Raw genomic sequence first — 144,179 nt, forward strand, 5'->3', positions numbered from 1 at the left:
TGCTTTATTACACTTGTTTTGTACGCTGATACCGAACGTTTGCTATGTTCGCCTCTTGTGGGTGCCTGGACATACAGCAATCTACATGAATGGGTTTGCTGATTCTCTGGCAGCATCATCCCTTCTAGGACCTATTCTTAATTTTTTGGCTTGCTTTTCACTACTAACGAACGCCCGTTTCAGGCAGCTACTATCGTTGAAGTGCACTGGATCGTGCACTCGTGATTTTGCGATGGTCGACTTACATTTACAGTACCCACTACACGCGGATCAATGCCTCTAACGTCAATGCGAGGTTACGTTGACCAGCTTCTAATGCAGAGTCCCACCTCTAAATTTTTATCGTTATCAGTCTGGTCTCGTCGACTTCCAAACTTTGCTTCTGTTGTAATGAAGACGAAACCATAGATAATTTCCTTCTTTCTTGCCGCCGTTTCATCTCGCGCAAAACTTTCCTTGAACGTCATCTTACGTTCTCAATGACTGTTCCAAATTTATTATCATTTGAACATGTGCAGTTTGGCCGCAGCCACACGGCAATTTGCAATGCACTCCACAAATTTATAGAAGCATCAAGCCAGATATGTTTCTAGGGGTTCTATTTCTCTACTGATATTTTGTCACATATTCTTTCAATCACAATTTTTTGAAAAGTTTGCTACATCTTGTCAGTAAACAGGTTTATTATCTTGTTTTTTAATATTTTCATCTCAGTCTGTTTAATTTAATTTCTCATTTATTTACCTCATTTAATTTCTCACGTATGTGGCCAATCCCCCGCGTGGGTATGTGCCATGCTAGAAAGGAATCAACATTATAAGTCATGTGGTCTGCAATAGCGCTGTATTGGCATAAAAAAAAAAAAAAGATGAGAGGGGAAAAAGACTACTGAAAGGTAGGAGTTCAAAGAACTCAGAGCTCTACGTCCTTGAAGATGTCCGAGTCGTCTAGTGATAGCTCGGCGGCAGTCACAGAGGTCGACCACTCCTCGTCAGTGTTTAGTGCGTTGTCGCGCACGTCGGGTCCGTCATCAAGAGTCTTTCTCGCGAGCCACAGTGCACGGATCCATGATGCCAGCTTGTTGATGTGGCCATCGCTTCGCCTGCTGCTTTGCTTGACCGCGCACCGCAACCGGAGTTCATTGCGTATTCGAGAAAAAAAGCGGAGCAGCCTGGTTGTTTTGGAGCCAAGCAGGGCTGACTCGCCGAGCGGCGAACCCTTCTTCTTAGGCAGCGGCTCACCTCGGCTCCGCTGCTCGCCTAGTTGTAGCACCGCTGGAGACGATGGTTCTCTGCGCGGCTCCACATATTTCACGTCTGGCGACCTGTCTCCCATGTCGATGATCGCAGAGTAGCAGTCGCCAAGATTGTTCGGGAGTGGCAGCTAGGGACTGCTGGTGACGATGCCTAAGGACTTTCGCGAGAGGATGATGGTGATAATGACCTCAAGATCTGTGGCACAGACCCACAGTGAGTGATCGGCCAAGAATCGGGTGGTGTTATGAATATGAATTGAAAGTGTATTCGGCGAGGGTGACGATATTGGGCTCGTTGGTTAGTCATCATGGAATGGTATCTCGTATAGCGCAGCAATACATGGACACAACAAGAAACGATAGACGGACACAAAGGTTTGTGTCCGTCTGTCGTTTCATTTTGTGTCCTTGTTTTGCTGCGCGCCTATACGAGATACCATATATTTCAAGATGAAAGTGTATTTTTCAATTATACTTGCATCTTGAAAGAAACACGTGTCGGCGTTCCATCTTTGGCCTTATCGGAGAAAGAAAAGGGACATCTAGAATCATTGCCTTGAAATGACCAGGTGCGATGTGATTAGAGTGATGACACGTGTGGTTACTGTACCGTACGTATCTTTATATGTTTCTCTCCTTGGTTTTATTATCGATTCGCTGTCATTCTATAAAGAACACGTGCGATCAAATAAAACTTTTTAGTTGAAAGTTAGCGCTTTGTATGTGTCTTATTCTTGGTCCTTGTCGTGTTTCGCTGCTCCATGTCTAGTATGAATCCAAACCAACTAGCCCGGCAACGTGCCCTTGCAAATTTCTCTATCTACCTTGTACCGCTAACTATGACTGTAACAGACCTGGTCGTATCAATATCTTCCCTGCTTTTTTCTACTAATACTCTAAGCGTCTCTTGCTTATCTCAACTGCTGACCGGTTGATGCTTCCGTCAACTTTAAACCCAAGCGCTTCTGGAAGCTGTATGATACCTACGGTCTCACTGGGTGAATCCCTTCGCATTCTATTAGGATTTGCTGAGTGGTCTCTGGATTTACGCTGCAGCATACACGCGGACACGTGGAGGTGAGCGCCATCAGGTGGTGCTTCAGGGAACCCAGCGCCCATGCGGCGCGCGCCTCCCGTTGATCGGCTGTGACCACGTGACTTTTTGTACCATCTCCGAGGACGCGCATTTTTGACCATTTCGAACCTTTTTTTGTGATCTGCCATGCCACCGACGCGCTAAGCCTAGCGCGCAACGCTCGACTCCGAGCGCCTGCGCAACGCGCAGCTGCGTTCCACGCCACACCTGCGGCCGACGCCGCCTGTTTTCGCCGTCTCCGCCGAAACCGTTCGCAGCCATCCAAGCCGCCGACATGGCAAACCAAGTCGAAGGCGTCTCCATCACTCCTGCTGAGCTAGAAGCCGACTCACGATGGATCCGTGGCGTGAAAGCACACCGCGCAGCCGCGGCACACCAGGCCATCGCCTCGACGCCGCCTGCCTCTCCCCCATCCAAGACCCCTACTCCACCGCCAGCCGCCACCCCTAGCACTACCACTCTCCGTCGTCACGCTCCCCTCCCTCGCCTCCCAGCAGAGGCTTCAAAATCGTTTGCAGACCGGGAGGGGGGCTTGACCTCCGCACTACCACTAACGCAGCCCTGCTACAAATCCTCTGCACGCTTGCCACCATCGACTATGCCACCGCCCGCACCGCCGACCGTGCACGGATCAATCCGTACAACAGCTCCCCTTACTGTCAGCACTCCATCTGAGCCCCGCGCTCGTCTCTACCTTCGGGTATCGGAACTCCGCCTGGGTCCCACCTCTTACCCCCTGCGTGCCTACATGGCAGCACCCGACAACGCCCTCCGCGGCATCATATACAACGCCGTGGACTCCCAAACCCAGGACGAGATCGTCCAAGATCTACAATCCATGAATGTTAACACCCCCTACGCCATCGCCGACGCACGCCAGATGGGGCGCTCGCAATCCATCCTCATCACCTTCGTCGGCACTACAACACCCCCCAGTGCCATCGTCTTCAACTGCGGGATCTACCGCTGCCACCCGTTCCGCCCGAAAGCCGATCGAGGCCTGCACTAACTGCTGGGCTCCTGGCCACCGCGCGGACGTGTGCACGAAGCCCAAGTCCACCCTCTGTCACCGCTGCGGCCAGGCTCACAAGGCAGTCAAGTCCCCGACCTGCGTCCCCTGCTGCATCTTGTGCAAGGGAGCCCACGTCACGGGCTAGCGTCCGTGCAAGCTCCGGTTCGACCGGAACGGCCCGTCGTCACCCCCGGCCACCTCTAAGCCTCAGCCTCCCCCACCAGCGCCATCCACCGGGCCCATCCACAAGACCTCTCGGCCTTCCCGCCGCCGCTCTGCCTCCCGTGGTGCCCGGTTTGCCAGCCGCCATCGCTCCGTCTCCTTCCCGCCTCTGCCCAGGTCCGAGGCGTCCACCGCCCCCACCACCACATCACCGGTAAGCAGGAAATCGCAGCCTCACACGTCGGACCCCCAAATCGCGGCCCTCAAGGCCACTATCGCTGCCCAGCAGCTACAAATTCAGGAGCTGTCGCGCCAGTTGCAGGCCGCGCTAGCGCGTCTGTCCTCCCCCGCTCCTTCTCCTCCTCCTTGCCCAACTACCGCACCTTCACAAACGCTGCCTCAGCCGGCGCCAGCAGAGGAGCCAATGAACACGGCACCCTCGGCTGCGTCATCGCGCGCTTCCTCTCCCACCCGCCACCCCCCGCACAAACGCCGATCACCCTCCTCCGATGACGTAGCGCCCGAGCGTGACATCGTTCGCAAAACAGCCTGCGTCTTGGAGGCGTTTGAGCAGCGCGTCATGTTGCGCTTCGTGCGACTTGAGGAGCGCATCGCCAGTGTCGACAACCGCGTGGCCACCATCGAATCCCACCTTACCGCCCTAGACACCCGCGTCGCGGTCCTAGAGGCCCGCCAGAGCGCGACTGAGGCCACCCTCGCGCACCTCTCGCTCCCCACCCCCCTCAACCCGGCACCTACCCCAACTCCGTCCGGTGACCCCGCCATCCATCATGGCCAGACACCCCCCGCACCTTAATCTCTGGCAGTGGAACTGTCAGGGGTTCCGCGGCAAGCGGAGCACCCTGCAGCTCCACCTCCAGAACATCCCTCCCGACACTCTCCCCTCTGTCCTAGCACTCCAGGAACCCCTAGCTCCATTGAAGCTGCGCGACTTTCATCCTTCTTCTGAGACCCACCCAAACGTTGCCACGCTGGTGCACCGTAACCTTGCTGCCGTGCTGCACCAGCTGAACGTTTCAGACTGTGCCCATCTCCTCCTCGAAATCCTTCCCCGCCGTCGCACTGAGGCAAGCCTCTTTGTTCTCAATGTGTACAGCCCTCCCAAAGCCCCTTCAGCCCCTCTACTCCTCGTCCTCCGCAAAGCGCTCTCCTGCGCTGGCCGCAACGCCATTGTTCTGGGCGATTTCAACGCACCTCATACTAGCTGGGGCTACCCCCAGAACACCCGCAAGGGCCACTTTCTCTGGACTTTCATCCACAAAGAATGTCTTTCCGTCCTTAATGACTTCGCTCGCCCCACCAGGATCGGATCCAGTGTCCAACGAGACACCAATCCGGACCTTACCCTCGCCAAAAATGTAGCCGATCCGACCTGGTCTAATACGGGAGTCTCCCTCGGTAGCGATCACTACATCCTCTGCACCACTTTCCCTCTCCATTCCGCACCTCTACTCGTCTCACCGAGATAGTTGACTGGGACCGCTTCCGTTCCACTCGTCTTTCTACTTCCTTCTGTGCTCCTATCACCGATCTCTCTGCCTGGACTGAGACCCTTTTGGCAGACGTCCATGCTGCCACATCCACACTCCCTGCAGCACCACACTCCACCGCGGCAGACAGCCGTCTACTGCACTTTTGGGAGGCCTATCACGCTGTCCACCGCCGGTGGCAGGCTCAGAAACACAATCGCCGCGTGCGCCTCCGTTTGGCCCGGCTCGCGTCGGACATGGAGGAGCACTGCTCCTCTCTTCTTCGACAACAGTGGGGCCAGACATGCGACCGCATGGCCGGCAACCTGGGTCTCCGCGACACGTGGTCACTTCTCAGGGTGCTGCTAGACCCTACACACACCAAAGCTTCCCAGCGCAAGGATATATCCCATCTCCTCCACTCCTCACCACTCACCGATATTGACTTCCTGGCGGCCCTCCGGGACCGCTACCTCTGCACCGACCCCCCTACAACTCTTCCCGCCTACACCGGTTCCCCCAACCCTGACCTTGAAGCGGACATCTCCCTGGGACAGGTTCGTGCGGCGCTATACTAACGCTCCGCACCACCTCGGCCCCGGGGGCGGACCGCATCACTAACAAGGCACTCCGAAACCTAGATACCCCCTCCCTCGAAGCCCTTACTGACCTTCTCAATACGCATTGGCAGGCTGGTACTCTTCCTTCCTCCTGCACGTGTCTCTTTCATCCCCAAACCCGGTAAACCTATTGCCCTCGAGCACCTCCGCCCCATCTCTCTCACCTCCTGTCTCGGCAAGCTGTTCGAGCCCGTCATCCTGGCTCGCCTCCAGACCTATCTGGATCATCATGACCTATATCTGGACTCTATGTTCGGCTTTCGTCCCCAGTTGTCCACCCAGGATGTCATGCTCCAGCTTTCCGAAGATGTCCTACACCCCTCCCACCACAAACGCGCTCGAGCTATCCTGGCGCTGGACCTTACCAAAGCATTCGACAATGTACGCCACACCGCCATTTTGGACGCTCTCTCCTCCCTTCATGTCGGACCCCGTGTCCATGCTTACGTGACCGCTTTCCTCGCCCACCGCACAGCCGAAATCTCGTACGGCCCACTTTCTTCTCCTTCTTTCTCCCTTGGCAACAAGGGTACTCCCCAAGGCTCTGTCTTGTCCCCTCTTCTATTTAACGTCACCCTCTTCCCGCTGGCACGTGCACTACGCACTATCCCAGTTCTGTCTCATGCTTTCTACGCCGGTGACATCACCCTATGGGTGACCACCGGCAATCTTGGCGACATGGAGACCACTCTCCAGGCGGGCGTGGACGCGGTGGCGACTCACGCCCGGTCTATCGGGTTGAGCTGCTCCCCGGCCAAATCGGAGCTTTTGCTCCTTCTGCCTCGGGGGATGGCCCCCCTGTCCTCTTCTCTACTCACAGTCTCCCTTCACGGCACACCCCTTCCCCTCGTCTCCACTCTCCGCCATCCTTGGACTCTTTCTTCAGTCCAATGGCAAGCACACCACCCTCATCACTCGCCTCACAAACACTGTACACCAGACCATCCGCCTAATACGCCGCATTGCCAACCGTCACCACGGCATGCGCGAACACGACCTCCGCCGCCTAGTCCAGGCCTTCGTTCTCAGCCGCTTCATCTATTCTCTTCCGTATATTTTCCTTTCACGCACCGAGGAAGACAAAGTCAACAGCCTCATTCGCCAGGCATATAAGTCGGCCCTGTCTCTTCCCACATCTACTTCAACGACTCGGTTACTGTCGATGGGCGTCCACAACTCCCTTACAGAGCCGACGGAGGCCCATCGCACGGCCCAGCTCCTCCGTCTCTCCCGCACTCGGCCTGGTCGCGCACTTCTCTCTACCCTTAAACTCTCCCCTCTTACCCCTCTTCCCACCTCACTGCCCATCCCTTCCCACGTCTACTCCCTGCTAACCGTTAATCCTCTCCCTAAGAATATGCACCCTGAACATCACCCGTCCCGTAGAGCAGCGCGAGCCTCCGCGCTCTGGCGTTAGTACGAACGGCAACCCGCCGTGGCTTACGTGAATGCCGCCCCGTACCGCCACTACCGAGCCCATGCCCTTGCAGTCACTGACAACTCTTTCCGACCCACTCTTACTGCCTCAGTATACACTTCGACCTCGGTCGAGGCCGAAGAGACAGCTATTGCCCTTGCCATCACGCAAACCTCCGCGGAATACATTTTCAGCGATTCCAAGCCTGCAGTCTACAACTACGCGGTTGGACGGGTGGCATCCCCGGCCTCCGGTATCTTGCGTTCCGACACTGTTCCTTCTCGCCCAATCCAAATCATCTGGATGCCCGCTCACGCGGCCCATCCTGGCAACGAGGCGGCCAATTCCATCGCTCGCGATTCGACTGACCGAGCAAGCCTGCCCCCGCCGGGAAGCATTGCGTTCGAGCGCCCTCGGTGAACGGAACCACCTAGAAACGCGGTACGTGCGAGCGGCGCAGCGTGGCGCCAGCGGTCAAACGCTGTACCTACTAGCAAATGTAGTGTTGCCGCCGGGAATGGATACGTGCGACGCGCTCCTCACGTACCACGATATCACCTTGCACTACGCCTATCTCGTCTCACCTTCCCCCCCACTGCACAGATCCCTTTCCCAGCACCACCAACACATGTGGCGCCACCTTCAGGCCCACACCTTTCTTACTCCTGCACGTCTTGCCCTCTTCCACCCCGGGACGTACTCGCCGGCCTGCCGCTTATGTGACAGCTCCCGCGCCAATTACGATTACATGCATCTTTTTCTCCTGCCCGGCGCACTTGCCCCCTGCCTATTGGCACCTAACCAGTCCGCAGCAGTGGGAGGCTGCTTTGTCCAGCACCGAGCCGGATCTCCAACTCCGGCTGGTGACCTGGGCAGAGGACGTCGCGACTAGGCACGGCCTGGACGCCACAACCGGCAGCCTGAAGGCCACCCACAACGCTGCTTTTTAATTTTCTTTACTTCGAGCCTTCTCAATAAAAGTTTTCCACCACCACCACCACCGGGGACGCTGCCGGATTTTCCGCTTCAGGAGCCATGTAATGCTTTCACCTTAAAATACAACCAGGGGTTTGTCAGGACCTATGAAAAAAAAAAAAAAAAACTACAAATGAAACCGTACAAGGAGCTATGGGAGGGGAATCTGTCGCGGCTTGTGAACCACGAAGTAAAATGCTTTATGAGAAGAGACATATTTCCTCTAGTCACAAATTATGATTGCCATTGAACAAATGCGTCTAAGTTACAAAATATTATTCTATGCGCGATGCAATGGTAAATGTTCCTTTGTGCATATTCCGATGAGTCCTCGTAATCGAAGTAATTAAATCACAATGTAATGGACAGTCAATCATGTCGCAGTTTTTCCAAAAAGAATTGGAACACTGGCTCAGAGCACACACACAAGTTATTATGGGCTGCAGGCATAACGAAGCAGGAAAACTATACTTCGCCATTGCTGACTGAACGCGTCACGTCAAACATCCTGTCAAACATGATAGAGTGTTGAGACTCGGGTAGCGTTTAGGCCGGTGATCCTTCAGCCAGAGGGATGAGTACGTCCAAGAGTAAGAGCGAGAGAGAAAAAAAAAATGTCACAGTTTCGCCCTAAAGGCGAAGCAATGAATGCGATAGCAACACAGCAATGTCATACGAAGTAAGGTGAGCGGCTTTGGTAGCAATATGAATTGTAGTAAACATGAGCTGATTAAGTAAGCAGGTGTGCTGCGGCGTAAGTAGACCGACATGAAGAGAGACTCGATGACCACGAGAAGGCGCGTGTGAAACGGTGGTGTTGATGAGAAGCGCTTCCCGTGAGCAGCGCGTGCGAAGGGACACACCTGTAGCGCTGCACTGCCGATCCGGGCAGCATTGCATGTGTAGCGTGCGTTGGAAAATGTGGCCCGACTATTACTAACTGAATGAACAAGCGTGGTGTGAGCGCGCACAAACAAACATGAATAGATCACACTGAATGACTGCAGACAACGACTGTCAAAACGCTGGCAGCGAGCGCATAAGCCGCCGCGGGCGAAGGTACGTGCGGTCTATCGCTTCAACGGAAGCTGAGCGGCGAATGCACGGCGCATAAAGATCAGAGCCGTGTGGAGATAAGAGACGGTGCGAGCGAGCGACGAGCGCGGTTGTTGGCAGAGTAGAAGTGCGCCCCCCCCCCACCCCCCCCCCCCACCCCCCACCCCGCGCTCCCTCCGGCGCTGGCTTCCCGCTTCCTTGCTTGCGCGTGGGTGATTGAGTGCGTTCGCTCTCCGTGATAGCGCGCGTCCCCGCACGCTTCCGCTCGGGCATACGGCGCGCGGCGAATATTTTATCTATAGGGAACCTCACGACGACGGCGACGGCAGAAATCCGGTTGAAGTGTCCATATAATTGCTATCGCAATAAAAGGGTTTATTCTACATATTTACAGTGCTCAGTTCACTACATGTCTGAGCACATATCAGAACATGTCAGGACACACCACTGCACGCAAGGTGTCTCCTTATAAAACATCAGTCTTCCCTAGTTGACCCGACTAGGGAATCAGATGACCTTGATGCGGCCAATCAGACGGGCCGTCTTGTTCGCTGAACTCCGCCTCTAATGTTGCACCTTCGAAGCAAGGATGAGGCAATCCGGAAACAGGGGGTTGACATTCCTTCCACGAAAGTCGGTGACTTGTTTCTTGCCCTCCGACGGTCATCTTGCCAGGGTCGGGAGAATGGCCTTCGCACTAATCCCCGCGTCTAACGAAGGGTGGCGGTTGTGGTCGGTCGCTTCTAAGTGAGCTTCTTTGTCATCGCGTCACTGCCGGTGTCGGGCACTGTCGCCGTCTGGGCGACGCTCATGAAAGGGCCTGCCTTGATGGGAAACAATCAAAGAATGCGCCCGGCCGATTCGGGACGCAACAAGAGAGACAAAGTTTATTGCTGACATGCTAGCCTATTGGTATGCTACTCCAGGTGAGGTGATGAGAGAGAGAATAAACTATAATCAAAAGAGCACGCGAGCGTAGGTATATATCTCCTCCGCTCTCTAGTGGGTGGTCCCCTCAGTCAGGAAGTCCAGCGGCCTTAGCTGCCCTTATCGCTCGGTTGACCAGGTTGAGCTGGTCCGTCGAGTCGGAGCTGGACAGCGCTGCCTCCCATTGCCGTGTGGTGGGGTGTGTTATGGGTGTGAGCTGCGGTGTGTTTGCGCAAGCCCATACCATGTGGGCTTGCGTTGCGCATTGATCGCAGTGTGGGCATTTATAGGAATACAGCGCAGGGTGTATGGCGTGGTAAAGACTCAAATGTGGATATGTGTTTGTTTGGAGTTTTCGCCATATTACGGCTTCCTCTCGCGTCAGAGCATTATGCGGTGGGGGTAGTGTTCTTCGTGAAAGGCGATAGTGTCGTAGGATGTGCGTGTAGGTTAATGGTATGGGCTCTGGATGGAACTGCTCGGCGCGGTCATCTCGCGGCTCCCGGTGTGCATGCGCTCGGACTTAGGCGTGTGCCTGCTGATTGCCGCGTAAGGACTCATGCCCCCGGAGTCCGCACGATTTGTATGTATGGTGGCAGCTGATGCGCTTCATTCAAACCCTGGGAATTTTGGCCCTGGAATAATTTCTGCATGCCGTCTGAGAGTCCGTCAGAACTATGACGTAATCCCAGTGCGGTCTCGTCGTGATGGCTAACGCTATATCGCTAGTTCCTCTGCCTCCGCAGGGCTCACTCTGGAAACCGACGACGCATTTATTTCGGTCCCATGATTGTAGACTATACGCTGGTGACGAATGCGGTGCTTCTTGCGGTGCTGGCCGCGTCTACGTACAGTACAAGACATTGGGGTGGTCTCCATGCTTTCTCGCAAGCGCTCTTCTTCTTTCTGGGGTTTTACGTGCCAAAACCAGTTCTGATTATGAGGCACGCCGTAGCGGAGGGCTCCGGATTAATTTTGACCACCTGGGGTTCTTTAACGTGCACTACAACGCAAGCACACGGTTGTTTTTTGCATTTCGCCTCCATCGAAATGCGGCCGCCGCGGCCGGGATTCGATCCCACTACCTCGTGCTCAGCAGAGCAACGCCTTAGCTAAGTGAGCCACCGCGGCGGGTTGCCTGTGCTCGGGCTTGTATCTGTCCGTTGTGGAAGTTCGGGTGCATGTTCCTGAGAATCGGTGAGACGTGCATAGTTTCTTGTATTTGTTTTGGGATTTTGGTCAGTGCGCTGGTCTTTCGTACGGAATATCCAAGACGTTCCAAGACGCAGCGTCCCGCTATTGTGCGTAGTAGTCTTTCCCGAAAACGTAGTATGAAATTCCCGAAAACATCTCCTTGCATATTCGCAAAAGGTAAATGCGGAACGTTTTCTCTCCGCTTCAAGACCTTGTTCATTGGTTCAAGAAGATATACTTTTGATGCCGCCTCGAGTAGTGTTAAAGAGGTGGCATAGCAGTTACATCACCCCAAACAGAAAAATAACATAACACCGGCCTGCTCCAGAGATAGCGCTTCGCTTTCTATAATATACACCAACGTGCGCAGTTTCCTCCCAAAGTGTGAATTGGTGTCTAACATAGTCTTATCAACCGGTAGTGATATACTATTACTAACTGAGACATGGCTGAGCAGCGCCGTTACTGATAGCGAAGTTCTAGCAGACCTGCCCGGTTTCTGCCTCTATCGGAACGACCGCGCAGGAACCCGTGGTGGTGGTGTACTAGCCGCTGTTCGCGAGCAGTTGCCATGCTCGCTAATTAACGTTACGTCAGATCTTGAGATGTTATATATAGGTGATAATCCATACCTCTCCAAAAAATGTGCTACTGTTACAGACCGCCCGGTGCTACTTCTGATTTCTGTCATCAACTTAACAACGTCATAAGCGAACTGGTAACCGCCCGCCCAAATGCGCAAATCCTGCTCTTCGGTGATTTTAACTTCCCGCAAATAGACTGGCGTACCATACAATCATTCTCGGTACCGGACACACAGAGGCCAAACATTTTCTTGATTTCTGCCTTAACTTTAACCTTTCTCAGCTAGTAACCGAACTAACCCGGATTTCGCAGCAAACTGCTAACGTCCTCGATCTCATACTAACCGACCACCCTGACAGCCTTTCATCCATTTCAGTGGCGCACCGACGGGGGGGTTCGGGGGTTGTAACCCCCCCTGAGGCCGACCTAACCCCCCCTTTTGTTCAACCCCTTTTATTTCCTTGCGCATTTGAGTACTGCAACTAAGATGTAAGACGCGCAATCGTCTGCACACTCGCAAAAAGCGCATTTTTTGACAATTTACCGTGACGAAATTGAAATTAGTGCTGTTTAGATGGCATTGGCCAACTGTCAACCCCCCCCCCCCCCCCCCCCCCCCCCTGGAAGAGATCCTGGGTGCGCTACTGATCCATTTGTTACTTGCCTGAGATCAGTGATCACAAAGTCATCCATGCCACTTTTTCGTTCAATTTGTTAACACGGGATACCTTTAAGAAAACAATATGTCTATACAACAAAGGAAATTACGAAGCAATAACTGAAGCTATGAATACCTTCTTTCCTGTATTTGAATAAACTTTTCACCATCATTCCGTTAACAGCAATTGGACTGGACGCGCTTCAAAAACAAACTAAATGAACTTACAAAGAAATTTATTCCTAAAGTCACCTTTCGTTCTTCTTTCGTTCTTCTCAGCAAAAACCATGGTTCACAAAAGCCCTAAAACGCCTAGAAAAAAAAAAAAAAAGAAGCGTATCGTGCCGCCAAACAGAGTGGACGCCCATGCGCGTGGGATAAATATTATGAAGCGGAACAGAGCTACGTTGACGCACTGCGCGTCATGCTAAGCGCTCCTTTTATCACAATGATCTACCAAACCTATTAATCAATAATCCGAGGCAATTTTGGAGAGTCATAAACAATAGCGAAACGCGCACTATTAAGATAACTAACAAATAGAACGAAATTATTAATGATTCCGATTGCGCCGACGTGTTTAATACCGCCTTTGCTTCTGTGTTCACTAACGAATCTAATGCGCCTCCCGCTTCGTCATCGCTTAGTATAAACTCCTCAATGCCAGCAATTGCCTTCAATGTAGACCGTATTTGTGCGGTCATCGATAAAATCAAGTGTTCATCATCTTCCGGCATGGACGAGATTAACTCAAAATTAAAAAAAACACACTAAGCTTACTTCTGCAGCCTATTTGTCTTTGATATTTGCCCAGTCTCTTTCTTCAGGTTTCATTCCAGATGACTGGAAAATCGGGAAGGTCGTTCCAGTCCACAAATCAGGTAACAGAAACTCGCCTCTTAACTATCGCCCCATCTCCCTAACAAGCGTCTCTTGCAAAATCATGGAACGTGCATCTACTCTCTTATCATGAATTTTCTCGACTTGAAGCACTTTTTCCATCCCGCCCAGCATGGATTCCGCAAAGGTTTCTCCTGCGAAACACGGCTGGCCGTCTTCCTGCATGATGTTCACACTAACCTTGACAGTAACATACAGACTGACATAATTTTCCTGGATTTCTCTAAGGCCTTCGATAAAGTCCCTCATCAACGTCTAATATTGAAACTTACAAGGCTTAATTTGCATCCTGATGTTTTGCATTGGATTATCGAATTTCTTAGTAACCGCTCCCAATCTGTCATTATAAATAATCACCTATCTAACCCTGTGCCATATAACATCAGGCGTCCCTCAAGGATCGGTTCTTGGCCCTCTATTATTTTTAATATATATTAATGACTTACATTCACATGTGTCCTGTAATATCCGAATGTTCGCCGATGATTGTGTCATTTATCGCACTGTACGTAACACCTGCAATCAAACATCCCAGCAGACAGACCTCTCCAATATACTAACATGGTGTGACGACGATTGGTTAATGTCACTTAATGTTAAAAAAAAATTAAAGTTATGTCTTCCACTCGTAGCAGTAATCCCCTGGTATTTCCTTACCAAATCGGAAGCATGCCTCTCGAACTATAGTATAGAGTCTTATAACTACCTAGGTGTCACCGTATCTGTCCTGGCATAAACATATTTCTAACATCGTATAATCGTATATGCTAATAAAACACTAGGTATTTTAAAGCGTAATCTCCGTCAGGCCCCTCAAAATGTAAAACTGCTTGCCTACAAATCTCTTGTTCGAGCAAAACTGGAATATGCATCTGCCATCTAGAGCCCGCGCCAAACATATCTTATCAACTCACTTGAATCTGTTCAGAACCGCGCAACTAGGTTCATTCACTCACAATATTCATATGATGTCAGTATTTCTGCACTTAAAACACAATCCGGATTAACACTACTATCTAATCGTCGACGCATTGCTAGTCTTGAGCTCTATCACAAGTTCTTTTTCAGCGCCCTTCATCATGCGCCATACATCATTCCTGCGGCACGCATCTCTCATCGCACCAGTCATCCGCAGCAAGTCACACGCCCGCGTGCCCGAACCACTAATTTTTCCGCCTCGTTCATTCCTCGAACAGCTAAAGACTGGAACGGCCTTCCTGCTGACATTGTTAACATCACTTGCCCGTCTTTGTTCCAACAGCGTGTGATTGATCACTTTGGATATAACTAATGATGTGTACAAAATGTGGAACTTATGTTAAACCCACGCCTTATGTAATACCCCCTCCGGGGGTCTTTAAGGACAATAAACTGAACTGAACCGAACTTCTGGCTTACCAGGTGGGCCTCTATGATTTCCCGTGCGTTGTTGTACACCCGTGTCTCCTCGAGCCGAAAAGTAGCTATAGCCGTTCCAGGTGGGAGTCCGATCGCTTGCTTATACGCCTTGCGTATCAACTGGTCGAGTACTTCCACTTCCGCGTTACTGAAATTTAAATATGGTGCCGAGTACGCAGTGCGGCTCACAATTAGAGCCTGCACTAGTCGGATAAGGTCCTGTTCCTTGAGTCCCCTCTTCCTGCTGGTAATTCGTTGAATCATGCGCAAGATCTGCGTGGTCGTGTGTTGTAGCTTCTGTACGGCGTATCCTCCGCCCCCGTCCTTTTGTAAGTGTAAGCCGAGGATCCGAAGTCTGTCGACCTTGGTAATTTCTCTACGACCTATTCGCAGGTGGATGCTTGGTGCCGGTGCTGTTGATCGTCCTCGTGAGCGCTTCTCGATTATGAGGAGCTCCGACTTCTCCGGCGCGCATTGTAGTCTGCATGTCTCCGCGTAGCTTGCTACGACGTCTACTGCCTCCTGTAATGTCTCTTTTTGTTCTCCTATGGACCCTCCGACCGTCCATATCGTGATGTCGTCGGCGCACAAGGCATGTCTGATCCCCGGTATTTTCTCGAGTTGGGCTGGGAGTTTCATCATGGTCATATTGAAAACTGTCGGCGACAACACTGCTCCTTGTGGCGTTCCTATGTTAGGTGTGTCTATTCGCTGTGATCTCATATTTCTCAGCCCAATTGTGGCTGTGCGATCTGTGAGCAAAGCCCTCACGTAGCTGTACGCTCTTCAGTCGCCATTCGTGTCAGTGAGATTGGCTAGTATGGCTTCGTGCCCCACGTTGTCAAAGGCTCCGTTTAGATCTAGTGCGAGAATTGCTTTTGGGCAGCACGGCGTTGCTGCAGTCAGTACTTCCTCTTTGAGCTGCAGAAGCACGTCTTGCGTTGACAAGTTGGGCCGAAAACCGAACATCGTGTTCGGCATCAGTTGACGTTCTTCGAGATGCGTCTGTAGCCTGTCTAAGATAACACGTTCAATCAATTTACCGATGCAAGACGTAAGCGAAATGGGTCTTAGGTTCGCCAGGCATGGCGTTTTTCCTGGCTTTGGTATCAGCGTAATCTCCGTATGCTTGAATTCCGGGGGTAAGGTCCCTCTGCTGCTGTGCGCATTTAAGAGTTCCAGTATTGCCTGCACGGTTGCACCGTCCAGGTTACGTCATAGAGAAAGGAATTCAACCAAGAGGGGACACTCCCATAGAGCCCAGCGGCCGAATTGACTGCAGCGTGCCAAGCGGTCGGCGTCAATCACTTCCGGTTTCGGTTTTGGACGCGCGTATTTTGAACGCAAGCTAGCACGCCGGCTGCGCCCCCCCCCCCCCTTTTTTTTTTCTTTTTTTGCTCTTCGTGCAGAATCGGTTTATTCTTTAGTAAAAATGATTGCGGACGATCTCGTAAAGTCCCATCGAATCTGTGCCACGTGCACTTTCACAAAGTAGACGCAAGACCTTTTGTGCAATGAGGAAATATTTATTTTGCTCTATATAAAAGCTCGTTGCACGCTTTTTGTGCGTTCATCCAACGTTGTGACCCCAGCAGGTAAGGCAGTAGTTCCTGTATGAAGCTTCATCGGACGGCACCAACTGAAAAAAAAAAAAAAAAAAAAACAAGTAAATTACAAGCATGTTAGATTTACAAGCACGTAACAGCTTGTTACAAGCATGTGTCATTTTGGTATTTAGACATAGGAATACTGCATGTAGAGGCGAAACGTGCGAAAGCGGTGAACGCGCGGCATTACAAACAAAAGCAATTCGGTTTTACATACATGGCATAGAAAATACCCGACTCATCCCAAACAATACCATAAAATATGAAAAGATCTGATTTTCAAGTGTTCCCCCATTTCCGGGCATTATTTCCTGCCCTTTGGCAGCACAAATACACGGGCGACTTCGCGTTTCCAAAACTTGGCCTCGGGCGACGCGACGGTACGCTACATACATAGAGACGGACGCAACAGGCACTCAAGACATGCGTGGGTGCAATGCCCTTTTTCAGTCCTTTAGAAGACGGAATTTTCGAATTACAAGTTTCTGATATGTTCGTCGGCGTTATCTTTCGCGCGTTCTGCCGGCGCCAGCAGCACACCCCATGTTATCATTCTTGGCAATCGCCCATCGCGTTTTCAACAGGCGTGAGTACCGAAAGAAGATATATGTTGTTGCGGAGCCACAAAAAACGTCACGGACTTGTCCCTCTAAGATTCATCACACGCCAAACTAACTTTATCACCACGGCCGAGCTGCTTATCGCTAACTGCGTCACAGCGCGCTGTGCAGCCAGCGTGCCTCAAAAGTACCCCAGAAAGTAACCATATTACTTTTCAGTAATGTCTGGCGTCAGAGAAAGCGGCACAAACTTCTCCTAGCAAGATGCACTAGACTACGCACCACGGCCGAGCTGTTTTTCGCTAACTGCGTCTTAAGTCTCGGTCCCGTGCCGTAAGCCTAATAGGTGACCCGTAAAAGAGCGAGGGGTTCTGGGTTGCGCTGCCTGCTAGCTGTTTCCGGTTCGAGTCAGCGCAGCCGCCGCTTCGCGGTTGAAGCCCGTTGATGCGCTTGCAGTCCGGCTTTGTCACGCATTAATATTACACGGTTGCAGGCGCCTACCAAACCATTGTCGGCTGTTCAAATTCAAGCGTTAAAGGTAAACGCATGTAACTATACTGCCTTGCAGCATCCCTTGCTGAGTCAGCTACGCACAAGCATCAGAGGCATGACTGCCACTTCCATACTGTAACAAGGCAGAGACCATCAGTGAACAGAAAGAAAATGAACGTATACAGTGCCACTTATCAGGCGGCGATGAGCTGTGTAAGGGCCGACACGGAATCATTCCCCAAGATATTTCTTTCTCTAACATTTACTCAAACAACCAGAACTATTTCAGTACTCGCATGCACATATAGCGGTATTATGAAACATGGATTTAAGGCTCAAATTCAAACGGGACACAGCGAGATAAACCGCCGCGGTTGCTTAGTGGCTATGGTGTTGGGCTTTTAAGCCCGAGGTCGTGGAATCGAATCCCAGCTACGGCGGCCGCATTTCGGTGGGGTCGAAATGCGAAAACACCCGTGTACTTAGATTTAGGTGCACGTTAAAGAACCCCAGGTGGTCGAAATTATTCCACAGTCGTCCCCCCCCCCCCCCCCCCCCCCCACTACGGGTACCTCATAATCAAATCGTAGTTTTAGCACGTAAAGCCCCATAATTTAATTTAACAGCGAGATACTTAATACTCGATCGTAACCAACTAGCGCACATTGTTTCTTTGAAAGCAGATAGAGGAAATGCGCAGCCGTAATATGTCGGCGATACGGCCGTTCCTCCATCTAGTTGACAAAAAAGCGAAAACTTCTCACTGCAAATGAACCTCGAGTTTCGACCGAGAAATGCCGTTGACAGCGCGCAGTTTTCAAACATTTTCAGCACTCCATTTTCTAATTACGCTAGCTGAGCCGTTATGCGACGATATCGGTTGCAGCGACGATCACAGAGCAGCATTTACCAGACCGCTGTAGCCATCGCCTCAGCACCCGATTTTCAAAGTAACGCCATAGAGAAAGGAATTCAACAAGAGGGGACACTCCCATAGGGCCCAGCGGCCGAATTAACTGCAGCGTGCCAAGCGGTCGGTGTCGATCACTTACATCACTTCCGGTTTCGGTTTTGGGCGCGCGTATTTTGAACGCAAGCTAGCACGCCGGCTGCGACCCCCCCCCCCCCCCCCCTTTCCTTTTATTTTTTATTTTTTTTTTTTTTGCTCTGCGTGCAGAATCGGTTTATTATTTAGTAAAAATGATTGCGAACGATCTCGTAAAGTCCCATCGAATCTGTGCCACGTGCAATTTCACAAAGTCGACGCAAGACCTTTTGTGCAATGAGGAAATATTTATTTTGCTCTATATAAAAGCTCGTTCCGCGCTTTTTGTGCGTTCATCCAACGTTGACACCAGCAGGTAAGGCAGTAGTTCCTGTACGAAGCTCCACCGGACGGCACCAGCTGAAAAAAAAAGTAAATTACAAGCATGTTACATTTGCAAGCACGTAACAGCATGTTACAAGCATGAGTCATTTTGGTATTTAGATATAGGAATACTGCGTGTAGAGGCGAAACGTGCGAAACCGGTGAATGGGCGGCATTACAAACAAAAGCAATTCGCTTTTACATACATGGCGTAGAAAATACCTGACTAATCCCAAACATTATGAAAACATCTGATTTCCAAGCGTTCCCCCCTTTCCGGGCATTATTTCCTGCACTTTGGCACCACAAATACACGGGCGACTTCGCGTTTTCAAAACTTGGCCTCAGGTTATGCGACGCTACGTGACATACACAGAGACGGACGCAACAGGCACTCAAGACAAATGCGTGGGTGCAAAGCCTGTTTTCAGTCCTTTAGAAGACGGAATTTTCGAATTACAAGTGTGATATGTTCCTCGGCGTTATCTTTCGCGCGTTCTGCCGGCGCCAGCAGCACACTCCCATGTTATCACTCTTGGCAATCGCCCATCGCGTTTTCAACAGGCGTGAGTACCGAAAGAAGGTATATGTTGTTGCGGGGCCACAAAAAACGTCACAAACTTGACCCTCTATAAGATTCATTACACGCCAAACTAACTTTATCACCACGGCCGAGCTGCTTATCGCTAACTGCGTCACAGCGCGCTGTGCGGCCAGCGTGCCTCAAAAGTACCCCAGAAAGTAACGAAATTACTCTTCAGTAATGTCTGGCGCCAGAGAAAGCGGCACAAACTTCTCCTAGTAAGATGCACTACACTGCGCACTACGACCGAGTTGGTTCTCGCTAACTGCGTCACAGCACGCTGCGCGGCCAGTGTGCCTCAACAGAACCAAAATAAGTTACAATAATCCCCTAGGAAGCTTCGGAAACATGTCCCAGCACGATTCATTAACTCAAATTAACTGCGCCAGGACGGCCGAGCTGTTTTTCGCTAACTGCGTCTTAAGTCTCAGTCCCGTGCCGTAAGCCTGAATGCGTCGTAGACTGTGAAACCAAATTTCTCACCTTGCCGTAATCCAATAGTGCAGTGGTGTCTTGTCCCAGTGCAAAAGGAACGTAAGCATACGCCGGGAGCCCACGAAACCAGGCTACTTTACAAAAAAAGGGGACAGATGGGTCGCCGCGGGCGAGCGCTCAAACGCGCGCGCGGCCGCACTCGCTGGCTTCGGGGGATTGTCTGACGGATGACGCATGTATCTGGCGCGTCATTGACCTGTGGCTAGGTAAGGCTAGGAAAATAAGTCGCAAAGCTTAAGTTCATTTATACGCAAAACGTTTTAGTTTTCGCGGCAAAGAATTTAAAAAATAAATCAACGCCTGTTAACTTAAGTTCACTTTCTTTTTTTTCGATGCTCGCGGCAGCTAACGTTCGGTGTCAAAAGTACAGCGTGACGTATGGTGACGTGTTTCCTGTTGCCAGTTTTTGCCGAGTGTCCCCTCTTGTTGAATTTCTTTCTCTATGGTAACGCTTGATAAATTATCGGATAAAGATAACTTTTTCATCTGTCTGACTGACCCGCAGGCAGAGCAGTCAGTGACGATGCGTCCAAGCAGCGGCAAATGTCGTAGAGCTAAACCTGTTAGAAATAAAAAAAATCTGACGAAACGAAAACCGAAGTTCGTTTATGAATATAAGCATGTCCTTACCCCTCTTGGCTTGTCATCGTCGCGCCCAGAGTGAACTGAAACCTAGAAATCAGATGCATGAATAGTACGACATTGCTTGGTCGACAAAGCGGACGGAAAGCCTCGCACGACTGACAGTTGAAACCGCGCAGAAACACATGCGCCGGGCATGCCGCCGCGTCGTCCGTCGAACCGGAAGCTGCCAGCAGATGGCGCGCCCCACAATTCTTTGCGATTGCTTGTTTTACCGTGAAACAAGATTTCTCACCTTGCCGTAGTCCAATAGTGCAGTGGTGTCTTGCCCCAGTGCAGAAGGAACGCAAGAATACGTCGAGAGCCCAATAAACCAGGTTACATTTAAAAAAAAAAAAAAAAAAGGGGGGGAGACAGACGGGTCGCCGCGCGCGAGCGCTCAAACGCACGCGCAGCCATCCTCGCTGGCTTCGGGGGGATGACGCATGTATCTGGCGCGTCATTGACCTGTGGCTAGGTAAGGCAAGGAAAATAAGTCGCAAAGCTTAAGTTCATTTATACGCAAAACGTTTTAGTTTTCGCGGCAAAGAATAAAAAAAATAAATCAATGCCTGTTAACTTAAGTTCACTTTCTTTTTTTTCGATGCTCGCGGCAGCTAACGTTCGGTGTCAAAAGTATAGCGTGACGTATGTTGACGTGTTTCCTGTTGCCAGTTTTTGCCGATTGTCCCCTCTTGTTGAATTTCTTTCTCTATGGTTACGGAGCAACTTGTTGGTGGTCCCGTCCTTGCCAGGAGTGGTGCTTCGCGTGAGTCTTGCGATCGCTCGTGTCAGCTAAAGCCCCTCAATGTAAAAAGTAGCGTCACGCTGTGAAGAATGCCGCCTCCTCCTCGCACGCACTGTCCAAGGCCGTCGCCGCGTCGGTATTGGCCTAATGGCATCACGTGGGCCGTCGCACCGCCGGCTGCGTTTGTTTACGATCGCGCTCCATCGCCATTTTCGCCTGACAAGCGTCTACCGACTGCCGAGGAGCACATGTTGGCGCCGTTTCTCTTCCGTGTTGCTTTGGTTTGCGAACGCCTGGAACTATGTTTTGCGGTAAGTGCGACGTTCCTTGACGGCAATTTCCATCAATATGACCTGCTGTGCCTTCGGATGCCAAATTAGCTTCAGCAAAGGCAGGAAGCTTAATCGTTTTGTACGCCAACAGACTTGAATTCGCGGGCACACGAAACTGCGTGTGAAACGTGATTACGAAACTTTTACGATTCAGCTCAATCCTTTTGACATTGGATTCGAAGTTCGAGCATGAAAACGCATCTTAAGAAAGCAGCTCTGCCTTTTGTGGTTACTTACTAGCTTTCTTTAGAGCGAATAGCTTTGTTTACCTCTTTTGTTCTTGTTCGTCGTTGGCGGCCACCCGGTGGATTTGCGATACAAAGGCACCGATGAAAAGCGTGCGTGCTCTCCCGAAACCGAGTTACGGGGTGCGTTCGTCGCCGAACGACAGCATCATAGGTCTATAGAGAAAGAAATTCAACAAGAGGGCACACTCGGCAATAACTGGCAACAGGAAACACGTCACCATACGTCACGCTATAGTACTGATGCCGAACGTTATAGCTGCCGCGAGCATGAAAAAAAAAAAGAAAGTGAAATTAAGTTAACAAACATTGATTCTTTGAAACAATTCTTTGCCGCGAAAACTAAAACGTTTTGCGTATAAATGAACTTTGCGACTTAAGCCGCTATTCTGGACATTCCGCCATTTTCTTCGAGGCGTGACGCTTACAAAACGTGACGCAAATTTGGCGTTTCGCCTAAGAAGCTGTAATGTAGGCATTGAATCAAGCGTTCTCGATAAAACAAAACAGTTTTCCTCCCCAGTAAAAATAAAGCAGTTAGCTCAAAGCGTACGATTCTTCCATCAAAATGGTTTCTCGCTTCCGTCGTCTGCATGCGCACAAGCTGTCGTCTGCTTCATTAGCTAGGATGCGTATCCTCGGGAAACGGAATGAGTCATCGTATATTGGTGCCCACGCGCTTGCTTTCTACCTTCAGACAACATACGCGACCTACCAGTGATGATCAGCGCACGCTCTAGGCCGCGTTATCGCTATCTCGTGAAACGCAAGTGACTCAGCCCGACTCGTCTGGCTGAGAAGCGGCCGAATATCATCGATAGCGTTGCGCGCGCCACAGGTATCCGCTTGCGCGACGCAAGCGCCGGCACTGCTATCTCTTGTGCACTTCGCTGCTTAATCGCACCGCGAGAGGAAACTTCAAGGCGCCGCCTTGCGCACATTTCTTTTTATAAATTAAAAAGTCGCCTTTTTCATAGCCTTTGATGACGCTAAGTGATTAATATTGATTACAATACAAACGCAGTAGTGAAACGTGCAAAAAGTCGCAGAAAGTTTGCTAGTTTCAACCAATATTATTTCAAATAAACATGTTTTTAATAGAAATTTATGATGGTTCAAAACACAAATGCCAACACTACCCGAGAGCGATACAAATGCTATGAGCCCGCGTTGTGAACAAAATATTTCCATGGCCCTAAATGACAGGGAAAATGCGGCGATGCGCATTCCTCTCGACTGCTGTTGCATATGGTCGCTCATTACCATAATTCGCGCGGCTCGTCGCACCACAAATTATGGCGGAAAATCTCTGCAATGACGGCCCAGCGCAACGTTACGCAACGTCAAATTGACGTTTACGAAACAGCCCTTCCTGTGACGCTCTTCACGGCATATTCCTTCAGCCAATCAACAAGCTGACATGCCGGCTATCATGGAACGCCACCACATATTTGTGAAATTGCAGATGCATTGCACGGGCTTCTGCATGCTACCGTCCACTTTCTTTTTAAAGCGCTAAAGTCGCAATATAGGTGCCAAGGACCACAAAAAAGTATTAGTCGATAAAACTTGCAGGTTCACGTCACGTTTCGTCATTCTGACGAAAACGCAAAATTTCATTTTGCAAAGCTTCCGTTTCCCGGCACAAATTTCAAAACACGTGACCTCTGGACAGCCAATGAGACAGCCAAGATGGCGGATAACGGCGGCCATGCAGTCGCCATGCGTGTCCAGGGGCTCTATTCTGGACACGCATGGCGGCTGCACGGCAGCCATTATCCGCCATCTTGGCTGTCTCATTGGCTGTGCAGAGGTCACGTGTTTCGAAATTTGTGCCGGGAAACGGAAGTTTTGCAAAATGCAATTTTGTGTTTTCGTCAGAATGACGAAACGTGACGTGAAGCTGCAAGTTTTATCGACTAATACTTTTTTGTGGTCCTTGGCACCTATATTGCGACTTTAGCGCTTTAAAAAGAAAGTGGACGGTAGCGTGCAGAAGCCCGTGGAATGCATCTGCAATTTCGCGAATATGTGGTGGCGTTCCAAGATAGCTGGCATGTCAGCTTGTTCATTGGCTGAAAGAATATCCCGTGAGGAGCGTCACAGGAAGGGCTGTTTCGTAAACGTCAATTTGACGTTGCGTGACGTTGCGCTGGGCCGTCATTGCAGAGATTTTCCGCCATAATTTGTGGTGCGACGAGCCGCGCGAATTATGGTAATGAGCGGCCATATGCAGTGTCAGTCGTGAGGCATGCGTATCGCCGCATTTTTCCTGTCATTTGGGGCCATGAAAATTTTTTGTTCACAACGCGTGCTCATAGCATTTGCATCGCTCTCGGGTTGTGTTGGCATTTGTGTTTTGAACCATTATTTCTAATAAAAACACGTTTATTTGAAATAATAATTGTTGAAACTAGCAAACTTCTTGCGACTTATTGCACTTTTCGCTACTGCGTTTGCATTGTAATCAATATTAATGTCTTTTCGCTTCATCAAAGGCTATGACAACGGCGAATTTTTAATTTATAAAAATAAATGTACGCCAGGCGGCGTCTTGATGTTTCCTCTCGCGGGGCGAGTAAGCAGCGAAGTGAACAAGAGATGGCAGTGCCGGCGCTTGCGTTGCGCAAGCGGATACCTGTGGCGCGCGCAACGCTATCGATGATATTCGGCCGCTTCTCAGCCAGACGAGTCGGGCTGAGTCACTTGCGGTTCACGAGATAGCGATAACGCGGCCTAGAGCGTGCGCTGATCATCACTGGCAGGTCGCGTATGTTGTCTCAAGGTAGAAAGCAAGCGCGTGGGCTCCAATATACGATGACGCATTCAGTTTCCCGAGGAGACGCATCCTAGCTAATGAAGCAGACGACAGCCTGCGCGCATGCAGACGACGGAAGCGAGAAACGATTTTGATGGAATAATCGTACGCTTTGAGCTAGCTGCTTTATTTTTACTGGGGAGGAAAACTGTTTTGCTTTATCAACCACGCTAGTTTAAATGCCTACATTACAGTTTCTTAGGCGAAACGTCAAATTTGCGTCACGTTACGAAAGCAAAACGGGGCCATGAGCGCCATTTTGTAAGCGTCGCGCCTACGTCACGCCTTGAAGAAAATGGCGGAATGTCCAGAATAGCGGCTCAGAATAGAGCCTTTACTTTTCTTGCCTCACCTAGCGACAGGCTAATGACGTGCCAGGTGCATGCGTCATCCGCCAGACACTCCCCCGAGGCGAGCGAGGGCGGCTGGGCGCGCGTTTGAGCGCTCGCCCGCGGCGACCCGTCTGTCTGTCTCTCTCTTTTTTAATGTAGCCAGGTCTCTTGGGCTCCCGGCGTATTCTTGCGTTCCTTCTGCACTCGGATAAGACAACACTGCACTATTGGACTACGGCAAGGTGAGAAATTTTGTTTCACAGTCTACGACGCAATTAGGCTTACGGCACGGGACCGAGACTTAAGACGCAGTGAGGGAAAAACAGCTCGGCCGTCCTGGCGCAGTTAATTTGAGTTAATTAATCGTGCTGGGACATGTTTCCGACGATTCCTAGGGAATTATTGTAACTTATTTCGGTTCTGTTGAGGCACACTGGCCGCACATGGCGCTGTGATGCAGTTAGCGAGAACCAACTCGGCCGTGGTGCGTATAGATAGTATTCATGTGATGTCAGGCAGCCATATTTCACCGCGCTGGTACCCCAAGATGACGACTACGATGACGTCAGTGCAACGTATTATCACGCGCAAACTGTTTTGCTTTTTCACGGCGCCGGATAGGTTTTCACCGGTTTATCATTGTTAACGCTCTGACGTTCGACGCAAGACGCGCTTTTTGTTGCTGTCATGCTCCTTGCTTACGCCCCTTCTCGACCGACTGGTACCCCAATATGGCGTCCGCGATGACGTCCGTGCAACCTATGTATAGTCTAGTGCATCTTGCTAGAAGTTCGTGCCGCTTTCTCTGACGCCAGAACAATTGGCCAGACATTATTGAAAAGTAATTTCATTACTTTTTGGGGTAGTAGCTTTTGAGGCACGCTGGCAGCACAGCGCGCTGTGGCACAGTTAGCGATAAGCTGCTCGGCCGTGGTGACAAGGTTATAGTTTGGCGTGTAATGAATCTTAGAGAGACAAGTTGTGACGTTTTTTGTGGCCCCGCAACAACATATGCAGTCGCAATCTTTTTGTGGGTGAACACGGGAGCGCGTGGCTTTCTATATCACCAGCGCCGTCAGACGGCAGCCACAATATCTGCGCGCATGCTCGGGGAGGGTAGGCTCCTTTCGTGCGCATTACGTCATCGTAGCGCGCGTGTGTCGTCTGCTAGCAGTTTTTCCCCCCTCAATAGAAACCAAATTATGACAGAAACCACGATTTTGATGCTGTTAATTCAGAACGTTGTGCTTCTTATTGTAATTTGTGGGAATCCTCGGGTCCCATAACCGCCGCACGGGCAGCGAACGTCGCGTCAAGCGCATGCGTGCCAGGGAGAGTTGGGAGAGCGGAAACTTTCCTTCCGCGGGCGGCGCGCGGGAATGGATGGATGGAGGGATGGATGAGGCTGAACCCTTTAAACCGGGCGGTGGCATACGCCACCTAGCCATGACTATTAACATATTTTGTACTTTGTGGTGGGTGAAATTTCACCCCTGCTTTGATTTTATCCACCAATCAGATAACCTCTGTTTGGTTATTTCTACCCGCTTAAAGTCTATTTTGCCTTCACTGTCCCTAAACCCCAATGCTTTGAAAAAATCAGCCCCGTTGCCTTGCACTGTAGGGTTAAGCCCTTTACAGAAAAGTATGTGGTGTTCAGCCGTCTCCTCTTCTTCTCCACACGCACAGCACAACGTGTCTATACCTTGGTACTTGACTCGGTACATCTTAGTCCGCAATACTCCCGTCCTGGCTTCAAACAACAAAGAGCTTCCCCTAGAATTATCATAGATATTTTCTTTGGCAATTTCTTGCTTGAAAGTTCGGTATGTTCCCAGTGCTGATTTCGTCTGCATCCCTGTTTTCCACAGACCCCTCTCTGTTTCCTTAACCTTTTTCTTAACCGCTGTTTCCTGGTTTGCACCCCTACTGCAGTCCAAATATTTGATTGTCAGTTTTCTGGTCAGCTTCCTCCATTTTGTATCAACATTCCTCATGTACAAATAACTGAAAACTCTCCTTGCCCACCGCTTTTCTGCCATTTCTCTCAATCGCTCCTCAACGTCTATCTTGCTGCTGGCTTCCCTGCCCTCGAATGACGTCCATCCCATGTCACCCTGTACCCCCTGATTTGGTGTATTTCCGTGTGCTCCCAGAGCCAGTCTACCTACCCCTCGCTGCTTAACTTCCAACCTTGCTCGAACCTCTGATCTCATGCACAAGACCGCATTGCCGAAAGTCAAACTAGGGACCATCACCCCTTTCCAAATCCCTCTCACTACTTCGTACCTATTGTAATTCCACAGTGCCCTATTTTTCATCACAGCTGCATTTCTGCTACCTTTAGCCGTCACATATTTTTCATGTTCCGTTAGGTACTCAGCCCCATTGTTTATCCACACTCCAAGATATTTGTACTTATCCACCACCTCCAGCGTAACCTCCTGTATCCTATGCTCGCTGCCCTGATTATCATTAAAAGTCATGACTGCCGATTTTTCTTTACTAAACTTCAGACCTAAGCTATCTCCCTCTTTACCACAGATGTCCATTAATCTCTGCAAGTCTTCCTTGCTGTCAGCCATAAGTACAATGTCATCCGCATACATCAGTCCTGGTAATGACTGTTTAATCCATTCTCCTTGCTTGAAATAGGAAAGGTTGAAGCCAAGTCCGCTCCTCTCTAATTTTTTCTCTAATCCTTGTAAATACAGCATGAACAACAGAGGTGACAGAGGGCACCCCTGCCTAAGCCCCTGCTGTATCTCTATAGGCCCAGATACCTTGTTTTCCCATTTTATGAGCACCTTGTTACTTTTATAGATATCTTTTAAAAGATTTCTTACTCCATCTTCCACCTCTAGAGTGCCCAGTATGTCCCACAAATCCTTTTGGATTACACTGTCATAGGCTCCCTTGATATCCAGAAAGGCAAGCCATAGGGGCCTGTGTTCCTTTTCTGCTATTTCAATACACTGTGTCAATGAGAACAGATTATCTTCTAACCTTCTTTGTTTTCGGAACCCATTTTGTAGTTCCCCCAGCACCTCCTCGCTCTCCACCCATGCCTGCAGTCTGTCCTTTATAATCTGCATCACCACCCTGTAAACCACTGACGTCACTGTTATGGGACGGTAGTTGTTTATGTCGGCTTTGTCCCCCTTTCCCTTATATATCATGCTCATCCTGCTCAGTCTCCACCCGTCGGGGGCTTTACCGTCCATTATCATTTTGCTCACTGCCTCTCTTAATGCTTTCTTAGATTTTGGGCCCAATGTCTTTATCAACATAATTGGGATGCCATCAGGACCTGTCGACGTGCTACTAGGAACCCTCTTCTCTGCCCTTTCCCACTCGCTTTGTGCCAGTGGAGCCACTGCACTGACTAGTCCATCCTCACCTGATTGAGCACATGCTATGTTTCGTTCTTTAAATTTTTCTGCCATCATTGTTCTTATATGTTCCATTGCCTCATCTCCCTCTAGTCGAACACCTTGAGCTGTAACTATAAACCTCTGCTCTAGGCTAGTCTTATTACTCAAGGAGTTGAGATGTTTCCAAAATTTCTTCGCTGCTTTTCTATCCTTTTTGTTTACTTCTGACAACCATTGGCTCCCCTTTCTTCTGATCTTCTCATTGATCAAATTGGATGCTTCCCTTCTACAGCTTAAGAAGTTATTCCATTTTCTGCCTACATCAGCTTCTGGTTCACCCCTCTGCTTTGAATATCTGTGTTCCCTGGATGCTTCCTGACGTTTCTCTATGGCCTTCTTAACCTCCTCATCCCACCAGCTCTTGGGTTTACGTCTTCTGTTCCCTTTTGTCCTGACTCGTACCTTAGTAAGCTCTAGCTCAAATAGTCCTGTTAAATTTGCATATGTCCATTCTGTTTTTGTATCCTCTGAAATTACTTCCTCAATTTGCTGGGTTGCTATTTCAAGCTGCTTTTCCGAGTAAAATATCCCACCTGGTTGTTCATCTTGCCTCCTACCTACTTTCATTTCCCTTCTAAAACTCACCTTAATACGTTTGTGATCACTACCTAGACTTCTGGAGCCATATTCATCTATGCTCATTACATTTAGCCTATCGTGCATCCTATGTGACATTAGTTCATAATCTATCGTCAACTGCAGGCTCCCTACCTCCCATGTTATGTGCCCTTCACACTTCTCAGTACTGTTGCGTACAACTAAGTCATGCATTTCACACATATCCAGCAACATGTTGCCTGTTGAGTCTGTGTACCCGTCCATGTCTTCTATGTGTGCGTTCATATCTCCTAGTATAATAACCTCGCACCCTTCTCCTAGCTCATTAATGTCACTTGATATACATTCCAGCATTTTTTTGTTTTCCTCTTTGGCATTTGCTCCTGTCCAGAGGTATACAAAGCCAAGGAGTGTCTGCTCTCCTGCAACTTTCCCTTTTAGCCATAAATGCTCCTTGCATTCCTGTTTGACCCTTTGCCAGTTCATACTTTTATGAATGAATGCACCAATTCCACCCCCTTTTCTGCTGCCCTCTGTTCTATTGCAATATTCCCATGCATAGTCAGGATTACAGGGAGGTTGCTCCATGTCCCTAAGATGTGTCTCCACAAACCCGTATACCATCAGCTTTTCTTGCCTTAGTTGCTCGTCTATCTCCTCCCACTTCAGCCTATTCCTGCCACCTTGCATGTTAATGTACCCTATGTCAGAATGACCTTGCCCCTGGTGCTTACGTCTATTTCTTCTACCGATTCTACGTTTCTTGAATCTTGGAGCCTCTCTGGGTCCGTCTTCGTCTACACTGGTGGTCTTAGGGCTCTGGGTCCCCCCAAAAAAGCCGTAGCTTGGCGCCCTATCCTACTACCTACGCTCCCGCCCGTGGCACCACTGTAGTGAATGCCATCCTGTGCAAAAGGGTGGGAGCCAGACTCGTACACTTCCCGGTTTACCTCCATTGTGCCGTACCCAAGTGGTCTGCTCAGACCCCTAATGACCCGGTTAGCCTCAAGCACCTTCCATTCCATCTCGCTAGCCTGGCCCCGGACATGTGGGATTGTGCATATGGTCACATGCACATTCGCAGAGGTTTCTCTGAGTTTACGCAACCCAACCTCTAACTGTCCGTTTAGGTTCTGGCTCCTTCCCTTCAGCACATCGTTGAGACCAGCATGGATAACGACCAGATGTTCATGCTCGAGGTTGTCTGATACCACCTTCTGAGCTTTTGCCATTGCGTCAACCATGCACTTCCCTGACTGGGCCTCCACCCTCACCCGCCCGTCTGCCTTCACTGTTGTAAGGACGCCCTCCTTAACTCTAGCTACGTTGGAGTCCCCCACCACTAGGACCCTTCGCTCTACACGTTTGCCTCCCGCCTGCGATTGTCGTCCTCCAGTTCGCGCTAGCTGGTTCTCCACCCGCCGTGCGCCACTGACACGTGACGATGTGCTCCCTGCCGTTCGTCTCTTCCCACCCGAAGCCTGCCGCACTACCTCGCTGTAGAGTTGTGGAACCGCCGTGTTACCGCCGGCTCTCGCCTGCTGTTCAACGGCCCCTAGGCGTCCCTCCCTGCTCTCATGGCATGCCTCTGCCTGAGTCTCCGCGCTGTCCCCGCCGCCCGCCTGAGCTGACCCGGGATTACGCGCCGCCTAGCTGTGCCATTAGCGCCTCCACCCACTCTTCCAGCACGGCCCGCTTTTCCCGTTCTTCTTGTAGCTCGCCAGCTATTCGCTTTACCAGGACGGCCTCGGCCCCCTCCCTGTGAAGCAACTCGCCCATCCGAGTTTCGAGCTCAATTCGCCGCTCTCGCTCCACCTTCAGCTCCCCTTTCAGCTCTTCCACACTGGCTGCCCATTCCCCTTCCATCCGCCGCACAGCTCCCTTAAATCCTTCACACGACCTGCACGCGAAGCTAGCCTCCTCAGCGTCGGCTAAACTGGCGAAGTGCGTCTCGTCCAAATAACACCAACGTTTGCACTCCTCGCACTGCACCAGCTCGTCATCACCCCTGTCCTTCCTAGCCTGCCGCACCATTGTCCACCCGTCCACCTAACGAGAAAGCCCACCAAAATATCTGAACAAAGCCCCACGGTAAGCCGTACGGCAAACTCGCTATCCGGCTACCTCCGCTAGCTTCCCTAACGCGGTTTAAAACTGCCGCTTTACACTGCTTTCACCATGCAACACGTGCGCCACAACCCGCTTCCAAAAAATTTTTTTAAAAAAATTGAACTATTCGCTGCCTACTAACGTCCTACCAAACTAACCAAGAAACTAAAAAAAAGCATGAGAAACAATATATATATATATATATATATATATATATATAGCTCGGGTACTCTAACACTTCTATCAACCAAATAAGAATAAACAAAAATTGAACTTATTCACTGCTCCTGCTGTGCTGAGCTCCACTCGGCCACGACCGTCCTGTTTGGCTTCACTCTCTCGACTTGCAAGCGCTATCAGCGCCACCGGGTGGGTCACGTGAGATCCCGCTGATATCGCCCGGGGACGGGGTGGGGTCTCTTTGGTCTCCAGCAAGCGGCGACGGCAGAAGGCTCCGCCGTCGCTCCCGTATTCCCGCACGTGGTTAGTCAACCGCGTTCTTGCCGCGGCAAGCGCCGCGGCCCCCCCGTATTCCCCAGTTGGTAAGTCGGAAGCCCTTCTTTACCTAGTGTATTATTCTCTTCGATGGAACCCTCAGCGATGTCAACTATAGCTAGCTGGCCAGCTCGAAGTGTTAGTTGCAGTCGTAATAAATGCTTTCCGAGTGTACACGTGGTTGTCGTCTATTGTTTCCTCGAGCTTGTACCGGACCGCGGTTGATGCGCAGGCATGCGCCAACCGCGGGGCTCGGTGTCGAGGCAGAGGGCCGTCGGCGATCCCCCCACATATCCCGACATTTTGGCGTTCCCAACGTGGGGCAAGCTCTTGGAAAACGGGACGACGATCTGTCCGGACCAGCGTTAGGCCTCAGCCGAAGGGGTGATTGCTAGCTAGATCTGTGTGTGCTTTCTTGAGGGCGAGTTAACGCTGCGCCAGTGTCGCCGAACTCGTGTAGACGCTGAGATTTGCAGCAAGTTTTCTTTTAAGAGTACGCCCGAAGCGAGTGAGTGCAGCAGCCGGTGCGGTGGTCGATTTTCCCTGTACATATGTAAATAGCCTCTTTTCTGTATCTTTGGCTCTGGGAGCTGGGCGCCGGAAACGCTGGCTAGGACGTCAGCGGGGCGCAGTCCCACACTCCCAGGAGTCTGCTCGGTAGCTGCGTGTTGAGCAGCGAGCGGGGACCACTTAGCTAGGCCTGCATCTCCTCGCGGCGGCTCATTGGAACCCTTTATGGGTCTTTTGTGGCATTGGTATCCGTCATGGACGCGATTAGGCCTAAGGCTCTGTGGAGCTGCCGGTCGCATGTTCGAAGACGACCATGCCGTGACTTTTAGCGGGTGCAACCGGATTCGCTAGTTCTACTCAACGTTACTAGATTAGCTAATCTAGTAACGTTGGTTCTACTATAGTTACTAGATTAGCTTCAGACTATAGGGGGAGCGCGTGCATCACGCGCTGAGCTAGACGTGCGTTCCATGAGCTCCGAAACGAACACCGAAAGTCGCGATAAAGCTATTATTTGGGCAATTTTAGTATTACCATCGGATTCAGCCAAGTGAAAGGCGCCCGGGGACACTAAAATTACGCCGGTGAGTGCGACTTGTACGAATTTAGAGACACTCATCCGTGTGCGCGAACTAAGCCTAACGCCAGTCTGGTAGGCCCAGAGATGAGCACGGCCAAGGAGCAGGTCCAGCCCGGCACGGTCGTCGCGGTTCCCGCGTGCGGAGTAAAGTACAACCAAGGCATGGATGACGAAGGCAACGATATGCAACAAGACAATAACGAGGAGAGCCAGGAATCAACGGCGGCAGGTGAGTGGATGACGGCCGCCTCGAAGGCGCAACGCCGACGAGGCCGACGAAAGCTAAATCCAACCTCCGGCCAGCCGCCACCGTCTTCGCCCCTGGAGCGACAGCCGATATTAACGATGAGAAAGCCAGCACCAAGGCCAGCGCCTCTTCCCCTGGACGACTACAAACTAGTGATGCGGCCGCGAAGTGGACTCGACGTGGCCAAGCTCGCGCCGTCCGAACTCTCGCTGGCTCAGCTACAGGCCACAAACACGACGTGGCGAGAAGCAAACCTTCGGCTAAGGATCGACCATAACCAAAACACGGCAACCGTGAGTACTCCCACCAAGGACATGGCCCCCCGCAGGGGCGTCTGCGTAAGCAGGCGTTTGGTGTGTTGCGACACCACGGACCCGAGCACATGAGGGTTGGACCCTCCCGCGTGTAGCGTGCGCGGCTTAGCCGTGTCTGGGGAAAGGGGGATCCTGGGGGCTGAGCCGATGCTGGGTGTTCGGACCTTTATGGCCCCCCGGCGGAGGCAACACACCTCTTCGGCCTCTGCTTCACATAGACGGCACCCCCGGACTGACCCACCCGGGGGAAATCGGCAGTCGCCTTTTCCTGTCTTCCTCTCCAATCTTCGTCTTTTTCTCCCGCTTTTCATCTCTCCTGTCTTCTCATCTTTTCTATTCACTTCCACTTTTCCTGGCGGCAAGGGTTAACCTGGTGTGGCTGTCCTACCTTGGGTATACCATATTGGGTTATAGTAACGGCATACTGCTGGCGCTGTGCAGACTTGTTTATATGTTCTGCCACGTCCCCTTGTTGGGCTCCGTGGTGGGTGGCAGACGCCGTTGCCGAATAAATCACTTATTTCCATGGGATCCTCAAACCCCTTTTCTACCGATCGTGCCTCGAAAAGGGTACGCACCGACGCAACCTCGCTATTCTGGCCCAAAAACAAAGAAACTTTCCCCAAATTCCACGTCCTTCACTGTGAGCAGTCATCTACGAAAGCTAGAGCAATTTCCCTATTTCTTGTGGCCAAGTGCCTAAAAGAGAGCATTGGAGCTGGTTATAAGGTAACAAAGATGTCAAGTGGAGATTTGCTCCTCGAACTAAAAGAGAAGGAACAACACAACAAACTCGCACACCTCGTAGCTTTTGGTAACATACCTGTTTCTGTGAGCGCACATCGAACTATGAACACAGTGAAAGGCGTGGTATCAGATGAAGACTTAATGACATTGAATGAAGAACTCCTGGATGGATGGAAGGACCAAGGCGTAATCCACGTGCAGCGCATCAAAATCAGGCGGAATGACATCGAAATCCCAACAAAGCACTTAATACTCACTTTCAACTCAACTACTTTACCTGAGAATCTCGAAACCGGCTATGTAAAACTTCATGTTCGAGCTTATATTCCAAACCCGCGACGTTGCTTCAAATGTCAGAGATTTGGTCACGCATCCCAGAGCTGCAGAAGGCAGCTTATTTGCGCAAAGTGCGGCACAACCGCTCACTCTGCTGACGACTGCAATAATGATGAGCTACATTGTGCGAACTGCGACGGCAGTCACCCTGCATACTCCAGAGCTTGTCCAGCCTGGAAGAAAGAAAAGGAAATAATTACAGTAAAAGTTAAGGAGAATATAACATTCCGTGAAGCTCGACAACGGATCTCATCATTATTCTCACTGAAAACATCCTTCGCCGAAGTGGTGCAACGGGGGGCGGCACCACAACGGCTTCTGGCGGCAGCCCGGACCACGCCTAGCGTGCCGAGGTCAACGCCATCCGCCCCTACGGTGGGAGCAGCTAACGCTGCCCTGCCATCTCTCAAAGTCTCCACACCAGTGGCATCTACAAGCTCCGGCAGCAGCCAGGGCACCGCAGAGGCCACAGGGGTCCTTTCGACCTCCGGCCCGGTGGGGACAAAGACTTCGTCGCTCGAGATGAAGTCTACGCGACGCACACATCGCTCTCTGGAGCGGGTGTCCAGTGCCTCGCAAGAGGCTATGGACACCAGTCCAAGCCAAACGGTGCAGGTAGCGTCGAAGGAGCGGCGAGGTTCTCTCGACCGCTCCAAAAAAGACAAAACACCAATTACAGGGCCTAACAAAGGCCCTGTAAAGTAAAGTCACTCTCCTCCCTTTCGAGACACACAGCACCTTTTATTTTTCTCCAACATGAACACTATAATGCAGTGGAATGTTAGGGGACTAATCCACAACCTAGACGACATCCAAGAACTTATCAATAAATTTAATCCAAAGGTGCTGTGTGTTCAAGAAACGCACCTAAACTCCAGAAACATCAACTTCCTACGTCATAATATTGTTTTCCGAAGAGATCGCGAGGATTCTGCCGCATCATCTGGTGGTGTGGCCATCATACTCGACAGAAGTGTAGCCTGTCAGCAACTTCCCCTGAATACGGCACTTGAGGCGGTAGCCGTTCGTGCTGTACTTCTGGGTAAGCTCATAACCATTTGCTCGGTCTACATACCCCCACATTATCCTCTACACAAACATGAATTTCAGTCATTTATAGATGAATTACCAGAACCTTACCTTGTTCTTGGCGATTTCAATGCACACAGCAGCTTCTGGGGCGACACGCGTACCGATGCGCGAGGACGCCTAATCGAACAATTTCTTTTCTCCTCTGGTGCGTGTCTCCTGAATAAAAAGGAACCCACCTACTACAATCTCGCAAACAAAACGTTTTCTTCCATTGATCTCAGCGTAGCTTCCCCGTCTATATTTGCTGAACTTAAATGGGAAGTTATAAAAAATCCTTACGGGAGTGACCACTTCCCAATACTGCTGAGATCACCACTACAAAACAAACCTCCACCACAGGCACCCCGCTGGAAGTTGGATACGGCAGATTGGGAGAAATTCCAAAGTCTTACAAGTAGTATCTCGTGGTCTGACATATCTTCGCTGGTAATTGATGCTGCTGTCGAGTATCTTACATCTTTTATAATTAATGCCGCTTCTGGATGTATACCTGAAATAAGTGCTGCGACCTGCAAACGCCGTGTCCCATGGTGGAACGAGGAATGTCGGAACGCTCGTAGGAAACAGAACAAAGCGTGGGGGTTGCTACGCGAATCCCCAACTGCGGAGAATCTTGACAATTTTAAGAAGATAAAATCGCAGGGCAGAAGAACGCGTCGACAGGCCAGAAGAGAGAGTTGGGAGAAGTTTTTGTCAGGCATCAACTCGTATACAGACGAGGGCAGAGTCTGGAAGAAAGTTAAGATAAAAGGGCTACAAACTCATTCACTCCCGTTGGTAAATACACAAGGCGACAGTCTGGAAGACCAAGCTAACTGCCTGGGAGCACATTTTGAACATGCGGCCAGCTCATCCCATTATTCACAAACATTTAAAAGACACAAGGCTGCAATAGAAAAACAGAAACTAGAAAGAAAATGTACCGGACACGAGGCATACAACCAGCCATTCTGCATTGCTGAGCTTTATGCATCGCTTAGTTGCTGCAACAAGTCTGCCCCAGGCCCTGACCGCATAGCTTATCAAATGCTGAAACACCTTCCCCATGAAACAAAGAAAACTCTGCTCTCCCTATACAATGCTATATGGACCTCCGGCGAAATTCCCTCTGCCTGGAAAGAGGCCATTGTCATTCCTATACTGAAGCAGGGCAAAGACCCATCGTCTGCTTCAAGTTACCGGCCTATAGCAATAACCAGCTGTCTCTGCAAACTGTTCGAAAAAATGATAAACCGACGACTAATACATTTCCTTGAATCAAACAAACTGCTTGACCCGTACCAATGCGGGTTTCGAGAGGGTAGATCCACCGCCGACCATCTGATACGTATTGAGACGCAAATTCGTGAAGCTTTCGTCCATAAACAGTTCTTTCTGTCTGTATTCCTTGATATGGAAAAAGCCTACGATACCACGTGGCGGTTTGGAATACTTAGAGACCTCTCACACGTTGGTATACGTGGTAACATGTTAAATGTCATAGAAAATTATTTATCTAATCGCACATTCCGCGTTCGTGTGGGAAATGCTGTATCAAGACCATTTGTGCAGGAAACTGGAGTGCCACAGGGCGTGGTGCTCAGTTGCATTCTCTTTATCGTAAAAATGAGTTCTTTGCGTCTGTACATCCCAAGAAACATGTTTTATTCTGCATACGTCGATGATGTACAGATAGGTTTCGCCTCGTGCAATCTTGCCGTCTGTGAGCGGCAGATTCAGCTTGGTCTGAACAAGGTGTCTAAGTGGGCAGACGAGAATTGATTTAGCCTTAACCCACAAAAGACCACCTGCGTCCTGTTCTCCAGGAAGAGGGGTCTGCACCCCGATCCTGACATTGAGTTGCAGGGACAACGTGTGGCCGTAAAAACAGAACATAAATTTTTAGGTGTGATCCTAGATACGAAACTTACATTTGTGGCACACATACAGTATATAAGAAACAAGTGCATGAAAACAATGAATATTCTAAAAGTGTTGTCACGCACCGTGTGGGGTAGTGACACAAAGTGCCTTTTAAATCTGTATAAGAGCCTCATACTCACACGACTAGATTACGGCGCCATAGTGTACCATTCCGCTACGCCAAGCGCCCTAAGGATGCTGGATCCTGTACACCATCTAGGCATCCGCCTAGCCACTGGTGCTTTCAGGACAAGTCCTGTGTCAAGCCTGTACGTAGAAGAGGACGTGTGGTCGCTTGACATGCAACGTTCATACTTAAGCCTTACCTATTTCCTGAAAGTAAATTCAAACTCGGAACATCCGTCCTTCTCAATCATAAATGATATGACCAGTGCCACACTCTTTAATAACCGGCCGACAGTAAGAGAACTCTTCTCACTACGTATAAGAAAAATTAGTGCAGAAATGGATATCCCACTAGAAAATAATTTGATGGCCCCACCAAATCCAGTGCCACCGTGGCAGTGGCAACTCATAGAGTGTGATACTTCGTTTGTAGAGGTCACAAAAGACGCTCCAGAGGCACATATCCAGATGCATTTTCTAGAAATCCAGTTCAAGTACTCGTCCTGCACTCAGTTTTACACTGACGCTTCCAAGTCACATGCAGGGGTTTCTTATGCAGTAGTCGGCCCATCGTTCTCCGAGTCCGATGTACTGCACCCGGAAACAAGCATTTTTACGGCTGAAGCCTATGCACTTTTATCAGCCGTGAAGAGTATAGGCAAGTCAAAACTCAAACGATCAATAATATTTACAGACTCCCTAAGCGTTGTGAAAGCTATCATGACTCTACATAGACACAAAAACCCTGTACTCATTGAACTGTATTCTGCTCTGTGCAAAGCATACATGTCTAACCAGCATATTATTTTGTGCTGGGTGCCTGGCCATAGAGGCATCGAGGGCAATGTTCTGGCTGATCAAATGGCCTCATCAACTACATCGCGAGCCCTTAACCCTACCGCTTCTATCCCTGCCGCAGACCTCAAGCCCTACTTGAGAAAGAAACTTCGAAGCCATTGGCAGCGCTTGTGGGATGCCGAAACCAACAATAAGCTCCACTTAGTTAAGCCACAGATAGGTCCCTGGCATCCCGTTACGAAAATACGAAGAACTAATGTCCTATTCTCTCGTTTGAGAATAGGACATACATACGGCACCCACAATTTTCTTTTAACTGGAAATGACCCACCAACCTGTGGTAGATGTGGAGAGAGGCTTACCGTGCTTCACGCCCTCGTGGAGTGCAGGGAAGCCGAAACAGAGAGAAAAAGGCACTTTCCTCTAGCGTACAGGTACTGTCTCCCTCTCCATCCCGCTATGTTTCTGGGTGACAAACCCCTCTTTAACACCAAAGCTGTCCTGGGCTTTCTTAGCGATGTTATATTGCATGTTATTTGCCCAATAGTTTCATAGCGCATCCTCTCTCCAGAGGATGCCGCTGCGATAGTAGTTTTGTATAGCACGAGCCTCCAGGCCCTTGCATTTCAAAGGGCCTGTCAAGGCAGTAGTGCTTTTTGAAAAGACTTATCAGTGATAAATTCTCATTTATCATGATTATCTTGCAAATTGTTCTTTCGTCTCATAGTGCACCTCATTAGCCATTGCCATAATTTTATTACATATATATTTTACGCATTTTACAGCGATTGTTTTTAGGCCCTTTTACAGCCACGACACATCTATCTTTCGCAATTCATTGCTCCATTGTCAACCTATTAACACTGGCCTGGCGCTCTTTGGCCATACCTGGCCCTTGCGCCATTAAACACCATTCATCATCATCACCAAGGACATGGCCATGAAATTAATCGAAGTGAGCAAGATCAAGGTCGGAGAAACAGAACACTCAGTGGAAATGTATGGACTGGCGCCCGACGACGCAGTGAAGGGAGTGATTCATGGTGTGCCAACGCGACTGACTATCCAAGAGATCAAGGAAAACATAATGGAGGACGGATTCGAAATTTACACGGTAAGAAGAATGGGAAAGGATTCGACAACAGTCATTCTAACGTTCGCGGGACCCGATGTGCCGCACTACCTCTGGCTGTACGGAGCGGAATATCGATTCACCTTGCATAAGAAGACCGTGCCCGTATGCTGGGTGTGCTACGAAGTGGGACACCGCAGCACAGCCTGCCCACGGCCGGGAACGCGAGCCTGCCACGAGTGTGGCACGCGAGACCCAGCTCCAGGCCACACCTGCGTGGCCAAATGTACGCTTTGCGGAGGAGGTCACGTCACAGGTACCAAAGGATGCCCGGAACGCTTCATTACGCCTTACCTCATCCGGCAACGAGAGCGGCAGAAGCAGCATGAGCAACAGGCACTGTCAACGCACCTGTCCAGGCGAGACCAGACCCTGAGCAGTGGAGCAGGCCGGTCGGCAACGCCAGGAGGAGGGGTGAGAAGCACATCCAGATCCACTGCAAGGGACCAAAGTAGTACAAGGAAGAAAAGATCGAGATCGAGAGGCAGGACCCCGACACCGGCGAGGAACAACGCGGACAAACAGGTGGGTTGGGCAGGGAGACCTTCCATCGCAGATAAGTCAATTCCCCAAGTTAGGTCAAGCAGATAGAAAAAGTCAGTGCGAGGAATGTGAACAACTGAAAAAGATGATAGAGAGACAGAGCGCGCAAATAGACCACCAAAACAAACAGATAGCGAAACTGACGGAACAATTACATAAGCAAGACGAGATGACTAAGTCACTGCTAGCCAAAATCGAAGCTGCAGAAACTAACAGACAGGAGGAAACGAACGTGAAACGGAAACTAGCCAAGCGGGACACTCAGCCTGACACGCAGAGTCTACAAGAGGCGGAGGGAGAACCAAGGTGGGCCCGACCCCTACAAGAGGTCAGCAACGCGGTGGCGCAACTCACATGCCAAATGGCGCAGCTAGCAGCGCAAGTGGAGCAAGTTTGCTCAAAGATCGCAAAGACCAGTGCGAAGGGTAGCAAACTAGAAGCCAACGTCAACGAACTCATGCTCGCAAAGAAAAGCAGGAAGAACGCCCCGTACACCAAACCAGGTACTGAAGTGCACCGTTCAGGCAGCAGCCTGGACCTGACCAAAGATGGCGCAGCGAACTAATATTAGGGGGAAAGAAGACACGGTGATTCTCCAGTGGAATTGCCGTGGCTTCAGGAACAAGGCGGGTGAGCTGCAACAACACGTGGATTCACTCGAGAACAAACCAGACGTGATAGCATTACAAGAGATAAACCAGCGACCCAGATTACCTGGCTATGTAACGTATGTGGATCCGACGGAGAAGGGGACGGCAGCATTGGTACGCAATTGTATAGCGGCAACTCAGCACCTGACGGCACAGCGGGGATGCGAACACACCCTCGTGGAGCTCCACAGTCGAGGCATAGGAAACACGGAGAACGTGTTTGTACTGAATATGTATTGTAGGCCGACCAAGAAAGGAATAGACATGGCGGGAACAAATCAGGACGCAGTGAGCAAGGCAGGCTCCCGGCCGCTGCTCGTACTGGGGGTTTTCAACGCCCCTCACACGACATGGGGATACCGGTTCTGTTCTAAAAGAGGGAGAGAACTAGCACATTTGATAGAACAGCACAACTTGACCCTACTCAACGAGCCCGACACACCCACCCGCATGGGCACGAGCACGACCAGAGACACCACGCCGGACCTCTCGCTCCTGATGGGGACTCTGGATGCCTCATGGCAAAACATGGGAACGAATCTGGGGTCGGACCACGACGTAATCAGAATCACAATCAGAGGTCCCACCCTCAAGGTGAAGACGGGCACGGCGAGGATTACCAATTGGGATAAGCTGAGAAAGGAGCAAGAAGAGGAATCGGATGAGGAAGAATGGGCAGCAAGACAAACGTACGAGACCTGGGAGAAACAGCAGCTCGACATCGTAGAAAAACACACGCAAAAGATCGCGACCACTCACCAAACCCCCCGTATAGACGCCAGACTGGCACACCTGTGGGAAGCGAGACGCAGCCTAACCAAACGCTGGAAAAGGCAGAGACACAACAAGAAGTTACGCAAGAGGATACATGAAATAAACGACAAGGCGGCAGAGTATGCGGCGGATTTATGTAAAGAAAGCTGGCTCGATCTGTGCGACGGCCTACAAGGAACCCTATCCACCCGCAGAACGTGGCAGCTCCTCAGGCACCTCATCGACCCGATGACAAGCAAGAGCGAGACAAACAGGAGTCTGGCTCGGACCTTAAACAATTACGAGGGGGACGTGGAGAAATTAATAGAAGACTTGAAAAACAAATACATCAAGACGGAGAAGAACAAGGATCGGCCAGGAGCGTACCGAGGCCTCCCCAATGAGAAATTGGACAAGCCCTTTACGGGCCCGGAACTAAGAACAGCCATAGCAGAGAGCAACCAGAAAAGCGCTGCGGGGCCGGACGCCATCACGTACCGACTACTGAACAACTTGAGCGACAGAGCGAGAGCAGAGCTCCTCAGGCACATGAATGAGACCTGGGAAAGCGGCAAATTGCCAAGAAGATGGAAGGAGGCAGAGGTTAGGTTCATTCCAAAACCGGGAAGAGCCCCGCACATCGACAACTTGAGACCCATCTCCCTCACGTCCTGCGTGGGCAAGGTGATGGAAAGGATGGTGTTAAATAGACTACTGAGACACTTGGACAGAACCAACCAAATGCCGGACACCATGTTTGGTTTCCGAAAGCACCTGAGCACGCAGGACGTGCTCATACAGATCAAAGAGGAGGTCATGAAACAGGCCACGAGGCATTCGCCACGCGCCATATTGGCGCTTGACCTCAAAGGAGCGTTTGACAACGTCTCCCACGTTAGCATCCTGACCAGCCTCCAGAGCACTGGCTGTGGAGAACGGGCGTATGACTACGTTCGAGGTTTCCTAACAGATCGGAAAGCAAGAATCAGAGTGGGGGAGGAAGTATCCCCGCTTATCGAGTTGGGCAGTAGGGGGACCCCTCAAGGCTCGGTCCTTTCGCCCCTGTTGTTCAACATGGCACTCCTGCACCTGCCCAAGGCGCTCGAAGCGATTGAAGGCTTGGGGCACGCGCTCTACGCCGACGACGTCTCGCTCTGGACGACGAAGGCTGGATCCCACGGATGGATGCAAGACACGCTGCAGATGGCGGCGGAAGTGGTGGACAAATATGCCAAGGAATGCGGCCTAAGATGCTCGCCACAGAAGTCGGGACTGGTGGTAGTATGACAACGGGCGCTGAAAAGACTCAAGGAAGATATTAAAGTGGTGCTAGACGGAGAAGACATTTTGCCGGGCCCCAGTGTCAAGATCCTGGGACTGGTGATACAAGCAAACAACAAGGCGGAAGCGTCTGTGAGAAAGCTAAAGCACACGACGGAGCAAGTACTGCACATGCTCCGCAGAGTGGCGAGGAGACGCAGAGGAATGAAAGAGAACGACACCCTGAGGCTCGTACAGGCCTTCGTGATTTCCCGAATTACGTACGTGGCAGCGTATCTCCTGCTGAGCACGGTCGAAAGGAACCAGATTGACGTGATAATCCGAAAAGCAATCAAGCAAGCCATCGGAGTCCCGATAAGTGCCTCCACGGACAAACTCATGAGGTTGGGCCTGCATAACACGGTAGACGAACTGATCGAGGGCCACCTCTCCAGCCAGAAGCATCACCTAAGTCAAACGAAGGCCGGCAGAAGAGTCCTGAAGAAGATCGGCTGGGAGGAGACGAGACAGACGGAGCGAGGACAACTACCAGACGTCTGGCTAGAAGCAATCAAGGTAAAACCACTCCCCAAAAACATGAGCCCAGCACACCACAGCGGCAGACGGGAGGCCAGAGCAAAAGCTTACAACAGGCTGCTGGCTGGGCAGAAGGGGGTTCACAGACGCCTCCCAAACAGAGGAAAAAGCTGGGCGACCGTAACGGTGACAACCACAGAAAAGCTGCTAACTTGCGCGACGGTAAAAACAAACGATGTCGACGAAGCAGAAGAGCTGGCAATTGCCCTGGCCCTCACTACACAAGGCAGGACCAGAGTGGTCACAGACTCGCAACAAGCGTGTAGGAGCTTCCAGTCGGGCTGGGTGTCCCGGTTGGTGCTTCGGGCGCTCAAAGGCAAGGAACCCCCGAAAGGGGAGGAGATAGAATTAATCTGGGTTCCGGCCCACTCCGCAGTGGAGGGCAATGAGTTTGCCCACCAGCAGGCCCGAGCGCTATCACGCCGAGCCGCAGCCGCGGAGAGGGAAGAGGAGGACGCAAAGAGCCAACCACTGGTAAGACATAGTGGAATATTACAGAAACGGGAGACAGAGCTTCCCCGAGCCACACCTCACGTTAACGAGGGAGCAGCAGACTATATATAGGCAGAGCCAGACAGAGTCGTTTCCCCACCCCCAATTACTAAACCGCATGTTCCCCAGCCAGTACTGGCAAGAATGCCCCGTGTGTCACGAGCCAGGTACACTGCAACACATGATTGCAGAATGTAAATTTAGCCAACAACACCCACCACTCCTCACCAATCCTAACCCCAACATGATCCCCCTACCCATCCAACCCCTTAGAGAGCGATGGAAGATCTTGCTGTCCAGCCCCGCCCTGGAAGACCAGCTTTGGCTCGTAACCAGGGGCCAGGCGGCGAGAGCAGCATATGGATTCCCGTGAAGTGGGAACCACTTCCATCCGGCGCATGCGCTGAAAAGCTCGTGAAATAAAGTTTTTCATTCATTCATTCGAGCTTATTTTGTTCAGTTGAACTCAATGTTTTGCGGGCGGAATAACCGAAATCTCGGGGGACTAGAGAGCGATTCGAGCATCGCCCACTTTCGCGCTGCATTGGAGCGGAAAAATTCGGCCGAAGCGAATAACTTCATTCAAACGAACTGGATTGTTTTTTTCTCGTTGCCGCATAAATCTATGCGGTAGACGGGTGGTTCAGCATCGTGTCAGACGGCCGACGCTGCGGCGGCCTCTACTGCCTTAATTCTAAGTGTTTGTGGAGTGCATTTGAGCGACTTTGCAGAACGAGTGAAGCCGCCTCGACTTGCTATTGCTGTCATGGTCCACGTCCTGCCTGCTGTCTCGGCCACTCCCTGTTCGCGGCCCGATGCAGTAACACATGGCAGCCACAATGAGGGAGGCCCACCATCATACACTCCCACGAGGATGCGTCGGTGCGAGGTTCATCGAGCCGGCGCGCGCGCCGCTTCGAGAAAGTCCTGACCCGCTGTTCCCGGGTGGACATTGCGGCGCGCATCTTGAGGGCAAGCCATCTTCAGCCCCCGTCATCGTCAATCACTGTGACGGCTGCCACATGTCGGCGGCCGCCACACAGGACTGTGCTGCCTATCAACGTGGATTCGGACATTTCCTGCCGGAGTTAACTATCGCATCTGCCCGGATACTTTGTCAATGCCGTCGTTCCAGCGATTTCTCCGCCGTAGGGCAATATTTAAGGGTGGAGGGATGTGGGAATCCTCGGGTCCCATAACCGCCGCACGGGCAGCGAACGTCGCGTCAAGCGCATGCGTGCCAGGGAGAGTTGGGAGAGGGTAAACTTTCCTTCCGCGGGCGGCGCGCGGGAATTGCAAGCGCTATCAGCGCCACCGGGTGGGTCACGTGAGATCCCGCTGATATCGCCCGGGGTCTCTTTGGTCTCCAGCAAGCGGCGACGGCGGAAGGCTCCGCCGTCGCTCCCGTATTCCCGCACGTGGTTAGTCAACCGCGTTCTTGCCGCGGCAAACGCCGCCCCCCCCCCCCCCCCCCCCCCCGTATTCCCCCAGTTGGTAAGTCGGAAGCCCTTCTTTAGCTAGTGTATTCTTCTCTTCGAGGGAACCCTCAGCGATGTCAACTATAGCTAGCTGGCCAGCTCGAAGTGTTAGTTGCAGTCGTAATAAATGCTTTCCGAGTGTACACGTGGTTGTCTATTGTTTCCTCGAGCTTATACCGGACCGCGGTTGATGCGCAGGCATGCGCCAACCGCGGGGCTCGGTGTGTCGAGGCAGAGGGCCGTCGGCGATCCCCCCACATATCCCAACAAATTGTAATTGAACTTTTCACTTTGTTTAGTTTTCCTTCTGTGTTCTTATCGTACAACGAACAGGCAAGGGAACACAAACATCCGAACTTTTATTTGGTGCAAGTTCAACAAAAGATTGATCCGTTTAGAAGTAGTATTAGTAAGCAGGAATAATTTTCTTTGATGATAGTATTTTGTCATACAACCCTTTGCGGAAACGACTGCTGCCATCCTAGAGGGCAGTGACGCGTACAGCGCTGGCACAATTAAAGTCATGATGCGCTCGAAGGTCTTTCCATTCTTGTCGAACGGCTGCCCACAGCTCGTCCCCAGTCGTCGGGCGGACAGGTTTTCGCACCATGGCTGCTTTGATGTACCCCCGTATATTTTCGCAGATGTTCATGTCAGTGCCTTTGGCCGGCCAGGAAAGCATGCTGATTCTGCGATTTTCTATATGTTCCTTGACAACTTTTGCCGTGTGAACCGGCGCCAGGTCATGTTGAAACATAAAGTCGGCATCGGGAAAGACGCTGTGGGTGCAGCAACATTGTCCAAAATTTCTGTGCAGTATCGCTGCGATGTAAGGGCACCTTCTATGCGATGCAGAGGCCCGAGACCATGCCTTAACACCGCGCCCCACACGTTCACGCAGTTTCGGCCACTCGCGGCGACTCCCTGCACATTGGCTGGCTCGTAACTGCATGGAAATCGTATTTTTGACCATCCTTCGCAATGATCAAACGTGCATTAAGAAAAGTTTCTTACCGTGTGCCTCTGGTTTGCCAAACTCACATCCGTTGGTCTTGGCGAGTTGTAAAAGTCGACTCATCCGAGATCACTCGGCCCCAGTCATCTGCCATCCATGAGGCGTGCACGTGCTTCAGCAAACTGGAGACGTGACTTCTTGTTCGAAGCAGTGACGACTGGCTTTCGTGCAGCTACAGAATTTCGCAGTCCAGCACTTCGGAGGCGTCGCCGGACCGTAGCAAGGGAAGCGTCCACATCTATAGCTGCGCCCGCACTTGCCTCGCGGACTGGAACGGGTTCTCGACGACAGCAGCTACCATAAGCGCGTCTTCATCCTCCGTCGTTACCTTTGGTCGACGCCTGTGTGGGGCATCACAGAGTCGGCCTTCCTTGCTGAATGCCTGAATAATCATGTTGACGGTCTTTAGCGGCCTGTGCACGAGAGCACCGATGGAGCGCTATGAATACCCTTGAGCGAATATTGTACGATTTTCCACCTCTCTTCTTTCCGCCATGTGAAATTCAATTGCTGCTCTGACAGATGCGGTAATGTGCAAGAATATATATACGCTCCTCAAAGACGGAAGCCGCTTTTTAAATACGCCCACAAGTGTCATGAGCATGCGTGGCCTGTCTACAGATCAACAATGATCTTGAGAACGCCCGCAAAACATTACATATATTTTCAAGTTTATTGATGCATCGTGGGGAGCGTAATGAGAAGTTCAACATCGTCACCAATCCCGAACCGTACGGCAACCTTATTGCGGTACGCGCGCAGCAGACGACACGCACTTGCTTGCGTGACGCAATGCGCGCGGCGGGAGAATTTTCGCACGCCGGACACACTGCGCATGAGCAATGCTTCTCGTTGCCGCCGCTGAACCGCGCTGTGAGCTCAGAAGGCCTAAAGTCCCTATATAGGGACTTTAAGAAGGCCACGCGTTCCCGTGTTCGCCCTCAAAAAGATTGCGACTGTACCTTCTTTCGGTACTCACGCCTGTCGAAAACGCGATGGGCGATTGTCAAGAGTGATAACATGGGAGTGTGTTGCTGGCGCCGGCAGAACGCGCGAAAGATAACGCCGAGGAACATATCAGAAACTTGTAATTCGAAAATTCCGTCTTATAAAGGACTGAAAACAGGCTTTGCACCCACGTATGTCTTGAGTGCGAGTAGAAGGCATTCTGCGAAGGTCTAGCATGGTCCGGCTGGGAGCGTCTGTTGCGTTCGTCTCTGTGTAGCGTACCGTCGCGTCGCCCGAGGCCAAGTTTTGGAAACGCGAAGTCGCCCGTGTATTTGTGCTGCTAAAGTGCAGGAAATAATGCCCCGAAATGGGGTAATGCTTGGAAATCGGATGTTTTCATATTTTATGGTATTGTTTGGGATGAGTCGGGTATTTTCTACGCCATGTATGTAAAAGCGAATTGGTTTTGTTTGTAATGCCGCCCATTCACCGCTTTCGCACGTTTCGCCTCTACACGCAGTATTCCTATATGTAAATACCAAATGACACATGCTCGGACAATTGTAATTTACTTTTTTTCTGCTGATGCCGTCCGGTGGAGCTTCATACGGGAACTACTGCTTACCTGGGGTCACAACGTTGGATGAACGCACAAAAAGCGCGGAACGATCGCTTTTATATAGAGCAAAATAAATTTTCCTCATTTCACAAGGAGTCTTGCGTCTACTTTGTGAAATTGCACGTGGCACATAATCGATGGTACTTGACAAGATCGTTAGCAATCATTTTTACCAAATAATAAACGATTCCGCACAAAAACCGTGCGCGGTCGGGCAAAAAAAAAAAAAAAAACGCAGCCGGCGTGCTAGCTACCGTTCAAAAGGCGCGCTCCCAAAACCGAAAACGGAAGTGATTGATGCCGACCGCTTGGCGCGCTGGGCTCTATGGGGGTGTCCGCTCTTGGTTGAATTCCTTTCTCCATGATAGGTCTTTGAGACGTATACAGGTGCCCACAAAATAACTCGGAACCGACCGGTGGCCGCTCGTTGACGGAGCACACCCGCGGAAAACTACAGCCTTGGTCTGCAGACCAAGGCTGTATAGCAAGCCTCGCTCCCTAGTGCATCTCGATAGGCCTTGCCTTGCGTCAAGAAACTTGCGGTTTGTCCCTCTTAGCGCTGCGACAACACATCTGGGGGGTCGGGGCCTGTAGGCTACAGCGTGCTCACGCGTTATGCAGCGTAATCTCTAAACGCACGCGTATCCTTGTGGCGTATTCTAGAAGGCATCTGCTTCATTCTAAGAGATAGTCATGGTTTCTGGATAGCTTGCGTGGATGGATCCATGAGTGTTCATAACTGAGTGGTGACCAGTGAGTTCACCATGCTCTACTTTTAATTATACCTAAAGTATTGCATATCTGAGTCAATTATTTCGACTAAAGAAACTATGCATTCATAGCTTATCTTCCATGTGGGCGAGCGCCACGGCTTGCCTTTGCACTGTAGCGCACTTTCAACCGGGTTATCATGATACGCTCTGTAGTATTTTAGTACTTGTGCAATTATATTCCAACCCGCATTTAATAATTGGGAATAAGATCAGAACTTTGACTGCAACACGACGGCTCATTTAACAAGAATGACTGCGTGCAGTAATAAAAGTTTTCAAAATGACACTACACACTACAACTGCCCGATCTGCGTCGTGCCAGACACTCTGGCTCATTTACTACTCGAGTGCCCGTGGCGCCCCGAAGACGCCGTTACCAAGCATACAACGTCCGAAGACGTGAACTTCCTCGCCGAGACGTGGGAGGCCAAGATCTCCACCCCGGCCTTGGACGAACAACGACGTCTTGTCGCCAGAGCCCGGGATGCTATCGCGGCCAGAGGATTCCTAGAATGAGGTACCCTCCCACATAGAGTGATCCACAGCTCAAACGCTCGGGAACACTGTCTCGAAAATTAAAGTTTATTTTATCATCATCAAATGACATCAGATGGCGTATTCCAACACACCGATTTAGGGTGCCTCGATGCCCAGCGCCGCCGTCCAGGGTGGAGACAACCCCGCTGGCGCCGCCATATTGAGTAACACGAGCTGAGACTCAGCTACGCTTGCGTTCATAAATAGTGTTACTCGCGGCGCACTTCCAAGTGTTTTGCCTTGATGAGGATTTTTTATCGGTATCACATCTGCACATCTTTATAACCAATAGCCATTAACTCGTCGAAGGTCCAAGACGTAAATGTATGGCGTCGGGAACATGCCCCAAGTTGCCTAATCCAATTTACATGTAACATGCCGTGTGTATGTTTGAAATACGCACTATTTTTTTTTTTTTTTTTGCTCTTCGATGCTTGGTATATAAGGTTTGCGACCCCCTGTGTTTTTCTTTTTCGCTGTTGTATTTTGGTTTACACGTCACGCCTCCTTTATCGTAGCCAGCCACTCGCGCAAGGCGGTTTGTTTCCCTTGCGTTGCGCATGCTCTTCGCGTTCGTTGCAATTATTTGACGATATCTACGCGCAATTTTGCTTTTTTTTGCCCACAAAACTGTGTGTTGACAGGATTAAGCTGGTGTAAAAATAACTGCGATGTGAAAATAAGGTTTAGTTAGTGCTGTAGAGAAACATGTAACGTAACTTGTCTGTGTCAATCTTGCGTAGTACACACAAGAATCCAAACGATGCACAAAATACATTTACTTATAATGTCTAGTACAATCAATCATGAAAGAGATATGTACATGAAAAATTATATGTATTGTGTGGCGCCTGAAGGTTATGTTGAAAGACGAGATAAAGAAAATTCGCAAGGTAGGCTCGACACACAATTCGGGATAGTGAGAGATTTTCTTTAATTTATTCATTACATGGGGGGGGGGGGGGGGTTCAAGTGAGTACATCAACCTTATTACACACAATATAAATCGAAAACAAGAATGCAATCAAGAAAACGCAACCGCGGGTAATATTAATCAAGATATCCAGCCAGAATACATCAGCTACCATCGAATACGTCGCATCAGCCAAACACATCGATGGCGAGTACAGAACATTTTATAAATAACCATTAGAACACTGATAACTACATTGAAAAAATAAACACTGCATACATATCGCGTACAAAAACCGTAAATGAAACTAAGACAGTCAAATACAGATTAGCAATGTTTTTCACTTCGAAAATATAGTCCATGATGATGTAGGGCTGTTGACCTTAACAGACGGCGCCCATCCTGTCGATTTCCCTCGTACTGGTCCTCTTCAAAGTGTTTCTAAGTACAAGTAAAACAACAAAAGTGATTATTGATATGAAAAGTTGCCTTGTAAATACAGAGAACCCATTACAGTGCTTAAAAATACATTTTCGCAGAAGTAATGCTGTATTACCTCCCTTCACACGTTTCGAAGAAATGCACAGGCTACAACAGACACCTGGCCAGAAAGCGCCGAAACATTTTGGTCCCATGATGCCCCTTAACTCTACTACACCTGGGCATACCGTGCACAGGCATTTAAAGACCGTCACAGTACCCACTACGATCGGGAATGAGCACGAATGACCATCGGCTTACGAGCACCACGCTACAAATATATTCGTCTAAAAAATCAGCTATATAACGTAACAACCTGAGATCCGCAAGATATCTGCTGAGAATAGAGAAAATCACAATGCTTCGCTTGCCACGTACACAAAAGCCGCTCTCCCCAGAAGCACTGCGTTCTTTAGTCCCAAGTAACCAGTAGCGAAAAAAGAAACTGAGGGAAAAAATAAAGAAAAGTAACAAGAGACACACGATGTGTGCTTCCCGTGAAAAAGTAAAATAGGTGGTTTACATGACGATTTGTAGCTAATGTAAGGCTATTTCGCGGCGAAGCATTTTCGTCAGTTCTTAAAATAAGGGTACTACTCGCATAGACTGCGCTGATCAAAACGGCAAAAGCCTATGCGACGCGCGCTCGCAAACCATAGGCTACTCAGCATCGGTGCAGTGCTTAGTTCGTGAGCAAACGTAGGTACGTGAGCGAGGATCAGAGAATACTTTTTTATTTATGAAAAACACGATGCGATAGTCTAAACTTTCTTGACACTTACCTCGCAAATGTAGGAGTTATCCGTTGCCTTCCAGTGATACCGCTTTACTTGGGCTTCCCATCTCTTCCTTCGCTCTGGGTCCCGGGGGAAGCGTAAACAACGAAGCCCTTTACGCGTCGATCCGGTGCACTTGGATCGACTCGATGCACTTGACATGTCGACTCGATGCACTTGACAAGCTTGTCATTCATGCGGCTGAACACTGTCCAGTAAGTAGAAGCGTCAGCGAATCATCCGCGCACACTGTGTCTCGAACTAAGCACCGGCACCAAGCACTCGCAACCGCTCGCTGTGACTCAAGATGGCGTCGCAGCGAGAAAGCGGCGGCGCGGGTGCGGTCAAAGGATGGCACCACCCTGAACGGCGGCGCTGGCTCGAGGCACCCTACACCGATTTCATGCACAGGAATTTTATGCATGCGGCACTATAATAAAGGTCTCTTCAATGCTTCGCAGTCACAATGAACATAGCATAGTGCTCTATTTATTTACGAAATCTGGCCGCTTCGCTGCAGTTTTAGTAGGGAGTATAAATGCACTGTAGCGCACTTTTCAACCGGATTATCGTGATACGCTCTGTAGTATTTTAGTACTTGTGCAATTATATTCCAACCCGCATTTAATAACGTAACGTTTGATCGCGTGTCTGCGTTGGTTGGCGCAAACATTCATTTTTTCGTTCAATGTGGTAATACGTTGCTAATCAAGGGGGTGTTCAGCTATGTGAGTTCAATGCGTAGAAAAAAAAAAAACGTTCGGTGGGGTCCCATATCGATTGATAAGGTGACTTTGACGGCGAAAGCGTTAATGCGTTGCCGCCATTTAACTTGCGATAGCTTGCTTATGTTGGTTAATTAATTAAATAACTATTAATTGCTTTGTTACTTGCTGTTACGAAGTCATTAATTGATCCTAAGTAGTATCTGCTGCTCTTTGGAACTCTTGATTAGTCTTAATTTTACGTGAACAGTCTTATTACGGAGTCTCGAATTGATGTTAAGTAGTCTCTATTACTGTTACCAACCCTTAATTACCTTTAATTAGTTGTAATTATTCTTAGTTACTTAGTAATTCACTTTGGCACGCTTTAATAAAGGTCGTATGATGTCTCTGTTTTGGTCTTGTTAATTACCCTGATTACGTTTAATTAGTATTTGGGACACTTGAAATAATCTTAATTTATTTTTAGCTGCTTGGTGCTAAGTTCCCTTTACATGCTTTATTTAACCGTAGAGATGTAGTATTCCGCTTTCTGATTTTTGCTACCGCAAGTGTTGTCGACGATGGTCACATTCCGCGACTAATAGCCAGTTAAGCCTTGCGCTTTAAAAGGCACCGATGCCCATTAACGCGAACGCACGAGCGCTTATGTTCCATCGCGTACACACGCGCGCACACAGCGTTTCACAGACCGCATCAGGACAGCCCCCCCCCCCCCCACCCCCCCCCCACCCCCCACCCCCCACACACACACTTTGACAACGCTAAAAGCATCAAACGCTATACTTTTGGAGCAAGGCAACACCTCTTTCGATGCACTGGGGAGCGAGGCGAGCTTGCTAGGGAGACCGCGCAGCAGCAGAGGCGGCAGGGACCGGCAAGGGCATGTACGCTCAGCGGTATGCTGCTATCCCACTCGGAGCGTGACGGCGACGACAATCTTGTGAACGTCGTCAACGGATTAGTTGAAAGACTGGCCACCGCTCACCGTGTGCTGTCCGAGGCGCAGGAAATGGGGAGCGCAGGTGGGGTGCGGAAAAGGCAGCGTTTGAATCACCGATGAAGCCACCGACGCCAGGACCGTCCCGTGCACCGTCAAAGTCCGGCATGACCATCGCTACATTTAAGTTCGCCCAATGTGTTCGCCGCGCGCAACAAACTCATGCAGACTACGAAGGAACACATGGTATGGAACTAGAAAAAGCAGTGCGGTTACACCCTTCGTATGTGTTGCCAGTTCTTGTCGGTAGGTACAGTGAAGAGGTGAAGGTAAAGTTCATTCTGGGCGTCCACTGTAGGCCCGCATGGAACGATTTTCTTGAGTAGCTTTTCTTGAGGAAAGTGACGGTGATCATCGCACACCCCAGAGATGAGACCAAGGACGTTAGGCTCACGGCACACCTTAATTATGCGAGACTCAAAATGCCGAGCCCTTCTTTGATGCACAGTGCGTGCTAGACAGATGAAGAGCTGGAAAGACATTGAACTTGAAGGCTGCGTTATTAAAGACATCGTCTACATGAATGTGGATTTTGAGTAACTGCTAGACAATACAGTTTTTGCAAATTTAGTTCCTTAGCTTCGTCACTCACCATCGCAGACGAATCTGCCCTTGAAGCCGTGTCGCACACCCTTTGCTGCTGCAGTTGTAGAATAATTTTCCATCCATTTTTTTTTTTTTTTTTCTGGAGGGATCTCAGCAAGCAAGCTTGGAGATATTTTGTACTTTTTTATTCTTGTGCAGATATGCTCTTCGAAGGCAGCTATGTCACTGTTCACATTGCCAGAAATTGCCAAAGAAATTGCCAAAGAAGATATCTACGATAATTCTAGGGGAAGCTCTTTGTTGTTTGAAGCCAGGACGGGAGTATTGCGGACTAAGATGTACCGAGTCAAGTACCAAGGTATAGACACGTTGTGCTGTGCGTGTGGAGAAGAGGAGTCGGCTGAACACCTCATACTTTTCTGTAAAGGGCTTAACCGTATACAGTGCAAAGCAACGGGGCTGATTTTTTCAAAGCATTGGGGTTTAGGGACAGTCAAAGCATAATAGACTTTAAGCGGGTAGAAACAACCAAACAGAGGTTATCTGATTGGTGGATAAAATCAAAGCAGGGGTGAAATTTCACCCACCACAAAGTACAAAATATGTTAATAGTCATGGCTAGGTGGCGTATGCCACCGCCCGGTTTAAAGGGTTCAGCCTCATCCATCCATCCATGCATCTAAAGAGAGCTTAGCCTGGAAAGACTTGAAAACATGGCAGCGATGACTTAACGCCATCCACTCAGCGCCGACATTGCTTAAAAACACAGCCTTCGAGATTGCCTACATAACTTTTTCGCATCAATGAGCTTTGGGTTTTTGGGCGTTGGTAAATTTTGTCAGTGCTGACGTGGTCCCCGGGACCCGGAAGTCCTTAATTCAAAAATAGCCCAAATATAGCCATGTAGCCAACTCGGAATTTTCGACGCCAAGCCACGTAAAAAAGTAGCCCAATTTGGCTATTAATAGCCCAATCTGGCAACCCTAAAGAAGGGTGAAGAGAGGGCGCCGCACGGCAAATCGCACAAATCGCACAGAGGGGGGCGCCGCCTCAACTTAGTTCAAATCGCTCGCCGAATCGAAGTCGCGCATGCGCAATCGACTTTCTGCCCAGAACGTGTGGAAAAAAAGCTCTCCCCTGCAGTTAAGCCACCCAACGCCTCATGTCTTTAAAGGAGGCGTTGAGCCACCGAACCTCAGTTTTTCCGTCCTCCATGGCGAGCGCGCACTCCAGCCCGGTCGTGCACACATCATGGTTCTTGTTCTCACCCTGGAGGTTGCGCCCTCTCTTTGACCCGATCTTGCTCCATATACATGCTTGATTGCACTTTTTAACCACGGCCGCTCGATGAAACGCACGAGGTGCGGCCTGCCACGTCGCCCGAAACCGGTGTGAGGCGCCTAGTTCTCCGCGCCATCGCAGCGGCACCACTGCTCCGGGACAGGCGCGCGGGTGTGAGCGTTTTTTTAGGCGCCGTCCGCATGCTTCGCGCAGCGGCCGCGCTTCGCGTTTACATTTTATTGACGCGAGAGTTGTGCTTTTTGTTTCCAAAATATAAATTAAATATCAACGCTGCCTGCTAGGATATCAATATACCCAGGCGTTGGTATTGGGCCGCTAATAGGCTCACATAGGCCAGGACGGCACACTTCTGCCGCTGGTTTCGAGCCTTATGTCCATCATTCAAGAGAACTGGCGAGTTCTTTATTGTGAGGCAGTACTGCTGATACAGTGGGCGCTTTTTTTTAGTGTGCTCATTTACTTGCCTCGCTTGACCAAGTCTTGTTTGCTGGTAAAAAATAAAATAAAAACGTTATATGAAACTTCTTACAAATGCGTGCATAATGACATAAGTTTGTATAACTATTTTCTGCTAGATTTCTTTAGTTTCACCTTTCTAGAAAAATGGGGTAGGTAACAGTTTACAACGTATACATCGCACATTCAGCCACGTTGCCGGCGTGTGGCATATTTATGTAAAGACGATGCAGTAAAAAAAAAGTTGTTCAGCGTGAATCGAGCACTTTTAAGAAAAAGAAAGAGGAAAAAGAACCCTGGTAATATGAAACTTGTTACAAATGCGTGCATAATGACAGGTTTGTATAACTATTTTCTACTAGATTTCGTGAGTTTCACCTTTCTAGAAAAAATGGGGTAGATAGCAGTTTATAACGGATCGTACATTAACCACCTTGCCGATATGTAGCTTATTTATGTGAAGACGATGCCGTGAAAAAAAAAAAAAAGTTGTTCCGTGTGAATAGAGCAATTGCAATGGTGAAAAGAAAAAAGATCGAGGGAGGCTGTATTTTCTATATTCACACGATGTGAAACCATGGAAAAGCGCCTCGTTCAACAGCTTTAAAATAGTTACCTTCCGTGACGGAAGCTTGTAGGCAGTTCGCCAGTAGCGGCTGTAACAATTTGCTTAGAAACACCTTACACAGTTCCTCGGTGTGGCCGTCGGTGAAGGGAAGCGAACACGCCAATTAAAAACGTCCCTCGGCTCCCAAATGCTTCCTTTGCCACTTATCCCTGTCGCGAAATGTTTTTTCAGCCATGCTTTACGGCCTTCTACGTCGCTCGAAAACTCAGGGTACCGGATTAATGGTTCTTTTCTTGCGCTAGTAACACACAGCGTAACGCAACAGTTGCGCGGGATAGTGCCACATGCAACACGACAAGGACCTCGACACATTTATACTACCACGTGTGCGGACTAAAGGCGTGCAGGCAAGACGCAAAATTTCTCCCGCGGCGCCTTCCCGGAGAGAGAGAGCATTGATGATGATGATGATGATTTATTGGCATCCCCTTTGAAACGGGGCGGCGACAAATAGTCACCTAGCCTGCTTGATTTAATCAGGTATACTATACATGTTCTTTATCTTGCATTTTTGTATACCTATCATTATTTTTCGTTTTCAAAAATTTACCTTGTACCGCTGCCTATGATTTTAAGAGATCAGGTCGCATCCATCTTTTCCCTACTTTTTTTCCACCAGTACTCTAATCGTCTCTTGCTGATCTCTACGGCTGATCTGTTTATGTTTCCTTCCACTTTAAACCCAAGCGCTTCTGGGAGTTGCACGTTACCTACGGTTCTCGCTGGGTGGATCCCGTCGCATTCCATTAGGATGTGCTGAGTGGTCTCTGGATCTTTACTGCAGCATACACATCGCAGTCCATACATACGCAGTCCCGCAGCAGTAGCGCCACCCCTAAAAAAGCGGCGGCAAATGTCAACTTTTGCTTCACATTCCGCGTGGCTCCGCCCATACTTCGCCGCGCGACATGGCAGGCCGCACCTCGTGCGTTTCATCGAGCGGCCGTGTTTTAACCGTCTGTGTACCAGCAGTGAGCGCGGCGTTGTGTCTTATCGCGATTTTTTTTCACCGCTTCGCAACAGCCACGGAGCAAGAAACCGGCAACAGCGTTCCGCGCGAGACTAAATACCGACCGCAACATCGCCCAAGGTTAGCGGTATAGAAAACATCATGCTGGCAACTCTGGGCTGCTCTCTAAAATTAGCTTTTTTATGTACCCAGAATGGAGGCCAAAATTCCCTAGTGAAGTCGACCAGTTTAACATGCGAAGTGAAACTCGCTGTGCATATTTTTTCGCTGCTGCCCATATGATTAATGATGGACCCGCCTATGCGCATTATTCTGTTTATAATATTTTTTTGTGTTTGTTTGTTTTAGCCAGGATTGCGTTATCTCGCGAGCGCTCACATGAATTCACGGGGAGATTGTTAGGACTGTCAACAACTTCATATTCGGCGATGCCTTATGTCTTGTGTGGCATATGCGATCATTTGAATGAATCGTCTTGGTGGCGACGATTGTTGACCCTTTTTGTGTATGTAAGTGGTCGATTGTGCGCGATAAGGAATCGCTTATTCGCATTAACCTGTGTGTGTGTGTGATTATTTGACAAGAAATTTAGGTCGCTCCGCGGTAAAGCTTCAGGCACCGTGTGTGTTCTCAAATTGCGCAATCTGTTCGTTCACATCTGTGCGCCCCTCATGATTCCAAAAAGTCACGTTAGAAACATGATCTTTCCGTTTTTTTTTTTTCTTTTTCCTTTTTTTTTTTTTTGACCAGTGAGTTGTTGCCGGTTAGAGCTACGGGAAGTCCGCGTGGCAGGTCGAAAAAGTAAATCGACTATTGCAATGCACCTGTAGAACGTCAGCGCGTTTGTCAACGCAGGTTATAGGCTGACTTTATTTGAACTTGTGAATCGATAAGTCACGCAATGTGTGCTGCTATGAGATGCAGAATATGCAAAGGCACAAACGGAACCGAGATCGAGTTTTCTCAGACGTGCAAAATTTTTACAATAATCGTTCAGGTAATCCTGCTAGCTGAAACCATGCAGTGCTGATGGCATGCTGATTGCAAAATAAACTGCACTACCATAAGTTTAGCAACTGCCTTGCGGAATAGATAGCATTACATTTGCTAAATGTGTTGAGCATCGACAAGATCAAACGACCTACAGAACGCTGATTTGCGCACGGCAAGATATGTCAAGGACGGGTGTGCTAGGCCAGGGAAGCTAAGAAACCGCCACAAGAAACAGCTGGGAGGGCAGGTAGGGGAATGGCCTCGAAGTTCACGCAGAAACAAATATAGGAATGCTAGGCGCCGCCAAGCCGTTAAACATCAGGTGAATGTTGAAGAGTGCGACAGTGACTAACGTAACAGAAAATAATTTTAAGAATGAGGGGGGGGGGGGGGGGGGGACCGCATAAAAGGCGTTAAGAACGAGTCGAGAGAGCGTCTCATCACGGCCCACACCGTGTCACGGCCCGAACACCAGACGGCCGTGACCAGTCGGGCGGCCGTCGTAAGGCGCCAGCGGCGCGCCGGCGATGATGATGATGATGATGATGATTTATTGGCATCCCCTTTGAAACGGGGCGGCGACAAATAGTCACCTAGCCTGCTTGATTTAATCAGGTATACTATACATGTTCTTTATCTAGCATTTTTGTATACCTCTCATTAATATTCTTTTTCAAAAATTTACCTTGTACCTCTGCCTATGATTTTAAGAGATCAGGTCGTATCCATCTTTTCCCTGCTTTTTTTCCACCAGTACTCTAATCGTCTCTTGCTGATCTCTACGGCTGATCTGTTTATGTTTCCTTCCACTTTGAACCCAAGCGCTTCTGGGAGTTGCACGTTACCTACGGTTCTCGCTGGGTGGATCCCGTCGCATTCCATTAGGATGTGCTGAGTGGTCTCTGGATCTTTACTGCAGCATACACATGTCTCATCTAGTTCCGAATATTTGTTCCGATATGTTTTCGTCCTTAGGCAACCGGCTCGAGCCTCAAATAGCAAGGCACTGCCCTTTGTGTTATCGTACAGATTTTCCCTTCTAATTTCTTTCTTCTCATTCTTGTAAATCTCCATTGTCCTTTTCGTTTCCATTCTTTGCATCCAATTCACGGTCTCTATTTCTCTCACTTTCTTTCTGATGACCCCTGGTTGTCTATTTACAGTTTCGATTATCCTGTACTTGGTTGCCAACTTCCTTGACCTCTTCCTCCATTCTGTGTCCACGCTTTTCATGTAGAGATACTTGTGCACTTTAGCCGCCCATTTATTTTCATCCATGTTCCTGAGCCTTTCTTCAAAACTAATTTTGCTTTGTGCTTCTCTGACTTCAAAAGAGGCCCAACCCATGTCTCCATGCACTGCCTCATTTGTCGTATTACCGTGTGCTCCCAAAGCCAACCGGCCTACTGATCTTTGGTTAACTTCCAAACCCGCCAATATATCCGATTTTAAGCATATAATGGCATTTGCGAATGTTAGCGCTGGCACCATTACTCCTTTCCAGATTCCACGCACCACCTCACTTATTGTGACCCCACAGTGCTCTGTGTTTCATTATTGCTGCATTCCGCTTCCCCTTTATTTTCAGATTATCTTGGTGGTTGCTTGAGTAATTCTTTCCTTCGTTTATGTGTACACCGAGGTACTTATATTGCTTCACTATATGGGTATTACTTGCTGTTGAATTGACACCACGAAGTTACTCGTGTGTTCATTAAAGATCATAATCCCTGATTGCGATATGTTGGCGAACAGCGCCGCGAACGGCACCTGTCAGAGCAATGGCATGTGAAGCAGACGACGGGACGAAGGCACTCGGTGCTTCCAGTGATCTGGCACTGCGGGTTTTAAGGGCTGACGCACAGGAAAACGCATTTTTGTGTGTGCTTTTGAGAAAGGTCGTCACTTCTACAAGGCAGATCACATTCGTGGCATCAGGTAGTATATAAAGCAGAAAACGAGCTCAAATTGCGATGCAAATGCACCACGCGAACGGAGCTCACCGCGGCAAGCTAAGACGTGGAACTCCAGCAGTTATATTCCAGATGTTATTTTGCTTTGCACTGTAACATTACCGCGTATTTAATCATGGAAATATGTGAATGACACAAAAATTATGGACAAAAGAAAATAAGGACACATACGTCTTCCTTATTCTGTTTCTTGAGCTGCTTCGCCGATTGTACATATGTCAGTAAGTTCCCGTTCTCTGTCCGTTGTAGTTCTTTTAGCTTTGCAATGCTTCCCCATTCTTAATTGCTTATAAACTAGCCCAATATTCAGTCACGGCCCATTTTAAATAGCTTAGCGCGACGGGAGCCGTCGGTGGCGGCGAGTGTGAACACACCAATGCGTTGGCGTTCGTCGTCGATGCACAGCGCAGTCATGTGCCGGACGCAACCAGAGTTGGGAATTGCTAGAAAGGAAAATTTACATTAAAAGGAGGACTGATACACTGATATGACGGCAAAATGACTACAAATCTGAGTGTTCGCCTTCGGTGCCCAAGCCCCGGAGCCGTTACACTGCGGAGGCGAAAACAGCAAGTGGGACACGAAGCTCTTGCGTATGAACGGCTCTTTTATTAACGTTAGAACAACTAGACCATAGAAAATAAGGGTCGGAAATGTACAGTGCCCAGCGATTGAAGCGCCGGCAGCGCGCGGCTGCCGCCGTTTTTTTTTTTTTTTTCGCACCACAGGTGAGCGCCGTGGGACCAAATGCAGTCATAATGCGTTACGAAAGTTCTCGCTTTCACTCTACACCACAATGCATCAGTTTGGCATCCCCAGCGCTTAGTCAGTGCAAAAAGCGCTGGCGACCATGCGATTCGAGTATCGCGTTTCAATTGCCGAGCACTGTACGCGCTGTTGCCTACAGACCGCACATATACAGACTTTCCGCCTGAAAAACGCGATGCCGCGATGAACAACAATTGAATTGAATGGCCTAACCAGCCTCAGTCATGTTTCAGTAACTGTTGGTGCACCTAGCAACGCAACATGTATGATCAGACTTGGTTTTACGGCAGCGCCTGCTGGGCGCGGCCCGGCCGCCACATGCCATTACATTTGCGGCGCCGCCGCATGAAGGCGCCACCGGTCCAAATTCACCTCGCGCCCGGTGCCTATAGCTATAGGCGACTGGTCGATCATAGCACTTACCCCGTCGTAACACGTGCTAACTTAGATTTCTCATGAATAAATGAAACATAGTTTCATTTCTCTTCAGAATAAGCTGCAATTGTGAACCTTGCGCCCACGTTCATCTCCTGCGTGCACACACGTTGAAATCTGGCGCAGGAGGGGGAGGCGATAAGAAGGCGCTGCGCTGCACGCAGTCGCGTGACTTCACTAGGGACATCTCCGCCTCGCAAATCTAGGGAACCGCACAAGACGAGATCTGGCAACACTTGTGTGTTCTGGTGGGGATTTAGTCGCTTTCCAGCGTTCTAAGCAACGTGCCTTGCATTATGGCGTTCCATGATACAGCAGCACCTCACGATGACGTTTGGGAGTACACGCTGACAGGCTTCGGCGATTTCCTCGAGCAGCGAAGCGTCGCCTTCACGGAGCCTATGCCCGCCAGCCGCGTCTGCAGCATCTGCGGCCGGGTGCCTTCTAGCTCGGTACTGTTGGCCTGCTGTCACGTTTTGTGCGATGATTGCCGAAGCAAAGCCTTCGAATTAGGAATGGTGTGCCCCTTCGACGGAAGAGCTTCCACGGAAGGCCAACTTGTCCGGCTTCGCTTCGAGCTGTCCGAGCTAGAGCAGCTGCACGTTGTGTGTATGGTAGGCGGCAGGAAGTGTACTACCTTCGCTGGAAAATTGTCCGCGCTGAGAGACCACCTGCGCGAATGCCTCAGCGGGGACGTGAAGTGTGCCATTTGCTGCCGATCCATCGCACGTGAAGCGGCCGTGAATCACTACAGGCAGTGCCGTGGCGGGAACGCTCCCCGTCATTCTGTAATCAACGCTTTAGTACACAGGGCCGTCGAAAAAATTCAAGGCATCAAAGATGATGTCGAAAGCCTGGTGCAACGGGCGGCGAACGAGCGTGACGGCGACGGCAATCTTGTGAACGTCGTCAACGGATTAGTTGAAAGACTGGCCACCGCTCACCGTGTGCTGTCCGAGGCGCAGGAAATGGGGAGCGCAGGTGGGGTGCGGAAAAGGCAGCGTTTGAATCACCGATGAAGCCACCGACGCCAGGACCGTCCCGTGCACCGTCAAAGCCCGGCATGACCATCGCTACATTTAAGTTCGCCCAATGTGTTCGCCGCGCGCAACAAACTCATGCAGACTACGAAGGAACACATGGTATGGAACTAGAAAAAGCAGTGCGGTTACACCCTTCGTATGTGTTGCCAGTTCTTGTCGGTAGCTACAGTGAAGAGGTGAAGGTAAAGTTCATTCTGGGCGTCCACTGTAGGCCCGCATGGAACGATTTTCTTGAGTAGCTTTTCTTGAGGAAAGTGACGGTGATCATCGCACACCCCAGAGATGAGACCAAGGACGTTAGGCTCACGGCACACCTTAATTATGCGAGACTCAAAATGCCGAGCCCTTCTTTGATGCACAGTGCGTGCTAGACAGATGAAGAGCTGGAAAGACATTGAACTTGAAGGCTACGTTATTAAAGGCATCGTCTACATGAATGTGTATTTTGAGTAACTGCTAGACAATACAGTTTTTGCAAATTTAGTTCCTTAGCTTCGTCACTCACCATCGCAGACGAATCTGCCCTTGAAGCCGTGTCGCACACCCTTTGCTGCTGCAGAGGTAGAATAATTTTCCATCCATTTTTTTTTTTTTTCTGGAGGGATCTCAGCAAGCAAGCTTGGAGATATTTTGTACTTTTTTATTCTTGTGCAGATATGCTCTTCGAAGGCAGTTATGTCACTGTTCACATTGCTGGTTCATTATATAAAGTATGGTCACATCTGTGATGATTGCAACTCTCGTTTGACATTTTGCATGACAGTTAGTTTCATAAGCGAACGAACCAAACAGCAGCACATGACAATGAAGTAACCACAGGATTGCGGTGCTGGCATACATGATATTTTATTGCGATGGCAATAATATGTACATAAGATGTATGGACATATTTATTTTATTTATTATTTATTTTACCTTGAAGCGCACAGAAATTTACAGAGGGGAGTGGGGTACATAAATAGTAAACAAAATACAAAATGTAATAATATGTACAATTCTAATAACGTCTACAATACACAGGACGAGAGAATGTTAGGCTAATACAACAAAAAGTAGGAATGAAGATACAATGCGAAGAACCGCGTTAAGAAAAAAAAACTTCATGCGTCATCAAATAAGTGATTGTAAATGGTTGCACAAAATAGATTATGGTTCGAAATGGAAACGATATCTGGGGGAAGGTGGTTCCAGTTACTGGACGTGCGTGGGACGAAAGAATAAAAAAAAAGTGTTAGTGTGGCAAGTACTAACGTGTACCTTATGGTGGTGATCTAAGCGGACTGAGTGATAAGATGGGGTCGTAACGAACTGGGTTTTCAATACTGCATGATGGTATATCTTATGGAAAAGTGTAAGACGACATGCTTTGCGACGTGAAACTAGTGATGGCAAGGAAAGGGTGCATTTCATTAACGTGATACTGCTAGTACGATTGTAGTTGAAATGATACAGAATAACGCATCACGTTTTATATTATCCAAGTGAATAAGTTAAGTGCAATTGAAAGGGGTCCCAAATGGAACATGCGTATTCAAGTTTTGAGCGCTGTAGTCTTTTATAGATTGTTAGTTTCACACTTCCAGGAGCTCTACTAAAGTTACGTCGTAGGTACCCTAGCATACGGTTACCATTGTTAATAATGTAGTTAATGTGATGTTTCTAGCTTAGATCAGTTGTGATATGAATTCCGAAGTATTTATAAGAACAAACAGATTCTAGAGTAGCGTTATTTAGGGTATAGACCTTTTCACAAACCGACGTTTGAGCAGCGCCATTTGCCGACGCAGGCGACGTCTAGCGTCAGAACGCGCATTATTTCGATTGTTTTCTTCCGTTTCGCTTGTCTTGTGCGGCTTGACTTGTTACATGTTTCACGTGCTCGCGTGAGCGCTCAGTGTGGTGTGCCATGGCAACAGCAAGCCCAGGCAGTGCCAGTGGATGTGGTGTTTCGTCGTCGGTAGCGGCGGCAGCCGCGTCTGCTTCGTCGAGACCTGGCGTGATAATCAGCGGTATATTTCATTGTTATTGCTGGGCACATGTGACCGTATCGTCGATTGAATCTGATCACCATTAGGTTTCGCGGTTGAGGGTTGCCTCATTTAGCGAAAGCAGGCGCGTACGTAGCTGTCGGGCAATGCTTAGAACCAGGCGCCGGCGGCCCGACGACGCGTGTCATTGGTTGGTAGATATGCGGTGGTTACTCCATACGCTTCCGACGCAACTGAACAGCTCAATCATGCAAAATTTATTGGATCTGGTGCGGTGCAGTGTCCTTATAACCAAATGTCAAAACATAAGCGTGGCGATCGAGCAGCGCGGTACCTGCAGTGAACCGACGCGCGACAGTGATCACAGATGCCAGCGCAACTGATACAGCCCAGGTGCTAGATTTTCATTTTTAGTATTTAGTAGTTATTTATTTATACATACTGTGAATCCCAATAGGGATTATAACAGGACTTGTTATAAAGAGATATTTGTTTACCTATTTTTACGTTAAAATTTGTTTACCTGGAATGGCTTTTCTTTCGAATGTCTAAATTTGGAACAACCTTCGCTCACGGTGAACCTTAACGTAGATCGTGCGCGAAGTTTGTATTGAAGATACGGCGTACGGAAGGAATTGTTCATGTGCGCTATCTCTGAAGCGAAATAAGCCAATAATATTGCAGCGTTAGGGCCATCTCTGCTCTTTCTCTAGTTTCTCTGCAATGTTCATAATAAAGTAATGTCGAGTCTTAACAATTGTCGAATAAATACATATGCATATGAGTGTAAACCACTACTGACCTTGAGTGAAAAGCGCTTAGTGGTCAGCGAAGCGGTCACTGCACGCACGTAAGTATTTCACTTGATCGACTGTGCGAATAATTTTTTTTTTCGTTACTGTTATTCTTGCAAGCATGATGCTATTGTCCGCGCGTACCCATGCGAATACCATTTTTTACGTTCTAACTTGCGCGGGCTCATTTAGCGCATTTCTACGCCATGCACAGTTAGCGCATTACGGTTCCCGAACTCTAGCACTGGTGCTAGGCCGCGCTGATGAGGTTGACACGTTCGTTTTTGCATTCTCTTGCTGCCCAAGCACATAGACAACGCTCAAAGATGGGTGAGCTCGATGCAGCACCACACTGTTGAAGTTATTAACTTTATGGGCAGGGCCGCGCAGGGTGCGTGTGAACGCAGAGACAATGTTTTGGTAGACACAGGGTCTGCATACATCTTCCATAGGACACGATTTTTCCAGATAGTTGCGAAGTGTATTTACCGACTGGTTCTTTCGCAGAGTGCTTCAATTTGTCTTATACCGGTGTCACACGGCCACTTTTGATAGCGATCGAGCACGATCTAGATCGGAATGTTCGACCGCGATTGGCTCCCTTCCGCAGATTGAGCAAAGAAGCCAATCGCCACCATGAAATTTGACCCAGATCGGCCTCGATCACGATCAAAAGTGCGCCGCGTGGCCCCCGTATTAGGCACTGGAATGAAGTCGTGTTTGAAAGAATAACAAATGTAGCCTCTGCCACTACATACGAGAAAATATTGCATCGAAGAGCTGACAATTCTGGCAACCTATTGGGAAATGTGCCGAAAAAGGTTTACCAAAATGCGTTGTTTTACTGGTGTGTGCATTGGTTCACATTAGACTGGAATGCCAAGTACTCAGGTGATGCAGGAAACCGGCGAAACGTGAACATATCACATCGGCAGTGGTCTCGCGGAGTGCTGTGTTGTGGATGCACTTAGTCCCCAAAATCGTTATTTTCCGCTGGTTGTTTGTGCACCCATAAACTGCACAGTGCTGGCCTGTAGCCTTTTGATGAGTATATATGTCATTATTTACGAGCGTAAGTCATTCGTGACAAAAATAAACGGAAACATCGAAGGAAAGCTACCACTCCGCAATGCAGGCGCAAGGCAAGCTCACAGTCCAGACCGAACAGGCAACACTGACACATACTCTCCACGCCAGACCGTCGGAAGCGCCCTCGTGAAAACGTCTATAGGTAGCAGAGGGTCCGTTAGTGCGTGAAACATGTAAAACTTTGCATTTGTTAGTGTTAAGTTCCATGTGCCAAGTTCTGCACCGATGAGCAATATTAGAGATATCGTTTTGCAGTGAACTAACGTCTAGGTTACTTGAAATTTCACGGTAAACACAGTCATCTGTGAAGAGGTGAATTGAGGAGATTATACAGTCAGGTAAGTCATTAATATAGATGAGGAAAAGTAAAGACCCCAATACAGAGCCTTGAGGCACGCCAGGGGTAACAGGAAACGACGGTGAGGTGGAATTATTGGCAACAACAGACTGTGAGTGATTGCTTTAAAAAATTCAATCCAAGTAAGAATGCTGTCAATGTTTAGGCTGCTAAGCTTGTAGAGTAATAGATAGTGGTTAATCTTGTCAAAGGCCTTGGAAAAGTCCAAGAAGATACAATCGACCCAGGAACCACGTTCTAGAATGACGTGTAAGGAATGGGTAAAGTAGAGCAACTGTGTTTCACATGAGTATGATTTCCTAAATCCATGCTGCCACTTGCTAAAGAATGAATTAGATTCTAGGAAGGTGACCAGATTAGAGAAGATTATGTGCTCCAGAATCTTACATGGTATACAAGTGAGAGAAATAGGTCGGTAATTAATCAGTTTGTTTTATTCCAGATTTATGTAGGGGAACCACCTTCACCTCTATCCAAGCACGCGGTACCACACCTTCATCCAAAGATTGTTGAAATATTTTACACAAGAAAAAAGATGAGCACAGTTTTGTTTAAGAAATCGTGAATTAATATTGTCAGCACTGCAAGCAGAGGACATTCAGAGGGATTCAATCATTTTCACAATGCCAGGCACTTCGATCTCTATTGGAGACATAGGTAAGTAATTGCTCATTGACAAACAAACAGACGCGCTAGTAAACGAAACTGAAAAATTGCGGGCAAAGTTTTCATTCAAAAGTGTTCCACACTTCCCAGCAGGTACGGGAAGGCCATCAGTGTCACCAAGTACAATTTCACTGTTGTTAGTCTTTGTTACAGTTTTCCAAAACTTCCTCGGGTTATTGACAAGCATTGCAGGTAGGGTGTTTGATAGAAAGTTAGCTTTAGCGTCTGAAACTGCCAAATAATATGCTTGTGTAGCAGATTCGTAGGCACTCTAGCGTTTGTCAGTACCTTGCAATTTGAACATCCTTCTTTAGGCTTACAGAACCTTCATGAGAAGTGCTTAAGTAAGTATGTGTGCATTCAAAATTTATGTGCAGGCCATAAACCAGTTGCTGGGACGGTGTGCTGCCCATTAAAGCTTGTGGGCATATATGATGTGGTAAGTATGTGTGCCATGTGAACATGCTGTCTTGTTGCTTGTATACATGTTCTAGTATTTCAGGTTGTAATCGATTCAAAACTGCAGTGGTGTTACTGCATCTGGCAATACCAGAACATTTTTCTCTCGGCAGAACCTGGCTGCTAGAGAGCACGTCTCCCAGGTGGCGGATAGGGAGGCTCCTACCAAAAAGCAGTGTTAGGATGACGTTCACTTAATGTACACCCTTGCAATAATATTTCGCGAGTGTTGATCACGCACCATATCAACAAATTATAGTGTTGAAAAGGGCAGCACTATGCGCCAGCGTGCAATGCAGTTTGGACTTAAAATGTCTGCTACACTATTTGCTTTAGGAGTGCGCATGCCCTGTCTTTGTTATCTGCAAGGCCAGGCCATGGAACTACAGGTATTCACAAACATCACTCTGCACCTATTTATCTCTCACTGCCTTTTTGCAAACAAGACTGCCTTGTAAGGTGTGTGTCCTGATGCAAACAGCATAGCTGAGCATGCTTGCATCAAAGCGAGCTTCATGTGCTTGCACATATAGTCAGCGTTATAAGGCACCAACATGCTACACAGTCTATGTTCACTTGATATACCAAAACATTACAAGGGTGTGCCGCCAGTAACAGTAATGTAGTGCTCAATTTGGCAGCAATAGAATATCGGACACTAATAAGGCAGACTTGCTTCTTTGGTAGGAGTGGTGCTTACACCCACGCACCAACAGCTTATTGGTTCAAATAGCATCTGCAACATTTCAGCATATAATCCTGCCTGGAAGGACATGCTATAACTACTATTGTAACATTAGCATGAATATAAATTGTCATGCTGCTGCATGCAGCATCACTCATACTCGCATTAAGTGCAAAGTATATTGTTTTTGTAAATTGTACATTGTGTGCACTTAGCTGCAGATCTTTATGTACAATTATGCTACATTTACATTTCAGTTTGATACCATATTTCGCGTTTGCATATTGCACATGTACATACTTCACTGTATACTCGTCACCTGCACTCTTTTTTTTCCTTCTCCCTTTCTGCTACATAAATCAGCATGCCAGAGATAAATCTGCTCTGGCCAGCCTTGCAGTTTTTCTCACATTAAAAATATGTAGCATATCTACATGCCTAGCATGTCTACCATGAGAAGCAAATTGTCAGGAGTGCCCCAGTACTGCTCCCAATCTGGCATTGCAGGCTTTGCATGCCCTCAGCAAACATGATGACAATGTGGGCCCATTTTATTCAAAGTGAGCTGCTATTCTGTTTGCAAAATGGGGAGGCTAGCTAAGCTGGTCTGTTCTTTGTGTTTTGTCAATTTGATGACAAATTATTGGCAATGTTCTTTTAAGGTGGTTTTAAAAGATGTTAAGCCTACCAAAAAACCGCACCATTGGCAGTGTTCTTTGGTGGTGACAGAAAAGTGAAACTGCAGACAACTAAGGTCATGCCCGCATCTTTGGAAAATTTAAGAGCAATATCGGCACCCACAACCGTACAACTGTGACTGAGCTATGGATGGCCACATGCTTTCTGCACAAATTGTGGGCCCTTACGCAACATCAGTGAAAAGTCAACAGTCCAAGACTGTTCCCTTCGACCTAGGCAGTCTACAGTTCATTGTCGCAACAGCTGATCGCCCCACAAGTTCACAGCCTGTGCCTTCTGCTGCTACTACGGTCAACTTGTCACCCATGCACAACACTTCTAGTTGCCCCAGTAGTAGTGCCGCTGCTTCTAAATATTGAGTAGGCTACAAGGGTATTGTTGCACTGCATCTCATCTCCATGTGTGTTGTGTTGCTGTTTGCATACATGTCCTTGTTCGATAAGTGCTCCGAATTTTTTTAACTACTGCAATGTCTTGACTGCACTGTGGCAGTGTTGTATATACTATCGATTAACCTCCATATACACAAGTGCTTTGATCATCAATCTTCAAAAATGCAACCTTCATGCTGCTCCTTCCTTCACAAGAAAGCTTGCGTATCAAACATTATTCTTGCTCCAACTAGAATTGGCAGGTTCAATTTGGTCACCTCACCAGGCATATCTAATCCGCATTCTTGAGTATAGCCAAAACTGTGCTGCACGTTTAATTGCCAGGGATTACAACAAGTATTTGAGCATATCTACCATTACGTTGTCATTGTCACTGCCATACTTGGAATCATGCCGGAATGTAGTGTCGCTTTGTCTGCTACATAAAATCATTCATAGTGAGCTGTCGTCCACCTTGCGTCTTGTTTGTCCATCCCACTCATCTAGGTGCTTGCACAATCGCCTTAGCGTCCAGAACATTTTTGGTCGAACTAATGCCTGTAACTTGTCTGCTTTGCCACGTGCCATTAGGCATTGGAATGGTCTACTCGATAGCATTGCTGACATTAACAATACTGTAACCTTCAGACAAAAAAATCAGTATATTTGGGTATTGTTCAAGTGTTTCTATTTCTGGTGTATGCAACTTTTTTTATGTAATTATGCAATCATACTATTCACTGTATAACCCAGCTCTCTAATGGTAGAATTTTACTTCACGGTTTTATTTCTGTTCTTTTCAAGTTATTGTGTTGATCTTGTATCGCTGTTTATATTTCTAACGTATAGCTTTTTGGCTCCTTTGTTATGCGATGCCCTCCCCCCTTCACGCAATACTCCTTCTGGAGCCTTTGACGTAGATGAATAGATAAACCAGATGGCACTACTGTTTCGTTTAAAATCAAAATTGTGTATATTGTTGTGCTTTTACCAATACAAGCTCTAAATTGTAAATTGTTCTCCTGCAATGCCAGCAATGTATACAAAACAGGCCAGTTGTGTATATTGCCTAGAATTAGCATTCTTAGACCCTGAAAAGTGTGGAATATCCTATCTTCCTGTCTGTCTGGGTCTTTATCCATTTTTCCGTAAACTTTGGTCACTGGGTAATCCATGGTATAATGGGTAGAGCACTGGGGCTGCTGTGCCGAGGACACCCAGTTTGAAACAAAAATAGGTCACGAAGTATGGGCCGCCCATCAACGACAAAAAAAAATTTCTTAGGTGCTAGGCAGATTCGAATCGAATGTCAAGCACTGACTTAGCGGCAGCCCTGCTAACAGACTAGCATGTCCAGAGCGACTCGTGAGAGAGGAGCCCGGCTCATACATGACTGATCTCTGTGGTGGCAGTGCAATGTCTCTACATTGTTTCAATGCTATCGTATTAGCGTCGGCGTCATCGTGAAATGGGTTGTGCCAGAATTTTTTGTTCTTTCTAAATTTATTCCTCTGTACCTATGTGCCACAGCTGAGCTCCTATCTCAACATTAGTCGATCTCACCTGAAGTAATGTATATATAGCCTTAGCTATAATTTCTAATGAGCATGACAGATTCTCACCAAGAATAACAGCCGTTTCAATTCCTTCACAATCTGTACCTGCATTATCAAATATGTTATAGTGAATCTGAGAAGTCTGCCACAACTGAGGATCAAACATGTTTTCAGTTTCAAGCAAACCATGCCAGTCAATTTCATGAAAGTGGCATTACAGAATTCACAGGCATTCAATTGCACAATGCATGCTTATAGGCAATTTTATATTCAGTTCATGGCAGTTGCCATCTTGGGCTGTCGTAATCTGAATTTTGTGCATAGTGACGTCACGTTTACTTAATCATGGAACGTTAAAAACACCTGTGCACTGACTCAAGGTTGTTACAGCCAGAATAATGGGCATGTGAACAGCCAGGGGCGGATCCAGGTTTTTTCTGAGGGGGGGGTCAGCTTCTGTCAATGATGATGATGATAGTAGCCTTTCTCATTTACCGAAATTCACCGTTTCTGCTCACGATAAACCCCCGTTTTATACGGATAGAGCAACACCTGTAGCCCGCCGTGGTGGCTCAGTCAGCTCAGGCGTTGCGCTGCTGAGCACGAGATCGCGGGATCGAATCCCGGCCGCGGCGGCCGCATTTCGATGGAGGCGAAATCCAAAAACGCCTGTGTGCTTGCGTTGTAGTGCACGTTAAAGAACCCCAGGTGGTCAAAATTAATCCGGAGCCTTCCAATACGGCGTGCCTCATAATCAGAACTGGTTTTGCTCGTAAAACCCCAGAAAGAGGGAGAAGCCCTATAGCGAAGCCAGATATCGGTTTCTCCGAGCTTATAGGAAGAGGACGTTGTCCAATACAGGCATGTGCTTGGCGGCTGCGCCTGATAATACAGGGTGTTCAAAACTAAGCTTTATGGTTTTCTTAAAATTAGGCACTGGGAGGCACGCCAAGACCACCTGTGCAAATAAGTTATGTGGCCAGGGGGGCACAAATTGAGATGATAGTTATCGCTGTGAGCCGCCCAATTAACAAAAATTGAACAATTATTTTTTGTCGACTGCAGTAAGTGGGTATGTTTGTATTGAAAACTTAGAGGCAGTCGCTCCAAACCGCGGTATTAGCGGTGGAGAAATTTTCCCGAACGAGCGAGCTGAAGTGCGCGCCCGAAAAATCCGAGGTCATCCGGATACACGCGAAAGGCTACAAATCCAGAGGGTCGATTAACATTGTGGTTGAGGGCCAAATGGTCCGATAGGTACCTACGATGCGAGTCCTGGGTTTGTGGCTTCAGAGCGACGGGAGAGCAGCACAGACGCTCAAAACCATCAAATCCGCAACCCACAACATAGCCCGAATGATGCGTCGAGTGACGTATCGAAAGGCGGGAATGCGAGAAATCGATACCCTAAGGCCCGTACAGGCCTTAGTGATTAGTGGAATCACATATGGCTTGCCCTACCAAATCCTGAACAGGGAAGAGGAGAGGCAGGCCAACACGATAATTCGAACGGCTTTCAAGGCGGCTCTGGGCCTGCCTAAATCTACCTCCACGGAGCGCATGCTAGCTTTGGGAGTACACAATACTTTCGACGAACTGAGGCAGGCCACTCTGATGCGACAGAGGGAGCGTCTCAGCTTCACAAAAACTGGTAGGGCAATATTGGCACGACTTAATATCCCAGCATACCCGATTTATCTCACCGAGGCCGTACCTCTCCCTCCTTCGGTGAGATCCAAAATTACAGTAGCTCCAATTCCCAAGAATATGCATCCCGAGTACAACAAGGAAAGGCGCAAAGCACGCGCACAACATATTCAATCGATGTACTCCAATAACGCTAGGTACCATACGTACTACACGGACGCAGCTGCGTATGCAGAGGCTACCGGGCAGCGCTACCAAAGGAGGTACGCCCTGGCAGTCCTGGACGCGATCAGCCAGCAGCAAATTACCGTGTCGACCACGGCGGGCTCCCCCACTTCGGCCGAAATGTTAGCAGTGGCGATCGCGATCGCTCACGCGGAGCGTTCGGAAAGGGACTCGGTCGTGGTCACTGACTCTCGGGAAACATGTTGCATGTTTCTTAAGGGGCACGTGACTGCGGCTAGCCTCACGATAATCCCCAAATCGTTCAACCACCGCCATCGCCTACTCTGGTGCCCGGGACATGCGGGGGTATAGGGGAACGAACAGACTAACGCCTTAGCTCGAGCGTCTACTAACCAAGAGATGACGTCCTCTTCGAACCCCAACCCCTCACACTATCCCTCACAAAATCCCATCAATTTAAATGTCAAAGACATCCTTGCTCATCAACGCGGAGTCCGCCGAAAATACCCGCCGCGTTGTCAGACTAAACGCCACATCCAACAGCCGCGTGACATCAGGGAGGAGCTTTGCGCCGATCCTCACTCTCTTGCATGCGTAATCATGCGAACGACAATTAAAATTTGGAGTTGGATATCTCGGTGAATAGACATGTAGAAGAATTCTTCCAAGTGAAACTGTGTAGAAACACGACTGCTTCTAACTTTTGAATACAAACATACACGCTTACTGCAGTCAATAAAAAGTTAATTATTCAATTGTGGTTAATTCGGCTGCTGACAGCGATAATTATCATCTCACTTTGTGTCCCCCTAGCCACATAACTTATTTGCGCAGGTGGTCTTCACATGCCTCCCAGTGCCTAAATTTAAGAAAACCATAAAGCTTAATTTTGAACACCCGGTATATCTATCCTCTATTGCTTCTTAAAATAAAGTTTGGGATGATCTGTCGCAGGTTAGTTATAAATGCGTAAGCACGGGTCCGTCTTTGGAGTTCTGTTGGGACACCTTGATTTCCTTAAGAAAATTCTTTGTGTTCGGTTGAGACACCTTCGTTTGCTTTGGAGGACGCTCCGCTCAAACGCGGCAACCACTACGCTGGTTGTTTACGATATGCAAATCACCGCGTATGAGGACTCACGACGCCACCTAAAAGAACGATGTGGCGTAGAAGCCGATAGCGCGAGCCAGCGTCTTCATGTTTTGTTTCCCACGCGACGTCATCCTTTTACACAAGGCGCGCATCTGCTACCGTTTCTCTAACCACGCAACGCCATCCTAGGCCCGTGCGCTGGCGTTGGCCGCTGACGTCACGCTCCCCCACTTCGCAGCCGCTGCTCGAGGCTTCGCCCCGCTCCGCGAGCACGCCCACTCAGATAAACGGATCCGGCGGGCTTGAGCCTCCTATGCTTAATGTACGACAATAAAACTGCGAAGTTACAATGAAAAACTTGTAGCGTACGAACGGTACGGTGCTCGCACTGGATATTGTCAACGTGTAACTGTGCTCACAATGAGTGCTGCAGTTAAAGAAAAGTTGCCTATGCGTAGTTCTTAGTTTAGCTGTTAGTTGTTATTATTTATATATGAAAACTTCAGCGAGAGATCTCTTTCATTAAGCAAGTTGGTCGTGGAATCGATCATAGCCAATGAGGCAACCGACGACACCCCAAATGGGGAACAAAGTTGATCAGGCACGAAGGCGCTCGCGCGGACATCGGCGTGCTTGGCAAAAGGGACGTCCCCTCGTTCATTCGACGCCACTGACGGGACGAGTAAGGCACGGCCGGCACCAGGAGGTCCAAGGTGTTCATGAGAGAAAATAACTACGGCAACTTCGCGACACCACACTCCTAAGGAATACAACTAAGCTTGTGAGCGAGCTAGTTTACTTCTAGATGGCTGATACCACTGGTGCTCGCGAAAAATATTTTGAAGAATTCTGGTGGCCATATTTTTTTGCGACAGGGCCATCCCCCTGTCCACGAGGGGGCGATGCAGAAATCTGAGGGGGGGGGGGGGGGGGGGGTCAGGACATCCGGACATCCCCCCTGGATCCGCGCCTGTGAACAGCCATGGTGAGGGCGCCCCAAAGTTCCAGTAAATGGGGTGCCTGCATGCGCTCACCCCCCCCCCCCCCCCCCTTCACCATTCAGTGCAGAGTAGGGACAATTACTGTCATTTGCAACTGAACAGAAGTTACAAAAAAGAGTTCCATAGAAAAATGTACTTTATTTTCCAGTAATTGTACATGATGGCAGGAGTCTGCAGTCAGGCATTCCATTCACTAAGGCACATGGAAACAAAACAGGAAAACGAAAATGAGTAGCTCATGAAAAAGTGAGCCCTCGAACATGCAACATACATCCATCACCTGTGCACCATCAGCCCGATTACTTTTCTATTACTGCGCAAATATAACTGTAGCCGCTGTTCAGGTGCGTAGCCAGGGGGGGGGGGGGGGGCTGATGGGGCTTCAGCCCCCCCCCCTCCGAAATTTTTTCGTGCCGGCATGCACCGCCGACCAAAACTACCACCGACGCCGGGAATAATAATAATAATAATAATAATAATTTATTTCCCATGAAAAGAATTGCATGGTGGGGTTCTAGATAAAAAGTTGCACGCAGGTGACTTGACCAGCCCAAAAACCCATCGAAGGCAACAGATGGTGTCGGGCGCTCACATGTGAGTAAACAGATGGGAAGGTGTCAATTTACAAAAAAAATGTGTATACGAGACAGGTAGTAATACACTTTAACAATTAAAAAAACAAGTAGTCTGCATTAACAAGGAAATATTGAATTTATACATGAGCAATATAGATTCCATAAAGAAAGTCTTATTATACGAAAACAGGAATAGGGGAAAAAACATAACATAGCACTATATTCAGTGAAGCATAAACTAAAGCAAATAAAGGGTGGAAAAGTCATACAGTATTGCATATGAACAAACTCCATACTTCCTGACGAAACGGCGGACATCGCTGGAATCGAACAGCCTACTGTTTGTGCAAGGTACCTAAACAAGGATGCCAACGACATCGAGGGATTGTTTTAGGTTTTACCACCGGAATAGATGCCCTCTCCCTTTGCGACTGCAGGTTCTATGTAAATGTGCACAAACTGTTGCAGATTCTAGTCACCCTTCCAGTGACCACTGCCAGCGCAGAGAGAATATTTTTTAACAAGAGTTTACTAAAAAACTACTTGCGCTCTACAATGTCTGTGGAACGCATGGTTAGACTGGTACTTCTATACACCCACAGATACGTCGGCATCAACGTCTCCGAAGTCATTGACCGCTTCGCTTAACTTCCCCGCCGAGAGAAGTTTGTCCTTTAGATAGCAAAGCAGCAAAAATCAATGCAAGTAAAAAGCTCTGTTCCTTCACGTCCATAAGCTCGTAATTATAAAAACGTATGACTGTTCGTTAGCTTTTAAAGCCGCAGAAATTTTAGCCGTTTATTCTAGCAGTTAGCATCATGATCAAATTTATCATGCGAATACGGAAATTGGGAGGACATCAATAACCAATTTTGACCGACCTTGCTCAATTGAAAGCCCGGCCCACGCGGCGTTTGCCAAAAACACACTCGGATATTGGGTAGTAACTTGCCGCATCATCTATGGCTTTCGTTTGGCCTTTTCTTTCCTTTTTAGCTACCTGATTTTATTTCTTTTTTGAAACGAAGCAAAACCCTCCTTTAATTTTGGGTGCAGAATAATTGTTGCCGCTGTGCAGGCAGTTAAATTACACATTTTCGTACTGATTTCTGTATTATTCCTCTATTATTCTACCTGTATGGTGTTGTCGCGACCGCTGCCTGGCCCGAGTACATATCACGATTTCTGCGATCATAGTTTTGTTCTTGCCTAGATCTTCTGTCTTTCTGTGCGCAAAGTTTACTATCTCTGACTCCACAACCTGTTTATTTGTCTTGTTTGACGCATAATATACAGTGACGTTTGCTTAAACACGTAGATTTATTGGAGACTTAGACGTATATTTAAATATCTTGTTGCGAGGTGTTGTGTATACAAGCAGTGAACTTTGTTTCCAGCGACTCTTTTTTGCCCTTTAGCGAGTTGTATCTTCGCATTTGTATATTCCATTCTATCTTCGCATATCTAATGTATATTTTGCAGTACTCCTACTTTTATGTGACTGCCACAGATACGAAGATGAGAGGATTGCCCTTCGGACGGCTTTGGGGCACTTAGACGACAGACCTTTTACGGAGGAAAAGATCTTGAGCGCGTGGCCTCGTGCGTCTGCTATGTGCAGGGCTACAAAGGCGCTGCTGTGCTTTTTGAAGTGCGCAAGCCTGTATGACCGCCTGTGACGAAACTCAGCGATGAACTCTTAACTGTAAATGTGCAACGTGTGAACTGTGAACTTCTCTCTTCCTTCTCTTTCAATCCCTTCTCCCCCTTCCCCCGTGCAGGGTAGCCTACCGGGCTCAGCATGGTTAACCTCCCTGCCTTTCCCTTATGACTTCTCCCTCTCTCTCTCTCCTACTTTTTATTTGTACTCACTGTTGCGAGTATATTCTCGGTGTAATTACAATACACGACCGGTAACAGCTGCTCCTGCGCAATCTATTGCAGCGAGGGACAGCGTCATTGAGGTTTTTTCCTGGCCGTTGCATATGTGCAAAAATGTAAGCAAGGTTCTTGAATGACGAAGATTCATCAAAATATTTGTCCTCAACTTATTCATTTCATGGCCTTTACGTTTTTCATATCAGCTGTATACACTGCTTTGCTGGTTTCGAACTGATAGTTCTAATGTCCGTGTGATATTTTCTTTCCTTATTAATAGACAAAAAAAAAAAACGTGGCCGTATTGATATCAGTTATTTCTGCCAAAATTTTTAGGACATATGAATATATTCTTTTATGAAAAAATACTTATTTTACTTGAGAGTGCGTAGCGTTCAATAATTCGTTTGCAGCATCTAATATACAATGGCATTGGCAATGCAGTTATTATTCATGTATTTGATCCCTCGACAACTTCTATAAGGAGGAGGCCGCGCTGCAGCCTGAGCCCCCCCCGAACAAAATTTCTGGCTACGCCACTGCCGCTGTTTGCATACATGCCTTTGCACACTCAACTTCTTTCAGTGGTTTATGTTTTCAATTGATTAGATATCTTTAGTGGCACACCTATTTTTTTTTTTTTTTTTGAGAAGCTCAATGACCACATACCTGTGAAGCTTTGTTTCCCAAGTACCAACTAATGCCAGCAACCGCATCACGTTATCATGGCAATCTCTTAAAAGCTGTCACAATTTTATATGGTCGTTTTGACAGGATTGCCAAGCTGATTAAACATGAATTGCACTGAATCCTTCTATATAATCTCAACTCCTTCCTTGATCGGCATCAGTATATCAAGCTTTAAGTTGACAATTTGAAGCATCACTTACATATTCTTCAGGATAGGTAGGTCGAAAGTATATCAACATATCAACAATCGATAGTATATACAACACTGCCACAGTGCAGTCAAGACATTGCAGTAGTTAAAAAAATTCGGAGCACTTATCGAACAAGGACATGTATGCAAACAGCAACACAACACACATGGAGATGAGATGCAGTGCAACAATACCCTTGTAGCCTACTCAATATTTAGAAGCAGCGGCACTACTACTGGGGCAACTAGAAGTGTTGTGCATGGGTGACAAGTTGACCGTAGTAGCAGCAGAAGGCACAGGCTGTGAACTTGTGGGGCGATCAGCTGTTGCGACAATGAACTGTAGACTGCCTAGGTCGAAGGGAACAGTCTTGGACTGTTGACTTTTCACTGATGTTGCGTAAGGGCCCACAATTTGTGCAGAAAGCATGTGGCCATCCATAGCTCAGTCACAGTTGTACGGTTGTGGGTGCCGATATTGCTCTTAAATTTTCCAAAGATGCGGGCATGACCTTAGTTGTCTGCAGTTTCACTTTTCTGTCACCACCAAAGAACACTGCCAATGGTGCGGTTTTTTGGTAGGCTTAACATCTTTTAAAACCACCTTAAAAGAACATTGCCAATAATTTGTCATCAAATTGACAAAACACAAAGAACAGACCAGCTTAGCTAGCTTCCCCATTTTGCAAACAGAATAGCAGCTCACTTTGAATAAAATGGGCCCACATTGTCATCATGTTTGCTGAGGGCATGCAAAGCCTGCAATGCCAGATTGGGAGCAGTACTGGGGCACTCCTGACAATTTGCTTCTCATGGTAGACATGCTAGGCATGTAGATATGCTACATATTTTTAATGTGAGAAAAACTGCAAGGCTGGCCAGAGCAGATTTATCTCTGGCATGCTGATTTATGTAGCAGAAAGGGAGAAGGAAAAAAAAGAGTGCGGGTGATGAGTATACAGTGAAGTATGTACATGTGCAATATGCAAACGCGAAATATGGTATCAAACTGAAATGTAAATGTAGCATAATTGTACATAAAGATCTGCAGCTAAGTGTACACAATGTACAATTTACAAAAACAATATACCTTGCACTTAATGCGAGTATGAGTGATGCTGCATGCAGCAGCATGACAATTTATATTCATGCTAATGTTACAATAGTAGTTATAGCATGTCCTTCCAGGCAGGATTATATGCTGAAATGTTGCAGATGCTATTTGAACCAATAAGCTGTTGGTGCGTGGGTGTAAGCACCACTCCTACCAAAGAAGCAAGTCTGCCTTATTAGTGTCCGACATTCTATTGCTGCCAAATTGAGCACTACATTACTGTTACTGGCGGCACACCCTTGTAATGTTTTGGTATATCAAGTGAACATAGACTGTGTAGCATGTTGGTGCCTTATAACGCTGACTATATGTGCAAGCACATGAAGCTCGCTTTGATGCAAGCATGCTCAGCTATGCTGTTTGCATCAGGACACACACCTTACAAGGCAGTCTTGTTTGCAAAAAGGCAGTGAGAGATAAATAGGTGCAGAGCGATGTTTGCGAATACCTGTAGTTCCATGGCCTGGCCTTGCAGATAACAAAGACAGGGCATGCGCACTCCTAAAGCAAATAGTGTAGCAGACATTTTAAGTCCAAACTGCATTGCACGCTGGCGCATAGCGCTGCCCTTTTCAACACTATAATTTGTTGATATGGTGCGTGATCAACACTCGCAAAATATTATTGCAAGGGTGTACATTAAGTGAACGTCATCCTAACACTGCCTTTTGGTAGGAGCCTCCCTATCCGCCACCTGGGAGACGTGCTCTCTAGCAGCCAGGTTCTGCCGAGAGAAAAATGTTCTGGGTATTGCCAGATGCAGTAACACCACTGCAGTTTTGAATCGATTACAACCTGAAAAACTAGAACATGTATACAAGCAACAAGATAGCATGTTCACATGGCACACATACTTACCACATCATATATGCCCACAAGCTTTAATGGGCAGCACACCGTTCCAGCAACTGGTTTATGGCCTGCACATAAATTTTGAATGCACACATACTTACTTAAGCACTTCTCATGAAGGTTCTGTAAGCCTAAAGAAGGATGTTCAAATTGCAAGGTACTGACAAACGCTGGAGTGCCTACGAATCTGCTACACAAGCATATTATTTGGCAGTTTCAGCCACCAAAGCTAACTTTCCATCAAACACCCTACCTGCAATGCTTGTCAATAACCCGAGGAAGTTTTGGAAAACTGTAACAAAGACTAACAACAGTGAAATTGTTCTTGGTGACACTGATGGCCTTCCCGTACCTGCTGGGAAGTGTGGAACACTTTTGAATGAAAACTTTGCCCGCAATTTTTCAGTTTCGTTTACTAGCGCGTCTGTTTGTTTGTCAATGAGCAATTATTTACCTATGTCTCCAATAGAGATCGAAGTGCCTGGCATTCTGAAAATGATTGAATCCCTCTGAATGTCCTCTGCTTGCAGTGCTGACAATGTTAATTCATGATTTCTTACAGAAACAAAACTGTGCTCATCTTTTTTTCTTGTGTAAAATATTTCAACAATCTTTGGATGAAGGTGTGGTACCGCGTGCTTGGAGAGAGGCGAAGGTGGTTCCCCTACATAAATCTGGAAGCAAACAAACTGATTAATTACCGACCTATTTCTTTCACTTGTATACCATGCAAGATTCTGGAGCACATAATCTTCTCTAGTCTGGTCACCTTCCTAGAATCTAATTCATTCTTTAGCAAGTGGCAGCATAGATTTAGGAAATCATACTCATGTTAAACACAGTTGCTCTGCTTTACCCATTCCTTACACGTCATTCTAGAACGTGGTTCCTGGGTCGATTGTATCTTCTTGGACTTTTCCAAGGCCTTTGACAAGATTAACCACCAGCTATTACTCTACAAGCTTAGCAGCCTAAACATTGACAGCATTCTTACTTGGATTGAATTTTTTAAGCAATCACTCACAGTACGTTGTTGCCAATAATTCCAACTCACCGTCGTTTCCTGTTACCTCTGGCGTGCCTCAAGGCTCTGTATTAGGGTCTTTAGTTTTCCTCATCTATATTAATGACTTACCTGACTGTATAAGCTCCTCAATTCACCTCTTCACAGATGACTGTGTTTACCGCGAAATTTCAAGTAACCTAGACGTTAGTTCACTGCAAAACGATATCTCTAATATTGCTCATCGGTGCAGAACTTGGCACATGGAACTTAACACTAACAAATGCAGTTTTACGTGTTTCACGCACTAACGGACCCTCTGCTACCTATACCCTAAATAACGCTACTCTAGAATCTGTTTGTTCTTATAAATACTTCGGAATTCATATCACAACTGATCTAAGCTGGAAACATCACATTAACTACATTATTAACAATGGTAACCGTATGCTAGGGTACCTACGACGTAACTTTAGTAGAGCTCCTGGAAGTGTGAAACTAACAATCTATAAAACACTACAGCGCTCAAAACTTGAATACGCATGTTCCATTTGGGACCCCTTTCAATTGCACTTAACTTATTCACTTGAATAATATAAAACGTGATGCGTTATTCTGTATCATTTCAACTACAATCGTACTAGCAGTATCACGTTAATGAAATGCACCCTTTCCTTGCCATCACTAGTTTCACGTCGCAATGCATGTCGTCTTACACTTTTCCATAAGATATACCATCATGCAGTATTGAAAACCCAGTTCGTTACGACCCCATCTTATCGCTCAGTCCGCTTAGATCACCACCATAAGGTACACGTTAGTACTTGCCACACTAACACTTTTTTTTTATTCGTTTGTCCCACGCACGTCCAGTAACTGGAACCACCTTCCCCCAGATATCGTTTCCATTTCGAACCATAATCTATTTTGTGCAACCATTTACAATCACTTATTTGATGACGCATGAAGTTTTTTTTTCTTAACGCGGTTCTTCGCATTGTATCTTCATTCCTACTTTTTGTTGTATTAGCCTAACATTCTCTCGTCCTGTGTATTGTAGACGTTATTAGAATTGTACATATTATTACATTTTGTATTTTGTTTACTATTTATGTACCCCACTCCCCTCTGTAAATTTCTGTGCGCTTCAAGGTAAAATAAATAATAAATAAAATAAATATGTCCATACATCTTATGTACATATTATTGCCATCGCAATAAAATATCATGTATGCCAGCACCGCAATCCTGTGGTTACTTCATTGTCATGTGCTGCTGTTTGGTTCGTTCGCTTATGAAACTAACTGTCATGCAAAATGTCAAACGAGAGTTGCAATCATCACAGATGTGACCATACTTTATATAATGAACCAGCAATGTGAACAGTGACATAACTGCCTTCGAAGAGCATATCTGCACAAGAATAAAAAAGTACAAAATATCTCCAAGCTTGCTTGCTGAGATCCCTCCAGAAAAAAAAAAAAAAATGGATGGAAAATTATTCTACCTCTGCAGCAGCAAAGGGTGTGCGACACGGCTTCAAGGGCAGATTCGTATGCGATGGTGAGTGACGAAGCTAAGGAACTAAATTTGCAAAAACTGTATTGTCTAGCAGTTACTCAAAATACACATTCATGTAGACGATGCCTTTAATAACGTAGCCTTCAAGTTCAATGTCTTTCCAGCTCTTCATCTGTCTAGCACGCACTGTGCATCAAAGAAGGGCTCGGCATTTTGAGTCTCGCATAATTAAGGTGTGCCGTGAGCCTAACGTCCTTGGTCTCATCTCTGGGGTGTGCGATGATCACCGTCACTTTCCTCAAGAAAAGCTACTCAAGAAAATCGTTCCATGCGGGCCTACAGTGGACGCCCAGAATGAACTTTACCTTCACCTCTTCACTGTAGCTACCGACAAGAACTGGCAACACATACGAAGGGTGTAACCGCACTGCCTTTTCTAGTTCCATACCATGTGTTCCTTCGTAGTCTGCATGAGTTTGTTGCGCGCGGCGAACACATTGGGCGAACTTAAATGTAGCGATGGTCATGCCGGGCTTTGACGGTGCACGGGACGGTCCTGGCGTCGGTGGCTTCATCGGTGATTCAAACGCTGCCTTTTCCGCACCCCACCTGCGCTCCCCATTTCCTGCGCCTCGGACAGCACACGGTGAGCGGTGGCCAGTCTTTCAACTAATCCGTTGACGACGTTCACAAGATTGCCGTCGCCGTCACGCTCGTTCGCCGCCCGTTGCACCAGGCTTTCGACATCATCTTTGATGCCTTGAATTTTTTCGACGGCCCTGTGTACTAAAGCGTTGATTACAGAATGACGGGGAGCGTTCCCGCCACGGCACTGCCTGTAGTGATTCACGGCCGCTTCACGTGCGATGGATCGGCAGCAAATGGCACACTTCACGTCCCCGCTGAGGCATTCGCGCAGGTGGTCTCTCAGCGCGGACAATTTTCCAGCGAAGGTAGTACACTTCCTGCCGCCTACCATACACACAACGTGCAGCTGCTCTAGCTCGGACAGCTCGAAGCGAAGCCGGACAAGTTGGCCTTCCGTGGAAGCTTTTCCGTCGAAGGGGCACACCATTCCTAATTCGAAGGCTTTGCTTCGGCAATCATCGCACAAAACGTGACAGCAGGCCAACAGTACCGAGCTAGAAGGCACCCGGCCGCAGATGCTGCAGACGCGGCTGGCGGGCATAGGCTCCGTGAAGGCGACGCTTCGCTGCTCGAGGAAATCGCCGAAGCCTGTCAGCGTGTACTCCCAAACGTCATCGTGAGGTGCTGCTGTATCATGGAACGCCATAATGCAAGGCACGTTGCTTGGAACGCTGGAAAGCGACTAAATCCCCACCAGAACACACCAGTGTTGCCAGATCTCGTCTTGTGCGGTTCCCTAGATTTGCGAGGCGGAGATGTCCCTAGTGAAGTCACGCGACTGCGTGCAGCGCTCGCCTTCTTATCGCCTCCCCCTCCTGCGCCAGATTTCAACGTGTGTGCACGCAGGAGATGAACGTGGGCGCAAGGTTCACAATTGCAGCTTATTCTGAAGAGAAATGAAACTATGTTTCATTTATTCATGAGAAATCTAAGTTAGCACGTGTTACGACGGGGTAAGTGCTATGATCGACCAGTCGCCTATAGCTATAGGCACCGGGCGCGAGATGAATTTGGACCGGTGGCGCCTTCATGCGGCGGCGCCGCAAATGTAATGGCATGTGGCGGCCGGGCCGCGCCCAGCAGGCGCTGCCGTAAAACCAAGTCTGATCATACATGTTGCGTTGCTAGGTGCACCAACAGTTACTGAAACATGACTGAGGCTGGTTAGGCCATTCAATTCAATTGTTGTTCATCGCGGCATCGCGTTTTTCAGGCAGAAAGTCTGTATATGTGCGGTCTGTAGGCAACAGCGCGTACAGTGCTCGGCAATTGAAACGCGATACTCGAATCGCATGGTCGCCAGCGCTTTTTGCACTGACTGTAAGCGCTGGGGATGCCAAACTGATGCATTGTGGTGTAGAGTGAAAGCGAGAACTTTCGTAACGCATTATGACTGCATTTGGTCCCACGGCGCTCACCTGTGGTGCGAAAAAAAAAAAAAAACGGTGGCAGCCGCGCGCTGCCGGCGCTTCAATCGCTGGGCACTGTACATTTCCGACCCTTATTTTCTATGGTCTAGTTGTTCTAACGTTAATAAAAGAGCCGTTCATACGCAAGAGCTTCGTGTCCCACTTGCCTGTTTTCGCCTTCGCAGTGTAACGGCTCCGGGGCTTGGGCACCGAAGGCGAACACTCAGATTTGTAGTCATTTTGCCGTCATATCAGTGTATCAGTCCTCCTTTTAATGTAAATTTTCCTTTCTAGCAATTCCCAACTCTGGTTGCGTCCGGCACATGACTGCGCTGTGAATCGACGACGAACGCCAACGCATTGGTGTGTTCACACTCGCCGCCACCGACGGCTCCCGTCGCGCTAAGCTATTTAAAATGGGCCGTGACTGAATATTGGGCTAGTTTATAAGCAATTAAGAATGGGGAAGCATTGCAAAGCTAAAAGAACTACAACGGACAGAGAACGGGAACTTACTGACATATGTACGATCGGCGAAGCAGCTCAAGAAACAGAATAAGGAAGACGTATGTGTCCTTATTTTCTTTTGTCCATAATTTTTGTGTCATTCACATATTTCCATGATTAAATACGCGGTAATGTTACAGTGCAAAGCAAAATAACATCTGGAATATAACTGCTGGAGTTCCACGTCTTAGCTTGCCGCGGTGAGCTCCGTTCGCGTGGTGCATTTGCATCGCAATTTGAGCTCGTTTTCTGCTTTATATACTACCTGATGCCACGAATGTGATCTGCCTTGTAGAAGTGACGACCTTTCTCAAAAGCACACACAAAAATGCGTTTTCCTGTGCGTCAGCCCTTAAAACCCGCAGTGCCAGATCACTGGAAGCACCGAGCGCCTTCGTCCCGTCGTCTGCTTCACATGCCATTGCTCTGACAGGTGCCGTTCGCGGCGCTGTTCGCCAACATATCGCAATCAGGGATTATGATCTTTAATGAACACACGAGTAACTTCGTGGTGTCAATTCAACAGCAAGTAATACCCATAGTGAAGCAATATAAGTACCTCGGCGTACACATAAACGAAGGAAAGAATTACTCAAGCAACCACCAAGATAATCTGAAAATAAAGGGGAAGCGGAATGCAGCAATAATGAAACACAGAGCACTGTGGGGTCACAATAAGTGAGGTGGTGCGTGGAATCTGGAAAGGAGTAATGGTGCCAGCGCTAACATTCGCAAATGCCATTATATGCTTAAAATCGGATATATTGGCGGGTTTGGAAGTTAACCAAAGATCAGTAGGCCGGTTGGCTTTGGGAGCACACGGTAATACGACAAATGAGGCAGTGCATGGAGACATGGGTTGGGCCTCTTTTGAAGTCAGAGAAGCACAAAGCAAAATTAGTTTTGAAGAAAGGCTCAGGAACATGGATGAAAATAAATGGGCGGCTAAAGTGCACAAGTATCTCTACATGAAAAGCGTGGACACAGAATGGAGGAAGAGGTCAAGGAAGTTGGCAACCAAGTACAGGATAATCGAAACTGTAAATAGACAACCAGGGGTCATCAGAAAGAAAGTGAGAGAAATAGAGACCGTGAATTGGATGCAAAGAATGGAAACGAAAAGGACAATGGAGATTTACAAGAATGAGAAGAAAGAAATTAGAAGGGAAAATCTGTACGATAACACAAAGGGCAGTGCCTTGCTATTTGAGGCTCGAGCCGGTTGCCTAAGGACGAAAACATATCGGAACAAATATTCGGAACTAGATGAGACATGTGTATGCTGCAGTAAAGATCCAGAGACCACTCAGCATATCCTAATGGAATGCGACGGGATCCACCCAGCGAGAACCGTAGGTAACGTGCAACTCCCAGAAGCGCTTGGGTTCAAAGTGGAAGGAAACATAAACAGATCAGCCGTAGAGGTCAGCAAGAGACGATTAGAGTACTGGTGGAAAAAAAGCAGGGAAAAGATGGATACGACCTGATCTCTTAAAATCATAGGCAGAGGTACAAGGTAAATTTTTGAAAAAGAATATTAATGAGAGGTATACAAAAATGCTAGATAAAGAACATGTATAGTATACCTGATTAAATCAAGCAGGCTAGGTGACTATTTGTCGCCGCCCCGTTTCAAAGGGGATGCCAATAAATCATCATCATCATCATCATCATCGCCGGCGCGCCGCTGGCGCCTTACGACGGCCGCCCGACTGGTCACGGCCGTCTGGTGTTCGGGCCGTGACACGGTGTGGGCCGTGATGAGACGCTCTCTCGACTCGTTCTTAACGCCTTTTATGCGGGCCCCCCCCCCCCCCCCCCTCATTCTTAAAATTATTTTCTGTTACGTTAGTCACTGTCGCACTCTTCAACATTCACCTGATGTTTAACGGCTTGGCGGCGCCTAGCATTCCTATATTTGTTTCTGCGTGAACTTCGAGGCCATTCCCCTACCTGCCCTCCCAGCTGTTTCTTGTGGCGGTTTCTTAGCTTCCCTGGCCTAGCACACCCGTCCTTGACATATCTTGCCGTGCGCAAATCAGCGTTCTGTAGGTCGTTTGATCTTGTCGATGCTCAACACATTTAGCAAATGTAATGCTATCTATTCCGCAAGGCAGTTGCTAAACTTATGGTAGTGCAGTTTATTTTGCAATCAGCATGCCATCAGCACTGCATGGTTTCAGCTAGCAGGATTACCTGAACGATTATTGTAAAAATTTTGCACGTCTGAGAAAACTCGATCTCGGTTCCGTTTGTGCCTTTGCATATTCTGCATCTCATAGCAGCACACATTGCGTGACTTATCGATTCACAAGTTCAAATAAAGTCAGCCTATAACCTGCGTTGACAAACGCGCTGACGTTCTACAGGTGCATTGCAATAGTCGATTTACTTTTTCGACCTGCCACGCGGACTTCCCGTAGCTCTAACCGGCAACAACTCACTGGTCAAAAAAAAAACAAAAAAAGGAAAAAGAAAAAAAAAAACGGAAAGATCATGTTTCTAACGTGACTTTTTGGAATCATGAGGGGCGCACAGATGTGAACGAACAGATTGCGCAATTTGAGAACACACACGGTGCCTGAAGCTTTACCGCGGAGCGACCTAAATTTCTTGTCAAATAATCACACACACACAGGTTAATGCGAATAAGCGATTCCTTATCGCGCACAATCGACCACTTACATACACAAAAAGGGTCAACAATCGTCGCCACCAAGACGATTCATTCAAATGATCGCATATGCCACACAAGACATAAGGCATCGCCGAATATGAAGTTGTTGACAGTCCTAACAATCTCCCCGTGAATTCATGTGAGCGCTCGCGAGATAACGCAATCCTGGCTAAAACAAACAAACACAAAAAAATATTATAAACAGAATAATGCGCATAGGCGGGTCCATCATTAATCATATGGGCAGCAGCGAAAAAATATGCACAGCGAGTTTCACTTCGCCTGTTAAACTGGTCGACTTCACTAGGGAATTTTGGCCTCCATTCTGGGTACATAAAAGAGCTAATTTTAGAGAGCAGCCCAGAGTTGCCAGCATGATGTTTTCTATACCGCTAACCTTGGGCGATGTTGCGGTCGGTATTTAGTCTCGCGCGGAACGCTGTTGCCGGTTTCTTGCTCCGTGGCTGTTGCGAAGCGGTGAAAAAAAATCGCGATAAGACACAACGCCGCGCTCACTGCTGGTACACAGACGGTTAAAACACGGCCGCTCGATGAAACGCACGAGGTGCGGCCTGCCACGTCGCGCGGCGAAGTATGGGCGGAGCCACGCGGAGCTGTGAAGCAAAAGTTGACATTTGCCGCCGCTTTTTTAGGGGTGGCGCTACTGCTGCGGGACTAAACTGGCAGCGAGTGGAGTGGCCGAGTGGAGCTCAGCGCAGCAGGAGCAGTGGATAAGTTCAATTTTTGTTTATTTTTATTTGGTTGATAGAAGTGTTAGGGTACCCGAGCTATCTATATATATTGTTTTTCATGCTTTTTTAGTTTCTTGGTTAGTTTGGTAGGACGTTAGTAGGTAGCGAATTTTTCTTTTTTTGGAAGCGGGTTGTGGCGCACGTGTTGCATGGTGAATAAAGCGGCAGTTTTAAACCCCGTTCGGGAAGCTAGCGGAGGTAGCCGGATAGCGAGTTTGCCGTATGGCTTACCGTGGTGCTTTGTTCAGGTATTTTGGCGGGCTTTCTCGTTAGGTGGACGGGTAGACAATGGTGCGGCAGCCTAGGAAGGACAGGGGTGATGACGAGCTGGTGCAGTGCGAGGAGTGCAAAGGTTGGTGTTATTTGGACGAGACGCACTTCGCCAGTTTAGCCGACGCTGAGGAGGCTAGCTTCGCGTGCAGGTCGTGTGAAGGATTTAAGGGGGCTGTGCGGCGGATGGAAGGGGAATGGGCAGCCAGTGTGGAAGAGCTCAAAGAGGAGCTGAAGGTGGAGCGAGAGCGGCGAATTGAGCTCGAAACTCGGATCGGCGAGTTGCTTCACAGGGAGGAGGCCGAGGCCGTCCTGGTAAAGCGAAAAGCTGGCGAGCTACAAGAAGAACGGGAAAAGCGGGCCGTGCTGGAAGAGTGGGTGGAGGCGCTAATGGCACAGGCGGCGCGTAATCCCGGGTCAGCTCAGGCGGGCGGCGGGGACAGCGCGGAGACTCAGGCAGAGGCATGCCATGAGAGCAGGGAGGGACGCCTAGGGGCCGTTGAACAGCAGGCGAGAGCCGGCGGCAACACGGCGGTTCCACAACTCTACAGCGAGGTAGTGCGGCAGGCTTCGGGTGGGAAGGGACGAACGGCAGGGAGCACATCGTCACGTGTCAGTGGCGCACGGCGGGTGGAGAACCAGCTAGCGCGAACTGGAGGACGACAATCGCAGGCGGGAGGCAAACGTGTAGAGCAAAGGGTCCTAGTGGTGGGGGACTCCAACGTAGCTAGGGTTAAGGAGGGCGTCCTTTCAACAGTGAAGGCAGACGGGCAGGTGAGGGTGGAGGCCCAGTCAGGGAAGTGCATGGTTGACGCAATGGCAAAAGCTCAGAAGGTGGTATCAGACAACCTCGAGCATAAACATCTGGTCGTTATCCATGCTGGTCTCAACGATGTGCTGAAGGGAAGGAGCCAGAACCTAAACGGACAGTTAGAGGTTGGGTTGCGTAAACTCAGAGAAACCTCTGCGAATGTGCATGTGACCATATGCACAATCCCACATGTCCGGGGCCAGGCTAGCGAGATGGAATGGAAGGTGCTTGAGGCTAACCGGGTCATTAGGGGTCTGAGCAGACCACTTGGGTACGGCACAATGGAGGTAAACCGGGAAGTGTACGAGTCTGGCTCCCACCCTTTTGCACAGGATGGCATTCACTACAGTGGTGCCACGGGCGGGAGCGTAGGTAGTAGGATAGGGCGCCAAGCTACGGCTTTTTTGGGGGGACCCAGAGCCCTAAGACCACCAGTGTAAACGAAGACGGACCCAGAGAGGCCCCAAGATTCAAGAAACGTAGAATCGGTAGGAGAAGAAATAGACGTAAGCACCAGGGGCAAGGTCATTCTGACATAGGGTACATTAACATGCAAGGTGGCAGGAATAGGCTGAAGTGGGAGGAGATAGACGAGCAACTAAGGCAAGAAAAGCTGATGGTATACGGGTTTGTGGAGACACATCTTAGGGACATGGAGCAACCTCCCTGTAATCCTGACTATGCATGGGAATATTGCAATAGAACAGAGGGCAGCAGAAAAGGGGGTGGAATTGGTGCATTCATTCATAAAAGTATGAACTGGCAAAGGGTCAAACAGGAATGCAAGGAGCATTTATGACTAAAAGGGAAAGTTGCAGGAGAGCAGACACTCCTTGGCTTTGTATACCTGTGGACAGGAGCAAATGCCAAAGAGGAAAACAAAAAAATGCTGGAATACATATCAAGTGACATTAATGAGCTAGAGGTGGAAGATGGAGTAAGAAATCTTTTGAAAGATATCTATAAAAGTAACAAGGTGCTTATAAAATGGGAAAACAAGGTATCTGAGCCTATAGAGATACAGCAGGGGCTTAGGCAGGGGTGCCCTCTGTCACCTCTGTTGTTCATGCTGTATTTACAAGGATTAGAGAAAAAATTAGAGAGGAGCGGACTTGGCTTCAACCTTTCCTATTTCAAGCAAGGAGAATGGATTAAACAGTCATTACCAGGACTGATGTATGCGGATGACATTGTACTTATGGCTGACAGCAAGGAAGACTTGCAGAGATTAATGGACATCTGTGGTAAAGAGGGAGATAGCTTAGGTTTGTAGTAAAGAAAAATCGGCAGTCATGACTTTTAATGATAATCAGGGCAGCGAGCATAGGATACAGGACGTTACGCTGGAGGTGGTGGATAAGTACAAATATCTTGGAGTGTGGATAAACAATGGGGCTGAGTACCTAACGGAACATGAAAAATATGTGACGGCTAAAGGTAGCAGAAATGCAGCTGTGATGAAAAATAGGGCACTGTGGAATTACAATAGGTACGAAGTGGTGGGAGGGATTTGGAAAGGGGTGATGGTCCCTAGTTTGACTTTCGGCAATGCGGTCCTGTGCATGAGATCAGAGGTTCGAGCAAGGTTGGAAGTTAAGCAGCGAGGGGGTAGGTAGACTGGCTCTGGGAGCACATGGAAATACACCAAATCAGGGGGTACAGGGTGACATGGGATGGACGTCATTCGAGGGCAGGGAAGCCAGCAGCAAGATAGAATTTGAGGAGCGATTGAGAGAAATGGCAGAAAAGCGTTGGGCAAGGAGAGTTTTCAGTTATTTGTACATGAGGAATGTTGATACAAAATGGAGGAAGCTGACCAGAAAGCTGTCAATCAAATATTTGGACTGCAGGAGGGGTGCAAACCAGGAAACAGCGGTTAAGAATAAGGTTAAGGAAACAGAGAGGGGTCTGTGGAAAACAGGGATGCAGACGAAATCAGCACTGGGAACATACCGAACTTTCAAGCAAGAAATTGCCAAAGAAAATATCTACGATAATTCTAGGGGAAGCTCTTTGTTGTTTGAAGCCAGGACGGGAGTATTGCGGACTAAGATGTACCGAGCCAAGTACCAAGGTATAGTTCTCCACACGCACAGCACACGTTGTGCTGTGCGTGTGGAGAAGAAGAGGAAACGGCTGAACACCTCATACTTTTCTGTAAAGGGCTTAACCCTACAGTGCAAGGCAACGGGGCTGATTTTTTCAAAGCATTGGGGTTTAGGGACAGTGAAGGCAAAATAGACTTTAAGCGGGTAGAAATAACCAAACAGAGGTTACCTGATTGGTGGATAAAATCAAGGCAGGGGTGAAATTTCACCCACCACAAAGTACAAAATATGGTAATAGTCATGGCTAGGTGGCGTATGCCACCGCCCGGTTTAAAGGGTTCACTCTCCGTCCGTCCGTCCGTCCGTCCGTCCGTCCGTCCGTCCGTCCGTCCGTCCGTCCGTCCATCCATCCATCCATCCATCCATCCATCCATCCATCCATCCATCCATCCATCCATCCTCTCCCTCCGGGAAGGCGCCGCGGGAGAGATTTCGCGTTTTGCTTGCACGCATGCTTGCACGCCTTTAGTCCGCACACGTGGTAGTATAAATGTGTCGAGGTCCTTGTCGTGTTGCATGTGGCACTATCCCGCGCAACTGTTGCGTTACGCTGTGTGTTACTAACGCAAGAAAAGAACCATTAATCCGGTACCCTGAGTTTCCGTGCGACGTAGAACGCCGTAAAGCACGACTGAAAAAACATTTCGCGACAGGGATAAGTGGCAAAGGAAGCATTTGGGAGCGAGGGACACGTTTTTAATTGGCGTGTTCGCTTCCCTTCACCGACGGCCACACTGAGGAACTGTGTAAGGTGTTTCTAAGCAAATTGTTACAGCTGCTACTGGCGAACTGCCTACAAGCGTCCGTCACGGAAGATAGTAACTATTTTAAAGCTGTTGAACGAGGCGCTTTTCCATGGCTTCACATCGTGTGAATAAAGAAAATACAGCCTCCCTCGATCTTCTTTCTTTTCACCATTGCAATTGCTCTATTCACACGGAACAACTTTTTTTTTTTTCACGGCATCGTCTTCACATAAATAAGCTACATATCGGCAAGGTGGTTAATGTACGATCCGTTATAAACTGCTATCTACCCCATTTTTTCTAGAAAGGTGAAACTAACGAAATCTAGCAGAAAATAGTTATACAAACCTGTCATTATGCACGCATTTGTAACAAGTTTCATATTACCAGGGTTCTTTTTCCTCTTTGTTTTTCTTAAAAGTGCTCGATTCACGCTGAACAACTTTTTTTTACTGCATCGTCTTTACATAAGTATGCCACACGCCGGCAACGTGGCTGAATGTACGATGTATACGTTGTAAACTGTTGCCTACCCCATTATTCTAGAAAGGTGAAACTAAAGAAATCTAGCAGAAAATAGTTATACAAACTTATGTCATTATGCACGCATTTGTAAGACGTTTCATGTAACTTTTTTTTTTATTTTTTACCAGCAAACAAGACTTGGTCAAGCGAGGTAAGTAAATGAGCACACCAAAAAAAAAGAAAAAAAAAAAAAAACAAGCGCCCACTGTATCAGCAGTACTGCCTCACAATAAAGAACTCGCCAGTTCTCTTGAATGATGGACATAAGGCTCGAAACCAGCGGCAGAAGTGTGCCGTCCTGGCCTATGTGAGCCTATTAGCGGCCCAATACCGACTCCAGGCTATATTGATATCCTTGCAGGCAGCGTTGATATTTAATTTATATTTTGGAAACAAAAAGCACAACTCTCGCGTCAATAAAATGTAAACGCGAAGAGCGGCCCCTGCGCGAAGCATGCGGACGGCGCCTAAAAAAACGCTCACACCCGCGCGCCTGTCCCGGAGCAGTGGCGCCGCTGCGATGGCGCGGAGAACTAGGCGCCTCACACCGGTTTTGGGCGACGTGGCAGGCCGCACCTCGTGCGTTTCATCGAGCGGCCGTGGTTAAAAAGTGCAATCAAGCATGTATATGGAGCAAGATCGGGTCATGAGAGGGCGCAACCTCCAGGGTGAGAACAAGAACCATGATGAGTGCACGACCGGGCTGGAGTGCGCGCTCGCCATGGAGGACGGAAAAACTGAGGTACGGTGGCTCAACGCCTCCTATAAAGACATGAGGCGTTGGGTGGCTTAACTGCAGGGGAGAGCTTTTTTTCACGCGTTCTGGGAGAAAGTCGATTGCGCATGCGCGACTTCGATTCGGCGGGCGATTTGAACTAAGTTGAGGCGGCGCCCCCCTCTGTGCGATTTCCGTGCGGCGCCCTCTCTTCACCCTTCTACTTCTTTTTGTAACTCTCGCTCGCGCGCCCGTGGGCAGGCGGAACCGCAGAACACTTTTAGCAGAACTAGAGTGTACAACTTCGTGGCGGAGGCGCCGCCTGCTATTTGTACGCTTAACATCAGTAATGGTTTTAACAGCTATCAGTAACATCGGTTTTCTTTAGGGCTGGTCAAATGTTTGCATATGTATGCATTCGCACAGGCACCTGTGTATCTGTACATCCACCGTGGCACTCGTGTGGCCTCGTGGCCCCGTCGTGGCACTCGTGGCCCCCAATTTTAAGTCGGCCCGGCCCCAAATTTCAAGTTGGCCCACACATTTAACGTTAAATTACCACAGATTTTTTTACTTCGCGAAAGAGTTCTGGAATCCCTCCGGGGGAAGTGCTCCTTGGGCAGCCGTCGCGTTGCACATGGTGTCCTCTTGGGTTCCAAAGTGCGTTCCTTTCGGGTGCCTTTCGTATCCTGTGAACAACCAAAAGAGGCGCGGGCTTACGTCCCAGGTGCGACTTTATGCAGCTTGACGAAACACTTAAATACTCTGCCGTACCAAAAAAGACGGACTTATTTGAGCCGCGTGAACAGGGGCGCTCTCATGTTGCAGTTTCCACGTTTTCGAATTCCTCTGTCGAAATTCTTGGTAAAACTTGACTGGAACCCGCTGCATGCGCACTCCAATCGTATTTAAAAATGCATTCATGGGATCTTTGTTGCTATTGCCAGGTGCTCAACTTCTCCAACAGTAAGCCGACGCTCCCCCCTAACGTGGTTCGCACTTTATAAACGATCGTATCAGTATGGCTTGTTGAATGCCTCCCATAGCGCTGCTCACTCTCCACAGATGTTTGGATTTTCTTGAAGCCGTTGTACCTCATTTTAATCTGCTTCATGACATACCATCACTACAAACGCTGTTTGTATCTCCCGCATTGCTTCTGCTTGCCTCTCAGCAAGCATTGTGCATGAATTTATGCGCTATATTTTAGGGGTGTGCGAATATTCGAAACTTTCGAATAACGAATTGAATAGGGTCCTATTCGATTTCGAAATGTCAACTGCAACCAAATAAACATAAAATTTGAGCAAAATATGGTAAAAAAGTATAGTCTATACTATAGTATAGACATAAAACATGAGAATTTGCGTAGTGGAGCAGGCTGCGTCACTTAGCCATACTTTACAGGCCTCTTAATACAGCGATCATTCGCGCTGTATTACGAGTCTTGTGCATGCGAAGAGACTCCTGGTTTGCTCCTAATTCTTCATTTGTGCTTTTAATAAGCAATGTTGCATAACGTACTATGTAATGAAAGAAACTTGCTTACTTTAAGAATACTGGGATGGGATCATCGTTTTAAATTAACTCTGATAACGGCTGTTCATTATTCGAAAAATATTCGATTCGCTTCTGGCACTTTTCAATTCGTATTCGATTCGTTCTCAAAAATCACTATTCGCGTGATTTACCCTACTATCCTACTATCTTTGTTAAATTTGCTCCGTTATTTTTCTTCGCTCAATATCAGGCCGAGACGAGACGGCAGTACTCAACTGCTCCTACACAGCAGTGCATGTAACTAAGGGACACGCCACTTGCAGGATAAAGACACCACGGACCTTCCTCCAATATCGCACAGTGTGGCCAAGCTGCACCCCGCAGTTCTCTCTAAAATAAATAAGGTCGAATACTTTTCAGACAAGCCTTGTAGCACAGAACGGGGCAACATGGGACCACCTATGCGCGCTGCCGTCCGTGGTTGCTAGTTCAAGTTGGGGAATTTCGCCTTAAGGAAAATCTAAATACTCAATTTAACCCGAAAACTGCAGTCTGTTAAAAAAAAATAGCAGGCAAACTCACTCCACGTGAACAAACTGTTTACATTATCATCCTTGGAAAAGCAAGAGAGAAAGCGAAAAAGAAAATTTAGTCAGAGTGCAATAAAGCATTTTGTCAATTTGAGACCCAGGCCCAGTGCAACTGAAATCAAATAAATAAAACTGTTGCCAAGATTTCTTTTAGCCTGGCGTTTTCCCGACTGCCCATTGTTAACTTATTGAGTTAACTTATGGGACTTATTTACCTTAAGTTCGTGACTTGCAGTCAGATCCATGGTTTGCTTCGATAAGCATCCATGACACGTGTATGTGCGCACGAGGGATGCCAATGCCCATTGTAAATCGTCAGGAACCTGTCGATAGGCAGCGCTGTTCCCTCAGACGCTCACGACAAGCACGTGGTCAAAACACTGCATTGAACTTCGTGTCACATTGTGCGCATTCCTACAAGGTATTTTATATTTTTGCTAAGTAACTTTTTTGCTTCACCATTTTCATCTGTTGTTATGCTCTCTTGGCCCTTGAAGCATGCAGCCAGATTTAGAAGGGTACGAACAGCAAAACAAAAAGAGGTGTGCAGCCGTGCGTAGTTTCGCGCGGTGGTAAAAAAGTCCTTAGGCTGTCTTTCCAGACAATCGCCCCGAGGAAGGCGCTGACTGCCACGCAGTACATGTCTCTTTTCTTTTCGCTGCAAACGACAAAGAAAATAACAAGAGACCTCTTCCCAGTTTGCACAAGAGCGTCAGCAGTTTCTTGTCGCCTGAAATCTGTAAACCCTGGGAGAACTAAGAAAAAGGACCGCTCTCGTTTGCTGCATAAAAGGATGAGCGCATTGGTACAGCATCTTTAGAGTATACCATCCCGGAGACAGCGAGAAACGCGGTTCAAGTCCGGCTTGGAAGCTGCCACTCATACGGCATCAAGGTAAGCGTCGTCACCTCGATATTCTTAACTGGAAGTTCAACCCATTTAAGGATGACTGCTGTTATGCGTTCGCTGAGAGGCGAGGGAGTGTCACTTTTTGGGTGTTTAAACATCGCTCACTTATCGTTTGCTTTTAAACTTGACGTCAAAAAACTTGATGTCAAGCATATGGAAACATATCGTATATTTCTGCGTGTATACACACATGCTCAGTAAGGATAGAAGGAGGTTATTTGATCAAGGTGGACTTAGCCTTGCGAAAAAGTGCCACCGATTAGGTTAGTGGCAGGGCCGTCTTTCAAAGTCAAGCGCAAACAAGCATGTTTTTTTACTTTTTGCCATTGGTCACCGAACATGAATCATGACTCATTCAAAGAACATGCAGGTTATGAGCAATATGTGATCCCGTGCGCGCCTGAAGCAGGGTTTTGAAGTATCTTACGTTACATGGTCCTAAGTATTTCTGCTGCTAAAGATGGACACTGCGAATTGGGCAAGGGGTGCAAGAAGTGGAGAGGGATGAACAGAGAGAGAGAGAGAGAGAGTGAATAATCCAAGGCCAGGGTTGGATTCAAAAAACTTTTCATTCGTAAAAGTTGTTTAACATTAGCCGATATCGGGAATTCAAGTTTGGGGGGACATGCAACCAAAGGGTGCGGGAGCGGTCACTTGCTCGCCAGTGAGCTGCCTGGCCTTGCACGCTGTAGCACTCTTTCCGAAGTTTGGTGGGTGACTCCACTGATTTCCGACTGCACTGCCGGTGACCATCTCGTTTGGATTCCGATTTGCCTGCTGCCCACTATAAAGACGGCTCCTTTGTTCTAGCATTCGGAGAGCCCTGTGAAACTGAGGAACAGGGACCAGCTCGCAAAACTGTAACGTAAGCGCTCTTGGCCCCCCCATCTCGTTATATCTTACATTCTGAGATCACAGGCGTTTTCTGAATATTCATGACCATGAATTTCTGATCATCAGGTGGGGCTTGTCATGATGTCAGTGGTTCTGCAAAATGGTGGATGTGATGACGTGATTGCGAGGGATTCAGGTGGCCGTTGTGAATATTCACTGGCGGCACAGTCAGCAGACGCGGAACATGCTTTCTCGCGATTTAACGCTCATTGCGGCGATATGTTGCTAATCATTGGCCGAACATGCGCGGTTACAGGCTTGCTGCGTCAAGGATGCGGGGCCAGTGGCCGCGGGCGCTGTTGCTCCTCGCGCTGGTGCAGCCCAGCCTGCAGGGCAAGTTCCTCAAGGCAGCCCTGGCTGCCGTGGGCAGCGGAGGGTTCCGGCTGCTGCCCATGTTTCTGCCTATTCCCATCGAAGAGCGCATGTACTACCCTGTACACTACTTCCTGCCCGTACCGTGAGTACGCATTCTGGGGCTGAGGGTTGTGGCTGGTGAGAGGCCGGCGCTGTATAGCCACCGTCTCGTACTCTGTCAGTCGCCAGAAATTCTGGTAAAATGTGTGCAATGGCTTTTGTACCGGTGTGCAGTGAGTAGTGTTCATAAAGGTGCCGTGCGTAGGGATTTGTTCATACATACGTCTGATGAAACTTGCATGTATCTTCTCAGGGTATATATACATGTAGTTTTTTTTTTTTTTTTTTTTTTTTTTTTTTGCAATGTTGTCGCTATTGGAACCGTCGAAAGTAGTCTCATCATTTCATGCTCCTGTGCGTCCATACAGAAATAAATGCACGTACGTATATAAAATAAATAAATTCTGGGGTGTTCAAGCATTCATAATGGGAGGACTAATTACGTACATTCCTGCGCCCTGAGTTTTATATGTATGGATACGAGTATATTGCTGTACGTTCTTTGGAATGGGCGCGATCAGGAGACATACACAAGAACATGCGAAAGTCTAGAAGTGTAGCGCAGTTGGTGTAACGTTGTCAAAGAATAAAACAGCGTAATACACAGGGCAGAAAGCAAGACGAGGTTGCAATATGCGCTCGTGTTGTTTCACTTTGCCATGTGCATTGCACTCTTATATCATCGACAAGGAAAGTGCGCGCGGGCGTTTTTGTGTGTTCTGTGTGTATGTATCTCTTCTGTTGTGTTATACATTGGTTGCTGGGAAGATGTTGAGGTAAAGAGTACCTTTGCTACTCCATTTCTCCATATTATGCAACGTAAAATACAGGAATAAATTAGAATAAAATAAATGAATGAGAAAAAATGGCACTGGAACTAATAAAGATAACATCGCCGCAACGGAGAGCTCACTTGAAGTCTGTCCATGCCGTCTTTCGCGCTGTTCCAAAGTATGTACAGAAAACCATACCAATTTGCCCAGCAAGTATATCGCTTGAATATGCATATATGTATGCATGTACAGGCCTGTGCAATCTAAGGGGAAACACTTCATTTTTTTAAGCGCTCGTAGCAGCTTTCTTTTCTCTCTCTCTCTTTTTTTCGGGAAAGCCTGCAGTACACCCATTCAGACCTTTCTTTGCACAGGTATGAAGAGCGGCTCCACACACGCCGAAACGTTCACAAGGTCCATCACCACCACAAGATGCTCATCCCTGTTCATCGTCGAACTCACAAAGTTGTCCATAAGCACCATGGTCGAGTCTATGGCCATGGAAAGAAGCAGCGACGCAACCACTATTGAACCCTCATTTCGACAACGCTTGCTCGGAAGGATACGTTTGGCGTAGTAAAAACTGTTTTTAATTGTTTGACTAACATGATCGGATTGCTTCGAAGCTATTATGATCGACATGTACCAAAACAATTGCTGCAAACTAGGGTCGCCGAACTATAGCTAACTCAGTTAATTTTTGCGCCGCGATGGCTATTGTGCCTGCTGTCGGGCACAATAGCCTGTTGTCGTGGGCCAGCGTACACCACTGGCCACCCGCCGCTATGGTGTTGCGCTGCTAAGCACGAGGTCGCGGGATCAAATCCCGGCCGTGGCGTCCGCATTTCGATAGAGGCTAAATGCAAAAACGCCTGTGTCCCGTGCATTGGGGGCACGTTAAAGATCCCTTGGTGTTCGAAAGTAATCTGGAGTCCCCACTTCGGCATGCCTCAAAATCAAATCGTGGTTATGGCACATAAACGCCAGAATCCAATTCAATTCACCAGTGGACGCCGCGAAGATCAACCATGGAGGGCGGTACAGAATATGGACGGTCTTTGATTATTCAACCTTTCATTGTGGTCTCTTCCAACTGTCACAGTGTGTACATGACGCCAAAATGTGTTTATAATAAAGTCGTTAATTAGTCCGTTAGTGACCATCGTATGGAAAGCTGCATACAAAACACGTCAATTCGACTTCTCTGTTGTCTCTACGCCTTTACTAGATATAATTTATTTTTCTCCACCTCGAGCTCTGTCTCACTGTTCTGTTGTCACAGCTGCATTTACTTCATACCGCAAGCTGTTCTGTAATGACAGGAACGTTGTTATACGCACTTACAACACGCAGAACATGCCAAGCGACTGCGCTGAAATGTTGCAAGACGTTCCTTCAAAAACACATGCAGACTCTGTCATTTCTAAGCGCCATTCAGAGCCATCTGACAATTCACGCTTATTCGAAGGAATCGAAATTGAGGTAAATTTTTAAGCTCCGTATGTACATACGCGGTCCTACAGTGGTACGGGAGACACACTCGTTATTTAAGTTAAAGCGCCAGCTTGTGCGCGCATGCACAATTCTCTGTTATCAGTGAAAAAAATTAAAAGTCTATCAGGGGAACAAGAAACAATCAGGCGAAGCATTCGCCTTCAGGGAGGGAGGGGGGGGGAGGAGCCGCCGATTTCAGCCATATTCCTCCGGCTCTAAACTCATTGAGTGCGACAGCCGCAGGAGGCTGTCGCAACGGACAAGGCCATCTTCTCAAGAGCATCTTGGCATTCACCGGTAGGTGTTGAGTATCATCCCTACCTGCGTATTATCGGGTGTCGTGCATACTCTTTCCCAAAGCAGGCCCATGTGCCAGTCCTTCTAATAAATCCATTCATTCATTCGTTGCAATACACACAATGTCGTCTTCGTTGGACGCTGCTCTTCCTCTTTTAACTCGTCAACATACTTACACATGGCTGCACCAGGGTGTGCACCGCATCTGAGCCTTCTGGTGAATGCCTTGCTGTGGATTTATTCACTTTGCAGAACAGAACGATCGTCACACTTTCTTGAGACGAGTCGGTTTAGTTAATTTCTTCTCTCACTCACCGATTCCATGTTCATCGAATTTTTACCCCTTGATTTAATCAATCATGCATTACCGTACGAATAAGTACGTGCGCAGTTACTCTCTTGCGTAGAATTGTATTAAATAAAGCAATTCATACAGCTGAGAATACGATTGAAAATTACACGTTGGCGCTGGGAATTGTCTAGGACTAAGGAATAGATCATATCCGTATGTGGGTTGTGTGGAACGCTATAGTGACAAACGTCACCACCATCCACCATGACCACCGTATCCACCGTGACCTCCGTAGTCATCGTCGTGTGCATGGTGGTCGTGTCCATGGTGGTGGTAATGGTGCAACCTGCAAAGCGCGCGCCGGAATAAAAAATATGTATAAGATAAATTTGCCTTGTACTTTATCAACAGTGCAGTCAAGGCGAGAAACAGGAGATAACACGATTACGAGATCGAATTATAGCTACCATACGTGCAAAACTTTGTTTGGCGAGCTGCAGTTGACACAACATGGTGATGGGAGACTTCATTTAATTGCAAGCAGAGATCTCGGGCTCATCTAGCACGCTCTAGCAAGCCACAAAGCACTGTGAGAAAAGAAATCAAGGCGAGAAATTATGCAATTGACCATTGTGAAAACAGAAAATATATGCGTATATAACAGGTATATACACGTACAGTCCTGCTTCAGTTCTAAAGGCCCATGTTTAGACTACTTCCGTGTAAAAAAACTAATAGTATACTTACCGCCAATGAAAACAAAAATCAGGATGGTAAATCGGAAGACTTATAGGTGTATGCCATGGTCCTGTGCTCATGCATCGTGTTTACGACAGTTTCAACATGACCCGCCGTGGTTAGTGGCTTTGATGTTGCGCTGCTAAGCACGAAATCGCGGCCGGTCGCGGCCAAATGATCCCGGCCGCGGCGGCTGTATTTAGATAGGGAAGAAATGCAATAACGCCCGTGTACTGTGCATTGGGTGCACGTTAAAGAACCCCAGGTGGTCGAACAAAATCCAGAGTTCCCCACTACGGCGTGCCTCATAATCAGATCGTGGTTATGGCACGTAAAACCTCATTATTTATTTATTTATTTATTTATTTATTTATTTATTTATTTATTTATTTATTTATTTATTTATTTATTTATTTATTTATTTATTTATTTCAACATGCGTATCAACACCAACTCGCCAAACAATCGGCTTTGATGCTCGTGCGCTCAAGCAATGCTGTCGAGCATATGTGCGCATCTGTGGATAGCTCGAGGTGGCAGCCGTGCTCCCACACACACACATAGACACGAGCACGCGCGCGCGCCCGCACTTACTTACTTACCCCCCCCCCCCCCCCCCACACACACACACACACACACAGAGAGAGAGAGAGAGAGAAATACACATATCGTGGCGTACTAGCCGTGCTTGCTTACAAGCAGAAATGCAGCCTGAAAAGGAAAGGGAGTGGAAGTGGCTTTGGTCCTCCGCCCTTCGCACTTCGTTGAAGAGCGACAATGAAATTGCAGCGTCTACATTTCTCTGATAAAAGATTGGTGTCTTCGGCAGTGCATGGAAAGCGCACCGTTTTTGAGCATCCTGTCCAAGATACCATCGGAAAAGGTAACGACACTCTATTGCAAAACCTAGTGTCCAGTGCCATATGCCTGATTATGGGCCCAGTGTCGCGCGATGGATGCTGGGAGGCGCTGGACGCGGGGTACTGGTGTGAAATGCACCTCTAGAGCGAGAAATACGCGGTGCCTGGCTACCGTATATATATTTTTCAAATACAGAAAGGAACAGAGAGCGTTTTAATTGAATAAAAACATAAAAAAGTAAGAACATACAACCACTATAATTCGATCCTCTCACCTACAGATTTACAAACCAAACACCTTACCACTACGCCACGCCGGTTAGTGGTGAACGATGCATAATCTGCCATGTCCACATGCAGACGCAGTTTCAGTTTTGCACAGACAAGCCTCGCACAGATATGGTAGATGCGCTATCGCCCTACAACTAAAACTTACGCCACAATCAGAAAAAAAAAAAAAAAAAAAAAAAAAAAAAAAAAAAAAAAAAAAAACGTTGTCTGTATTCAGTAGTATGGTTGGAAGTGCCGCAAGACCGATTTGATTTTGCGATGGGTATTTTAACTTCGAAAAAAAAAAAAAAACTCTTAAATGAACCACCGATCCGGGACGCTGTACGGGCTGTTTATGGTATGTTTAAAACGCGTCATATCGGCGCTCATCGCTTGTTGTGCTGACACTGTAGACACGAAAGAATGGTCTGTTTAAAAACACCCATGGGAAAACTGAAATACAGAGTGATTTATTCTCGTTAGACTTGTTAATTCCTGAGCCTAGACGGGCCGATAGAGTGTAGACGGACTCAGCGGGTACGGTAGGCTGAACCTTCGGTGGAAGCGAAATATCTCGGCGCGGGTACCTGATCAGTGCGAAAATGTTTGTATTTGAGCCTCAGAACCTTTTAACTACTATTTTTAGTACACTAGGGAAAGTGGAAGCGCACGAATCGCCTCAGCTTGGTTATCGGTGCGATAATATCAATCAGCGGCAGGCTTCCTGATTCGAACGCGTCTTAACGGCGGCTGGGTTTCGTGTAGACTGCACAACACTGCGACAACTCGCAATCATCGGGTGCGTACAAACTACTAGAAAACGAGGCGTTATCTGCGTTTGCGTAATTTCGTTCACGAATACAGCTCTCCCCACAGTCAAAAGGGAAATGCAAAAAACGAAAGTGATCTTCAGTGTCGCATATGCATGGGCAGCTCACGCACCTTTATTCCAAGCTGCAGCACCGCCGACACGAAACAGACATTTAGGACTCCAAATTATAGCGCTATTTGGGACAGGAGACTAGTACCTGGCCATAAAATTGTATCAAGCATTTAATTTTCAACAGCACCTATACTCCGGCAGCGCGGCACAAACGCAACCAGCGCCTTTTCCAGTACGAGCCTGCAAACTCGAGCGACAACCAGCGCGTGCACATGTACAGCGCAAACGTATACCAGCGTGCCTCAGCGTCATAGCATTGAAACCAGCGTCTCGTGCAGTGTGACCCAGCTGTTATCCAGCGATCTCACCAGTGTCCCAGTGACTTCCCGTGACTCCCAGCGCGCGCCAGCGCCCCATTGCGATCCAGTGTCAAAAAACGCGCTGTTTCACACTGGAAGGCACTGGAAGACGCTGGTTTTTGCAATAGGGGAAGCACTGATGTACACTGCACTGCGCTTATGTACAAAATCCGCGTGTACAGTTGACCACAAACGTCAAAGGGACACGGCATTTGCGAAAAAGCCGAAGCCTGGGTACGTAGTCTCGAATGCAAAGTTTAAGCAGACGGACTGTACATCTTGCGTACCTGCGCTGCCTTTATCCCTGAGGAACTCGCGCTCTGGCCCTTCATGAGCTTGCATCCCTATTTCGCACTACAATGAATCGGGAGGTGTAACTGGGAGCAGCGTTTTTGATTGCGTAAAACAGTGATCAGTAAAACATGACTCCAAACTAAAGCAATTCCTCTCAGTACCCGCGACTTCCACCAGACGCGTGCGTTACTTCTCAATGCGCGCTCGACCAAAAAGAGCCTTAACTTCCGACCATTACACATTTCCAACTTACTCGTAATTATGATCTACGAGCCGACAGACAAATACAAACAGAGAAGAAGCAGACGGTGGCGTTCCGTTGTGTCTTTTCTACCTGCCACAGGCAATTAAAAAAAAATTGGTGCAGCTAAAAAAGAACACCCAAATATGTGACATTACACTTAGTTTTTCACTTGCTTTTGGGTTTGTCAGCATAAATATTGTGTACAGCTGTTCTACCTATAAGTTCCGCATCCACTTGGACAGTGTGTGGGTGGCAGGACCACCGTCAGGCAGCTGTTATCTGCCTTCAGCCATGTCGTGTAAGACCAAGTTGTGTCTGAAACAAATGTTGCATATAAATATGGACAATCCACGGAGTGGCGGCTCACGGGTAGTGGTGGTAGTAGTAGTGTGGATGGTGTGAGTGGTGGTGGTGGTGATGGTGGTCGTCTCTGCTGCCGTAGTGGATGGGAATGGGTATGGGCACCAAGCCCCTGTGGCCGCCCAGAAGCGCCGCGGCACCCGCCAGCTTGAGCAGCTTGCCCTGTTTGCTCTCGCGGACGCAGAAAACCAGCAGCATCAGCAGCAGGGCGACCCAGGCGCCCCACCGGCAGGAAGTGCGAAGCTGCATGGAACGCTGGCCTTGCTTCTGCAGCAGTGGTACAGTGAAGTATGGCTGCGCACTTGGCCACCCAACGACACAGCCTTTCGTTCCAAAAATATTCTTTATTAAACGGATTAGAGAGCAACCTAGTGCAGCTAATATTCTGGCTGACATTCCCTCCTGCCATTTCTCACTAGAGGTTGTGGATTATGAAGCAAATGGGCGTAGATAGTTGGTATTAGGAGAAATAAGTGCAGTTTGGGAAGTTCACAAATAAATAATAAATTCTGGGGTTTAGCGCCCCGAAACTACTCAGTGGGCGGCGAGGAACGCTGCAGTGGAGGGCTCCTTGTTAATTTCGACTACCTTTGAGTTCTTTAACGTGCACTTCAATCAAAGTACACGAGCGTTTTTTGCATTCCGCCCCCACCGAAATGCGGTCGGGAATCGAAACGGCGACCTTGTTGCCAGCAGCAGAACCTCATAGCCACTGAGACACAGCTGCGAGTCTTGGCACGTCATGCATGTAACGAGTAGATGGGTTGCCACCTGGACGTTTTTCCACAGGCACAACCTGTTTTTTCATCACCGTACCGGCTGGCTATCTGATAAATGAGAAAGCGCTCGTTCACCGTGCACTTATATAGACAAAATAATTGCGCACTTGTGGACGTGCGCTGCGGCAACAGCTGATCGCCGCGCTGCTAGATGGGCCACGTTCAATGCGCATACAAAGGTCAAATTTTTGGCGGTCCTGGCGTCGCTCTCGTGACGTATCCGACTGTGCCGGCCACTGCCTGACATGCTGGAAACGCATGACTCTATCCGCGCTTTTAGTTAGGTTAGATAGCCCGAAAGAAAGCTGGTCTGATAATACCAAGAATGCTGTCAGCATTAATAACGAACTCGCCCAAATCACCACCCTGACTGGCACATTATAAGCCGGCGCCCTACTGTATCGCCAATACTCCGTCGGGCATTTGCGAATAGCAGACAACAGGGCCGGGACAATCTAACGATTCTACAATATTCCTTTTCGTGTTTCATCAAAGGTCCAGTGGCGCTTCACCCACGTTATCACCGGCATTCCATGGCTGGCCGTGAACGGTTTATGGTGAGAAAGGAATGGAATCAAACGAAAGGAATCCTTACGCTATACCAGCGCTGAATTGTCGCAAGCACATTCATTCCTTACCCTGCAGACTTTTCACTGCTAGGTACGTTATTCGAAGTTGAGAGATTGAAGCGTCCACCCATTCGCTTTTGTTTTTCTTTTCAGCTTTCTCCTTTTAGATTTAACAGATACCTCTAGCTGCTTCTCTCCGATATGTCTTTTCGGCGACCACCCACTGTTTTTGTCGGCTTCACGTATGAGTATTGCTGAGTTAATCGTAGGATACTTCAAGTTTCAAAAATAAATAATAATAATAATAAATAAGAGCACACGCACGCTCACTTGCTCGCTCGCTCGCACGCACGCACGCACTACAACCACGGTGATCTATAACCTATTGAGAAGCAATGCCAAGGACGGCAGATCACTAGGTGGTATGATGAGATTAGGAAATTAGCAGGTATGGAGTGGAATCTGCTGACGAAATGTTTTCGTCCAGCAGTGGACATAAGATAGGCTGACGATGACGAAGATAATGATGTTTTGTAGCGTAAGCTGTATATAGCTAGGCGAAACGAAAAACCGTTCGTCCCATGTTTCGCTAAACGTCTCCATTGGCAGCGCCGTTGGTGACGTCGTTCTCTGCGTCGTACCCAAGCACGCGCGCCTGGTCTGCCCGCAACGCCGCCTCCTTGGCTCGCCGTTGTCGCATGCGTTCGATATCTCGAGTTAGCTCGGCGTCGTGGTTAGCAGCATCCGCCCGCCATTGGCGCTTGCGTTCCACTTCGCGATTTCAACGTGGACGTTTCGTCGCAGCCGAAGCCAAAATGCCGCTCGAGAAACTCCCGCCGAACGCCGGCGTTGGCCCCGGCGAACGCGTTCCCGCCATTGCCACGCGTTGACGCTGCTCTGCCCGCACCGCCGTCTCCTCGGCTCGCCTTTGTCGCATGCGTTCGAAATCTCGAGTTAGCTCGGCGTCGTGGTTAGCAGCATCCGCCCGCCATTGGCGCTTGCGTTTCACTAGAAACACAAACATGTAACCAATAATTGAGAAACGCTTCAATACAGCGTCGGGATTACCCCCTCCTAAACACCGGGGCCGCACGTTTCAGCTTCGCTGGTTAACCATCTGGACGCGTAGTGCTTGGGTGGTGTTTTTTCGCTTAATGTTGCAATACGTATGCTGACCACAATGACAAACATGGAGATAAGTTAAAATAAAGGAAACGTTGGCAACGTCTCTGGTAAGAGTAACTGTTTGATTAATATTTTAAATAATGTTCGATACTCCCCAATGGAGTAGTTCACTCTGGGCATTAAGCAGAGTGAATAACATACTCATTCGGGGGAGTATGAGAGTTCCCGAAAATGGTGTTCAATTAATATGTGACATGCATTTATACCCGGCTAAATTACTGGCCAAGACTCCTTTGTTGTTAGAGTGTACGGCAGCCCGCACGCTAATATGAGTCGGCCTATTCAACTCTCTACGCCCAGGGTAGAAAAAAAAAAAAAAAAAAACATTTTCTACACTTCCGCTTCCAACTATGGCTGCCCCAATCGAAAGAGACATCGTCGAAAAAAAAAGTGGCATTATATTTGTGCAAGTACTGTCCTTGCTACGGCAACTTCTCAGTCGCTGAGTGCGCCCTATTGTCGCCACGCCCTTACACTCACCATAGGCGAGCCACATTTAATTGTGTTGTATGGACATTAACTTCCTGCCTGTTTTGTATATTTATCTTTTTTTGCGACGTATATATTTTACACATTAGCAAATATAAAGAGATCTCCCAAACTTAAGTAATAATAATTTATAGATTCCGCTTTTCTTCCTTTTTTTTCGGTGGTGCAGGCATATATCAACCGTATAGAGGGCTTTGTTGAACAGTCACGAAGTTTATTAAGAAACCTTGAGCGCCGACTTCACCTTGCCTAGATTGACAGCAATTCATCCTGTATCGAGGGCGCGACGAGACTGAGTCAAAGGCGAACACCCTATCACAGAGCAAGCGTACAATAGAGATATCTTGCAACTTCCCTACCATTTTCGAGCGATTGTGTAATTGCTACCAAGGGAAATTTTTCAAATAATGTGTCACGGAGTTACGTCCCACTTTCACTTTTCACTTGACAGAGTCCCTAAAATCAGGGTGAAATCTTCCTACGACAGTGTTTCTCAATCTTTCCCAGTACGTACGTGACGCCTTTTAGTGCCACCAAATCAATCATGACACCCATGCAGTGACCCCACCCGACCTTTATGAGCCTTCTGAAAATTTCCTTTTTTTTTTAAAGTGGCGCAGCTATTTTTACATGTTTGTTAATGTTTTTAAACAAGGATTGATTTAATCAGGTACTTTAATAAGAAGGTGAACTTGCGTTCTTGATACAAGCAAATTGATACGTTTCAAATGAATCGATTTGTCGCTATAGCCAACATTTTGCTAGCTGACAATGAAGGTAGAAGTTTTGCGGTTGAAAACAAAGTTCGTGCAGCCGCGCGGTCGTTCATTCCCAACGATATCTGCAGAACCCCAATTCTAAAGTTTCAGTGAGACCAAATAGGTGGATAGCAAAATGACGATGTCTTCAGCTAGCGATTTCCGGTTCGAGGGTTAGCGCTTCTGTTGCTTCGTTCAGCCTTGTCACCAGTTTTTACAGTGCGATTTCCCGCTGTTCGCAAATAAAACACGCTTCATCAACGTGATTATGGTTGGCTGCTCGGCATTAGGGTGCGCGAACTCTTCCGTGAAAGGAAAAAAAAAAGTTTCGTTCCATGTAATGAAGCGCACAAACGTAAATGGGCAGTTGCCGTCAAACGAGCGGCCGTGAACGGCGAGCTGTGGGTACCGAACGTAGGAGCCAGAATATGTGAAGATCATTTCACCACAGGCAAGTGTTTTGGCGAATAACTTCGTCTACTAACGTTCTTGTACAAATACCCCCTTTTTAACAATCAGTTAAATACACGCAGGTGCACCCAGCAAGGATCCTCAGTACATTGATTATGTGCCGTCTTTATTCCGGTACAACGAAAATGCAACTGAGGCTGCACGAAAGAGGGAGGAGAGGTAACCTCAAAATAATTCGTGAAGTTTTCAGATACTAAATCAGTGCTTTCTCTCTGCAGTTATACACGACATGCGTCTCTTGAAAAAAAAAAAAAAAAAAAAAAAACCGGGAGACTGCGAAGGCACAGCAGCCGACGACATGGCGCGCGCTGGGCACCGCTGCAGACAAAACAGCGGACGAAGCGATCGACTGCACCATTTGTTATGGGAAGCATTAGAAACAGCCACTTATTAGGTTTACTTACCACTTATTAAAAACTACTTCTTGAGTTAACGAACGTTTATTTGTGCTCGACAGACGTTCACGCTAGATAAACGTTACATGACTATTTGACGCGACACAAACACGTTAGGGCATGAAATGCCTGCCACCTAAAAATACACGAGTCTAAGGGCGCCAACATAAGTACGAAGGAGCGATAGCTCACACCTACGTTTTGGAACTGCCCAGCGGTGCTTGCATCGTGGTTTTTCACCAAAGTTCCGCAGTATATAAAAAACAAAGCGCGTGAAGCATGGGCGTGAAGTGACGGCGGCATAGACGGCGTCGTGGTCTCGAACCGGAAGTTGTAGCAGAATACGCCGTACCCCACAATCCTTTGCGACAACCGAGATTTTGCTACCCACCTATTGGCTGCGGTAGGGAGGCGGTTTTCCGTTAAGTTTTCTTTGTGGCGACGGAAGGTTTAGATCGCCGCTTGTGTCGCCGTTTCGCCGTCCATCTTGTGGCCAAAACTAATATAACACTCCGCATAAAAAATATAATTCCAGGGTGACAGGGTGATATTCCAGGGGGCCCCGGAGGCCGCCGTTCCCACGCTCTATACAAGAGTGACGCCGACTGTATACATGCTTATATTACTCTCGAAGAAAACGGTGTTGAAAGAGTATGGGCACCACGACTGAAATTTTATCTGTGTCCCGGAAATCAGAATGTACATCATCATCATCAACATCAGCCTATATTTATGTCCACTGCAGGACCAAGGCATCTCCCTGTGATCTCCATTTACCCCTGTCTTGCGCTAGCTGATTCCAAAGTACATACATATAGCTAGACCCTCCATGACCCCAGAAAACACTGTCCTACGAGATGGGAATTGATGCACCACAGTTTCGTTACTTTTACAGCGAAGCTGTTAAGGGCTCAATCTCCGATGATCGTGTCCGCGTGTAGAAAAAAAAAAAAAACTCTAATTGGTCGTATGCTGTATGTGAGAGTGAAAGCGCGCGTCCCTCGCGCGCTTTCACGGGGAGCGAACGCACGGCGGAGAGCGAACGCGACTTCTTCCGTCGCGCGAAAGGCCATGGGGGGACGGGAGGGAGGGAGGGGAGGCGACGTTTAGCTGCGGCACCAAATGCGTATCTTGCGACCCAGCGCAAGGGGAACTGGAGACTCAATCACAGTCGAGAAGATTTAACATAAAAGGCATGCGCTGCCGGTGTTTTGTTTCATGACATTTGTTTATGGGCTGTCATTCTCACAATTCTGAGGAGCTGTATAAACTTGGACATGTAGCAGCGCCAGCAACGCGCAGAACTGTTATCGACGGCGGCGGCGTTTTGCCCGCGTTCGCACCGAACGCGCGCGGCGTTGGTGACGTGTTTATGAAGAACATGCCAACATTTGCCGTACACCCTATGGCTGTGTACCGTAACGACCATAAGGCCATGTTCCCTGTGGTCACTAAATAAATAAAAACCACCGGATCATATATATATATATATATATATATATATATATATATATATTTCTCATTCTTTAATAGTTCAAATAATCAATTACACCATTACATCTTAATAGTCATAATTGGAAATACATAATTCCCATCATATAGTACAGCTTCGCTGGTCTTCCATCTCCTTCCCAGTGGAAGGGCTGACAGTTTTTTTTAATTATTTCCCTGCCAGGGCAACTTACCGGTGCAGCCAATATTCTGCATGTATGGTGGAACGCTTCTTTAGAGCCTACGGAGGGGCAACAATATAGAATGAGCAAGCATCGTTAGAGTTCACAATGATAGTCATGTCATACAATGATGACACCAATTCGATATGTTAATTCCCAAACATTGCGGAGAAATGCATTGGCATTCCAGTTACTTTTGTGCTTCAATGCATAAAACGACGTTTTGTTAAGAACGTGGCATTATATTTGTGCAAGTACTGCCCTTGTTACGGCAACCTCTCAGTGGCTGAGTACGCCCTATTGTCGACACGCCCTTACACTCACCATAGTCGAGGAGGTATGGCCATACTTGCTCACCATAGTCTCACCTGCTCACCATAGTCGAGCAGAACTATATTAGTGACTTTTTGTTAATTAGGCGATTATGCATTTCAACTTTTTGTGCAAGTAATGCCCTCCTCTTCAAGTAGACCAGCTCATGAACTAGAATTGTGCTGTCTGCCATAGGCAACCTTTAAAAATTTTGGAAGGTATTCGCTGAAACACCCTGTATGTGTTGAGCACAGTCTTGAAGGAGACAATACGCGTGTGCACTGCTTTAACAACCTTATATAAAACCAGATAGCGAGAGCTCGGTCTATATTTCGGTTCAAATGTGCTGTGTTCCGACGTCCCCCCCCCCCCCCCCCCCTCTTCAATGATAGCGTGGGAGAAAAAAAAAAAAAAACGTCACAGTTTCGCCCTAAGGGCGAAGCAATGAATGCGATAGCAACACAGCAATGTCATACGAAGTAAGGTAGCAATATGACTTGTAGTAAACATGAGCTGATTAAGTAATCAGGTGTGCTGCGGCGTAAGTAGACCGACATGAAGAGAGACTCGATGACCACGAGAAGGCGCGTGTGAAACGGTGGTGTTGATGAGAAGCGCTTCCCGTGGGCAGCGCGTGCGAAGGGACACACCTGTAGAGCTGCACTGCCGATCCGGACAGCATTGCATGTGTAGCGTGCGTTGGAAAATGTGGCCCGACTATTACTAACTGAATGAACAAGCGTGGTGAGAGCGCGCACAAACAAACATGAATAGATCACACTGAATGACTGCAGACAACGACTGTCAAAACGCTGGCAGCAAGCGCATACGCCGCAGCGGCGAAGGTACGTGCGGTCTATCGCTTCAACGGAAACTGAGCGGCGAATGCACGGCGCATAAAGGCCCAACCGCATGCACGCGATATTCAAGCGACAGCGACAAGCGACGCGACAGGAACACCCTGTCGCGCTGTCGTGTCGCGGCGTGGAGCAACCACATGAACGCGACATCGCGAAAAAGAGTAGCGACGGATTTACATTGTTGTGCGAATAAATGTTATCTTGCGCGCGTAAAGAAATCTCAATTTTATCAAAGGTCAATGTTTTATCTAGACCTAGCTAAAATATGCTATCATCCCCAGTGAAAATCCGTCCCATGCATCCCCAGTGGAACTCCGTCCCATGCGCCAGCGTAAGGTGCCGTGGCGCCATCTGTTGAGTAAAACTTAAAACACTTTCTCGGCTCTCGGTGGCGTCTCAGGCCTAACAGCGTCGAAACAAAACAACCGATCTCAATAATAACTACAAGAGAGCGCCGATACTTAGTCTTCAGCTAGCGATGAGGTGAAGCGATGACTGATTGTACTATTTATTTTTTGCTGTCACAGCAGAGAGCAAGTTGCAAGAGCGAATTCAGATCGAAGCGGGCAGACTGATTGCTGCCATGTTGTTGTGCAATCGCTGTCCCCAGCGGATGTCGTCGCGCTGACTTCCGGGCGACAAGCGATATTTTCTGGCTGGCCAGAAACCGGCGACACGACCAGCGACAGCGACGGATAGCCCTCCGCGACGGCAAAACCTGTCGCTCGTCGCCTGTCGCTGTCGCTCGAAAATCGCGTGCATGCGGTTGGGCCTTAAAGGTCAGAGCCGTGGGGAGATAAGAGACGGTGCGGGCGGAGCGACGAGCGCGGTTGTTGGCAGAGTAGAAGTGCCCCCCCCCCCCCCCCTCCTGCTGAGTGCGTTCGCTCTCCGTGATAGCGCGCGTCCCCGCACGCTTCCGCTCGGGCATACGGCGGACGACGAAGATTTTATCTATAGGGAACCTCACGGCGACGGCGACGGCAGAAATACGGTTGAAGTGTCCATATAATTGCTATCGCAATAAAATACGTGCACAGGGGCGTCCACCCTTGTCCATTATCTTGGCAGAGTTACGCAGCACGAAGATAACAGGGCGTCCACGAACGGGTGATACGCGCGAGATCCTCGTCAGCTATTCGACTCGGCTGCCGATGGCTGCTTGCGTCTGTTTCACACAAAAAATGTATAGACCCAAATCCTCGCTCTTAGCTTCTCACATCATAGCCCGAAATAAGGCGGACACATGCACTGGCGACATCAGCCTGAAGCTTGTTGTTCGCCTTCTTCAGCTGCACTGCGCGTGGGTTATATTGTGCACGCTGTGTCTAAAACGCGCGAAAGGAGCAGAATGAACTCGTAAAATTTCCTCGTTCTTTTAACAGTCAGTTAATCTAGCCGCCACAGCTGGTGACCCGAATGTCATCCGAAGAACTGCAAGAAACCCGCGCGAGACGGTTGGATAAAACATCCGCCAGAATGACTGCAGCTTGCCACACCGGCAATTATCTAGTTTCATCACTACGTAACCACGCTGGCGCAAATGCGAAGCCCTGTCGTCATCACAAGCATGGGATATTACCACAATCGGTTGGGTGAACTATGCGTGGTGGTTGCAAAGGTGCGCCGGGCGCAGTGGAAGATCGGTCACTCACCGACTTGGATGCGATGTTGCATGAAGTGCGCGGGCGCGCGCACGGCGGAACATTTATATACTCCCTGATGGAAAACGATGACACGGTCGAAGCAGGCCTATAGATTCGTCGCAAGCCGTACTTCGCTTCACTAAACAGGGAAAACGCCGAGAGGCAAGCGCTGTCACGCGATCGTCTACGCAAGCAGTTCCGCCCCCCCCCCCCCCTTCCCTTTCCCTGCCCTTCCTACCTTCAGGCATTTTTTTTTTCTAAACAACGCAAGGAAGCGAGGGTGACAGCGCGGTGAACGGACCACACGGACTCGAGTACACCGCACTCCGAATGGTACCGAACGCTTTGCGTTCTGGATGGCCGCCGTTCGTGTCAAGCCGCGAAAAGGTTCTTCGGGTTTTCTTTTGTTCTGCAAATTTGCAAAAATAGCGAGCATTCTCCTTCCTAGTTTCGCGCCTCTTTAGTATCGGCCTAGCTGCAAGATACGTGCACCCGTTGCGGGATCTACGATTCAATCGAACAACCATGCAAGGTATGATAAACAGCTGACGGCGGCATGCAGACGAAACCGTGCACTAGGCCTGACCAAAAAATCGTGACTATATGAGCGGATGTCCGGCTCAAGACAAGCCAAAATCAGCGGTGCGGCTTGTCCAAGAGTATCTACTAAACAAACGAATTACTTTATGAGAAGTTATGTAAACATCTGCGGCTCGCTTGCATTCAAAATATACTGTGCACCTCCAATACATGTCCTTAGATGCATATTTTGGAAGGCAATTGAACACTTTCAGAACATTAGGGAAAAATCGATAAAGCGTATCCCTGACCCTGGAGTGCATTCCGGACCGAAATCTCGATTTTCGTATTGCGGTCGAGTCCTTTCTTTGTGTAATTCCACCCAGTTGTGGCAGTATTATTCGGGATCAATACCGTTTCACCATAAATATATCAAACCCTGTAAGGCGCAAAAATCGCGCGAAATTGGGCTTTGCCCAAAAACGAAGGTCACAACATATTTGACATGACATGCATTCTTGCACATTCTCCAATTTCAGAAGACATTTTATCTCTATAAATAGCAATGACGACGGAAAAGGAGGTGGCGAAACTCTGATAATAGTGGATTTCACAGATGTTGCACTATGGCGCTATAATAATATGAATCAGTAGCGGTAATTTTTGCATGGAACTACATTAAATTTACGAGGAACCTCCCTCTGGAATTTCTACACGAAGGGTACGGGAAGGTGACCTCATCATCTGTTACACGTGCGCCCTCCCTTCACTCTATATTCTCATTTTCCTTACTCCCTCCACTACACGTGACAGCAGTTAAGGCCAGTACACTTGAAACAACTAAGTGTAGAGAGTGGTTCAAGAAAATGAAGATGTCAGCCAAGAGATGAAAATATATAATTACCCGTCACATTTAAAATCCATATGATTCGGTGCACTATAGCCTCAAGCACACGGTTAGTATTGTTATTCTGTAATTTTGGCATGGGAAATATAACGCCGAGCAGACGCCGTAACCTAAACTCATTCTAACCGGAGGTGCAAGCTCCAACCGAAAGGAGAGCAGTCGATATGAAATGAAATATCTAGCAGTTGCTATACACAAGCCCGACGGCCACGCGTTCGGCTGCATTGAGTCCGTGACCTATACGTATCTACATTACGAAAACATATTGTTACAGAGGGAAAATGGAATGTGGTTATTGCACGGGCTCAGTCCCTGAAAATGGCCGATTCCGAGGGCGAAACCGAGTGCCTAAAACTGCGTGTGTAAGCCTATAAGAACAAGTAAATGACTTTTTCCATTTTATTTTATGCGCATGATTCGGGTAAAATCAGACTGGTTTTCCTTGTCTTCGTGTCCCCTGTAACAACTTGTTCAAAGGTGTACTTTTCAAGTGGAGAAAACACGAAGCCTACGAACAGAAACGTGACTCCTGATCTGAGAAGTAGAAATCCGATTTGAACGCGCCGTGGTTAATTGCTTAGTGGCTTTCGCGTTGCGCTGCTAAGTACGAGTTCGGTCAAATCCCGGCCATGACGGCCGCATTTCGATGGGGGCAAAATGCAAAAACGTCGTGCGGTGTACTGTGTGCACGTTAAAGTCAAAATTAACCCCGAGTCGCCCACTACGGCAGGCCTCACAATATTAGATCGTGGTTTTGGCATGTAATACACCAGATTTTTTTTTGAAATCCGAATTTCACAACAGAAGCCAAAACAAAGTGTGCGTGCGTGCGTGCGTGCGTGCGTGTGTGTGTGTGTGTGTGTGTGTGTGTGTGTGTGTGTGTGTGTGCGCTTGTGTATGTGCGTGTGCGTGTGTCTGTGTGTGCGTGAGCGCGTGTGTGCGTGAGCGCGTGTGTGTGCGCGCGTGTGTGCGTGTGTGCGCGTGCGCGCCTGTGTGTATGCGCGCGCTTGTGTGTGTGTGTGTGTGTGTGTGTGTGTGTGTGTGTGCGTGTGTGTGTGTGTGCATGTGTGTGTGCGCGTGTGTGTGCATGTGTGTGTGCGTGCGTGTGTGCGCGCGTGTGTGTGTGCGTGTGCGTGTGTCTGTGTGTGCGTGCGTGCGAGCGTGCGTGCTTGCGCGTGTGTGTGTATGTGCATGTGCGTGCGCGCGTGTGCGTGTGTGTGTTTGTGTGCGCGCGTGCGCGCGTGTGTGTGCGCGCGCGTATGTGTGCGTGCGTGTGTATGTGCATGTGTGTGTGTATGTGTGTGCGCGCGCGCGTGTGTGCATGCGTGTGTGTGTGCGTGTGTGTGCGTGTGTGTGTCTGCGTGTACGTGTGTGTGTGCGCGCGCGTGTGTGTGTGCATGTGTGTGTGTGCGTGCGTGTGTGTGCGTGTGTGTGCGTGTTTGTGTGCGTGTGCGTGCGTGCGCGTGTGTGTGTGCGCGCGCGTGTGTGTGCATGCGTGTATGTGTGCATGTGTGTATGCGTGCTGCGCGTGTGTGTGTGTTTGTGTGCGTGCGTGCGTGTTTTTGTGTGTGCGTGTGTATGTGCATGTGCGTGTGTGTGTGCGCGTGTGCGTGTGTGTGCGTGTGTGTGCGCGCGCTGTGTAAACATTTGCAATGTATGCCACTTGTCTGTCAAACTTCAAAAAGAAAGCACACTTTATTACAGCGGAAGTGGTTATAAGTGCCCCAAACCGGGCTTGCCTTGTGTCTGTCCCGGTCAAGGAGGTTTTAAACCTCCTTGGTCCCGGTCCATTCCGCTATGTTGATGACTGTTGTTGTCACCATGGCCGGGTGCAACAACCGCTGCGCTGTCGTGCAACGTTTCTTTTTTTTTAATTTATTGCATGGAAATAAGGTAATGTAGGAGTATGTGTGTAAATATAAGGTAAATAATTAAGTATGTCCAAATATTCAAAACTTTTGAATAACGAATCAAATAGTGTCCTATTCGATTCGGTCGGTCTTCGAATATTATAGAGACTATTTGTAAATGCGAGTATTTTTCGAATATTTTCGAATATTTCAAAACATCAATTGCGCCCAAATAAACATAAAATTGGAGCGAAAGTACGGTACATTTTCACACCCGCGGGCATAGTATAGACATAAAACATGAGAACTTGCGTAGTGGAGCAGGCTACGTCACTTAGGTGGCCATACTTCACACGCTATACAGAGATCATTCGCACTGTATGAAGAGCCCTGTGCATGCGAAGAAAGTAATTGTTTGCTTTTAATGCTCCATTTTTGCTTTTGATAAACAACGCTTCATAACGTGCTGTGTAATGACAGACACTTCTTAACTTCAAGAATATTGGCATGTGAACGGCGTTTTATATTAATTGTGATAACGGCTATTCATTATTCGAGAACTATTCGAAAATTATTTTATATTCGATTCGATTCGATTCGCGTCTGGAAATATTCGATTCGTATTCTCATTATCATCATCATCATCATCATCAGCAGCAGCAGCAGCCTATATTTTATGTCCACTGCAGGACGAAGGCCTCTCCCTGCGATCTCCAATTACCCCTGTCTTGCGCTAGCGTATTCCAACTTGCGCCTGCAAATTTCCTAACTCCTTGTCAAAAATCACCATTCGCACAACCATATAAATAATGCGCTATCACGTACGACAGCAACAGCGCCGTGCAATTAGTGCAAGGTTTGGCACTCCACACGTATACCCTGAGAGCGGTGGCGTCTGCGCACGTATTTCGAAGGCCAACAAACATTTTTTTAGCGGGCGAGGATGACAATCTGTGCATCACATAGAAGTTGCTCTTGACAGGACGGCGATGTTGTTGTTGTTCCTCTGCACAAATGGCACATACCCACCGTGGGGGACCGGCCAAGAATTAGCGGTTTGCAGAAAACGGACGAAAGAATTTTAGAAAAGAGGGGACGATGTAATCTGTTCGGTGTTTGAATTGGCACAGTCACCATGCTAAAGTGAATGGAAAAATAGATAAATAATTATTATAATTTACCGTTTTAGGAAGGCAGCCGATTGGTGTCAAGAATAAAGTCTTTTATCGCTGTGCAAACATTCTGGTGGGTGTAGCCTGACGTGGAAGCTCCCAACAGAAGCTGGACGGAGACGTTAGTGCTGAGTCTAAGCTTGTTTATAGGGACCTCGAGCAACCTTCTTCTTATTAAGGAAAATCGCGTCGACATGCACGGAGAAAGTGGTCAATTGTTTCCGGTTCCGAACACTGTATACGCAAAGGAGATGCTGCCAAACCAGCCCTAAGTAATCGAAATTGAGTATCGGGATGTGGCAGCGTAGCCCCTTAATGTAACCTCTAATTTGCGTGTTGGGCAGAATTGCCGGCTCCAGGGGAATAGTAGGTGGGTGGTAGTCAGAATGCGAGGCCAGGCTAGATTTATATAACCCATTCATCAATGTTAATCTGCTAAACCAAGCGGCAGCGACATAGCCGGTCGGGGGAACGGCAGGAACTAAAGGGTCACCCAGGGAAGCCTTTGCTAATGAGTCGGTACACTCATTCAAAGGTAAACCTTTGTGTCCAGGCAACCAAAGTAAACGAAGAAAATGCAAATGAAACGGAGCCGAAAAACGTGAAAAAACTTTGAGCTACTACACGTGCACGTTGTAAGCGATGAATATAGAGAGAGGGAGTTGGTAATATCTACTGATGAATGAGTGGGGCTCAATCATCGCAGTGCTGAAACTACGGCTAAGAATTGTGTTAGATAGATAGGAGTAAAATCAGGAAGTCTAATCGAATATGACTAATGTAGCGAATGAGCAAAAGTGCCTACACCTTCTTTTTCATTGCTCTGTGAGGCATCTATCGCTATTATAGCGTTCGTCTAAATATGCCTAAAGTGGTCATCCAGCAAGTCATTGAGAATTCGTGAACATAAAGATTTTACTTTATTAGGTTAGATGTCAACGAAAACAATTTCTAGAAAGACGGTAGTAGAATGTGCTGCAGTTATCTCATGGAGATTGACATTCAAGGGCTCGAGTAGTGCCTGCGCAAAAAGCACCTGTGGCGTATGAAAACGGGGCCAATGGACATTTAGAAATAGTTGGCTGACTAATAAACACTGTCTGGTGTCTTCTAAACTGCGATTCATGCTGAGTCGAAGCCTAGCCATTAAAGAAGGCACTCACGCTTCCAGGTACAGTACAGCGTTCGCTACGAATTTGGGGAGGCCAAGGCAAAGGCGAAGCGCATTCCGTGCTTATTAGAACAAGGAAACGAATCTTATAAGGGGCACCTCCAGAAAACAGAACACACCCATATTCTAATATTGGCCTGATATACATGCGGTATATCATTCGCAGTATGTCTCTTCGCATTTTTGAACGATTATTGCTCAGCCGTCGTAATATTCCGAGAGCACGGCCCCCATTTGCAGCACCAGACTCAGTATGCAGTAGCCAATTTACTTTATTATCATAAATCACCCCGCGGTACATGGTTTCATCATCTTTGGGGATGAATTTGTTCTGATAACAGAGAAATACATGCACTGGACTGCTTAGCGGAAAGATAGAACAGCACTCTTGTTAACACCGGGATACTGGTGTGTTCCTTCCAGCCACTGTTCAAGGGTGGTGAGATAATCTTGCAATGTCCCGTAAAGACACTGAATGTCATCTGCAGAAGCAAAGAACGCAATATCATCTACGTAAACACATGTGTTTACGTCAGGATGGCAAGGGATATCACTAAGTATTATACTGAAAAACAGTGGAGACAAAACGGCCCTATGAGGTACACCTGCGTCTGTTTAAACAATCTAGAGGCGATGCAATTTCTAACACAAAATAATTCTCCCCCCCCCCCCCCCCTCAAGTACTCGGCTGGCCATATTACAAAGTACCCAGGAAGATCTAGGGCTTTCATTCTGTCCAACAATATTGAATGCTCGACACTGTCACAAGCTTTGGTGAAATTTAGGTTGACCAGTGCAGCACATTGCCTGCGGCATGCATGCAAGATGAATTGGAATCTCTAAGTCTGGCTGCGCACACCAGATGGACAAGCCTGGTATAAAACCAATTTGGAAAGGGCTCAGCAGCTCTCTGGTGTTCACGAACTTCATGATGATTCTTTCTACCAGCCTAACAGCGTCTGACCTTAAAAAAATAGGCCGAATGTTCTCCCGTGCATATCCACTGCCTTGATTTTTGAGCTATAATATTACCTTAGCAAGTTTCCACTGAAACGGTATCCAAGCGCTCATATAGAATGATTAACAACGTCCACGAAGTCATCAGGATACTCTGTGTACAAATTGTTTATCATTGCGGTGGTAACCCCATCCGGACGCTGGGCGGCAGCATTCAAACTTAAGTTTTGAATGGGGGTGAAGGAGTTATGCAAAACTATTGGTAAATTGACTATCGATAGCATCGATAGTTTTTTGAAACTATCGATAGTGTAAAAAGACTATCGATAGTACTATCGATAGTACCATAGGTAGTACTACTACCGATAATACTATCGATAGTGCTGTGAATAATTATGCTGTTGTTGGCCGGCAATATTGCCAAAACATTTGCGATAGCCTACTATCAGCAATACTCAGTTCGCTTAATTTATGAGTAATTTTTTTCACGAATGAAATAAATTATTTCCGCAGTGAAAATGCCGTAATATGTTCATCAATAAATTCATACTCAAAAGTAACTAGTTACATCTTACCAACAAACTTAGATCTTGATTATTTTATTTTTAAATCACAAAATGCAATATAAATTTGAAGCCGCGCAGTTCCGCCACATGTAACGGCTTCCTTTCCGCTACAGCTGAACAGTTCAACTTAATTATCATGTGTCAACCAAGCATTCTGGTGAATGAACACAAGCATGTCGTATTTCTTGCCCTTCAGCCTGCTCCTCCTATCTGAAATGATCTGTCCAAACGCTGAGAATACAACGCCTGTGGGTACCGACATTGCTGGAATGCACTTTTACCCTGACTTGACAGACCCACACTGCTCATTATGGGGTTTCATAGCCTCTTTAAATCATATTCTTTGGGACTGCAGGGAAGATCCCCCGCCACCAAATCTCCTGGCCGCTCCCTCACCTGAAGCGTGGAGGTTCAAACTTCGGGCCATCAAAAGAGCCGAGGAGGTGGCTGTAAGGCATCGCCTGGTAGCCACTCCTCACTAAGCCAAATTGACAAAATAAAGTTGTTTCCTCCTCCTCCTAGCCACTCCAGAGAGCAGCGTTGTAGAGCATTGCCAATACTTCCGGAATGCTAAAGGGTTGCTTTTCCTTTCCTGTGGATGTAACTTCAGGTACTGGCGAACTATTAGCTCTGCGTTCGAGGTTGCGGTTGAGGGCTCCTGTTGCTGTCTCTCAAGGAACCGCAGAATTCGGCTTCCTGCCACAGCTTCGTTTGGAACCGCCTGCTGACAAGATGGTTCAATTGCAGGACCAGCTGGGCTTTCCGACAATAGCCGGCTTAGTTCACCAATCAAACAAGCACTGGCACGATCTGCGTTTGTTCTGATCGAAAATGCTCGCTCCTTGCAAGACATGTTAACTGTCTTTCTTCATAAGTCTCCATTATTTTATGCAAGGAGGAGATGTACTCTCGAAGAACTTCTTTACCAACTTCGGTTTTTAGCGCAGGCTCGTTCCTTGCTTTTATGTATATGCAGCTTCGATTCAGTTCAAGCGATGACCTTGAAACCCAGCAAGCATACGCGTTGAAGTAATAATTCCACTCGAATTCATCTCAGAAGCAGGCGCGCCAAACGGCGCATCTCGGGTTGCTTTTGCCAGCACAACAAGGAGATTTGCGACACTAACACTTTATCCAGCAACTGTACGTAGGGTACATCTGCAGAGTTCGGTGACGGGTAGACTGCGATAACGAAGAGTCCTGTCATAGTTACCACCACCACCATGTACCACGCACTCGGGGAACCAAGTTTATGCTGCAATGAGTTCGCGCGGTTGATTTTAATCTATCAATAGTACTATTAAAAGTCGAATCGATAGTACTATCAATAGTTTTTTTCACCATCGATAGTTTTTTTATCATCGATAGTTCGATAGCGACTCAACTATCGATAGTATCGATAGTACTATCGGTAGTTCTGCAACACTAGGGTGAAGACTTGAGGCCCGACTCCCTGGAGAACAACCCGGAGTCGGGGAGGCCGGAGGTGCTCCACTTCTGGCCCAGCGTGCCCACCATCCTTGCGGGGAACAAAAAGGACCTTCGCAACGACCCGAACACGCTGCTCGAGCTCGCCAAGGCGAAGCAAGAGGAGCGGCAGGAGGACTGCGACCGGTTGCGGCCGCTGTCATACCTGATGAAAACTGAAGACGACGAAGAGGAGAGAACGCGTGAGAAAAAGGCTCGCGCTAGCGCCATCTTTGAGCAGTCGGTTCAATAAACCGCTACCGGCGGACGCGCAGTCGCTTCGTTCCTTACATTTATGGTGCCGTGAAACCCGGGAGACGACTGGCGTCCTGCACCGACGATGGATCGACTGCGACGCAGCAGAGGCGTACTTCGAGCCGCTGCTACAAGGCTCATCTCGTCCGCTACCGAAGCGCTACAAGCCGAGCATCCTTCGCCATCCGACCTGCAAGTTATTCTGGATGACCTGCAGGACAAGGACTCGGCACTAGCAGCGCTCAACGAGATGATTGCCGACCTCATGGACGATGGTGACGAGTATGAGGCGGAAGCCACCGTCGCTCTGGAGTACCACGACAAGATCCGCAACACCATGAGCCGGGTCCGCTTCATTCTGAATTCTGCTGCAAGAGCCGGAGACAGCGCCACACAGAGCGTTCTGAGCGACACCGCCACCCAAGGCGTCTCCACTCAAGCAAGTTCCCGAGCACCGTTACACCGAGTTGCCCTACCGAAACTACAGGTACCCGTTTTCTCCGGTGAACTTCGCGAGTGGCAGGGCTTCTGGGAACATTTCGAGGCCACGATCCATAACAACCGCGAGCTGTCCGACATCGAGAAATTTTCGTACTTAAGATCATACTTAACCGGAACAGCGAAGCGTGCAATCGAAGGTGTGCGTCTGGCGGAAGCGAACTACGCTGTAGCAGTGAAATTGCTCCAAGAGAGGTTCGGCCGTCATACCGCCCTCGTTGACGACCACATCGACTGTTTACTTGCCATTGCGCCCATTGATCGCTCTTCTCAAGTATCGCAGCTGCGGGAACTCTACGAAGAGGTGCACTTTCGTACAAGCTGCCTCGACAGCCTCGGCGTTCCAGCGTCAGAATACGCGGTCATCCTTCATCGCGTTCTTATGCGATCGCTTCCCGAAGATATCGCTATTCTCTACCGTCAACGCATGAAGGAGACTGAGCCCGATGACGGGGCTACTCCGAGGTCGCGGCAAGAGGAGGTGAGAAAGGTCATGAAGTTCCTGCAGGTGCAAGTCGAGAGCAGAGAAGAGAGCCACGCCTCCCGTTCAAGGTGCCTACCGAAAACTACCTCCGCGGGACAAGGGCGGTGCCGACCTTGTCTACCACCGCCGGTACCGTCAGCATTAGCCTTGGCCGCAGGATCAGCATCGAACGAGCATCCCTGCTGTGTACTGTGTGATGACCGTGACCACACCATAAAGGACTGCCACGCCACTTTGTCAGCCCACGAGATCAGACGCCGGCTTGCTGGAAAGAACTGTTGTTTTAAATGTGGCAGAGAGGGCCATGTAGCACGAATGTGCCGCAACGCCGCGTGGATCAAGTGCAAGTTATGCTCGAAACGTCACCTTTCCGTACTTTGCGCCATATGGAACCAAGATCGCAACTACCCGTCTCCGGAGAGCAGGGATCCACTTGTCCACCATGATCCAACGAAAAGTGTCAAGCCGCCAGTGACAAGTGCTCCAGCTAGTAGTGATATGTCTGCACCTGTCTTGATGCAAACGGCCACAGTTTGGGCGTCCGGAAAACACAATTCCGTGTTAGTTCGACTACTGCTTGACACCGGCAGCCAGAGAACCTTTATTCGACGCGACCTGTCCAAAAGGCTCGACCTGCCTTCCCTCGGGACAGAAGACCTCTCTCTCTGGACGTTTGGCACTTCTAAGTGTTCCCGCTCTTACAGCTGTCGAAGTGTCAAGCTCGAACTTCATAGTCGGTTCGACTCACGTAGCGTCACCGTAGATGCGTTGGAGGTACCGGAAGTCTGCACCGTGAAGACTCCAGCCATCGGACCAGATCTCCTCGCACAGTTGCGTGAACGCAAGATGTTTGTCGCAGATGATAATCGACTGGGCGATCGGCCGATACCGACAATCAGTGTCCTTATAGGATCAGATTGCTATTGGCGCATAGTGACCGGAAGAATAGAACGTCTACGCAGCGATCTATGCGCGGTTGAGACGGTCTTCGGTTGGCTAGTGCAAGGCGTCTACCCAGTAAGGCCCGCCAATGCCTTGCCTAATTGGAACTGCAGCGCATCTGCCCTATTCCTTGCGTGTGAGCGGAATGGGCAAGCCGAACCTGACATTGCTGACCCGACGGAGATGTGGCGACTCGATGCAATAGGGATAACCGACCCTCAGGATACCGCTGGAGTTTGTGACCAAACGGCAATGACTCAGTTCACACAGTACGTGCACAAGGAAGCTGGACGTTACGTGGTTCCTCTGATGATAAGGCACCAGGGAAGACTGACTAGCACCAATCGAAGTGTCGCCGAAAACCGGCTCAGACGCCAGCTTCAGCGCTTCGACGGACAACAGGAGCTACTCCAGGAGTATGACCGCACCATCAGTGAGTACTTCAAAGAAGGTCACGCCGAACGTGTCGACACCTCTCGAGAACCCGAAGCGACGGTTTACTACCTTCCGCACCATGCAGTCATCCGTCGGGAAGCTATCACTACGAAGATACGCGTAGTGTTTGACGCCTCTTCCCATGAACGGGGCGAGTCATCGCTCAACGATATCTTGGACAAAGGGGTGAAACTTGGTGCCGAGCTCTTGCAACTGCTTGTACAGTTCAGGATGAACCCAATTATCCTGACAGCGGACATCCGGAAGGCTTTCCTTCAAATTTCAATCCGACCTGAAGACCGCGACGCTCTCCGCTTTCTATGGGTTGACCGACTGCCCGGCGACGAGGGGAAAATACCTTCCATCGTCGAATGGCGAATGACTCGTGTGCCCTTCGGAGCGTCGTCTAGCCCTTTCCTTCTATCTGCTACTTGGCAGCATCACTTCGAAATGTGGAAAAGGGCTCAGCCAATAATAGCTACACGCCTAAAGACATCATTCTACGTGGACGACCTCGTCATAGGAGCTTCCACTGAAGAAGAGGCCCTCGAAATCTACCGTGCTGCATTAGCCATCTTAGCAGATGCAAGTATGGAGTTGAGAAAGTGGTGCTCCAACTCCAGCGTTCTTTGCCATCAATTCCTGAAGGACAACACTTCTCTCGACACCATTGGAGAAGCCAAAGCAACAACAAAGCTGCTTGGCTTAGTATGGGACCGCGAAGCTGACGATATCGTGCTTACCACCAAAGCCGTTTCCGAGTATGTCGCTGCGCACTCAGCCACGAAACGCACCATTCTGCAGTCATTCGCAAGAATCTATGATCCTTTAGGTCTTATGGCTCCGTTCATCATTCGAGCGAAATTATTGTTCCAGCAGCTGTGGCGTAGGAACTCACCGTGGGATGAGCCATTACCGGAAGACGTCGAGAAACAGTGGGAAGGCTGGACATCCGAACTACCAACGCTCTCCTCGCTGCGAATTCCACGCTGCGTCATCTGTCACAATCCGCGACAGATTTCACCGTTTGAACTTCACCTGTTCTGCGATGCAAGCCCACTGGCATACGGCGTAGCCGTCTACATGCGCTACGAGATCAGAGGAGGAACAGTTAAGGTTCAGCTGCTCATGAGCAAGTGCAGGGTCGCACCGCTGAAGACTACCTCGCTGCCACGCCTAGAGCTGCTTGCGTGCCTGTTGGCTGCCAGGCTTTGGAACTACCTCCGAGGAATTCCAGAGACATCCAGCTGTCAGGGCGTGTTTTGGAGCGACTCATCGATAGCCCTACACTGGATTGCTGCTGACGCGAGACGTTGGGAGACTTTCGTGAGAAACCGTGTTCTCGAAATCCAACGCTTGACTTCGGGGTATTCTTGGAGGCACTGTGCAGGCACCGACAACCCAGCAGATTTGCTCACGCGTGGAGTAGCAGCCCAGTTATTGACGCGCAAGTTTTGCTGGTGGACCGGTCCTACGTGGTTGTCACAGCCCCATTTGCAATGGCCTGCGAATATTTGTTCTGCTCCTTCACCGGAGGCCCTTTCTAGCGAGACCAGTGAAGAGATATCCGCTTGCCCCACCGCAGTAGTGGTACTCTCGTCGCCCCCACACGAGCCATTGCTTGAGGTTGCAAGCTTTGGACGCCTCTCCCGATTACTGCGAGTAACGGCTTGGATCATGCGGTTTCGTCGGAACGCTTCGCAGAACATGCCATCTTGTACCGGACCACTTACGGCGTCAGAGTTGCACCAGGCGGAGATGTATTGGTTGAGGCATGTCCAACACTCCGCATTCGCAATCGAAGTCAAGGCCTTGGAGGAAGAACAACGAGTTCCCAACACCTCCAGTGTGCTGACGCTACAGCCGTTTCTCGACCGTGACAGACTACTTCGTGTAGGAGGCCGACTGCAGCAGCTTAACGACCGAGAGGAATTGAAGCATCCGATCTTGCTTCCTTCAGATCACCGGTTCACCGACCTCTTGGTTGATGCAACACACGTAAGGCTCCTACATGGAGGAGTTCAGCTCACCCTCCTGGACCTTCGGGAACGCTTTTGGATCCTCAAGGGGCGTCGCACAGTGAAGCGCGTTCTGAAAGCGTGCTTAGCATGCCGCCGACGGCGCCTACTTCCCGAAGCTGCCCCTGTAGCACCCTTGCCAAGGGAAAGAATTAGTGAAGCAACACCGTTTGAAGTGGTGGGAATTGACTTCTGCGGGCCACTCTATTGTCGTGCTGAATTACCATCCACTGTAAAAGTGTACATCGTTGTTTTTTCTTGTGCTGTGACGAGGGCAGTACACCTGGAGCTCACCACAGATATGACAGCGCAAGCATTTTTGCTAGCCTTCAGACGCTTTGCAGCACGACGTGGAATTCCTGCTATCGTGCACTCTGACAACGCGAAAACATTCCGCTGCAGCGCCAAGCATTTGTGCTCCCCTGTCAAAGACAACGTTCAAGACTATGCCAGCTCTCACCGAATCCAATGGCGCTTTATTGCTGAATGTGCGCCGTGGTGGGGAGGCTTCTGGGAGCGTGTAATCCGCACAATTAAGGATGCACTGAAGCGTTGCCTGGGACGGAGCAGCTTGAGCTACAACGAGCTACTCACCGTGCTTGCTGAAGTTGAGGCGGCAGTTAACTGCCGTCCGCTCACCTACTTGGAGGATGACGTCACATCCGCAGAAGTTTTGACGCCCTCACACTTCTTAGTCGGCAAGCGTCTCGTCACTTTGCCAACAGAACAAGAAAACCCCGCTCTTATTGCTGACGCGCCTGACCTTCGACGACGAGCTCGGCATCGGGAACAGCTGCTTCGCAGGCTTTGGAAGCAGTGGAAGAAGGAATACCTTCTTTTCCTGCGCTCTGCTCACCACAGCAAGCCTGTGCCGTCATCGAACTTAAAGCCCGACGATCTTGTCGTCGTCGAGGACATAAACACTCCGCCTATGGCATGGAAGATGGGCCGCGTCGTTAAGGCGTTTCAAGGAAGAGACGGTATTGCGCGGTCCTTCCTGATACTACTATCGAACGGCCAGCAAGTGCGACGTCCCATACAGCGGCTTTACCTCCTGGAGGCGCACACGTGCAGCGCGGCCGCGGGAGTGTGATGAAAACTGAAGACGACGAAGAGGAGAGAACGCGTGAGAAAAAGGCTCGCGCTAGCGCCATCTTTGAGCAGTCGGTTCAATAAACCGCTACCGGCGGACGCGCAGTCGCTTCGTTCCTTACATACCCGCACACGGCCGGGATCCCTATGCGCTCCAAAATCGACTCGCCCGACTCCCTGGAGAACAACCCGGAGTCGGGGAGGCCGGAGGTGCTCCACTTCTGGCCCAGCGTGCCCACCATCCTTGCGGGGAACAAAAAGGACCTTCGCAACGACCCGAACACGCTGCTCGAGCTCGCCAAGGCGAAGCAAGAGGGGCGGCAGGAGGACTGCGACCGGTTGCGGCCGCTGTCATACCCGCACACGGCCGGGATCCTTATGCGCTCCAACATCGACTCGCCCGACTCCCTGGAGAACAACCCGGAGTCGGGGAGGCCGGAGGTGCTCCACTTCTGGCCCAGCGTGCCCACCATCCTTGCGGGGAACAAAAAGGACCTTCGCAACGACCCGAACACGCTGCTCGAGCTCGCCAAGGCGAAGCAAGATGGGCGGCAGGAGGACTGCGACCGGTTGCGGCCGCTGTCATACCCGCACACGGCCGGGATCCTTATGCGCTCCAACATCGACTCGCCCGACTCCCTGGAGAACAACCCGGAGTCGGGGAGGCCGGAGGTGCTCCACTTCTGGCCCAGCGTGCCCACCATCCTTGCGGGGAACAAAAAGGACCTTCGCAACGACCCGAACACGCTGCTCGAGCTCGCCAAGGCGAAGCAAGAGGGGCGGCAGGAGGACTGCGACCGGTTGCGGCCGCTGTCATACCCGCACACGGCCGGGATCCTTATGCGCTCCAAAATCGACTCGCCCGACTCCCTGGAGAACAACCCGGAGTCGGGGAGGCCGGAGGTGCTCCACTTCTGGCCCAGCGTGCCCACCATCCTTGCGGGAAACAAAAAGGACCTCCGCAACGACCCGAACACGCTGCTCGAGCTCGCCAAGGCGAAGCAAGAGGGGCGGCAGGAGGACTGCGACCGGTTGCGGCCGCTGTCATACCCGCACACGGCCGGGATCCTTATGCGCTCCAACATCGACTCGCCCGACTCCCTGGAGAACAACCCGGAGTCGGGGAGGCCGGAGGTGCTCCACTTCTGGCCCAGCGTGCCCACCATCCTTGCGGGGAACAAAAAGGACCTTCGCAACGACCCGCACACGCTGCTCGAGCTCGCCAAGGCGAAGCAAGAGGGGCGGCAGGAGGACTGCGACCGGTTGCGGCCGCTGTCATACCCGCACACGGCCGGGATCCTTATGCGCTCCAACATCGACTCGCCCGACTCCCTGGAGAACAACCCGGAGTCGGGGAGGCCGGAGGTGCTCCACTTCTGGCCCAGCGTGCCCACCATCCTTGCGGGGAACAAAAAGGACCTTCGCAACGACCCGAACACGCTGCTCGAGCTCGCCAAGGCGAAGCAAGAGGGGCGGCAGGAGGACTGCGACCGGTTGCGGCCGCTGTCATACCCGCACACGGCCGGGATCCCTATGCGCTCCAAAATCGACTCGCCCGACTCCCTGGAGAACAACCCGGAGTCGGGGAGGCCGGAGGTGCTCCACTTCTGGCCCAGCGTGCCCACCATCCTGGCGGGGATCAAAAAGGACCGGCCGAACAACCTGCACAAGCTGCTCGAGCAGCTTGTGCGGGTTTATTGACGAATCACTGGCTGACAGCGCTGTGGCTCCAAATACTGCGCCAGAATTTCTCCTTAGGGCTCGGTGCAGGCGTCCGCACGTTCGCTCTAGCTCAGAGTTTGCTTGCATTTCTCGGAGAAAAGGCCTACAACACCTTTCGGCTGAGAACTTTCTCTGTCTCGATTGCTTGAATATCCTTAAGCTTTCCAACATCGATCAAGACAAGAAAAACAATCGTCGGCCGAAGACCCACTGCCGCATGCTGACTCGAGAACGGCGAATTGACCGCAGGCCCGTTGAAGCTGGCCGCCTTTCTGTTACAGCTTTTTGTACGGTAACGCCGGAGAGGCGGTGGTATTTTTATCATTCGACAAATGACGAGCCCCTTCAAAGTGATTGACAGCAACTGGAAATTTCCGAAGAGACAGTGGTTGAGCGTCGGAGAACTTCTTAACCGGGTTCCTCTTTCATACAGATATAGAATAGAAATTTGGTTACGAGACTCTAAATGTCCCCGACATCGAACATAGCCTGCGGGATCTTGACTCTTGCATTTGGATTCGATGCACGCGCATGCGCTTCATCGCAATATATCACGTTTCGTGGAAATTTTTTTTTTTTAGCTCGCGGAAAAAAACACGTTTGTTTTCAGAAAGTATTGTATTAAATGTCCACTTTAACTGTCCGTAGCCTTCCATATTCACGTTTGGATTCATTCTGGGAAACAAACCACTGATATATTTCTTTAGTATTGCTTTTTTTTAGTTATCGCGCGCGTTTGTGTGTGCGCTTGGGCTTGAAATGACGATATATATACAAGGTGTTTCAGCGAACACTTTCAAAATTTATTTAAGGTTGCCTGTGGCAGATAGCCCAATTTTAGTTAATGAGCTGCTCTACTCAAAGAGGCGTACATAACTTGCACAAGAAATTGAAAAGTATAATCGAATCATGAACAATAATTCACTAATTAAGTTTTTAACTAATTACCTGATGACCCATATTGCAATCTACAAAATGTAGCCGGGGAGTTCGCAAGGCAGATCCACTTGGAATTAATTCTCAGGATGACACCAGTTTCGTGATATTAATTTCCGTTCCAGTTAAATTTGTGCATGAATGCATAAAGCGACGTTTTGTTAAGATACTAACTGGAATGCCAATGCATTTCTCCGCAAAGTTCGATAATTAATATCTCGAAACTGGTGTCATCCCGAGAATTCATTCCAAGTGGATCCGCCTTGCGAACTCCAGGGCTACAATTTGTAAATTGCAATATGGGCCATCAGGTAATTAGTTAAAAACTTTATTAGTAAATATTGGTAATTATTCAATTATGCATTTCAGTTTCTTGTGCAAGTAACGTCCGCCTCTTCGAGTAGACCAGCTCATGAACGAAAATGGTGCTTTCAGCCTCAGGCAACCTGTAAGAATTTTTGAAAGTATTCGCTGAAACACCCTGTATATATATATATATATTCTTATTCAATTGTCACTCTCAAAGCAAGTGGTACTTCAATGGAGACCAAAATAGGTCCCAATTACGCCAATATATTTATGGGACAACTACAACACGCATTTCTTTCAACGCGTCAACTAATGACATCGTTCTCATCTGGCACCACGGGGAGGCGGAAGTGCTGGTGGTTATTGCGCACTTTAATACGGTTCCTCCATCCATTTCGTTTTCGCAATCATATTCATACTTATATGTTTTCTGGCCGTCACAGTGTCCCTGTGCGGCGACAAACTAACCACTACAACTTATAAGACACCTACTGACGTCCACCGGTACTTTCATTTTCAATGTAGCCATGTTAAGCACAACAAAACCAGCATACTCTATAGTCAAGCACTTCGTTTCAAGAGGCTGTGTTCCGAACACTCCGATTTCATTAACAACTTCGACAGTTGCCCTGATAATGTGAAAGTATCCGTTCCTAATTGTGCATGACACGATTAAGCGCGCCGACGCAGGGGCCGCAGTGCACTTCTTAGACTTTATAAGCGGACTAAGCAACGAAGGTATAGTAATTTAGTTTCTTCATTGATATCAAACGTTAATGTCATCCATAAAACAAAAAATCAAAGCCCCTTAGTTAAAGAACGATGGTTGAACGCGAAGCTTTCTCCCATGGATACTGAATAAAAGTCCAAAGCCAACGACCATGCAACCAACCCAAGAAATGCTGAGTGACCCGATGCGTTGCATATGTGATTTGATTGCTTGTTTAGGATTGTATTTTAACGCGATATTTATCGTGATATTTTATCCCAGTAAATCCAGCGTCGGCGTTGGTTTCGGCGTAAGTGCAGGCGTCGTTGGCGGAAATAATCATCCCGCACCACATCATCCCGAACCGCTCCGACCGGGCAGGCCCTTCGCGTGGCGCGAGACGTTAGCGGGAAAAAAAAAAAAAGAAAAAAAAAAAGTTGAATTTCTCAAAGTAACATCTGTCAGAAAAATCGTAAAGTACGACTTAACCCCAACCTACAGAGGTGATACCGTCGGATTGTAATTTGAATATACGAGAAAAAAAGCCTGATAAGCAGCCAGGGATCTTTGAATGCTATCGCGTGCCACTCCTTTTTTTAACATTGAAGTTGTATGAAGACACATTTGGTTAAGTTTCATAGCGTTTATTTTAGATCATGTAGCCGTTGATTACACGCACACACTCACACTCTCACAGACGACTCTATATACACTTGCACAGTAGTGCCTTTTGATCGCTGTGGTAGACGGTCAGAGGCACTGCCGTTACCGATACACGGGATCAGCCTTACGGGCACGATCGCGCTCGCGCTTACGTTCGCGTACGGCAGCCTTCGGCCGTGCGCCCCACCCGCGGCCTACCCATGGTGACGGCCGGGAATGCATTGCGTGACGCGGGTAATGCAATGCAGATATATACAGTTCGTCTGGGTAGCGTGGCGTTGTGGTTCCCATTGTTCTTATCGGTACAACTGCGAATGTAAACTGTAGTGTTCTACGATACGTATGTCGTGCGCCGTTGTTCTATTGTGTACGCAGATACGCAGATATTTGCATTGTATAAGTTGGCTTTCCTGCAGTGCGTCGTCGGCGCTCATGGACGAATCAGTGAGACATAGAAAGCTTCGCTTTAAAACATCATAGCATGCTCATGCAGAGTAATCGCTTCAGAGACGTGCTTCCAGAGCCGTCACGCGCAGTCTACCGACGTGAAAAACATTTACGCGACATACTAACGTCTTCTAAGACAACAAAACCTGTTCCCATAGGCTGCCATCCTTGCAACTAGTCACGGTGCAAGGTTGCGCTCACATGACGACTTCGCAGAGTGTTATGAGCACCGCGTCAAATTTTAGCCTTAAGCTAAAACGTAACTTCGACTGCGACACGACCAATGTTATCTATACGCTAGAATGTTCAGCGTGCAAGCTACAGTACATTGGACAAATGGAAGCATCCTTTAGATTGAATTTTAACAATCATAGATCGCACGTCGTGAGCCTTCCTAATCTCCGCTATTCAAACATGTCACTATATATCCCGGGCCACTCTTTTGACAAGCCACCTGCCACCATACTTAAATCTGGTTTCAAATCGCACCACGAATGGGAAGTTTGCGAATCATTTCTAATCCATAAATTTCGTGCCATGGCTTCTGAGATAAAGGAAAACCAGGGCACATTAACCTTTTTGTCCGTGAAATAGAGAATTGCAATCTTATCGTCCTCAGACTAAAAAGCTCGTTTTTAACCGCATCTTTTATGTCACTTCGCCAGAATAGCTGTTCTCACACTCGACACACATGCGCACGCTTCGTCCCAAACGATTTTCGGGTTGGTGATGTGTCATTTTATGGTATTTAATCTAGGGCGAGTGATAGTCACGAATTATTGTTGTCGCATTTTTGTTAAAACTTGCTTACACACCTTTCTTGCTAAGATTTTTACAACGAGTGTTTTCAGCGACTCCAAGGCAGCGCTACATTGCTTGCTTTACGCCTTACGCCGTGGACCCTACGAACAACTAGTCCTCGAAATTCGAAAGCTCCTTCATCGCCTCGTCGAGCAAGGACACGACGTCACCTTTCAGTGGCTCCCTAGCCACTGTGGCGTAATGGGCAACGAATATGCCGATGAAGCTGCTCGATCTGCTCATGAAGACGGCGCACAGGAACCAATCCCGCTGTCAAGAACAGATGCAGCAGCGAAACTTCGAGTGCTTGCAAACGATGCCACACAATCGTTGTGGAACACACCTAGTTTGCAACACACACGTCTGCATCGACTAGACCCCTGTCTTCGACTTCGACCTCCACCTGGACTATCCCGACCTGAAACAACGGTATATTTGCCGATTGTGGCTTGGTGTCGCATTTACCAAGTCGTTTGCTTTCCGCATCGGATGGGAGGATAGTGCTGCGTGTGACCACTGCGGCGACGAGGAAACAATCGAGCACGTGCTTTGTCACTGTCCCCAATACAGCGCACATAGGCAGTCACTCGCGACCGCGCTGGTACGTCTTGACCGGCCGCTTTCGGAGCAGACAGTCCTGGAACGCCGGCCTATACAGTCGTCACACAACAAGTCAGTCAAGGCACTCTTGAAGTTTTTGCGGTCGAGTGGACTATCTGATAGACTATAGTTCTTACAGACGTTTCCAACCTCCTCCTTCTTTTTACTCCTTGAATTTTTTTTTCGTGACTGCTTTTCTTTTCGCTATTCTTTCCGCCTTTCATTTCCCCTTCCCCTTCCCGCAGTGCAGGGTAGCAAACCAGAATCTTTTCGGGTTAACCTCCCTGCCTTTCCCACCACGTTTCTCTCTCTCGCTCTCTACAGCGAAGCTCTGTATGGCTAGGGCATGTCCGTTGTCCGCGAACAAGAACTATCATCATCAGCAATGGCTCGAGCGTCGTCGTGTTCTTCCACAGCTCGGTGGCGCCCCTCGGCGCAACCGCGCGAACGCGCTCGTGCCACTGCTCGCGCGTTCATCTTCTTCTTCCACAGCTGGCTCCGTTTTGCAAAAAAAAACTATCATCATCGCATCTGTTTCCATCGCATCGAAGCGCGCTTTAGCTGCCACCTGTGTCCTTGAAACGACATCTGCTCGAACGTATTTCCCCCTATAGCACACGCGCATGCGCGCAATCTTCTGTTACACAACTTTTTGTACGGTAACGCCGGAGATGCGGCGGTATTTTTATCATTCGACAAAGGACGAGTCACTCCAAAGTGATTGGCAGCAAATGGAAATTTCCGACGAAACAGCGGTTGAGCGTCGGAGGACTATACTTAACCGGGTTCGCATAGAAGTTGATTACGAGGCGACAAATATCCCCGACTTCGAACATAGCATGCGGGATCTTGACTCTTGCAATATGATTCGATGCACGCGCGTCCGCTTGATCGCAATACCATGTTTTGTGGGCTTACTTTTGTTTTATTGCGATAGCAATTATATGGACACTTCAACCGGATTTCTGCCGTCGGCGTCGCCGTCGCCGTGAGGTTCCGTATAGATTCCAAGGGCGATAAAATCGTCGCCGCGCGCCGTATGCGCGAGTGAGAGCGCGCGGGGGACCCGCGCTATCACGGAGAGCCAACGCACGGCGGAAAGCAAACGCGACCGTCGCGCGAAAGGCCGTGGGGGTATGGGGGAGGGAGGCGCGGCGACGCTGTGCTACGGCAACAAATGCGTATCTTGCAACCGAGCGCAAGGGGAACTGGCAACGCAATCTCTCACGCGAAAGCAAAAAAGCCGGAAGGCAGCGCGGGGGAGGAGAGAGCAGCTTCTACTCAGCCAACAAATACGCTTGCACTGGCTGTGGTGGCGGTCGCCCTCACCGTCTCTCTCTCCACACGGCTCTGACCTTTGTATGCGCTGTGCATTCGCCGCTCAGTTTCCGTTGAAGCGATAGACCGCACGATTCTTCGCCCGCTGCAGCGGCTGGGCTTGCTGCCAGCGTTTTGACAGTCGTTGTCTGCGGTCATTCAGTGGGATCTATTCATGTTTGCTTGTGCGCGATGACACCACGCTTGTCAATTCAGTTAGAAAGCGAATGTGTCCAAATTTATGCAGCCGATAAAACTACTATCCCTACTCCGAATAGCTCTCTACCAATTTGCTATCGCAACTGATGCTTCGCCTTTCGGGCAAAACTGCGACATTTCTTTAGCTAGTGGAAAAGTTCTCAAACACGTTGGTTTTCAGAAAGCACTGAAATTAAATGTGTACTTTAACTGTCCGTAGCCTTCCATAGTGACGTTTTTATTATAGTATAATACAGTAAGAGCTTGGAAGAATGACTCCATGAGTTTGTCAGGTGCCATACGCTGGCGGCTGCACACACAAACTTTTAAGGTCAGCGCATCCGGACATCTCCCCCCTGGATCCGTGCATGGTTATGTATGATTCAGATATACTCGTTCATCCTTTGTTCGAGAAATGGAGGGCTTACTTCCACATCTGTGCTTGCGTCGTCCATTCTTTTATTGTCCATGTTCGTTAATTCGTTTGCGCTGCTACATGATGAAATATATTGGTGACGCTACGAGGTCATCCTCGCGATCCCGCTGGAACTGTTTAATGCGCTTACCCTTACGGTTGCATCAGCCGATTATAGCAATTTACCAGTGCCCGCGGTGCTAAGTTTGTTTAATAGTTTGCACAGAGTGAACATGAAGCAAGCGCATTGTACACACAAACCACAAGAAATAATTAAGGCAGGACCACTATATAATTTCTGAGATCTCGGGGGTACAATTTTTGTTTCTTTTTTTTTTGCTATATTCATCCCATCAAGTTTATTTTGACATGCGGGACTCAACGACGCGACACTGCGTTGATTCGGCAATTAGCGCACGTGGATCACACCGTACAAGAGCAAATAGTTTAGAGAGAGAGAGGTTTATTTGAAGAAAGGCAGAGACGTCGGCTTGAGCGTTAGTTTGCTCTGGCCTGCTACTCTACACTGGGGAAGGGGGGAGGGGATAAAAAGAGCGATGAATGATGATGATAAGATTAGGAGGTGCGTATGTACATGTCCATCCCGTTGAGGTCATACTATAGCCGTGCATGGAGTCCAGTGGCTTGAAGGAAGGCTATAGTCGCTTCGATATGACCACAGCTGCGCTGTTGGCGTCAGGCCAAGGACCTAAGACAATCTCGTCAGACATTGGTCTTTTAGTCACTCGCTGAATAGCAAATAGTTTAAGGAGATGTATACAAGAATGCGAGAAAATGCTTCTCATTTACAGTAGAGTAGTAAGTAGTCGTAAATTGCGGTGGCGCAAGTTGGAATCAGCTAGCGCAAGACAGGGTAGTTGGAGATCGATCGCAGGGAGAGGCCTTCGTCCTGCAGTGAACATCAAAAATGTTAATGATGACGATGATGATGATGATGAACTAATATCTCCGCTTTGCAATACAGCTTGCTGTCCTCTTTCTTTGTTTGCACGAGCATATTATGAAAGATGCAGATCGAAGAGTGTGGTAATCTGCAGTGTTGAATGACCCTCTTGCAAAAGAGAAAAGGCGAAGAGAAAGAACGTATTAGTTCCTGTCTTGTAAAGGAAAGGTATGCTGAAAGAAGTATGATTTAGTGGGTATGCGCCATATCATCATCATCATCATCATCATCATCATCATCATCTGTACGATCTACTAGACTACTACAACGGATGCAAGAGCCCTACAGCCCCATTCCATTGAAAAAACAGGGAGACACATTTCTCTCCCCCTCAAGAACTCGGCTAGCCATATTACAAAGTACCCAGGAAGATCTAGGGCTTTCATTCTGGCCAACAATATTGAATGATCCACACTGGCATAATTTTGGCGACATCTAGCGTGACCAGCGAACCAGTGCAGCACATTGTCCGCGTTGTCGTGCAAGATGAATTCGATACTCTAATATCTGCGTGCGCACACCAGAAGGACAAGCCTGGTCTAAAACCAATTTGGAAAGGGCTCAGCAATTCTCTGGTGTTCACGAACGTCATGATGCGGACATGTAAATTCTTTCGATTAGCTTAACAAGGTATGACGATAACAAAACAGGCCGAATGTGCCCCAATTCATATCCGCTGCCTTGATTTTTGAGCAATAATATTACTTAGTGAGTTTCCACGGAAATGGTGTCGAAGCCCTAATATACAATGATTGCCGAGAGCCAATAAGTCATCGGGATATTCCTGTTACAAAATTTTTACCATTGCGGTGGCAACGCCATGCGGACCCGGGGCAGCAACATTCAAACTCGGGTTTTCAATGGGGATGAGGACTTGAGGCAGCATTCATGGGGGACCCGCGAATTTTGGGGGCCCACGACTCCACATCCATGCTCGATGCATTATCTGATGTCTGAAACACTTACACCCAAAAAGGTGTAAGGGTGTGAGTTATAGACAAATTTACACCCTTTCTCATTTTTAAGGGTGCGAATTGTTTTACAGTGCTGTGCTCGTCCCGTCCTCATTCTTCGTCCACGTTCCAGGTTGCGCTCCTTTATTATTGTCGTACCTATTTTATTTCTATAATAAGTGGTCGCTTCTGCTGAGTGTATTTTCGGCACATGTGCCGAACAGCTTGTCTGAAGTCCGCCTTGTCTGGGTCTCCGCACACAGCATGGAATCTTCCGAAATGAGTCCGCTGACTCGATCGCATCGTCATCACTCAATTGTCCAGCTTTAAATGTTCTTCCCAATTTTTCTTTTGTAACAAGAGAAAGATTTAAGCGTCTTTTATTTCTGAAATGTGGTAAATCATCTCTAATTTCATGTGATGGTTTTCGCCACCTAAAATTCCCGTGGAACACGAGCAAATGCCTTTGACGACAATGAGAGATTACGTTATCATGCTTCTGTTGTAGAGTTCCCAGCTTAAATTTTTGCCTTCATATATTTATATATATCTGGTTTGTCTGTAAGTAACCGCTACTCTTTTTGTAAAGAACGAAAAACAATTGACCATTTCTGTCTTTCTTGCCCGCGCTTCTCCTCCCTCCGCAGCATATCATGTTTCTCGTACTTCCAGCTAGTAATGTCAAGCCACTGGTCTGTTAATTATTTCTCTGCATATGTGCATTGAAGCGTCGGCAAGATTGCATTGCTATAATATACATATAAGGTACCAACAGTATAGTGTATTTTATTTTTTCCACCTTTTTATAAATAAGCTCCATCATAATTTTGTTATGCTTCTGTTGCGTAATGTTTAGTTTTTTATCGTTAGCTTTTTACCCCATTTTTTGTCCTATAGTTAGGTGCAGCTTTCTTTAACTCCAGTGTGACCAATCCCAGCTGGGTATGTGCCTTGTGTTAAGGCCAAAATAAGAACAACATTGTGGCATTTGTTGTGGGAGAATGCAGCGGTCGCAGTGAATTATTTTAGAGCCGAAGGAATCGCTGAAGCCATGCTGTCTATTTTTTGGCGCATGTTACCGCTTTGTGAGAAAAATTGTGAGAACAGCGCATATTGTTGTACTGTTAAGACATGTACTGTGTCCACAACTTCTTTTTCCTCGTGTTTTTTCCCACCGAAAGCAGCTATTAATCCACCCAAACTCGGTAATTTTTCTATGCTTCTAAAGAATCCCTGCTGGTCAAAATTAATCCGGAGCCCTCAATGCAGCGTTATTCATAGCCAAGCGATTGCTTTGGGATGTTATAACTCAATCGTTCAGTGTGAACCATATATAGACATGCGGATTTTCATTGAACGAATTAAAGTTGTAAGAATGTAAGAAGACGAAGAAGAAGAAGAAGGAAAGAAAAGGACCTTCGCAATGACTCGCGCACATTTTCTTCACCGCCCGATTTACTGCCGATCCCCCAGAGGGGGTTGCGCCATTTCACTAGGGAACAAGAAGAAGATAAGGACCCGCACATCCTGCTCGAGCTCGCCAAGGTCAGGAGGACTACGACCGGTTGCGGCCGCTATCTTACTCGTACAAGGCCGGGATCCTGCATGTGCTTGAGCATCGACTCGCCTGTCTCCCTAGAGAACAACCCGGAGTCGGAGAGGCCGGAGCTGCTCCACTTCTGTACCAGCGTGCCCACCATCCTTGCGGGGAACAAAAAGGACCTCCGCAACGACCCGCACACGCTGCTCGAGCTCGCCAAGGCGAAGCAAGAGGCGGCAGGAGGACTGCGACGGTTGCGGCCGCTGTCGTAACGCACACAGCCGGGATCTTGATGCGCTTCAGCATCGACATGCCTGTCCCCCTGGAGAACAACCCGGAGTCGGAGAGGCCGGAGGTGCTCCACTTCTGGCCCAGCGTGCCCACCATCCCTGCGGGGAACAAAAAGGACCTGCCGAACAGCCCGCACACGCTGCTCGAGCTCGCCAAGGCGAAGCAAGCGGGGCGGCAGGAGGACTACGACCGGTTGCGTCCGCTGTCGTACTCGTACACGGCCGGGATCCTGGTGCACTTCAGCATCGACTCGCATGTCTCCCGGGAGGCCGGAGGTGCTCCACTTCTGCTCCAGTGTGCCCATCATCGTTGCGGGGAACAAAAAGGACCTGCCGAACAGCCCGCACACGCTGCTCGAGCTCGCCAAGGCGAAGCAAGCGGGGCGGCAGGAGGACTACGACCGGTTGCGTCCGCTGTCGTACTCGTACACGGCCGGGATCCTGGTGCACTTCAGCATCGTCTCGCATGTCTCCCGGGAGGCCGGAGGTGCTCCACTTCTGCTCCAGTGTGCCCATCATCGTTGCGGGGAACAAAAAGGACCTGCCGAACAGCCCGCACACGCTGCTCGAGCTCGCCAAGGCGAAGCAAGCGGGGCGGCAGGAGGACTACGACCGGTTGCGTCCGCTGTCGTACTCGTACACGGCCGGGATCCTGGTGCACTTCAGCATCGACTAGCCTGTCTCCCGGGAGCCCGGAGGTGCTCCACTTCTGCTCCAGCGTGCCCATCGTCGTTGCGGGGAACAAAAAGGACCTGCCGAACAGCCCGCACACGCTGCTCGAGCACGCCAAGGCGAAGCAAGCTGGGCGGCAGGAGGACTACGACCGGTTGCGTCCGCTGTCGTACTCGTACACGGCCGGGATCCTGGTGCACTTCAGCATCGACTCGCCTGTCTCCCGGGAGGCCGGAGGTGCTCCACTTCTGCTCCAGTGTGCCCGTCATCGTTGCGGGGAACAAAAAGGACCTGCCGAACAGCCCGCACACGCTGCTCGAGCACGCCAAGGCGAAGCAAGCTGGGCGGCAGGAGGACTACGACCGGTTGCGTCCGCTGTCGTACTCGTACACGGCCGGGATCCTGGTGCACTTCAGCATCGACTCGCCTGTCTCCCGGGAGGCCGGAGGTGCTCCACTTCTGCTCCAGTGTGCCCGTCATCGTTGCGGGGAACAAAAAGGACCTGTCGAACAGCCCGCACACGCTGCTCGAGCTCGCCAAGGCGAAGAAAGAGGGGCGGCAGGAGGACTACGACCGGTTGCGTCCGCTGTTGTACTCGTACACGGCCGGGATCCTTGTGCACTTCAGCATCGACTCGCCTGTCTCCCGGGAGCCCGGAGGTGCTCCACTTCTGCTCCAGCGTGCCCATCGTCGTTGCGGGGAACAAAAAGGACCTGCCGAACAGCCCGCACACGCTGCTCGAGCTCGCCGTGATTTATTGATGAGTCACTGGCTGACAGCGCTGTTGCTCCAAATACTGCGCCAGAATTTCTCCTTCGGGCTCGGCGCAGGCGCCCATCCGTTCGCTCTAGCTCAGAGTTTGTTTGCATTTCTCGGAGAAAAGGCGTACAAGCTCTTTCGGCTGAGAACGTTCTCTGTATCGATGGCTTGAATAACCTGAAGCTTTCCAACATCGATCAAGACAAGGAAAACAATGGTCGGCCGAAGACCCACTGCCGCATGCTGACCCGTCGGCCGACAACAGCGAATTGTCCGCAGACCCGTTGAAGCGACTCATTTCAGGCGCCGCGCTCCTGGCCGCCCTTCTGTTACAGCTTTTTGTACGGTAACGCAGGAGGGGCGGCGGTATTTTTATCATTCGACAAATGACGACCCACTCCAAAGTGATTCACAGTAATTGGAAATATCCGAAGAGACAGCGATTGAGCGTCGCACAGCTACTTAATCGGCTTCATCTCTTATATAAAATAGAGGTTTGGTTACGACACCCTAAATGTCCCCGACTTCGAATATAACCTGCGGGATCTTGACTCTTGCATTAAGATTCGATGCACGCGCATGCGTTTCATCGCAATATACCATGTTTTGTGGGCTTACTTTTCTTTTATTAGCTAGTACGTGGCAATGTTCACAGACACATTTGTTTTCAGAAACTACTGTATTAAATGTCTACTTTAACCATCCGTAGCCTTCCATAGTAACATTTTTATTCATATTGGGAAACAAATCACTGATAAATTTATATTGTGTTGTTTTTTTAGTTATCGCGCGCGATTTTATGCGTTTGTGTCGACATATATATATATATATATATATATATATATATATATATATATATATATAATGTATAAAGTGTCCCACAATCTAAAAAAAAGTGTGAGCACGAGGCCGCGGGATCGAATACCGTCCACGGCGGCAGCATTTCGATGGGGGCGAAATACAAAAAACATCCGTGTACTTCTATAGGTTGAGGTGCACGTTAAAGAACCCCAGGTGGTCCAAATTTCCGGAGTCCCCCACTACGGCGTGCCTTATAATCAGATCGTGGTTTTGGCACGTAAAACCCCATAATTTAATCTAAAAAAAGTGGCCAGTAGGTACAGAGTACCTATTGTTTTTTCGGCTCCACGGAAGCTTGCTGTGCCCGCGCATCGCAGACCCGCAGAAGTTGACCCACCGTGGTAAAAATCATACAAGGCCGCATGGGACTTGCGCGGTCGGTGAGGTGTGCGAAATTCCACTTGATTGCGGCAGGGTTTATATCGGTCAGACAGGCCGTTACATCAATAATAGGGCAAGTGAACATGAGCTGTCTATCAAGAATAAGATTAGTGCACATTTACATATGCACTGTGAGTCCTGCACATGTGAGGCAGACTTTTTCAATATCCGCATTCTTGGCAAAAGCAAAGATTCCCTTGCTCGGGAATTAATGGGGGCATATTTCATTGCTATGAAACGTGACATCAGTGTCACCGACAAGTCTGTGGCTTTACGCAGCACTGAACGCCAGTTTCTGCACTACAGGATGGCTTTTTTTAGCAGCACCAAATTTTTAAAATTAGAAAAATACATATCTTGGTCACGTTATGTTTACCATTCGAGTGTACGGATTGGCGGCCTCTAGATACAGAGCAATTTTCGCACTTGCGTGCGTAATTATCAAAGTTCCGGTAATTTCCTTTCTAATTATCAACAATAGGTGGCTGCAGCTAATGAGTACTTTGGGGCCCGTCCTCGACACTACCTATCCCAACGAACAAATTTTGAATAGCGGAGTTCATGTGGGAGCTACGCGAACGATTAGTTCCCCTTGGCAGGCTCCTTGAAACCGAAACTGGCCGCGAAAATAGCGTCTGTGTCGTCGATGTCGTCGATCAGCGGCCGCCGACAAATCTACAAGACTACGCGCTACTACGCGCGCTACTCTGGCGCCATCTCGTAGCCATCGTTGCCGCACCCTCCTTTCCGCTTTCCTCCTCGCGTCTTTCATTCCCCGCTGCGATCCGCGTTCGCTTTCATCTTTCGCTGTGCTCGTTCACTCGGTTACGCCGCCGCCGCTCGCCATAGGAACGTGCGCTTGTCTTCCTATTGTCAGGATTTGCAGAAATAAAGCGAAAATATGCATTAAAAGCCGTGCACGTAAACGCCAACAATCATGCCTCAACCTCAAATGATGTGGGTAATAGAACTCTGGTACTGACACTATAGGGGGGAGGGGTAGGTGGGGTAGGCTTCGGCATCGAGCAGAAGACAGGGCGGGGGGGGGGGGGGGGGGGAGGGGATATCTCTGCCTCCCTCCCAGAAAACGTCGGAGGGGTCTCGGTCTCCGGAGCCCCCTGTAGTCGGCGCCTATGGAAGAAGGACTACATGAGTGTTCACCGGCCGTACGCCGGTGAACCCCATAGGCTGCGCACACAAATTTTAAGGTCAGGACATTCGGACATATCCCCCCTGGATCCGCGCATGGTTACGTATGATTAAGATATACTCATTCTTCCTTTGTTAGATAGAGAAATGGAGGGCTGACTTACAACATCTGTGCTTGTGTCGTCCATTCTTTTCTTGTCAGTATTCGTTAATTCTTTTGCGCTGCTGCATGGTGAAAAAATTCAGCAGACACACTTAAGACTGTTTACGTGT

The 144,179-nt window shown here is 48.5% G+C and overlaps 2 protein-coding genes across 3 annotated transcripts; both read left to right on the forward strand.

The window, feature by feature from the left end:
* The first annotated feature begins 25,052 nt into the window (after positions 1 to 25,052).
* LOC119449757 (uncharacterized) lies at positions 25,053 to 99,921 on the forward strand. 2 transcript variants are annotated; one of them, XM_049668389.1, is made up of 3 exons: positions 25,053 to 25,189; positions 97,732 to 97,932; positions 99,037 to 99,921. In XM_049668389.1, the coding sequence occupies exons 2-3, from the start codon at positions 97,748 to 97,750 to the stop codon at positions 99,191 to 99,193; spliced, it is 342 nt and encodes a 113-aa protein (XP_049524346.1). In that variant the 5' UTR covers positions 25,053 to 25,189; positions 97,732 to 97,747; the 3' UTR covers positions 99,194 to 99,921. The 2 variants fall into 2 exon arrangements, with proteins under 2 accessions (XP_049524346.1, XP_037568944.1); XM_037713016.2 differs by lacking the exon at positions 25,053 to 25,189 and adding an exon at positions 95,343 to 96,566.
* Positions 99,922 to 140,104: 40,183 nt separating this feature from the next.
* LOC125943267 (ras-like GTP-binding protein Rho1) lies at positions 140,105 to 140,760 on the forward strand. Its single transcript, XM_049662150.1, has 2 exons — positions 140,105 to 140,360; positions 140,540 to 140,760. Exons 1-2 carry the CDS (start codon positions 140,105 to 140,107, stop codon positions 140,758 to 140,760), a joined length of 477 nt encoding a protein of 158 aa, XP_049518107.1.
* Positions 140,761 to 144,179: the final 3,419 nt, after the last annotated feature.

This window comes from Dermacentor silvarum, chromosome 1, assembly GCF_013339745.2.
Source record: "Dermacentor silvarum isolate Dsil-2018 chromosome 1, BIME_Dsil_1.4, whole genome shotgun sequence".
NCBI lineage: Eukaryota > Metazoa > Arthropoda > Arachnida > Ixodida > Ixodidae > Dermacentor > Dermacentor silvarum.

What these genes read in the sequence shown, in the direction of transcription:
- LOC119449757 (XM_049668389.1), top strand. Translation starts at nt 97,748, where the DNA reads ATGCGGGGCCAGTGGCCGCGGGCGCTGTTGCTCCTCGCGCTGGTGCAG. An exon ending in CACTACTTCCTGCCCGTACC is followed by an intron (nt 97,933 to 99,036) that starts GTGAGTACGCAT and finishes TTCTTTGCACAG; the next exon opens with GTATGAAGAGCGGCTCCACA.
- LOC125943267 (XM_049662150.1), top strand. Translation starts at nt 140,105, where the DNA reads ATGCCTGTCCCCCTGGAGAACAACCCGGAGTCGGAGAGGCCGGAGGTG. An exon ending in TGTCTCCCGGGAGGCCGGAG is followed by an intron (nt 140,361 to 140,539) that starts GTGCTCCACTTC and finishes GGTGCACTTCAG; the next exon opens with CATCGTCTCGCATGTCTCCC.